Genomic DNA, 144,179 nt, shown 5'->3' on the forward strand with positions numbered 1-144,179 from the left:
GATAAGTGGTAATTTATTATACACCAAGAGAAAACTAATATAACAGGACCAGTGACTGTTCTTTTGATTTTATTTCCATCTTTTTCTTTCTGTAAAGTGACTCAGGGTGAGTGGATGCAAATTATGTTAGTTTGCTGGATTCAAAAATTTTCCCAACTTCTGCCCTTCTAAAATACCTGATACTGTATGATCTCAAGCTTCTCTGTATTTTTTTTTATAAAAAATATTTCTGAATGTCTTCTGTTTCTTATTTGGCTGGTTAAGTATTTTTCCCCTTCATTTCTTACTATTGTACACATTTTATTTACTTATTAAAGAAATGTAAAAGGAAATAAATGAATATTTAGGCAAGTAAAAATACATTCTCACTGGATTTATTAGATTGAGAGAGAAAGCTTTGTAAAAGTTTTAGAAAAGCAGAAAACATCACTATCTGAGTGACCATATTCTGCTGGTTCCTTTGGAAATGTATCCAGAAACTTCCTGCTCGTTTTACTCTTTCCCCTCTACCTTTTCGTGTCTTCCATTTTTCCCTTGTCTTCAGTCCACCGTATTCTATTCCATCACCCACAGTTAGTTGGAAGATCCATCCTATGCAAGTGATATGGAGGATATTTTCTTATAGAAATGCAATCTAGGAATGAAAGTTCTCCTGTACTAGCATGTGTGTTGCCCATCTCTTCAGGAAGCTTGCAAATCTTTGGAGGTGGAAGAAAGCAAAAGAAGACTACTTTTATTTAAGGATTTTATTGATTACAATATAACAGTCAATCTTGAGTCTTTCCATAGAGCTACCGTCTTGTAAAAATCATCTGATGAAATAAATAGATGATACTATGTTTTTAATACCCATGAGTACTCTCCAAAAATACAACCTGAGTTTTTGGCATTAATTTATGTTTTTATTTTTGCTCTGGAATTAATTTGATTCTAACTGAAGTGTGTTCTTATGTATGTGTATTTGCTCACATGGCCTTCTTTAATGTTAATGAGAAGGTAAAAGATTGACTCTGTGTCTTGAGCCGAAAGGGTTTCATTTTCCAGCTGCCTCAGAAAGAGTCAAGGAGAGCTCTTATGTCACTGTCATGCCAACCAAAAGTAAAATGTTTTTTACTTAATGATGAGAAATAATTCACAGCTCTACCCACCTGGAAGAGGTGAAAAAATGGCGTATCCAGTTTCAATCATCAAGTTTTTTGTATGTCAATAATAAAAGCAGATCTTTTAAACAATAACAATAACAGAAAAGTAGGATAATATTTTTATTTCTTTATTGAGAACCCTTGAAAAATTATCTCATGGACCAAACAAAGAAAGTGAATAAAAAGATTTAACAAGATATAGTGGGAGATTCTCCTGTCTGTGTAAATAAAGAGCAAGTGTCATAGGAAGAGAAACATTAATCAAGTAATTAACCTTTAAGTAGTGTTATTTATTGTGCAGAGCAATTTTGCCACCCCAAGAATTATGGCACGATTAAAAAAATAATATGTTAACTCTTTAATGGCTTAAAGAGCTCATGTCATCTAAGTGGCTGACAGATTGCTATGTAACTAGAGCTGAGGAACTGGTGTGCAGGAATAGGCTGTCAGTCATGCAGGTGTCATCTTTGCAAAAGCCTGGAACACGTCTTTTTTATTATTGAAGAGCATTGTCATGTTGGCAGATTCAGGGACAGAGTCTGAAAAAAAAAGGTATTTATGCCAGTAGAAGTATCTCATTCCCCAGATCTGCTTAATGCTTTTCCTCCTGAGGCTGAAGGCCTTCTAGGTCATTTCTGGTCACTAGGCTCAATTAAAAATTAGGAACAGAAAATTGATCTTCACCTACCTCTAAATGCATCCACATTAGGTGGCACATGGATGTTAAACTTGTTAATAATTCAGAATGTAGTGTAGACATATTTCCTTGAAACTTAACAGTTTGGAGAAAAAGAACATATCCAGGTTACCCCAGAGGAGAAAACAAATTACCTTTTGCCTTCCTGACATCTTATTCTCCTTCAGTGCACCTGGCCAATCTCTACCTGGCACTGCTCTCAATCACCCAGATGGAAAGGGAGTTTAGGTGACCCCTCCAAAAACTGATGAGGTTCAGCCTCACCACTGGTCTAATAGAATGTGCTCTATCGTGGAACAGTCTACATTATATCCATCTGTCTTTCAAGGACCAATAGGCTGCCTATATTCTTGTTTTGCATCATAAAGCAAAGAAATATTTTCCTGACTGTTTCCACATTTACTTACCCATAATATTATCAGTAGATTGCTTTTATCATTATGTCTAGTTTCATGAATAATACTTTACTGCTATAGCTTGCTTAATACAGCATTTTAAGCAGGATTTTTAATCTTCTAATATATGTGGACCAGAAATAACACTTCTTTTAATGATGTGAGTGATTATTTTACTTTCAAGATGTTCAGTATTTTAAAATCAAGGCAGTATGGGAAAGAAATATGATGAAAGCCATTATGTGTGTGCACAAAATGATGAAGTAAATCAGTTAACTTTTTTTTCTGCACTAAAATCTTATAATTGATTATTAAAACTTATTTAGAACTGTTGGTTCAAATTTGCTAAGAAAGAGAATAGAATATTGAAGCTCTGAAAAAGATATTTTTATGCCTGTTCACTGACCAGAGAGCTGAATAATGGAAAATTTGAAGAGATTCAGTTACTAAACAGAAATCTCTAGAGAATAACCATGAAAGTTTTCATTTACATCATAGTCCTTGTGCAGGTTAAGAAGGCAGGATCACAAAGTTAAGAGTCTATTTCTATTTGAATAATTTAAATACATTCCCAGAGCTAATTTTCTATAATGTCCCTAAGACTGTAAGCAGAAACTTTATACTCTTTACTCTCTGGTGATCAAAAAGTTCCAAATCAGACTTGCAAATCGCCTTCTCATCACATCACTGGAGCTGCCAGATAAGAAAATCTTGTAAGAAAGGGAACAACCAGAGTGCATTCATTAGTGTCATTGTACTCTAATTGAAGAAATGACTTCTTTTGTATCCTAAGATGGAAAATTTGTAGTCTTCCAACTGGGCTCTGTATATGTAGCTCCTGGTTGAATGGTGGAACAGTCCTTACACATTCAAGGATACCTATGGTAATGAAAAATACTATAAAGTATGGAATCTACTCTTTGAGATTTACTTTAAAATGGTGATAGTGATCTGTTTCACAGATGATAATATACATGTTTCAATGCTATTCTCTCAGACCACACATGTACATCCATGGCTGATTCATGTCATTGTATGGCAAAACCCACTACAATATTGTAAAGTAATTAGCTTCCAATTAAAATAAATAAATTTAAAAAAAGAAAGATCTGGAGAAATATAAATATGTAAAGGGAGTGGGGAGAACAAATTGTGGCACTGCAGTTTATAACACAAACAAGTAAACACACAATATAGACACACAATAAAAAATCCTGATCTGTTAAAAAGAAAAAACACTGTAAATCAACTATACTTCAATAGAAATAAATAAACTTAAAAAAAATTAAAATGGTGATTGCACTTGAGATACTATTTATTGCCTGTTTCTTTAAAGGTTATTGAAAAGAACCTCCCCAAAGGGCATTTTTTATTACTCAGCTTATTGTTTTACATATGGCATCCTTAGTTGAAAAGACATGATAAGTTTTTAATATATTCTTTATGGATCTTAGATACACATGCCAAATCCATACTGTTCTCTGAGAGACTCTTCTGACACTATTCTTGTTCCAGTGGTACTAATTGTATTCCCTGATCTCAGTAGATGAAAGGATGAGCTAATTCTAGAACTTCTTCAATATTAAAATAAGCAATATTTACCTCAAGCCAGGGGTGCATTTTGGAGGGAATGAAGGTAGACACCAAAGGCGTATATTTATCAGATCTATAAACTTTTTTTTTACATAGCTTGAAATTGGAAAGTCAGACCATTCTATTATTTCATATTTTTGAGCTTTAGTTTTCTTATGTGGAGGGGGATTAGCAATTTCTACTTGGTGTTGGTATCGTAAATATAGAATGGAATGATGTAAAACACCTTGTAAAGACTACATAAAGTGCAGTAGAAGTGGAAGGTTTTTTAAATAAGAAATTGCATTTTATATTTTCTGCTGCTTAGTAACTGAGTAGACCATCTTGCCTGGCTACTTAGCTTCCCATTTATGATGCAAGTAAAGCAGAAATTGTCAGAGGCACTATGTAATAACAGATACAGTGGAAGGAATGATGAGCAAGATGATTACATGGTATCTGCCAACTATAAACCTCTATGACCCTTTGATTTCATTTACAATTACATTTAATTGTAAAGGATTTTTGAGGGAGTGGAGATGGGTTTGGAAATATGCATATCAAGGAGTAGATATCAAAGCAGTGTTCTAAAAATTGTACCAGTGTGGTAAAGGTATTTGATCTGTGTACTATTAAGAGATGAACTATGATAGGTAACTCATTTAAGGTCACATTTGGCCAATACATCTGTGTCTGTTAGAAATTGTTACCTATTCAGGGAGACCTGAGGACCTCAACAAATCAGTGCAATCTCAATGGCAAAATGAAAAGCCTATTACCTAATTTTACCATCATACCACTTAAATTCATTAAATACCCTAAAAAGTCACAAATGAATATGCAGTGCTTAGGCTAGAATCAATGCTGAAGATACCACCCCTAATTTTTGCCTTTCGTATAGTAAAATATTTCCCATGGCTTGGATGCATTTCGGTTTACTCAATGTAAGTCCCCTTTGCCCTGTTTTTCTCTTATAGTTGGCAATATCCATCAGATAATGACCTGCCAACCTAGCCTGACTTACTATGCAGAATAATCAAAGTAGGTGAATACCAGCCTCTAGGAGAATCATATTTCCTGCTTTTCAGTTTAATGTATATGTGTCATAGGAACTCCCTGTAAAATTGTGCCTAGGGGCTTTAGGATCCAAGTCAAAGTGATTCATAAAATGGATACGTTATAAATCTAGCTGTGGAAGATTGATGTTAAGGCTCCTTAAATGCTTGCTAAGTCCATTCATGAGCAGGGATGGTACAGTTATCTCCTTTTTAGTAGCCTGCCGTTTTATTGCTCTTTAAAGAAATCATTAAAGATATTTGAAGTTGTCAGAATCAGAGAGCTCGCATTTTGGAGGAATTCCAGGAAGGAAATGCCTTATACAGAAATGCTCCCGAGACAATTTAAATACAGTAAAAGTCTATCCAGTAAAATAGACTAATTCAAGGTTTTTAAAATCACAAATATGATTTCATCAGTTTAACTCACTCATTCATTTATCCATTCATGTATATATTTATTGTGCCCTATATGATTCAAGTGCAATTCTAGGTGCTTGGTTCTTAAGAGGAAATAAGACATATGATGCCTTCTTTCATGAAGCTTATGGTACAATCAGTGCATATCCTGTGGAGAAAGATGATAATAATATGTTGTCTCGTGTCACTAGTGGCACATTAGTATGTTGCACTTTTATGCATATTTGTTGTTGTTTAGTCATGTCTGACTCTTTTGCAACTCCATGGACTGTAGCCCTCCAGGCTTCTCTCTCCATGGGATTTTCCAGTCAAGAATACTGGAGTGAGCTGTCATTTCCTTCTCCAAGAGATCATCCTGGACCAGGTATCGAGCCCAAATCTCCTGCATTGGCAGGCAGATTCTTCACCACTGAGCCACCAAGATGCCCCTTTATGTATATTAGCACTCTTAAAATGCCATTCCTAAAACAGAGAGTGAAATCTCTCTGAATAAAAGGCACCAAAGTTAAGAGCAAATACTAGTAGTAAGAGAACTACAAAACGATAATGTACATTTAGTTAGAAAAGTCAAGAAGTTCTTACTTACCCTGACTATGCAGTAGGTTAGATTATTGCATGGAGGAGTTTCTTAAGATTACTGTTCAGATCAGTTCAGTTCAGTCACTCAGTCATGTCTGAATCTTTGCAAACCCATGGACCACAGCATGCCAGGGCTCCCTGTCTATCACCAACTCCCAAAATTTACCCAAACTAATGTCGATCAAGTCAGTGATGCCATCTTACCATCTCATCTTCTGTCATCTCCTACTCCTCCTGCCCTCAATCTTTCCCTGCATCAGGGTCTTTTCAAATGAGTCAACACTTCACATCAGGTGGCCAAAGTATTGGAGTTTAGCTTCAACAGCAGTCCTTCCAATGAACACTCCGGACTGAACTCCTTTAGGATGGACTGGTTGGACCTCCTTGCAGTCCAAGGGACTCTCAAGAGTCTTATCCAACACCACAGTTCAAAAGCATACATTTTTTGGTGCTCAGCTTTCTTTATAGTGCAACTCTCACATCCATACATGACTACTGGAAAAACCACAGCTTTGACTAGACAGACCTTTGTTGGCAAGGTAATGTCTCTTTTTTTAATATGCTCTCTGGGTTGGTCATAACTTTCCTTCCAAAGAGTATGCATCTTTTAATTTCATGGCTGCAGTCACCATCTGCAGTGATATTGGAGCCCCCCAAAATAAAGTGTGCCACTGTTTCTACTGTTTTCCTGTCTATTTGCCGTGAAGTGATGGGACTGGATGCCATGATCGTAGTTTTCTGAATGTTGAGCTTTAAACCAACTTTTTCACTCTCCTCTTTCACTTTCATCAAGAGGCTCTTTAGTTCTTCTCCACTTTCTGCCATAAGAGTGGTGTTACCTGTATATCTGAGGTTATTGATATTTCTTCTGGCAATCTTGATTCCAGCTTGTGATTCATCCAGCACAGCATTTTTCATGATGTACTCTGCATAGAAGTTAAATAAGCAGGGTGACAATATGCATCATTGACTTACTCATTTCCCTATTTGGAATCAGTCTGTTGTTCCATGTCCACTTTTAACTGTTGCTTCTTGACCTGCATACAGATTTCTCAAGAGGCAGGTCAGGTGGTCTGGTATTCCCATCTCTTTCAGAATTTTCCACAGTTTATTGTGATCCACACAGTCAAAGGCTTTGGCATAGTCAGTAAATCAGAAATAGATGATTTTCTGGAACTCTCTTGCTTTTTTGATGATCCATCAAGTGTTGGCAATTTGATCTCTGGTTCCTCTGTCTTTTCTAAAACCAGCTTGAACATCTGGAAGTTCACGATTCATGAATTGCTGAAGGCTGGCTTAGAGAATTTCGAGAATTACTTTACTAGTTTGTGAGATGAGTGCAATTGTGCATTAGTTTGAACATTCTTTGGCATTGCCTTTCTTTGGGATTAGAATGAAAACTGACTTTTTCCAGTCCTGTGGCCACTGCTGCTTCCTAAGGCCCACTTGACTTTACATTCCATGTTGTTTGGCTCTAGGTGAATGATCACACCATCATGATTATCTGGGTTGAGAGATCTTTTTTGTACAGTTCTTCTGTGTATTCTTGCCCCTTCTTCTTAATATCTTCTGCTTCTGTTAGGTCTATACCATTTCTGTCCTTTATTGAGCCCGTCTTTGTATGAAATGTTCCCTTGGTATCTCTAATTTTCTTGAATAGATCTCTAGTCTTCCCCATTCTATTATTTTCCTCTATTTCTTTGCAGTGATGATTGAGGAAAGCTTTCTTATCTCTCCTTGCTGTTCTTTGGAACTCTGCATTCAATTGGGTACATATTTTCTCTTCTCCTTTGCTTTTCACTTCTCTTCTTTTCACAGCTATTTGTGAGGCATCCTCAGACAGCCATTTTGCTTTTTTGCATTTCTTTTTCTTGGGGAGAAGGGAATTGCAAACCACCTCAGTGTTCTTGCCTTAAGAACCCCATCAACAGTATGAAAAGGGAAAATGATAGGACACTGAAAGATGTACTTCCCAGGTGGGTAGGTGCCCAATATGCTACTGGAGATCAGTGGAGAAATAACTCCAGAATGAATGAAGGGATGGAACCAAAGCAAAAACAACACCCAGTTGTGGATGTGACTGGTGATAGAAGCAAGGTCCGATGCTTTAAAGAGCAATGTTGTATAGGAACCTGGAATGTTAGGTCCATGAATCAAGGCAAATTGGAAGTGGTCAAACAAGAGATGGCAAGAGTGAACGTCAACGAACTAATCAGTGAACTAAAATGGTGTGGAATGGGTGAATTTATCTCAGATGACAATTGTATCTACTACTGTGGGCAGAAATCCCTTAGAAGAAATGGAGTAGCCATCATAGTCAACAAAAGAGTCCAAAATGCAGTACTTGGATACAATCTCAAAAATGACAGAATGATCTCTGTTCATTTCCAAGGCAAACCATTCAATATCATGGTAATCTAAGTCTATACCCCAACCAGTAACGCTGAAGAAGCTGAAGTTGAACGGTTCTATGAAGACCTACAAGACCTTTTAGAACTAACACCCAAAAAAGATCTCCTTTTCATTATAGGGGACTGGAATGCAAAAGTAGGAAGTCAAGAAACACCTGGAGTAATAGCCAAATTTGGCCTTGCAATGTGGAATGAAGCAGGGCAAAAGCTAATAGAGTTTTGCCAAGAGAACATATGGGTCATAGCAAACATACTCTTCCAACAACACAAGAGAAGACTTTACACATGGACATCACCAGATGGTCAACACCAAAATCAGATTGATTATATTCTTTGCAGCCAAAGATGGAGAAGCTCTATACAGTCAACAAAAACAAGACCAGGAGCTGACTGTGGCTCAGATCATGAACTCCTTATTGCCAAATCCAGATTTTAATTGAAGAAAGTGGGGAAAACCACTAGACCATTCAGGTATGACCTAAATCAAATCCCTTATGATTATACATTGGAAGATTACTATTAGTGTATTTATTTACTGATTAAAAAACCTATTGCATTTCAATTTGGTAGAGTTGAAAATTGCAAATCCAGACCTCAAGGAAACTAAGCGTTATTTGATATTGAGGCACCTCCGCTTTCATTTCCACACCCTCCTAATACCCTATTTCTGTCTATCTCACAGGCTCCTTGGGTAAACCAAGTGGATAATTGATAGCTTTTTTGCTTTTAAGGAAGGTGTTATCCTCACGTATAAATTTTCCTGCTTAAATTTCACCATTGTGCCACCATGTAAACTCTCAAATTGCACTAGAAAATCACATGGACATATATTGGTTGAGATTGTCCTTATGAAAATATATCGAGCTAATCTTTGAAAGGAAAGAAAACACAGATGCATTAGATAGTCTCTTACTCTCGAGATTTGTATAACTCTTGAGATAAGAGTTACTATCAGGTTAGATGTTAATAAAAGATTGATACAGCGTTTTATGATTATTGATACTTTTCCACAGCATAGTAGCTGATGAATTGCCAAATGAATTGTCCAGCCAGGTCTTTGGCCCTTTTTATTGGACATAGGAGGATGAATTCAATCATCCTTATTAAGCAAGAGGGCTTCTTTTCACCAGTTAAAATAGCTGAGGTTCCTCTACACCTGTTAAGAATTTGGTTTCCAGTTAACACAGTCCAGAGAAGGAAGAGCATTTTAATTATTTTCTCCATTTATTCTTTACTCTGCACAAAGTATATATGCCTCTCTGGTGAAAGCTACTTCCCACAGTTTGACAATTCATCAGCCATCTCTGAGTGCCTCTCTTCTTTTTGCTTTTAAGCTGGATGTTCAGACATTTATCTTCACAGAGGTGAACAGAGCAAACACCTTTAAATATGGCATCAATATGTCCCGGCCCAGATGAAAGCCTCTAAGTCAGTTCCCCTCAATCCTGTTACTACACATTAACTCTGGACAGGATTATCTACCAGCCTGTCAGTCAAGATGTTCATGGGAAAGGGGGAGAAAATGGAGAGCAAAGAGCTTTTCTTTGCCCTGGGACTAGTGGGATGAAAATGTTTTTCTTGCCTCACTTTTATTCACATGGATACAAATTATAGTTACTGCTGTATATGCTATAGGGAAAAAAAATGATCAGAAACACTTACACAGTTCCTTAGGCTTACTTTCCAAAAAGGTAGACAGAAACTAAATCTTATTTATCTGTGTATATAATTCATAGCATATTTTAAATCAATAGATTAAATACAGAAGAAATTCAGCAGTTGTGCTCTAAAGAAGTGACAGTTTAGATTGGATTGGTTTGGAGTTAATGAAATAATTAGCACCCTTTCAATATGATTAATTTATCGCTGTATATTAAGTGCTCAATTAAGTTAAGAAATTTGAGCTCCCCAAGTGCTGGCTGAAGAAGGGAAATGACTCAGCAATGGCAAAGTGTGATTGCCATTTAAGTCTTCCAAGTCATTGGAATCATCTATTGCCATATTTCCACCTTACCACATTGACTCTAGGAAATGGCTTCTGAAGGAAGCCCTATAAGCAAAACTTGAAGACTAGAAGGGTCCTTTGTATAGTAATTGGATTATGGAGTGAGAGAGTAAGTGAGAAAGAGCTTTTCATGATATGATTCATGAGTATCCTATGGACAAACATAAAAGGCAAGATGTTGAGGAGCTTTTCAGTTACAGGGGATAAAAATATCATTGCTGTTTCTAAAGCCCTTCAAGTTTGTCTTAAATAATTGAAATAAAAGTGCCCCTTTCACAGTCACAGAAGAGACACTTCATCTCTCCTTATTATATATATCCATGATTCTGTTTTATTTTTTGCTGAATAGATTTTTTGAGTACTATGTGTGTGCCATGCTCAGTCATGCGGTCATGTCCTAATCTTTGCAACCCCATGGACTGTAGCCTATCAGGCTCCTCTGTCCATGGGATTTTCCAGGCAAGAATAGGAGAGTGGGTTGCCATTTCTCTCTCCAAGGTATCTTCCTGACCCAGGCATCAAACCTGCGTCTCCTACATCTCCTGCATTAGCAGGCGGATTCTTTTTGCCACTGAGCCACCTGGGAAGCCCTGAATAGACTTTTTGACTACTGTACCTCTGCTCTTCCTTTATACTTAATTTTTAAAATGCTCGACTACTGTTTAAGCTTCTCCAATTATATCTCATTCAAAAATTTACGTTTGACATTTTTAGATTATAATCTCCTGGAGAATATGAACGCATTTTCAACTCAATGGTGTATGGTGTATAATACCTGTCAGAGACTAGGAAAGCTTGAGATTTTACCATTCTTGCAAGCTCCTTTGTCAGCTCAACAGTTTTATAGATACTGGACCAGATGTAAAGGACTTTATTACTAAAAGCAATAGTCGTACCCAGAATTTCAGATTTTCTGGCACCTGTCCCCTGAGCCTAAGTCGCCACAAGGCAATGCAAAGAGAGTCAGGTGACACCTGCACTTACAGGGGCGACTTTCCAGGAGAAGATCCCTAAGCTTAGGAACCCAAAGCTTTTATAATGGGTAATAGGGATGCTTGCCTTTTGCAGAGAGAGACATTATTCCTGTCTTCTAAGACTTTTCATTATACAGACATTGTTGAAAGCATTGGAAGTGTGGCAGTATGTGCCTCTGCTCACAAGATGTATGGAAATGTCAGAGACCTCCAGAGAATTGTCTCCCAACAATATCCAGAAAAAGTGTCTTGTGGAGGAACTGAAGCTGTCTGTAAAAGAAGCAAAGATTGAGGAGAACTAGGTCTTTGTCTTCTTGCAGCCAAATGGAAAGCATTTCATCTGTGCTCCTTATTAGGTAAAACAAGGATAAATGAGTAGAAAGTGAGTGAAGTTAGTTTTTTAATCACTTGCTGTTTACTTATTTGAGTTACAAGCTCATATGCTCATTCTGAAAAATTCAATTAATACAGAAGTGAAAATCCGCTTCACAACTCTTTCCCATCTCACCTCCCTGGGGGGAGCTACTGTTAATATTTTGATTAAAAGAAAGAAATTCTAATGATTAAAACTGTCCAATGATATAATTGACTTTACTGGGAAGTATTTTCCTACCGTAGACAAGTTGAACCACAACTCGTCAAAATTATTGGAGTGAACAAGGTACCATTTACAGCGCCTTCTAATGCTTAAATTCCATAACTCTGATAAAAATTAAGATTAGATGCCATTACTCAGTTTATGAGTTAGTTCTATTGTTATTTTAAGGAAAAAAATCAATGAATGTGATATATACCAGCTTAGCTGTAAGCAAGTAATCATTATTTCTAGTAGTGCTGAAATACCTGGGCAACAGAGAAGTCTCCCATGGAAAGATTTCCATATCCTTGTTACCTTTCGTATATCAGGGCAGAGGCCATATGTCTAATGGTAGAGAGAAATTAGAACACTTTCCCAGTCAGTTCTATTGTGTAGACGGAGTATGACATTTCCACTTTCGTTAATGTTCCCCACTTGACAAAGATTGGTGGCTAGTGTCACGAAACAGAGGGCATTATCATATTCTTTCCTTAGAAAGGAGATTGTATATTGATTCTTTCTCTATGGCAGTCTTCCCAGAAAGGAGAATAGAAGATTTTGAATATAAGCTATGGTTGCTCATAAGCATAAGGAACGCCAGATAAGCAAAATAGGAATGAATTTCTTAAATACCAGCTTTCCAAAATTAGTTAGTTATGGCATTTTCTGGCAAAGTTAACTGAAATTACTGTGTGTGCAAAGGGACCCCAGCTTATTTCAAAGAGTGGTACATTTTCCCACGACTTGGCGTCACTGTGGAGAGGTGATCATCTTAGGATGGGCTTGACAGCTGACTTAGACTGCAGGTGGGTGGAGGAGCTGTGGACTGCACTGGGCACTTAGTCTGATGCATGGCAATCAGCAATCTGCATTTGTTGAATGCTGGAGGGAGCGGAGCTGGGGAATGGTTCTGCTGCCTGTGAGCTTCAGCTTCTTCTCACTGTTGAATGGCAACTGAGGAGTTTGATACACCTACTTAGTAAAGCTTTGGGTGTTAACAGTGTGTCCCAGGCTGTAAAGCTGAATATATCTGACGTTAAGAACAGTACCAACTCATAACCTAATGTGACCTTGATAATTGGAAGGTACAGCTACATGATCCTTTTTATGATCAATGTTTTAATTATCTTTAAAACACTCTTTGGGGGCTTTTACTGTTTTGGTTGAGTCTTTAAAGGGGGTCATATTTATAAGTGAGTCTTTACATGAACTTAGTGGCATCAACTCCAGGAATTTCTATGTAATAAGCTGGCTGTAACTACTTTTTAAAATATTTTTATTTCTTTATTTGTCTGGGTTGGGTCTCAGTTGCAGTATGTGGGATTTCTTAGTTGTGGCATGTAAACCCTGAGTTGTGGCTTGTGGGGTCTACTTCCCTGACCAAGGATCGAACCTGGCCCATTGCACTGGGAACATGGAGTCTTAGCCACTGGACCACCAGGGAAGTTCCTGCTGCTGCTAAGTCACTTCAGTCGTGTCGGACTCTGTGCGACCCCATAGACGGCAGCCCATCAGGCTCCACCATCCCTGGGATTCTCCAGGCAAGAACACTGGAGTGGGTTGCCATTTCCTTCTCCAATGCATGAAAGTGAAAAGTGAAAGTGAAGTCACTCAGTTGTGTCCGACCCTTAGCATGGACTGCAGCCTACCAGGCTCCTCCGTCCATGGGATTTTTCAGGCAAGAATACTGGAGTGGGGTGCCATTGCCTTCTCCCGTGAAGTCCCTAGATGTAACTAATGATGATACCCTCTGGTAAGTACTATGGAGTGGACCACTTGAAATTTGTAATTTGTTTAATCATGGTATCTGAGATTCTTATGTCCCCTCTTTATCTCTCTCTCTCTCTATATGTATCTCCATATATATGTAAAATATTTACTTCATATTTATACATGTATATATTTGTACATATTTCCTCTTGATCTCATAGATAGATAGATAGGTAGATAGATCTTGACATTATTTGTCTTTTTATTAATTCATAAAAATCCAGGTACTGAATATATGTGTGATGCAGTTGGTAAAGAATCCACCTGAAAATGCAGAAGACACAGGAGATATGGGTTCAATCCCTGGGTTGGGAAGATCCCCTGGAGTGGGAAATGACAACCACTCCAGTATTCTTGCCTGGAAAATCCCATGCACAGAGAAGCCTGGTGGCTACAGTCCACAGGATCCTGAAGAGTCAGATACAACTAAGCATACCATATATATAGTTTTTTCATTTCCTTCCACTATTTTTTTTTATACCTTTAGATGTAAAGCACTTGTCTCCAACAGATGCACTCAGGATTTACTCATGAATCCATTTTAACACATAACCCAGAAAAAGCAGATGCAGACGATGTGAATTTCTTTTAAGCCTACTCCTTGACTTTCTTTAGCCCTTCTGTCCTGTGGTATGGGTTCTGCAGAAAAATCAGTGTTTGTTGCTTTAACAGTTGAATTAGATGTTAAATATGTTGACACTGGTGCCCAGTCCCCTCGTGGTGAGTTCTGGTTTCCTCAACTTTTTCTCATAATAAAACCAAGGAAACTTGTAAGAAAATGTTTAAGACTTGATGATTTAATTTAAATTATTAATTCTTAGAGGAAATGGTTTTAACAACACAAGGGTTAAGCAGGAGACAGGAAAATTAGCACATCTTAGAACTCCAGTGTCTATCCAGATCTGTTTCTGTTTTTAATGTAAATTCTGGTTAATAGCCTGAAATGTGTATGAAGTCTTGTTCAGCTTTAATTTGGAGCATAAATGTGCTATGTTCAGCTTTTTAACAGATACTGCGGGTGATTTCTTTAATATCTTTTATTCATGTGATCATATATAAATAGGAATATATGTAATGTATATACTACATATATTTCTATTCAGAATGTGCTTGTATGACTTTCTATAACCCAGTTTAAATGGGGAATACTTACCATTCTGGATACCTCTGAGTAACTTGACACACAAGTGTGATGAGTCAAACATGACTGGTATAAATTATGCTCCGGTATTTCATTTTGTTGACTTTGGTCACAAGAGGCCGAGGAATTGATCTGCCATTACAAATAGAGCTAAATATGGTGGTCTCCATTGTCTTGGAGCTGTCCTTTTTCTTACCATTCTCACAGACATTGGGCCAGCTTCTCTTTCTGTCTCCTGGGCTGACACTCACCTTCATCCAGCTTGATGTGCTTCACATTCATAGAGACATGTCCTGTGATGTCAGAGGTTTAGAGCCTGCACTGTCTTCTCACATGTATGGACTGGAATGACGTTCTGTAGTATTTATTGAGCACCCATGATGTGCTAAGTGCTGTAATACTGCCTTTATGATGGGGTCCAGCTGTGAGCATAGACAGCATGACAAGTTGACAGACTGGATTTTTTACTAGCTTTAATTTCTCATGCTGAGAAGGGAATATTGGCCCATTCCTCCTCTCTTCTGTGAGGAATGTTTAACTTTATTCTGTATCGTGTTCCTTGCATACCTGCTGACAATCTGAAAATAATACCACTTGGTGCTTAAAGCTTTTATTGTTTGCTCACTAAGTTTTGTTCAACTCTTTGGGACCCCATGGACTGTAGCCTGCCAGGCTCCTCTGTCCATGGGATTTCCCAGGCAAGAATATTGAAGTGGCTTGCTATTTCCTTTTCCAGGAGATCTTCCCGACCCAGAGATTGAACCCGTGTCTCCTATGTATCCTGAATTTTCATTCAGGTGGATTCTTTAGTGCTAAGCCACCAGGGAAGCCCAGTGCATGATGTTAGAAATCCTTATTTGTTGTGGTATTATATAATTTATGTTTGCAATTTCAGGCAGGTACAAATTTCTCAGAGTGTATGGTGTTTCTTGTATGAACATTCCCCAAATTTGTCTCAGATTCTTTAAAACTAGGACTTAAAAACTCAAATGACTACGTTCGGCTCGATAACCACAGACAGTAATGACACCTCTAAGTAGCTAATGCAGGCGTGTAATATCCTCATAGCCCTGATTTAACTTTATTTACAGATTAAAATTGAATTGCAGCTGATTTATTGATATAATAGGCAGAAAATGATTATCAAGCATCCGTCACTGATGGAGGAAAACCAATCAAATTATGCTCCATGGTTTGCTTTAACCTAACCTAACTCATCACCTTATAAAACTCAGAGGATTTGAGTCATACGCTCTCACTAAAGTCAATGAGCCACAACTTCCACTAAACTCATATCTGCTCCTTTCAGGGCGTGCAGGAGTTATACTAATTTGCACAACTGCAAGTTGTCATAAAAGGAAATGGCAATGGGCTGGAGATTTAGCGTCTGTGCTTCCTCACTGTGTTTGCAGTCATGGGAATATTATTCTTTAATGTTTGTTGCAAACCCATAAAGGATTTGGTGCTGTGCAGTCCGTGAAGTAGCGTCAACCTGTGCTGAAAGGATGTAGGGAGCAAAGGCTGGTGGTGCCTTCAACAGTGACAAACAGATTAGGAAAGCTGTCCCTTTGAAGGGAGAGCTCGGGTCAGTCTTTGTTTCAGAAAGTTATAAACACCTTGATTAGATGCAGGTGACAATGCTTACTGTGGCCTTGGACATTTATATTTTTCCTCCTTAGAAGTGGAAAAGGGATGTGGTGGAGAGAATGTACTGGAGCAGATTAACCACCCCATGCCAGTAGCTGAGCAAGGTGCCTGGGGGCGTTTATGGGCTTCCTTCCCTTCTGATTACTAAAAGGTGGCAAAATTAAGTTTCTAAAAATCCCGTGCCATCGTGTTTCAGAGGGTTCCTAATGTCATGTGGAGCTGACAGCTGACAGCCACACTCACTCTCATCACTTGGAGCATTCTTAACCAGAGAGCTTTATGTTTATGCACTTGCATATATATATTTATCCTGAAATATATTTTTAAAAAGCTATCCCTCTGGGAAGTATCATGTGAAACTTTAAGATGTAATCTTTACATTTATCCTCATCTGTGTTGTTGCTAGTTATTTCCTTATGCCTTGGATGGAAGATACTGCTGCTGTCAGTTAGAACTGTTTTAATTGCACCTGAGCCCTAAGGAGATTTGGAGAAAGGATATACTTAATAGAAATTCAAGTCTGCCTCATGGCAGAGTCAAATTTGTTTTTATGATACTGTTGTGTGGTATATTGTTAATTCTTAAGACATTCATCTCTACTTTAGAAAACAGAATTCCTTTTGAACTGTTTTCAGCATCATGTCCTCTAAATCTAGTAGACATGTTCATTGACTTCAAGACTTATTTCTTGTGTACCTGAGTGCCAAAAGAAATAGAGAAAGATGTAACCCTTCCTCTAATTAGATACAGGTACATATTCATTTTTATTCTCCCATCTAATATTACTGACCTACATGATAAACTTTCTTTCTTAATGAGTATTTTTTTTAACTCACATATAACCTTGTACACCATCTGCATGACATGCATATTTACTTTCCATGTCCAGCATCCAAATATGCATAATTTAAAGAAAAGATAGATAATGATATAATTTAGTTATTATTTTCAAGAATTTCTGAGTTGGAAGTGGAGTGCAGAGAAACACTAATTTGTCTCCTTTCATTTATTGTTGTTTGTTGTGGTTTAGTCGCTAAGCTGTGTCTGACTGTTTTGCGACCCGTGGACTGTAGCCTGTCAGGCACTTCTGTCCATGGGATTTCCCAGACAGGAATACTGGAGTAGGTTGCCATTTTCTTCTCCAGGGGATCTTCCTAACCCAGGGATTGAACTTGCATCTCCTGCATTGGCAGGTGGATTCTTTACCACTTAGGCACCAGAGAAGCCCACTATTTCTTCTTCTTATAAGGGCACAAATCCATCATGGTGCTCCACCCTCACAGCTTCATCTAAACATAATCATTTCCCAAAGGTCCTATCTTCAAATGCTATATTGAAGCTTAAGGCTTTAGCATATGGGCTTCTGTGGTGGCTCAGTGGTGAAGAATCGGCCTGCCGATGCAAGAGACACAGGCTCGATCCCTGGGTCAGGAAGATACCCTGTAGGAGGAAATGGCAACCCACTCCAGTGTTCTTTCCTGGAAAATTCCATGCACAGAGGAGCCTGGCAGGCTACAGTCCACGAGGTCACAATAGAGTCGGACATGACTTAGCAACTAAACAATATGAATTTTGATGGGACACAGTCTACACCAAAATTTATTAGACAGAATACTGCTATTCTCAAAATAAGTATTTTCATTAAAATGGAACCTGTATATAGAACACCCAACCCATGTCCATCATATAGCTGAAGCATGGTTGTTCTTGGTTCCTAATCCCTTTGTCCTTTTTTAATGAAATGTATTTCCCATTATGACATATGATATGCCCCTGGAGGGATATTCTCTGCCACTATATCCTATGGGTTTCCTTTGTTTTTATGCTTGTCCTCTCACCACAAAACTCAATTTTCATTCTTTTTACTGGAAAATCTGTGCCATTTATCATTTTAGCATTTGCCCTTACAGCTTGTCCCTGTAACCTCTTATTACATGTTTCTTTGTAGCCCCTTTAGGACCTGGAAGCCTCTGTTACTCTGGTCCTTGCTGTAACACTGTCACTAACATCTCTAGCAGTCTAAACAAACATCTGCATCATTTAATCTTGGGAATTTAGAAAACACAAGAAATACTTCAGGACATAAGATGCTCTTTGTTAATTTGCATTCAAAAGATACTGGTTCTTCCTCACTTTTACTTTGGGATGCTATGCTACAATTCGTTTATTTAGAGATGGCTACATTTCATAGCTTGCAGAAGATTTCAATAAGAAATTGTATGAACTTTGACATAAGTTCCTTTTTCTTACTGGGAGAATGCAGTAGGCAGGCTATTCTAAATGGAAGGCAAAAGTCTAGCTTTAAATGCCATTATCCGTGCACGCTTGCTAGGATTTTAACTTTGGTGCAGTGCTTTCACAGATTACCATGCCCCAGGGGACCTGGGGAGCATTAAGCACAGGCCATTGACAGGATAAACCGTGCATGCTTTGTAGGCATGCACACCAAATACTCTTATGAAAAAGCACTTGCTTTATGTATTCAATGATTGAGTTGTAAGCACCAGTACTTCAACCGCTTCATGAGAAACTCATTTCACATTCTGTTTCATTCAACTAATATTTTATTTAGCCCCTAGTATAATTCATTTATTGCTGTAAGTCTTAGAAATATAAAGATGAATATGATACACTTCTGGCCCTCAAGGAGTTTATGGTTTAGGGATGAGGAAATCATCCATATAGCAGATATAGTGCAGTGACATATGTATTAGCCAATTAATATATGTGAAGGGACATTTATGCTGCACTAGGAAGAGCAAGTTGTTATATTAGTGAAAAAGCGAGGAGGAAAGGGCCTCCCATAAAGAGATCAGCATGATGACCAGATGATTCGAAGGCAGGGATGAGAGAGCATAGATTTCAAACTCATATAGCTAGGGCTCCAGGGGGCCATCAGCCAGAAATATAAATCTGGGCACTTATTGGCTTTTGTTAGTTGCTGAAGCATGGGAGGACACAATCGAAGTAAATAATGTGGAGGCAGCAAGGAGACCTTCAATAGTAAGGGATATTTGAAGGAGGAGAAGATTGTGAAGGGGGCTAACAAAAAAAATCAGGGTGGTTTCAATATGAGAACAGAGATATTGAAGCTAAAGGGAGAACATGAAGAAAAAAAACAGTTTATATGTATATTCTGGGCTTCCCTGGTGGCTCAAAGAGTAAAGAATCTGCCTTCAATGCAGGAGACCTGGGTTCGATCCCTGGGTCAGTAAGGTTCCCTGGAGAAAGGAATGGCAACCCACTCTAGTATTCTTACCTGGAAAATCCCATAGATAGAAAACCCTGGTGGGCCACAGTCCAGAGGGTCACAAAGAGTTGGACATGACAGAGCAACTAAAATGAAAAATAAAACATAAAGCATGTATCCTGGGGAAATAGATCTAAAACAATATCTTAAACCGTTGGTGCTCTAGCACAATTTTTATTTTCATTTTTTGTTATTATTATTCTGAGACATCACTAAAAATGTAGGGGGTCTCATAAGAGATTTTGTCCTATAGAGATGCTGAATGTCAAATGAATTTTTCCTCTTGAATGCTGAAGCCATGATATAATTATAACTTTTAAAGGATGCTGAGATTTGAACTTTTTTTTTTTTTTTTAAAGTAGGCCTAGGGTTAGCCCTGACTGCATTGAGATTTGTATGAATCAGTTTTGGCACCCTTCCTTTATCCCCAGCCAGATTCTGGAAAAGATGGTCTGCTGGTACTTAAAAGAGAAAGTGCTAATAACTCAACAGCTAAAGTGAAATTGCTCAGCATGGTCTTGCCAAATCCCTCTTTTGAGTTTGATCTGGTGGTTACACTGCAGCTCAAGAATTTCAGGGAGCTGCTTTGCCACAGAGGACAGTACAATTAGGTGAGCCTTAGGTGATTAAGAAACGAATGTTGACTGAGTGATCATTGCATATCTGGAGGGAGGCCACTGACCCTGCCCTGTTCAATACTTTCATCAGCGATTTGGATGAAGTCCCAGGGAATAAACCAATGGAGAGAAGCCACAGGGAGGCAGATATTGGTTTTGTAAAAGGTAGTACTTTCTCACAATCATAGTTGTCCAAAAATGGTTTTGGTCTGTCGATGGCAGAGAGCTCTTCATCACTGGAAACGCTGAGTGCTTTAAAGTTCTGTATGTTTTGGGGTCATTATCTGTTCATGAGAGGGATTAGATTAGGTGGCCACCACTTCCTTTTATTTCTCACATTTTCTATTCTAAGGACATTCTCTGTGTCTATAAATCTGGGTTTGCTTTCCTTACAAGTAAGAGTGAAATAAGAAGCTTGCCATAAGGATGGCTTTCCCTCTGACCTCTTTTCTCTAACTCAGTGTACTCCCTGCCCCTCACACACATCCTTTCCTCCTTTGAGCCTGACTCACTGAAGCGATTATAAATCACAGAGCACACTTCTGAAGAATTGTGGGAGAAAGTCTACGGCATATTTAGCACTTCTTTTCACTTATTATCTGGAGCAGATTATATCTCTGTGGCTCAACCTTTCTCTATCATTGAAGAAAAAAACTATTTTGAAGCTCTGGAACGCAGGTAAATGTTAAGTAAATCATACATGTAGAGGGCTGAAAGTGTCCTAGACATGATTCTTCTTAAGGTCAGGGACACATGCCTGTTTTATCATAACTTCTTACCGGAAAGTGCATCTAGGGCACAACTACTATTGTGTAGCATTGGATCATAACCTACTTGCTCCCATACTGTCAGGTTTTGAACTGTCTGCATTAAGGCCACTAATTTACTTCACTCCATACCAATTAGGTAAATCAACTCTGGATCTAAATATATGCTTGTGCAAAAAAAAAAATCCCCATTTCCTGACAATCTCTGCTTCTCACTTGATACATTTAGGGAAATATGCTCATGCCAAGCTTCTGCACAAGAACCTCACTTTAGAATTTCAGACATTTTAGATTCAGCAAATCAGAAAACAGTTCTTTCCTTTTCTGTTTTATATCCAAGAAACCATGTTAAGCTAAATAATCATATAATTATTGTGACAGTTTAGAATAGCTACATACAGAATTTCATACTTGGCTGATTGCCAGTGTTGTCTCTGTCTCTTGTCTGACGTGAATTTCCTGCAGGAGAGAATCAATGAAGAGCCAAATGAATTTTACAGGAATTCCATGGGTGTAGCCTATTTCCTTATTCCTTATTTTACTTCCAGGTACATCTCATATGGTCTGCTGCTACTGCTGCTAAGTCACTTCAGTCGTGTCCGACTCTGAGTGACCCCATAGACGGCAGCCCACCAGGCTCCCCCCGTCCCTGGGATTCTCCAGGCAAGAACACTGGAGTGGGTTGCCATTTCCTTCTCCAATGCATGAAAGTGAAAAGTGAAAGTGAAGTCGCTCAGTCGTGTCCGACCCTCAGGGACCCCATGGACTGCAGCCTACCAGGCTCCTCCGCCCATGGGATTTTCCAGGCAAGAGTACTGGAGTGGAGCGCCCTTGCCTTCTCCGCTCGTATGGTCTAGTTAGTCTATTACCCCTTTAATCTACATGTTTTTGGCCACCAAGTGGCATTAACAAGTGTAATAGGTATTTGAAAAATTGTTGGCAAAACAACTTTCTTGGAAGACAAAACAAAAGAATTAGGAGGTTTAGAGGTCAGGCAACTTCTAATGTCTTATACCACTGACAGTGATTTGTTCCTATCACAGCTCTTCTCTGACCTGTTAGTGAAGGACAAAATTCTGAAAAAATGTTTAGTTAGCATGTGCATTTTGTATAACCAAAGCTCTTGCCTTTAAGTGCAGACTGTATGGAGAGGCAGTCACTGAAATAAAAAAGACTATTTACCTCTTCCTGTAATTATGCTGGCTTTTTGTACTAGTCCTATCCTTCATCTTGTTAACATCACTATAGGATGGCATCTGTGGTACTTGCAGATGCCTATCTGCCAGAGGTTCAGGGCTTCAAATACCATTTGTGTTTCCTCCTGTGAACTTTGCAATGTTCCATCCTTTAAAACGATGGAAGATCAAACTTACAAACAGGAATGTTTCACTGATTGAGAGTCCTGAATTCGCTTCTTTTAAAACTACTTGGGCTTTACCATAGTACATATAAGGCCTGTGTGGTAATCTTTGCACTTATTGATGCTTTATAAAAATTTTCATCAATTTTTTTGTGTCAGTTTGTACTACAACTTTTCTGTCTATAACCCCCAAGTTCTTTTACAAAAATAATATTTTTCAATATGCAAGCTATTTGGTTTTGTTTCTTTTGTTTGCTTTTTTAACAAAGCTGTGGATCTCTTTAAATTGGTATATCATCAATGTATCTGTTAATTAAATGATTCTTGAACTATTTGAATAGTGTGAAATTTTAAGAGAGATTGTTATTCTCCAAGAAAACTGACTTTTTTTTTTGCTTTGAAATATAGTTAAAGGAGTTTAGAAATTTTCTCACTGTGAAAACTGACTTTCTAAATACAATTTTGTAGCAGCCATTTGAAATGAGGAAGTGATACAGTTTTACCATATAGATAAAAATCTTCCTGTTGAGCAAGGAGGGAGCTTGGGCCTGAGTTATGTTTGATTATTTACATTAATTAAACAACTAGGGCACTTTAAAATTCTGCAGCTTTATAGCTAAGTATGAAGTTTTTATTGCACTAAATTATTATATTTTTCTGCTTCACAGGAAGGTTAGCCTGAATTTTACTCACAGTTTAATTGATTTGGGATATTAACCTTGACAGGTGGATTTCTGGCTATGAATACTTACATAAGGACCAACCAACGTGTGATTTGAGCAGAGTGAGACTGTGCAATAAAAGTGACCTATTAAAAAAAGCTTCATTCTTTTTTTCATTATAAAATATATACTTTTGAAGGGCACAGACAAATGTCCCTTATCACACCATGAAACACCAGATGCACCTTTCCATTTCTCCTTAAAGGTAAAAACTTTTCCAGAAATCGAAGAATTAAATTACTCAGTTCATTTACAATAGCCCTTTTCCTCTAGAAGGCTTTTCAATTAAAATTGTTTCTATGGACCTCTGAGTGGATAGTATGGGTGAAAAACAATGTGATATAAGCAAAAAAATCACCCAATTTTAAGGAAGGCTCAGAGCAGCTTCTTAAGCCTGAAAGTGTTGGAGGTCCTTATGGGCACGTGGAGGGCAGGTGAGCTGTAGAAAAGGTTAAGGGAGTTCTGGTAAGGACTTATTGCATTCTCTGTATGCTGATGGTTTCTTTACCCTGTGTGGTAGTCAATTATCCCTTAATTTATCCTTTGCACAAATAGCTTCTTTAGTCTTTATTTTCTGATTATGTGTATTTGTTCCATTTGGCAGTCACTAAGGAGATGGAGAAACAACTAGGTCATGAGATCCAATATTGTTACCAGCAGTGGTTAATTGAACCTGACAGAACCGAATGGAGAATGTAGACATTTGAAGGCAAACTCATCAGCTGTAAAAAGGTGAGAGATGTTGTAAAAAATGGGCCATACAGATACAGCAGCTATGTAGCAAACTGTAGTAATTAAGGCTTGAGGAAACCTGGTTATGCAGAAGGGTGAGAGGAAAAGCATAAGTAGGATTAGGAAGAGCTCATCTCAGAAAGCATGGCAGGGTGCAAGTATATCGCTGAATTTTTAATTCCATCCTTAATTAATTTCCCTCATATGGCACCTTTTCTTTTAAGCACATGTATAAGAGAAATTGAACTGGAGTTAGTTGAAAAATTTAGAAAATGTTGCACTGTCACTGAAGATGTTTTACATTTCAACATTTTTATTCATAGTATGTAACACATTCTTATTTTGAAAGCTAGATTGTAATTGTAAGGAGAGTATATTGTTGTGCCATGTATTGATATTCCCAAATACAGCATAGTTCTATGTATAGGTGATCTGTATAGGTCAAGAGAATTAAAAGTTCAAGATTTTAGAGAGTTTATGCATCACCATTATTTAATCAATTAACAGTGCACAGTGTTTCAGAAAACACCTGATTTTCTTGAGGTTTTTAAAAATCTTATTAAATTATAGTAATAAATTTAAAAAGCTTCAAGTTACAGTTTTAACACTATCCTGGAATAAACATACAAATGGAAAGTAATATTAGAGTTTTATTTTTCCTATGATACAACAAAGTATGAATATTAAGGTTAGTTTTACATCGGGACTTCCGTGGTAGCTCAGTTGGTAAAGAATCCGCCTGCAATGCAGGAGACCCTGGGTCAGGAAGATCCACTGGAGAAGGGATAGGCCACCCTCTCCAGTATTCTTGGACTTCCCTTGTGGCTCAGCTGGTAAAGAATCTGCCTGCAATGCGGGAGACCTGGGTTTGATCCCTGGGTTGGGAAGATCCCCTGGAGAAGGGAAAGGCTACCCACTCCAGTATTCTGGCCTAGAGAATTTCATGGACACATGACTGAGTGACTTTCACTTTACATTAGTTAAATTATATGCTTGGAATTTAATTTTGGTTTACTTTCTTAGTTTACTGCACACTTATAGCTGCCATAATACTTGATGCAGTTTGTTATGTTAAGTGTTCTACAGTGAGCTTTGCAGTAGCTGAGAGTTGTTGGCTGGAGTTTGTTTATTTATACAGTCTAGAAATGGAGAAGGAAATGGCAACCCACTCCAATATTCTTGCCTGGAAAATTCTATGGATAGAGGAGCCTGGTGGGCTACAGTCCATGGGGTTGTAAGAGTCAGACATGACTTAATGACTAAACCACCACCACCATAGTCTAGCAATTGTTCCACCCAGAGGGGATAATGTGTTTCAGAGCATGCTGGGAACAAAGGGAGTTCAAGCTTAGAGAGAAAGAATTTTCAGGAAACAGAAAAATGCTGAAACTTCAGTCCCTTGGGGAAAGGGTTATAGCCTGGTGATGCAGAATCAGTTCAGTAGTAAACTAGACATTAAGACCTTAGGAATATTTGTTTTGAAAAAAGGGTATAGGCTCTACTTTGGACTGCTAGAGTAAAGAAGACTCTTGTGCTAGATAAAATAGGTTCTTCCAGGAATTTTGTCTGAAATGAAGCAATGACACAGCTCAAGTCCCATAGATAGTAAAACAAATTACAAACATGGCTTCAATTATCTGATTATGACACAGAGTAAGTAAATTTTAATCAGCCCCCGAACGTGTCAGAAAAACTATAAGTGTTCAGAAGTTCCAGGTAGAATAGAACCATAGAGAGGATTTAGACGTCTTGGAATTATTTTAAGAGGAGGTCACTGCTTGGTACCACCATGGTGGCTTCAACATGATGGTTTCTACAGAGTAGCCTAAATTTTATAGCTATTTATTTATTTATTCATTTTTATATTTTGACCATGCTAGGCAGAGTACGTCAAGGCTGTATATTGTCACCCTGCTTATTGAACTTCTATGCAGAGTACATCATGAGAAATGCTGGGCTGGAAGAAGCACAAGCTGGAATCAAGATTGCTGGGAGAAATATCAATAACCTCAGATATGCAGATGACACTACCCTTATGGCAGAAAGAGGAACTAAAAAGCCTCTTGATGAAAGTGAAAGAGGAGAGTGAAAAAGTTGGCTTACAGCTCAACATTCAGAAAACGAAGATCATGGCATCCGGTCCCATCACTTCCTGGGAAATAGATGGGGAAACAGTGGAAACAGTGTCAGACTTTATTTTTTTGGGCTCCAAAATCACTGCAGATGGTGATTGCAGCCATGAAATTAAAAGACGCTTACTCCTTGGAAGGAAAGTTATGACCAACCTAGATAGCATATTCAAAAGCAGAGACATTACTTTGCCAACAAAGGTCCATCTAGTCAGGGCTATGGTTTTTCCAGTGGTCATGTATGGATGTGAGAATTGGACTGTGAAGAAAGCTGAGTGCCGAAGAATTGATGCTTTTGAAGTGTGGTGTTGGAGAAGACTCTTGAGAGTCCCTTGGACTGCAAGGAGATCCAACCAGTCCATTCTAAAGGAGATTGGTCCTGGGTGTTCTTTGGAAGGACTGATGCTAAAGCTGAAACTCCAGTACTCTGGCCACCTCATGCGAAAAGTTGACTCATTGGAAAAGACTCTGATGCTGGGAGGGATTAGGGGCAGGAGGAGAAGGGGACGACAGAGGATGAGATGACTGGATGGCATCACCGACTTGATGGATGTGAGTTTGAGTGAACTCCGGGAGTTGGTGATGGACAGGGAGGCCTGGCGTGCTGTAATTCATGGGGTCGCAAAGAGTCGGACATGACTGAGCAACTGAACTGAACTGAACTGAGGCAGCATGTGGGATGGTATGTAGGATGCCTCCCCAACCAGAGATTGAACCTGGACCTCTGCAGTGAAAGCACTGAATCCTAACCACTATGCCATCAGTGCATGTGTGCTAAGTCGCTTTAGTCGTGTCTGACTCTTTGCGACTCTAGAGCTGTAGCCCACCAGGCTCCTCTGTCCATGTGATTCTCCAGGCAAGAAGACTGGAGTGGGTTGCCATGCCTTCTCTAGGGGATCCACCTGACCCAGGGATTGAACCCATGTCTCTCAAGTCTCCAGCAATGGCAGGCACATTCTTTACCACTAGCGCCCCTGGCAGCCACCAGCGAACTCCCCTATCTTCATAGCTATTTAAAAATTCTTTAGTATAACCAGTTTGGTTCCTTTTCCCAATCTAATAATCTGGGTTGCCATATTAAATATGGAATACCCAGTCAAATTTGAATTTCAGATAAACAATGAATTTACTTTAGCATAAGTATGACCCAAATATGGTACAGAACATACTTATACTAAAAAATTTTTCTTTCTGTGAAAAATAATTGGGTAATAAATATGCTGTGTCAGATTTCAGAATATCTTCCAGTTGTCTTTTTGATGTAAGGGGCTGTTTAGCTAGCATAAAATTAATCAGTAAAATACTTATTTTGAAATTGAAGGTTTTGTACATATAATTACATTCTGGTATTTATTTTTTCAGAAAAAGCTAAGGCTGGAATTATTTTAATTATTTTCCTTCTGGATACATTTTGGATTACTTATCCTTGAAATTTATTTTCATTGGGATATTTCTGTTGACTTCTGTTTTTAAATTTTCCTAGGCAAAAATTTCAGTTTCTTTATTTTGCTTCTAATCTGAAATGTTTCGTTATCTTTGGTTATTACATCTGAATTATTTTCTCTTGTAACTTCTCTAAGGAAGTGGATTATTTTTTGTTTATGTATCTGTTTTCTCTCGTCTCCATGGTAGGGTATCTTCCTTCTCATTTTTTGACTCTATTTAGTTTTCTCTTCCTAATTCTTATTTTGTTTTTCTCATGTTGTTGATTAATATATTTTTTGTAATTTTATATCTACTTTTATTCTTTCTATAAGTAATTTCTCTTGTGTTTATTTTTGTATTATTGAACACTATATATGTTTTTATGTAACGGAAGTTATTTTTTCATGTCTATTAGAAACTACTGCTTTCTGTTTTTGGAAATATTGTGAAATATTTTCATTTCAGGGAAAAAAATGATCTTCCTTTAAGTCCCTTTATCTTCTTGTGTTTATTTTTTCTTTTGCAAATACTTTTCTACTTGGTTACTGTGACTCATAAAGAAGATATTTCAAGAATGGTGATATTGCATTGACTTAATTTACATTTTGGCTAAACACTTTGTGAGTAAACACTGCTTCAGAGAGTTCAGACAGCTATTTAATTTGATTTTAATTCTATTGACTTACATATTAAAGACATATGGGAGAGGAATTAAAGTCACAGTTCTCTGCTCAAAAGAAATCTGTAGTACAAAGATACTTTTTGTTTCCTCTTTAATGCTTATTTCTATCATAAACCAGTAGTTAAAACAAAAAAATTGGTGGATAGTTAAGAATTATACATTCTTTATTAGATCATAGGTACATGAGAGAAAATTTCTTCTTCAAAACTTAATTTTCTATAATGTTATGTTCTTTCTATATTTGTCATATTCTTTCTTGCACAGCTTTCCTGAATTAAATCCATCATTAGACTTCTATTATATCTTAACATTTGGATTTTTCAATAATGGAAAACTAGATAAAATAACTTTATTGCTATTATTCTCTTTTCCTTTATGGTTAAATTCTGCTAGATTTCATGAAATCTCCCCTTGGCTTCTGAAGTTGAACTAATAGACTTTCTAAACTGGAAAAGGTCTTTGACCCTCTTAGAATCTGTGGCTCCCTGTTTTCACTGATCTTTGCCTCTATTGCAGCTACTGCATTGTTTATTTACATTTTAGAGCATTGTTCTCCAAAAATTTCATTGCAGAGAGTAAGAACTGAAACAAGGATGCCTGAGTGTGAAATTTGCAAAACAGGTACACGGGGTGTCCTGAGCCATTTTCTGATCCTCACCCCCTTGCTCTGTGAGCTGTCTTCTGTGAACTACCTTTCAGATGCCCACTGCTTATCGAAAGAATTAATTTTGCCCAGATTCTTAGTAAGCCCCCTTTTTCTGTCTGTAAAGAATGACTTCTTTGGACTCTGGTAATGTCTCATTTCTATCAGAATCTTCCAGCCATCTTAGATATGTGTTGTCACCTGTCAACCGGCAGCTCTGCCTGTGACAGTGCCACTTTAATGTTCCCAGAGAGGGACTTGTCTTTTATCTGCTGCTCTTATATCTAGTTCTTAGAGAACTACATTCTTAGTCTATAGTTCTATAGTCTTTGGGGATTTATATTTTGCAAGCCTGGTAATGATTTATTACGATGGGTTCACTGATCTATTTACGGCAGTAACAATGTTTAGAAAGTGGGTTACACTACAGAAAATTAGAATGTGAGCAGACATTCCATGAAGAAAAACAAAGGAATTTGACTTTTAGGACATAACCATTTTAACGGCACATGTCTACCAATTTGATCATGACCCATTATAGAAAAGGGAGCATGGCGTGCTGCAGTCCATGGGGTTACAAAGAGTCAGACACGACTTAGTGACTGAACAACAACAGCAACTTTATAGGAATAAACCCCAAAACTATCTAACCTAAAATCTAAAGCATGACTTCATAAGAAATATAGTGGGAAAGAAAACAATCTTCCTTTTCAAAACTAATCTACTTGTTTCATAAGAGCTCTTGCTGCTGCTGCTGCGGCTAAGTCACTTCAGTCGTGTCCGACTCTGTGTGACCCCATAGACGGCAGCCCACCAGGCTCCCCTGTCCCTGGGATTCTCCAGGCAAGAACACTGGAGTGGGTTGCCATTTCCTTCTCCAGTGCATGAAAGTGAAAATTGAAAGGGAAGTCGCTCAGTCGTGTCTGACTCTTAGCGACCCCATGGACTGCAGCCTACCAGGCTCCTCCGTCCATGGGATTTTCCAGGCAAGAGTACTGGAGTAGGGTGCCATTACCTTCTCCAATAAGAGCTCTTAGTTACTTTGAATTTCTTTCTCATCTCAATTAATATATATTAGAGCTCTTAGTTACTTTGAATTTCTTTCCTCATCTCAATTAATATATATTTTTAATCTTTGTAAATTAAGGAGGTGCAGTATGATACTGTGGAAAGGCTTATCAACCAAAACTGAATTTTGGTCTCAGTTCTACAACTAAATAAAATAGGCATATAACTTTAAATTGCACTTCTTAATCTCTCTGGTCCTTAGTTTTCCTCATGGGCAAAGCAAAGAGGTTAAATTCTGAGACATCATCTGGAATCACACTTAATTGTGGGTATATATAGATTACCTGGACTCTCTGCTGTTACTGAATTTTCCTCTCTCCCTTAAAAATATGAAAGTTCATCTAAAATAAATTATAGTAGCTGTTAGAAAAAGTAATCCTAACTACTGACCAGAACCTTTTAAAGTAATTTGGCCTATGTCATTGGAAGCATAATTTTTATTTTATCATATTTAAAGAAATAAGCTTTCATCAGTAACACAACTGTGTCATTTTAACCATACACATGATATAGAACAAGCTGAAAAAATACAAAGAAAATTATACTATCATGGTGAAGTTTAGATCAATGTAAATCTAAGCTTATTCTAAAGCAATCTTCCCAAAATGGCAAATTTTATGCAATTGGTTTTTCTTAGGTGTTAACACAGTTAAAAATGTATAATTGTGGTTTAAGGAACATTTCAGTACTAGATTACAATGGATTTTCTGAAAATTTTGAACCTCTTAGAGACATCCATATTACAGGCATGGGAGGGATCACCATTTTCATTATTGAAGAATTCATCTCTTTCTAGTGAAACATGGTATTGATGAAGCAGGGCAAGTTAATTTTAGTTTTTGTTCCGGGCTTCCTGGGTAGCTCAGCTGGTAAAGAATCTGCCTACAGTGCAGGACACCCCTGTTTGATTCCTGAGTTGGAAAGTTCCCCTGGAGAAGGGATAGGCCACCCACTCCACTCTTCTTGGCTTTTCTGCTGGCTCAGTCGGTAAAGAATCTGCCTGCAATGTGGGAGACCTGGGTTTATTCCCTGGGCCAAGGTAGACTCCCTGGAAAAGGAAATGGCAATCCACTCCAGTACTCTTGCCTGGAGAATTCCATGGCAACATGGGGACCCACAGTTGATGGGTTCGCAAAGAGTCAGACATGACTGAGTGACTAACACAGACACTTCTTTTTTTCTCTTTAGTGAGTGTTCAGATATATCAAAGAGAGGACTTTTTAATTTTTCCATTGGCTAGCTTCCAAGTTTGTTCAGGTCATTTTTTGTTTAATCCCATTTTTGCAGAGCACATGTTGATCCAGAGAAAAGAGTAATTTTGTTGTTTCCTCTCCCCACTGAAACAACGGATATAAAATTATTTATTTGCTTAAATGCATCAGAATTTTCTGGGAACATGATCAAAGAAAGATGACAGTATGACTTCAGCAATCTAAACAGCAAAACAAAACGAAACAAAAAACAAAAAACAAAAAAATGAGATCAAATTCTTTCTGGGAAGAAGGTACTGAGAAGTATAATTTGCTTCATTCCCTGCCCGTCATGGTATCTCCTTTTGAAGACCATGTGCTCCCCAGACTCTTTCCTCAGTATTAAGGAATGTGCTATGTGTGTGCTCAGTTGCTCAGTCATGCGTGACTCTATGGACTGTAGCCTGCTAGGCTCTTCTGTCCATGGGATTTTCCTGGCAAAATACTGGAGTGGGTTGCCATTTCCTCCTCCAGGTGGTCTTCCCCACCCAGGGGTTGAACCCACATCTCCTGCATTGAAAGTGGATTCTACCGCTGAGCTACCTGGGAAGCCCTATTATTAAGGAATACTCCTTATTTAAAAAGTAGGATCTGAACTCAAAGCAAAGCAACCTCCCAACTCTGAGATGTTCTAGATTAAGAAAAAATTCTGAATTCACCAACATGACAGACCCGATTCCCATGATAATGTATTGAGTAGGCCAAAAAGTTTGTTTGGGTTTTTCCATAAGCTGGTATGGAATAATAATAAAGACATAAGCTTTCTCAGGTTAACAGCTTGATATTTTTCATTTCATTGATTTACAATACTCCAGTGAATGACAGGCAAATTTTGCTGACTTTTACCTTATTAATTAAGTATTGAAGCTATGTATTCTTTTGCATATATATATTAGTTTATTCATTAGAAGCTGTAACACTAAATTGTATTATGTGGATCATGTGCAAATAATATAAACTCTGTTCCTAAGTATAAATATGCTGGTCTGTTTTAGGAAATATATTCAAGTAGTATGAGGTCAAAATGGTTCATGGTACTAAAGATAGAATTGAAGATTTAAATTTACGATTCTAATGCTGACTCACTGCAAGGTATGAGAAAAAAAAATTTCTGATCTGTTGTGAGTAATTATAGTAATGAGGAACCTTGAAAATGTAAGCTGTTAAGTAATAAGGCTATGTCTAATTGTAACTGCTTTATACTAGTGTCTGGCATTTTGAACAGTAATCAGATATTAATGTAGTCTCAGATACACAGTTTTAATAACTATTTCTCCATAATTTATTCTTAACCGACCTCTCTGTTTAGCTCTCTGTATCTTGAGTCAATCAAATGTCTTCCATTTCTTGGAATAATTATTTTATTCTAACATTTTTATTCTGAGGAAAGATGAGGTTCTTTTTTCCCCCCAAGTCAGTTTAACCTGTCACCATCTTTTTTGGGCCACATTCCATCTTTGCCTGTTTCTACAAATGAGACATTTCAACCAATTTTTTGAGTTCGTCTAAGACACACAAGCTGGAATCAAGATTGCCAGGAGAAATAGCAATAACCTCAGATATGCAGATGAGACCACCCTTATGGCAGAAAGTGAAGAGGAACTAAAAAGCCTCTTGATGAAACTGAAAGAGGAGAGTGAAAAAGTTGGCTTAAAGCTCAACATTCAGAAAACGAAGATCATGGCATCTGGTCCCATCACTTTCTGGGAAATAGATGGGGAAACAGTGGAAACAGCGTCAGACTTTATTTTGGGGGGCTCGAAAATCACTGCAGATGGTGATTGCAGCCATGAAATAGACGCTTATTCCTTGGAAGGTAAGTTATGACCAACCTAGGTAGCATATTCAAAAGCAGAGACATTACTTTGCCAACAAAGGTCCATCTAGTCAAGGCTATGGTTTTTCCAGTGGTCATGTATGGATGTGAGAGTTGGACTGTGATGAAAGCTGAGCACTGATATAATTGATGCTTTTGAACTGTGGTGTTGGAGAAGACTCTTGAGAGTCCCTTAGACTGCAAGGAGATCCAACCAGTCCATTCTAAAGGAGATCAGTCCTGGGTGTTCTTTGGAAGGACTGATGCTAAAGCTGAAACTCCAGTACTTCGGCCACCTCATGTAAAGAGTTGACTCATTGGAAAAGACTGATGCTGGGAGGGATTGGGGGCAGGAGGAAAAGGGGACGACAGAGGATGAGATGGCTGGATGCCATCACTGACTCGATGGACATGAGTTTGAGTGAACTCTGGGAGTTGGTGATGGACAGGGAGTTCTGGCGTGCTGCGATTCATGGGGTCGCAAAGAGTCGGACACAACTGAGGGACTGAACTGAACTGATACTTCCTTTTCTTCTAGTTGTATTGAGAGATAATTGACATGCAGCACTGTATATGTTAAAGGTGTACAACATAATGATTTCACTTACATGCCTCATGAAATTATTACTAGAGTAAATTTAGTGAACATCTCTAATCTCACATGGAGCTTCTCAGGTGGCGCTAGTTGTAAAGAACCTACCTGCCAATGCAGGAGACATGAGATGTGGATTTTATCCTGGGGTCAGGAAGATCCCCTGGAGGAGGGCATGGCAACCCACTCCAGTGTTCTTGCCTCTGAGAATCCTATGGACAGTGGAGCCTGGTGGGCTACAGTCCATAGGGTCGCAGAGAGTTGGACATGACTAAAATGACTTAACATGCAAGCATAATCTCATGTAAGTACAAAATTAAATAGAAAAATAATTTATTTTTCTTGTGATGAGAACTTTTGGGATTCATTCTCTTAACAGCTGTCGTATGTATAATGTACAACAGTATTAACTTCATTTATCATGTTGTACATCTCTAGTACTTCTTTAGCTTATAACTGGAAGTTTGTACCTTTTGACATCCTTCATCCAATTTTCTTTCCCCCAACCCCCTCCTCCAGTAAACCAAAAGTTTGATCTCTTTTTCTATGAGTTTGTATATTTTTGAAAAATAAGTGACCTACAACACTGTGTTAGTTCCTATTACATAACACAGTGAGGCAATATTTCTGTACATTTCAAAATGGTCACCACAATAAGTCTAGTTATGATCTGTGACCATACAGAGATATTACATAGTTATTGACTGTTACACTGTACATTTCATACCAGTGACTCATTTATTTTACAACCAAAAGTTTGTGCCTCTCAAATCTACCTCACCAATCTCTCCCCTCCCCCCTCCCCAACATTGTCCTCTCCTCTGGCAACCACTTCTTTTTTCTCTATATCTGTGACTCTATTTCTGTTTTATGTTTGTTCACTTGTTTTGTTTTTTAGAGTCCACCTAAAAGTGAAATCATATAATATTTATGTTTTACTCATCTGACTTTTTTCACTTTGTATAATACCCTCTAGGTTCATTCATGTTGTAGCAGATGCAAAAATCTCATTCTTTTTTATGGCCAGGTGATCTTCCTTTATATACATGTATGTGTTTTTTCTTTTTTCATTTATTTTCTTTATTAATTCATCTCTTGATGGACATTTAGATGGCTTTCATATCTTGGCTTTTGTAAATAATGCTTCAGTCAATACAGTGGTGGATATATTTTCTCGAATTAGTGTTTCTGTTTTTGTGGAATAAAGAGCCAGGAATGGAATTGCTAGATCGACAGTAGTAGTTCTATGTTTATTTTTTAAGGAATATTAATGATGTTTTCCATAATGGTTTCACCAGTTTATAGTTCCATCAGCAGTGTACAAGTATTCCCTTTTCTCCACATTCTTATCAACATTTGCTATTTGTTGTCTTTTTGATGATAAGTATTCTGACAGGTGTAAGGTGATAATTCATTGTGGCTTTGATTTGCATTTCTCTAATAGTTAGTGATGTTGAGCACCTTTTCATTTGTCTGTTGGCCATCCATAGATCTTCTTTGGAAAAATGTCTCTTATTTTTCCAAAATTTCTCAATTCTTAGGTTGGTTTTGTCATGTTGAATTGTATGAGTTCTTTGTATAATTTGCTTATTAACACCATGTTTGCTATGTCATTTGCAGATATCTTCTTGCATTCAGTAGGTGGCCTTTTCATTCTGTTGGATTTCTTCACTGTGCAAACTTTCAAGTTTTTTTCAACATGGTAAATTAAATCTAATATTTCAATCACAGTCATAATTAGATCTCATTCTTTGCCTGAAATAGAAAGTTTTGATAGGGATTTTGTGGCAAATACGAAACTGAAATGTTAAAAAGGCACTGATTTAAGTCCAGATGTTATGCCAATTAACATTAAAGTTAATCAAGTAGTTGGAGGTTCAAGACCATAACTTGAGCATGTCCATCCATATTTTTTTCTGCCAAAGATCTCATTGAAATGATAGAAAAAATATTTTTGAAAGAATAAAATAAAAATTGATTGGAAAATAGACCCCATTTTGAAGAATTCCATGAAGATAGACAGCAAAAAGAATTGGACTGATGCTATTACTATGTAAGTATATGATTTCATAATTAACAATGATAAAAATAACTCATTAAAAAAAAATTCACATTCTTTGTCATCAGGTTTGCCTAACACAAAGTGTGTATTCAATGGGATTAACTATTGCTATTCTGGTTAAAGTCTCAGGGACAGATGTTGGTAGCCTACGTTCAAACCCAAGCACTGACATTTGCCAGGGTATGGATTAGTTACTTTAGTTAACAGTAGCCACCTCATAAGTTTACTCACGGTTTCATGTATTTATAAACAAACATATCTATACACATATATAAAGAGTTCTCTCTTTTTAGAAATTTTATAGATATCTAATATTTTTCATAAACAATGGAAAGAGATAAAGAAAAATGATAAAAGGTTGTGTTATTAAAGGAAAATAAGGAAAGTGAAGTCGCTCAGTTGTGTCCGACTCTTTGCGACCCCATGGACTGTAGCCTGCCAGGCTCCTCTGTCTATGGGATTTTCCAGGCAATAGTACTGGAGTGGATTGCCATTTCCTTCTCCAAGGGATCTTCCCAACCCAGGGATTGAACCAAGGTCTCCCGCATTGTAGACAGACACTTTACTATCTGAGCCATGAGGCAAGTCTGTAAGACAAAATGTCAGCATAAAAAAATTCAATCCTATTTCTACAGACTAGCAATGAACAACAGGAAACTGAAATTTTAAAAGCATCATTCACAACAGCACCAGAAAATATGAAATACATATTAATCTTATTTTAAAAACATGTAAGATTCAATGACTAAAATCTACAAAACACTAACAAAAAAACTAAAAAAAAAAAAAAGTCGAAATAAATAGAAGATCATAAATCATGTTCATGGCTCAATATGACTAAGCTGTCAATTCTACCCTAAGTGATTTACAGATTAAATACAGGGCCAATCAAAAATCCTGACGGGATTCTTCTAAACAAGATGATTCTAAAATATACTTGGGGGGAATTCCCTGGAGATCCAATGGTTAGGACTCCACGCTTTCACTTTCAAGGGACCAGATTCAATCCCTGGTCAGGGAAGTAGGGTCCCACAAGCTTTGAAGTGCAGCCAAAAAATAAATAAAAATAAGTAAATAAAACATACTTGGAAAGGCAAAGCAACTAGAATACTCAAAGATAATTCTGAAAAATAACTCAGTTAGAGAACTCATACTACCTGATTTCAAGACTTACTATATAGATACAGTAATCAACAGTGTGGTAAAAGAAAAATGAAAGACAGACCAATATGACAGAATCCAGAATCCAGAATCCATGAACAGACCCACACATACATGATCAAATGGCTTTCAGCAAAGGTACAAAGGCATTTCTATGGAGAAAGGTGTCTTTTCAAAAAACATTGCTGGAACAACTACACACACCCACATGCAAAAAAAAAAAAAAAAATTAATCTCAATCCACACTTTGCACCATTAGAAAAATTACCTCAAGTGATTCATAAACCTAAACTGTAAAATTTTGAACTATAAAAATTCTAGGAGAAAAATACAGAGAAAGCTTTTTTACTTTCAGGTGGGTCAGTAATAAGAAGACAACTAACGTGAAAAGTTTAGAACTCTAATCCAAAAAGAAACATGCACCCCAATGTTCACAGCGATACTATTTACAGAACTATGTCCAAATGTGTGTGTGCCCACGTATACACACACACATGCAATGGAATAATATCCTGATTTTTTTTAATTACAAAAAGCTATTTGGAGGACAAACAGAAAAAAGTTGAATATGCACTGAATACTACAGAATTGTTCAAATGTCATCATTATAATTAGTTATACAGAACAAGGCTTAGCACAGTTTTTCTGTGAGATAGTAAATATTTTCAGCTTTGTGGATCACAGGAAGGGGATGGCAATTTATAAATGCAAAGGGGGCAGGGGATTGAAATAATTACTCTAGATTAGAAGGAGTTAGGAACAAAATGGATTATGATCTAGCCTCTAGTTTCTGCACCAAAGAGCATTTGAAAAGCAGGGCTTCATAGCATAAGATCTGTGCTCAGGGGTCTATGCTCAGGAGCTTCCTATGCTTGGGGTTTAATGTTCTATGGTTGCAGTCTTAAAATACTTAGTCATTTTATTTTTGAATTTGTATTTTGTAAATGAAGTTCAATGCAATGATAGAGTGGGCCAGGAGCTCTGAGCCTTGGAGTCCTGGATTCTTTACTCAAGTGTGATCCCCTTTCTCTGCTTCCTCAGTCTCCTAGAATAGATACTTGGCTTCCTGATCCTGGCCGGTAGCTGTTCTGGGTTCCATTTGGCCTTCCCACTCCCTGTCTCACCAAGACTGCTGCTCTCTGTGTCATTTTTTTTGGGAATTGTCTGAGTCCTTCTGTTACTCTCTGCTTCTGGGGGAACTTGGTCATTGGATCAGGGCAAGTTGTTTAGTCACTAAGTTATGTTTGACTCTTTTGCAACCCCATAGACTATAGCCTGCCAAGCTTCTCTGTCTATGGGATTTCCCAGGCAAGAATACTGGAGTGGCTTGCCATTTCTTTCCCCAGGGGATCTTCCTGACCCAGGGATCGAACCTGTGGTAGGGGTTAGGCAAATGCCTTCTGTCTCAGAGTGGGCTAAAGGTATGACCGTCTGTGTCCCAGGCTGTCAGCACCTTGCTGTATTCTGCAGGCAACTTGGCAGGAGGCCTGCAATGAGCTGAATGTTTATGTTACTCAAAATTCTTATGTTGAAACCTTAAGGTGATGGCATTTGAAGGTGGGTCCTTTGGAAAGTAATTAGGTCACGAGGGTAGAGTTTCATGACTGGGATTGGTACCCTTATAAGAAGAGACCAGGAACCTAGTTCTCTTTCCACCATGTGCAGATGAAGCAGGAAGACAGCTTCTATAAACTAGGAAGAGGGCACTCACCAAGAACCTAACCTCACTGACCTTCTGATCTTAGATTTCCATCCTCTGGAACTGTGAGAAATAAATGTTTGTTGTTTAAGCCACTTTTGTTCTTGTTGTTCAGTTGCTCAGTCATGTCTGACACTTAGCAACCCCATGAACTGCAGCATGCTAGGCTTTCCTGTCCTTCACTATCTGTTGGAGTTTGCTCAAACTCATCTCCATTGAGTTGGTGATGCCATCCAACCACCTCTTCCCCTGTTGCCTCCTTCTCCTCCTGCCCTCAATATTTCCCAACATCAAAGTATTTTTCAATGAGTAGGCTCTTTGCATCAGGTGGCCAAAGTACTGGAGCTTCAGCCTCAGAGTCAGTCCTTCCAAGAAATATTCAGAGGTGATTTCCTTTTGGATTAACTGGTTTGATCTCCTTGCAATCCAAAGGGCTCTTAAAGTCTTCAGCACCACAATTTGAAAGTATCAATTCTTTGTCGCTCAGCCTTTTTTATGGTCCAACTTTCACATCCGTACATGACTACTGGAAAAACCATAGCTTTGACTGTATGGACCTTAAGCCAGTTAGTCTATGCTAATTTGTCATAGCAGCCCTTGACTAGAAGAGAGCCTTTCCCATTCCCCATCCAGGTATGAAGGGCAACACAGCATGAAAATTGTTGGGGTACACCTGTCTGCTGTGGGCTGGGGCTGCAGTCCCAAGGGAAGGAAATATTAATTTCCCTGTTTCCAGCACCACAAATTTTCATTTTGCATCAGGCCCTGCAACTTACGTAGACATCCCTAGAAATCAACTTCATGTAAAACAGTGACTAACATATCCTTGGATACTATTTATATGGAGGTCATGATTCTGTCTTCCTATTGCCAAGAGATGATGGAATGTCAAGAATTCTTGTTGATTTTCAGGATGGTACCCTTGGCACAACTGTAGCAACTTCCTGAGATTAATGTCTCCTCATTCTCAATAATATTTCTTCTCTCAGAATATTGATCATACTGCTGTAAGCTTCAAAATGTATTCCATTTACCTTTGTTGCCAGCCCTAATTCTAAATTACTTAGTGGATTCTTTCTTATCTAACCAATCTCTTTTGATATTTTTATTTCTGTACATTTTGCTGTCTGTTATAGGCTGCCCTAGTTTGTATTTTTCCATCTTGTAGTTCCATTCTTTTATTTTTTGTACTTGCATAGTCTGTTCTTCCTTATTCTTACTCCAGTGGTAGGATTTAACCTTATCTTCTACAGGACCTAAAACTTATCCAAGCCATTTTTCTTTTTGGCATTTTTCAACATGTCATTTTTTATTTTTTGAGCTTATTTTAGATTCTTTGCCTAAATCAAAGTCTAAGTCCCCTGAAATTTGGGAGTACACTTATTTTAATTCACTTTATTTCTGCTAATCTTAACTTAGGTTTTTTGAAATAATTTCTGATTACCTACAGTATATAAGACCCATCTCTGGGGTATGGCAACATACTTATTAAATTCTGTCCTTAGAACTTTTCAGAAGAGCCACTGTAGAAGAATTTGTCAGAAGGGCCATCAGAACAAGACCCAGTTTCCTCCGCACTCTGTCTCTCCCATCAGGAAGCTTCCATAAGCCTCTTATCCTTCTCCATCAGAGAGCAGACATACTGAAAACCATAATCACAGAAAACTAACCAATCTAATCACATGGACCACAGCCTTGTCTAACTCAGTGAACTATGAGCCATGCCATGTGGAGCCACCCAAGATGGATGGGTCATGGTGGAGAGTATAGACAAAATGTGGCCCACTGGAGAAGGGCATGGCAAACCACTTCACTATTCTTGCCTTGAGAACCCCATGAACAGTAAGAAAAGGCAAAAAGATAAGACACTGAAAGATGAACTTCTCAGGTTGGTAGGTGCCCAGTATGCTACTGGAGATCAGTAGAGAAATAACTCCAGAAAGAATGAAGAGATGGAGCCAAAGCAAAAACAACAAGTAGTTGTGGATGTGACTAGGGATGGAATCAAGATCTGATGCTGTAAAGAGCAATACTGCATAGGAACCTGGAATGTTAGGTCCACAAATCAAGGCAAATTGGAAGTGGTCAGATAGGAGATGGCAAGACTGAGTATCAACATTCTAGGAATGAGTGAACTAAAATGGACTTGAATGGGTGAATTTAACTCAGATGACCATTATATCTACTACTGTGGGCAAGGATCCATTAGAAGAAATGGAGTAGCCACCATAGTCAAAAAAAGATTTGGACATGCAATACTTGGATACAATCTCAATAGTGACAGAATGATCTCTGTTCATTTCCAAGGCAAACCAATCAATATCACAGTAATCCAAGTCTATGCCCTGACTAGTAATGCTGAAGAAGCTGAAGTTGAATGGTTCTATGAAGACCAGACCTTTTAGAACTAACACCCAAAAAAGATGTCCTTTTCATTATAGGGGACTGGAATGTAAAAGCAGGAAGTCAAGAAACACCTGGAATAACAGGCAAATTTGGCCTTGGAGTACAGAATGAAGCAGGGCAAAGGCTAATAGAGTTTTGCCAAGAGAATGCACTGGTCATAGCAAACACCCACTTTCAACAACAAAAGAGAAGTCTCTGCATATGGATATCACTAGATTGTTAACACAAAAACTGGACTGATATACTCTTTGCAACCATAGATGGAGAAGGTCTATAGAGTCAGCAAAAATAAGGAGCTGACTGTGGCTCGGATCATGAACTCCTTATTGCAAATTCAGACTTAAATTGAAGAAAGTAGGGAAAACCACAAGACCATTCAGGTATGTATAATCCCTTATGATTGTACAGTGGAAGTGGGAAATAGATTTAAGGGACCAGATCTGATAGACAGAGTGCCTGATGAACTATTGACAGAGGTTCATGACATTGTACAGGAGACAGGGATCAATACCATCCCCAAGGAAAAGAAATGTAAAAAAACAAAATGACTGAAAAGGTCTTACAAATAGCTGTGAAAAGAAGAGAAGTGAGAAGCAAAGGAGAAAAGGAAAGATATGACCATTTGCATGCAGAGTTCCAAAGAATAGCAAGGAGAGATAAGAAAGTCTACCTCAGTGATCAATTCAAAGAAATAGAGGAAAACAATACAATTGGAAAGACTAGAGATCTCTTCAAGAACATTAGAGACACCAAGGGAACATTTTATGCAAAGCTGGGCTCAATAAAGGACAGAAATGGTATAGACCTAACAGAAGCAGAAGATATTAAGAAGAGGTGGCAGGAATACACAGAAGAACTGTACAAAAAAGATCTTTTCAACCCAGATAATCACAATGGTGTGATCACTCACCTAGAGCCAGACATACTGAATTGTGAAGTCAAGTGGGCCTTATGAAGCATCACTATGAACAAAGCTAGTGGAGGTGAAGGAATTACAGCTGAGCTATTTCAGATCCTAACAGATGATGCTGTGAAAGTGCTGCACTCAATATGCCAGCAAATTTGGAAAACTCAGCAGTGGCCACAAGACTGGAAGAGGTCAGTTTTCATTCCAGTCCCTAAGAAAGGCAGTGTCTAAGAATGCTCAAACTACTGAGCAATTGCACGCATCTGACACACTAGCAATGTAATGCTCAAAATTTTCCAAGCTAGGCTTCAACAGTACGTGAACCGTGAACTTCCAGATGTTCAAGCTGGATTTAGAAAAGGCAGAGGAACCAGAGGTCAAATTGCCAACATCCACTGGATCATGGAAAAAGCAAGAGAGTTCCAGAAAAACATCTATTTCTGCTTTATTGACTATGCCAAAGCCTTTGACTGTGTGGATCACAATAAACTGTGGACAATTCTGAAAGAGATGGGAATACCAGACCACCTGACTTGCCTCTTGAGAAATCTGTATGTAGCTCAGGAAGCAACAGTTAGAACTGGACATGGAACAACAGACTGGTTCCAAATAGGAAAAGGAGTACGTCAAGGCTGTAAATTGTCTCCCTGCTTATTTAACTCATATGCAGAGTACATCATGCAAAATGCTGGGCTGGATGAGGCACATGCTGGAATCAGTATTGCCAGGATAAATATCAGTAACCTCAGATACATAGGTGACACCACCATTATGGCAGAAAGTGAAGAAGAACTAGAGCCTCTTGATGAAAGTGAAAGCTGCCGCCGCTGCTGCTAAGTCACTTCAGTCGTGTCCGACTCTGTGCGACCCCATAGACAGCAGCCCACCAGGCTCTCCCATCCCTGGCATTCCCCAGGCAAGAGAACTGGAGTGGGTTGCCATTTCCTTCTCCAGTGGATGAAAGTGAAAGTGAAATCGCTCAGTCCTGTCCGACTCTTAGTGACCCCATGGACTGCAGCCTACCAGGCTCCTCCGTCCATGGATTTTGCAGGCAAGAGTGCGTTGTCACTGCCCTCTCTGAAAGTGAAAGAGGAGAGTGAAAAAGTCGGCATAAAGCTCAGCATTCAGAAAACTAAGATCATGACATCCAGACCCAGAACTTTGTGGCAAATAGATGGGAAAACAGTGAAACAGTGGCAGACTTTATTTTGGGGGACTCCAAAATCACTGTAGCCATGAAATTAAAAGATGCTTACTCCTTGAAAGGAAAGTTATGACCAACCTACACAGCATATTAAAAAGCAGAGACATTACTTTTCAATGAATGTCCGCCTAGTCAAGACTATGGTTTTTCCAGGAGTCATGTATGGATGTGAGAGTTGGACTATAAAGAAAGCTGAGCGCCAAAGAATTGATGCTTTTGAAGTGTGGTGTTGGAGAAGACTCTTGAGAGTCCCTTGGACTGCAAGGAGATCCAACCAGTCCATCCTAAAGGAGATCAGTCCTGAATATTCATCGGAAGGACTGATGTTGAAGCTGAAACTCCGATACTTTGGCCACCTGATGCGAAGAGCTGACTCATTTGAAAAAACCCTGATGCTGGGAAAGATTGAAGGCAGGAAGAGAAGGGGACAACAGAGGGTGAGATGGTTGGTTAGCACCACCCACTCAATGGATATAAGTTTGAGTGAACTCGGAGTTGGTGATGGACAGGGAGGCCTGGCGTGCTGCAGTCCATGGGCTTGCAAAGAGTTGGACACAACTGAGATATTGAAATGACTGACTGGCTGACTGACTATAGAAGAAAAATATATAAACTGCTGATACTTTTTATTCAGTTAATTTTCATTTTGATTTTCAATTTACTAATCAGCCTATTTCTTATTAAATTGATACCCATGTTTCAGATATTATCCCTAACACTTCTTTTTCTTCCAAGCTTTCTCACCAGCTGTTAGAATGACCCAGTTCTTTACTCTAGAAAATACAGCAGTAAATAGGTAAGATAGAAACAGTGAGGAAGGTGGAGTGTGAAGAAGAAAGTGCATTTATTAGAAATCTTTGTCAGGTCACTCTGGGCCCCTAATGCTGAGTTTAGAGAATCCTTTGACAAACTTAAAAGTGTGTCTGGCTTTATATTTTTTGATAAATATTAGTTGATAACAGACAATATTATCAATAGGTTCATAGTAAAGGTAGGAGAGAAGAAATAAAAATATAATATTTGTTGCATCTTCTCTGTGCCAGGGTTCTGCTACATGGTTTCTATATATTATTTTATCTCCATGATCTCTGTGTGAGGTGGATGCTACCCACTGAAGGAATAGAGGCTCGAAATGTTAATTTCCTATTGCCTGACCATTGAAGAGTGATTGAGCTCAGTTTCATACATAAGTCTGTCTGATTTTCTGACACTCCACTGCACTACTCTGAGAATTCTCTTCTTCCTTATTTATATTTCCTTTGTTTCTTATAAACTCTGTGGACTAATATTCAACTTTAATTTTAACGAGACAGCCTGCTGCCTGACCTGTAAAAACCTCACCTTTTCTCTTAGGAGCCATCTTAATTTAAAGAGCTGCCAGTCTATGAAGGGTCAGTAATCTCCTTCCTGTTGAATTATCATGCCTCATACACTTTGTTTTATGGCTTCAGATTAGAGCTAAAGTCCTCCCTTGTTATTCATTGCCTTGTTTCAATAAGGACAGAGTTGGTTAATGTTTTACTGGGAAGATCCCCAGTGGTCACATTTTGGCATGTGAGAAAGATTGGATTTATTTATCAATATATAACCAGCTGTGTGGGAGATGTCTTCCTCGCCCCCTTCCTTCTTTACTAGTTGATTTGTGAGGAATGCAAATAATGAGAAAGAAGACACGCATTTTGAGTTTTTGGTTCTTTACATAGAAGAGTCATTCTGGGGTCCACTTTGCCAGTCCTTCCCCTCGTAACATCAATTTTTAAACTCCTGATTCAAAAGATCATGGATAAAAGCTAAGCCCAAATCAAGATGAGAAAGAAAATTGGGAACCATGCCAACTGGCAGGACAGTTGTTTTTTGCCGTATTCCATTGACCTCTTAAATTCATAAACAACAGTGGCAGCGGGTGTAGAGTAGATTCTGAAGTAGCAAAGACGAAAATCAAGATAACCTACTGTCAGTTACAACTGGACTGACAGTGTCTTGGGCATGGTACTTGAAAGGCCTACTTAGAATTATGTTTCTATACTTTTTCTTTGATACTCCTTGTAGTTCTTTGTCACAGAACATCTGTTTCCCCTCATTTTCTTGCCTTGGTTTTAAAATTTTACTAAAAAAAATTTGTGATGTTTATTATATGGAAAACTTTAATCCCATAAACAAAATAGATCAAGAAAATAACCATAATACATTCCTTTGCTTTCATTTTGTATATTTACACAGTGTGCTCCACTTTACAGTATCAGTTCAGCTCAGTCACTCATTTGTGTCTGATGCTTTGCAACCCCATGGGCTGCAGCATGACAGACTTCCCTGTCCATCACCAACTCCCAGAGCACACTGAAACTCATGTTCATCGTGTTGGTGATGCCATCCAACCACCTCATCTTCTATGTTCCCCTTCTCCTCCCACCATCAATCTTTCCCAGCATCAGGGTCTTTTCAAATGAGTCAGTTCTTCGCATCAGGTGGCCAAAGTATTGGAGTTTCAGCTTCAACATCTGTCCTTGAAATGAATATTCAGAACTGATTTCCTTTAGGATGGACTGCTTGGATATTCTTGCAGTCCAAGGGACTCTCAAGAGTCTTCTCCAACACCACAATTGAAAAGCATCAATTCTTTGGTGCTCAGCTTTCTTTATAGTCCAACTCTCACATCCATACATGACTACTAGAAAAACCATAGCTTTGACTAGATGGACCTTTGTTGGCAAAGTAATGTCTTTGTTTTTTAGTATGCTATCTAGGTTGGTCATAACTTTCCTTCCAAGGAGTAATAATCTTTTAATTTCATGTCTGCAGTCACCATCTGCAGTGATTTTAGAGCCCCCCAAAAGTACAGTCTGTCACTGTTTCCATTGTTTCCCCATCTATTTGCCATAAAGAGGTGGGACTGGATGCCATGATCTTCATATTCTGAATGTTGAGCTTTAAGCCAACTTTTTCACTCTTTCACTTTCATCAAGAGGCTCTTCAGTTCTTCACTTTCTGCCATAAGGGTGGTATCATCTGCATATCTGAGGTTATTGATATTTCTCCCAGCAATCTTGATTCCAGCTTGTGCTTCATCCATTCCAGCATTTTGCATGATGTACTCTACATACATATAAGGTAAATAAGCGGGGTGACAATATGCAGGCTTGACATACTCCTTTTCCTATTTGGAATCAGTCTGTTGTTGCATGTCCAGTTCTAACTATTACTTCTTGACCTGAAGCAGATTTCTCAGGAGACAGTCAGGTGATCTCCTCTTCCCATCTCTTTCAGAATTTTCCACAGTTTGTGGTGATCCATACAGTCAAAGGCTTTGGCGTAGTCAATAAAGCTGAAGTAGATGTTTTTTTGGAACTCTTACTTTTTTGATGATCCAGTGGATGTTGGCAATTTGATATCTGGTTCCTCTGCCATTACTAAATTCAACTTGAACATCTGGAAGTTGATGGTTCACGTACTATGGAAGCCTGGCTTGGAGAATTTTGAGCATTACTTTCCTAGCATGTGAGATGAGCACAATTGTGTGGTAGTTTGAGCATTCTTTGGCATCACCTTTCTTTGGGATTGGAATGAAAGCTGACCTTTTCCAGTCTCCACAGTATAATTACTATCCTATTTAGAGAATTTTAACTAAAGGAAATAATAGAAAGAAAACCATATTCCCAATTCAAATTTACCCTTTCAATTTTAGAATACCCAGACAGCTTTACTTTTTCTGTGTCTTCACTGGATTGCTCCCCAAATTAGTTCAGGACTGCCATAACCAAGTACCACTGACTGGGTGGCTTAAACAAAAGAAATTTATTTTCCCACAGTCTGGAGACTAAACATCTAAAATCAAGAAATCTCTGGGGTTGGTTTCTTCTGAGGCCTTGCTCCTTGGCTTGTAGATGGCCAGTTTTCTCCCTGTGTCTTTGCATGGGACTTTCCTCTGTGAGTTTTCCTCTGTGAGTATTCATGTCTGATCTCTTTTTATAAAGACACTTGTCATATTGACTGTGCTGTGCTCAGTTGCTCACTCGTGCCTGACTCTGGGTCCATCAGTATGGCCTCATTTTACCTTACTTGTTTTTTAATTTCTCTGTGTCCAGATACAGTTACATTCTGAGGTATTAGAGTATAGGAGAGGAACAATAATATATCCTGTACCTTTCTATGTTCTTGGCTGAGACTCCTTCCCTCCTTAATAGAAGATTAACTAGAGAAAAACAACTAGAATTTTAGTAAACTTGTGTACCCCTGTTTACAAAGGAGATATTGAGGAAAACTGAATAACTCACCCACATGGCCCAAGCCATTACTTTAAATACAATCTTCATCTAATGACAAAAGAAAGATGGTTGGGGGGGAGTGGCAAAAGTACAATTATGGGAGAAAATGCACAATAACAAGTAACAAGGTTGTTTAAAGTTCTAAGTCATTGGCTTCTACATTGACATGAGTTTATAGAAAAATAGTCATCCTTCTCTTCCTGGTAAGAGAGGGACACAACCTTATTATAAATGCATTGAAATATTTATATGTTTAAGCTGAAATATGTGTATATATATGTGTACACATATATGAGAAATACACACACACACACACACACACACACGTATATATATATATATATATATATATATATATATATATATACATATACATATGACAAAACTTGGTCCACTGGAGAAGGTAATGGCAAACCACTTCATTATTCTTGCCTTGAGAACCCCATGAACAGTAATAAAAAGGCAAAAAGATATGACACTGGAAGATGAACTCCCAGGTCAGTAGGTGTCCAATATGCTACTGGAGAAGAGTGGAGAATATCTCCAGAAAGAATGAAGAGGCTGAGCCAAAGGAAAAACAGTGCTCAGCTGTGGATGTGACTGGTGATAGAAATAAAGTCCGATGCTATAAGAACAAAATTGCATAGAAATCTAGAATGTTAGGTCCATACTACTACTACTGCTAAGTCACTTCAGTTGTGTCCAACCCTGTGCGACCTCATAGATGGCAGCCCGCCAGGCTCCCTCGTCCCTGGGATTCTCCACAAAAACACTGGAGTGGGTTGCCATTTCCTTCTCCAATGCATGAAAGTGAAAAGTGAAAGTGAAGTCACTCAGTCGTGTCCGACTCTTAGCGACCCCATGGACTGCAGCCTACCAGGCTCCTCTGCCCATGGGATTTTCCAGGCAAGAGTACTGGAGTGGGCTTCATTTACCAGGGAATCTCACTGGAGTGGGATTCATTTATCATGAATCAAGGTAAATTGGAAGTGGGCAAACAGGAGATGGCAGGAGTGAAAATCAACATTTTAAGAGTCAGTGAACTAAAATGGACTGGAATGGGTGAATTTAATTCAGATGATCATTATATCTACTACTGTGGGCAAGAATCCCTAGAAGTGGAATAGCCCTTATAGTCAACAAAACAGTCTGAAATGCATACTTGGGTACAATCTCAAAAATGACAAAATGATATCTGTTCATTTCCAAGGCAAGCAATTCAATATCAGAGTAATCCAAGTCTATGCCCCAACCACTAGTGCTGAGAAGTTGAAGTTCAGCAGTTTTATGAAGACCCACAAGACCTTCTAGAACTAACACCAAAATAAGATGTCCTTTTCAGCATAGGGGCCTGAAATGCAAAAGTAGAAAGTCAGGAGATACCTGGAGTAACAGGAAAGTATGGCCTTAGAGTACAAAATGAGCAGGGCAAAGGCTAATAAAGTTTTGCCAAGAGAGCATACTGGTCATAGCAAACACCCTCTTCCAACAACACGAGACAATTCTACACATGGACATCACCAGATGGTCAATACTGAAATCAGATTGATTATATTCTTTGCAGCTGAAAATGGAGAAGCTCTTCACAGTCAGCAAAAATAAGAGCAGCAGCTGACTGTGGCTTAGGTCATGAACTGCTTATGCCAAATTCACACTTGAATTGAAGAAAGTAGGGAAAACCACTAGACCATTCAGGTATGACCTAAATAAAATCCCTTATGATTATACAGTGGAAGTGTCAAATAAATTCAAGGGGTTAGATCTGGTAGAGTACCTGAAGAACTATGGACGGAGATTTGTAACATTGTACAGGAGGTGGTAATCAAAACCAACTCCCAGAAGAAGAAATACAAAAAGGCAAAATGGTTGTCCAGGGGGCCTTAAAAATAGCAGACAAAAGAAGAGAAGTAAAAGGCAAAGAAAGGAAAGATATACCCATCTGAACGCAGACTTCCAAAGAATAGCAAGGAGAGATATGAAAGCCTTCCTCAGTGATCATTGTAAAGAAATAGAGGGAAAGAATAGAATGGGAAAGACTAGAGATCTTTTCAAGAAAATTAGAGACACCAAGGGAACATTTCTTGCAAAGATGAGCTCAATAAAGGACAGAAACGGTATGGACGTAAGAGAAGCAGAAGATATTAAGAAAGGTGGCAGAAATACACAGAAGACCTGTACAAAAAAAATTTTAATGATCCAGATAACCATGATGATGTGATCACTCACCTGGAGCCAGACATCCTAGAGCATGAAGTCAAGTGGGCCTTATGAACCATCACTATCAACAAGGCTAGTGGAGATGATGGAATACCAGCTGAACTATTTCAGATCCTGAAAGATGATGCTGTTCAAGTGCTACATTCATTATGCCAGCAAATTTGAAAAACTGAGCAATGGCTACAGGTCTAGAAAGGGTCAGTTTTCATTCCAAACCCAAAGAAAGTCAATGCCAAAGAATATTAAAACTACTGCACAATTGCCTTCATCTCACACGCTAGCAAAATAATGCTCAAAATTCTGCAAGCTAGCCAGACTTCAACAGTATGTGAACTGAGAACTTCCAGATGTTCAAGCTGAATTTAGAAAAGGCAGAGGAACCAGAGATCAAATTGCCAATATCTGCTGGATCATAGAAAAAGCAAGAGGGTTCCAGAAAAATCATCTACTTATGCTTCATTGAATATTCTAAAGCCTGTGACTGTGTGGATCACAACAAACTGTAGAACATTCTTAAAGAGATGGGAATACCAACCTGACTTGCCTCCTGAGAAATCTGTATGCAGATCAAGAAGCAACAGTTAGGATCAGATCTTGAACAATGGACTGGTTCTAAACTGGAAAGGAGTACGTCACGGCTTTATATTGTCACCCTGTTTATTTAACTTATATGCAGAGTACATCATGTGAAATGTTGGACTGGATGATGCACAAGCTGGAATGAAAATTGCAGGGAGAAATATCAGTAACCTCAGATATGCAGATGACACCACCCATATGGCAGAAAGCAAAGATGAACTGAAGAGCCTCTTGATGAAAGTGAAAGAGGAGAGTGAAAAAGCTGTATTAAAACTCAACATTCAGGAAACTAAGATCATGGTATCTGGTCTCATCGCTTCATGGCAAATAGATGGTAAACAATGGAAACAGTGGCAGACTTTATTTTCTTGAGCTCCAAAATCACTGCAGATGGTGACTGTAGCCAAGAAATGAAAAGACACCTTCTTCTTGGAAGGAAAGTATGACAAACCCAGACAGCATGTTAAAAAGCAAAGACATTACTTTACCCACAAAAGTCCATACAGTTAAAGCTATGGTTTTTCTAGTAGTCATGTATGAGTGTGAGAGTTGGACTATAAAGAAAGGTGAACTCCAAAGAATTGTTACTTTTGAACTGTAGTGTTGGAGAAGACTCTCGAGAGTCCTTTGGACGGCAAGGAGATCAAACCGGCCAATCATAAAGGAAATCAGTCCTGAATATTCACTGGAAGAACTGATGCTGAAGCTGAAGCTCCAATACTTTGGTCACCTGATGCAAAGAACTGACTCATTGGAAAAGACCTTAATGCTGGGAAAAATTGAAGGCAGGAGGAGAAGACAGAGGATGAGATGGTTGGATGGCATCACTGACTCGATGGACATGAGTTTGAGTAAGCTCTGGGTGTTGGTGATGCATAGGGAAGCCTGGTGTGCTGCAGTCCACTGGGGTCCCAAAGAGTTGAACACTACTGAGCAACTGAACAGAAGTGAACTGATATATACATATACATACATACATGCCATATCTTCATTCTTTATACCTTCATATGTTAATGGATATTTTGGTTGCTTTAGTGTCTTGGCTATTATAAAAAGTGCTGCTATGAATATTGGGGTGTATCTTTTTGAATTAGTGTTTTCATCAGATACATGTGAAAGAGTGGGATTGCTGTATCATATGGTTTCTCTAATTTTAGTTTTTAAAGGAAACTCCATACTCTTTTACATAGTTGCTGCACCAATTTATATTCTCACCAATAGTGTAAGTGGGTTTCCTTTCCTTCATTTAGTGTTTTGATGATGGGTATTTTGACAGGTGTGAGGTGATACCTCATTGTAGCTTTGATTTGCATTTGTCTAATAATTTGTGATGAGCAATTTTTCATGTGCCCATTGGCCATCTATATGTATTCTTGCAGATATGTCTATTTGGGTCTTCTGATCATTTTTTATTGTTTTGTTGTTGTTGTTCTTGTTGTTGTCATTGTTATTATTGAGTTGTATGAGCTGTTTGTATATTTTGGAAATTAAGTCCTTGTGGGTTGCATTGTTTGGAAATATTTTCTCCCATTCTGTAGGTTGTCTTTTCATTTTTTGATAGTTTTCTTTGCTGTGAAAAAGCAAATAAGCTTGATTAGGTTTCATTTGCTTAATTTTGCTTTTATTTCTATTGCCTTAGGAGACTGACCTAAGAAAACATTGCTATGATTTATGTCAGAGAATGTTTTGCCTCTGTCCTCTTCCAGATGTTTTTTACTGGGTCATTTCTTTTATTTAAGTCTTTATGCCATTTTTTTGGTGTATTTTTGTGCATGGTGTGAGGGAATGTTCTATTTTCATTGATTTTCATGCATCTGTCCAGCTTTCCCAAGGTCACTTGCTGAAGAGATGGTCTTTTCCCCCCATTATGTCTTCTTGCCTCCTTTGTTGAAATTAATTGACTGTACAGTCAGTGAGGTATATGGGTCTATTTCTGGGCTCTCTATTCTGTTGTACTGATCCATATGTTTCTTTTTCTGCCAATACCATACTATTTTGATTGCGGTTGTTTTGTAGTATTGCCTAAAGTCTGAGAGGGTTATGCTTCCAAATCTGTTATCTTTCCTCAGATTTGCTTTGACAATTTTGGGTCTTTTATGGTTCTATATAAATTTTAAGATTATTAGTTTTAGTTCTGTGAAAAATATCATGGGTAATTTGATAGGGATGCCATTAAACACTTATGAACAGAAATTTCCCTTATAAATATAAATTCTTCTTCCAAAGGGTAACTTCTACTCAGAGCTCCTGAGTCTGCTATTTCTTAAAATAATCTGCACAAAATATGCCAAAGAAGCATATTCTGGGGGGGCAAAGTCTGCTTCCCTTCAGGGAGTTAGAGCTTCAACATATGGATTTCAGGGGGATATAGTTTAGCTCATATTACTGCATAAGACCTGTTCACAAGCCAGCAATCAGGTGTGATCCTCGCTGAACACAAGTCAAATTGAATCACTTCTCCACTCATAGTTATCTTGTTGCACGTTCCCATATGGTGCCTGACATAGAGGAAGCATTCAATTCATATTTCTTGAATGAATGTATGTTTTAAATATGCTTTCAAAACTTCAAATTGTTTCATCTGCTTAATACAGTGTAGCTCTGTCACTTTTTCCATCTAATGCCTGTAATATGCTTGTGTTTTGGTGTTCCAGGGCTCTTTACTTTGATGTTGGTATATTCTATATGTTCAAGGCATCCTAAAGATAATTTGAATGGTGCATAAAAATTAAAGATAAAAAAATTCACAACTATATCCTTTAGTCCTGTAGAAATTATCCTACATATTGTAAGCAGCATATTTCTCAAAGCTACCTGTAATTGATGCAACATTCAATTCTAAATACCCATAAAAAGTAGAGCAAGCTTTCTATTTGATGTAATTCTCTTGATATCAGAGGAAATGTGCATCAAACTTTATATTCATGGTATAACTTAGTGCTTTTAACAGCAGGCTCAGTAATTAGTTGAGCAATTAAGGGACCATGAATTATAATTTTAACTCAGATAGACATCCTCTCTAACACCTTGGGAAGTCCATTTGCTATTACTTCCTCTATTTTTCCAACTATAAAATAAGTCTAAATATAGATTTTCCATGAACTTGCTGATGAACTAAAGAAAGATAGGTTTACAAACGAAAGAAACCATGCAAGTTTATCTGGTTAAGTCTCTAGCTTTCAGGCACATTAATTTCATCAGAATAGAAAGTCATTTTTTTTATTTTTGAAAATCTTAAAATGTTTAATGTATTTTAATGTTATTTTATAACATTTAATATGAAAAGTAGTACAAACTGATTTCCATGTATTATATGTGCATCATATGGGAAGAATTCAGCACTACCCAGCGCCTGTTATGGAGGTGAATGTATTTACCAGCAGAGCTTGGTGGCATCTTAAATCTCAAGGTCAGTGATTGCTATGCTTAAAGTATGGTAATCTACTTTCATTAAAGCTGTTAGTACCTGTGTATCCTGATTCATGACTCTGTCACCTGGCTTCCTCTCCACAGATTGTATTCTGGATTTGGAACTGAGCTTTAATATTCGTTTCCCTTTTTTGAAATTGTATTCTCCTGAAAGTGCTAGTTTGTGTTTCTTTTTATTTTTTTTGCCTCTTTTTTCTCTCTTTAGTAGTACATACCTTGTTACCAACAAAACCATTACTCAAACCCTTTATACATGTTTATAGTTCTGCATTTCTGTTATCCCAAAGGGATTTTGTTCCTACAATATTTACCACAGAGCCACATGCATTCAGTTTACTATTTTGGACGAGGAAAATCACATATTCTTCCTTTACATACGTGGTTTTCTATTGCACTCTTTCCTTGAGACCTGAAACTTAAGTTTGTAGTACTTGAGTGGTAACCCATTTTAGAGTGATGTCACTTCAGTGGTCTACTGGAGTGGTTCCCAGTTTGGGCATAGGAGGAGGAAGGCCTCAGAATGTCACATGTTAAAGAAAAGTCATTCTGAAACTTCCTAAAGTGGCAAGAAAACTTTGACTATCTTGATGGATGTCAAAACTATTATAATAGGGGAGAAAGAGATGAAGCTCAACTTCAGATACAAGAATAAGTGGGGATTTTTTTAGCCAAAGAGTAGGTTAGTTGGGGAAATTGGTAAATAGAAAATTACTAAGACATCAATATAAGGAAAATTCTGGCAAAACTGACCTGATTCAGTTCTTACTGAAGGCATTTTGGGGTGATCAGAGAGCAAGGGTGATCAGTTATTTAACTGGGCAGATTCCTTCTGAACTGGCTTAACAGAATTCCTGGTAAAGTTGAGCTATACAGACCCACCAAGGGCCAAGGTCAAAGCTAGTTAAGAAGAGTGCTCAGAGCAACCTGAGTAATGTTTAGTCAAAGAGAGTCTTTGTCAAAATGTTACATTTTGGGTTTAGATGAGAGGTGTGCCAAAGTTGGCCTGTCCTATATATTTCAAAACAGCTCTTCAGATGATTTTGATGCTAATAATACAGAAAGCTTGGTTTCTCTGTACACTGGTGCTGAATCAAATCTCAGAGACAGAGTTCTGGTTGAAGTAGAAAAGGATAGCTTTATTGCTTTACCAAGCAAAGGGAGACACAATGGGCTAATGCCCTCAAAACCATGTGTCCCAACTTGGGGAAGATAGTGAGAAATTTTATAGTGATTGTTCAAAGAGGAAGTGATCAGCGAAGAGGGCACAAGAAGCTTGTGGACATTCTTCTGATGGGTTGGTGTTGAGGTAAGTAGGAGTCAGAATCATCAACCTTCAGGTCCAACTGGTCTTGGGTCAACATGCTTGTGGGTAGCATACTCTTGTTAATCATTAACTTCTCCCACCTGGAGGGGATTTTAGTATCTGTAAAATAGCTCAAAGATATTGTTGTGTGTATCCCTTCATGGGTAAATAGGAACTTGCCCCAAGGCTGCTCTTTACTCTTTCTCCCTAGTCCCCAACCATCCCTTCCCAAATTAACAACTGCTTGAATTTGCCCATTGAAACTCAGGGAAGGTCATGGAAGCTGAATGAAGGCTGTTTCTTATAATCAAAGAAATGAGGGACACAAAGGCCCTGTGCCCTGGAGCCTCACAGGCCCTCAGTTCAGTTCAGTTGCTCAGTCGTGTCCAACTCTTTGCGACCCCATGAATCCCAGCATGCCAGGCCTCCCTGTCCATCACCAACTCCTGGAGTTCACACAGACTCACGTCCATCGAGTCAGTGATGCTATCCAGCCATCTCATCCTCTGTCGTCCCCTTCTCCTCCTGCCCCCAATCCCTCCCAGCTTCAAAGTCTTTTCCAATGAGTCAACTCTTCACATGAGGTGGCCAAAGTATTGGAGTTTCAGCTTTAGCATCATTCCTTCCAAAGAAATCCCAGGGCCAATCTCCTTCAGCATGGACTGGTTGGATCTCCTTGCAGTCCAAGGGACTCTCAAGAGTCTTCTCCAACACCGCAGTTCAAAAGCATCAATTCTTCGGCGCTCAGCCTTCTTCACAGTCCAACTCTCACATCCATACATGACTACTGGAAAAACCATAGCCTTGACTAGACAGACCTTAGTCGGCAAAGTAATGTCTCTGCTTTTGAATATGCTATCTAGGTTGGTTACAACTTTTCTTCCAAGGATAGTGGATGACCTTGTTTGAGAAAAACTGGCCTAAAAGGTCTTTGTTAGTTCCCTAAAAATATCAGCTGGCTTCAACTATGTGAATATTCTCTAATTCATTCGTTCTCAACCTTATCTGCATGTTGGAAACATCAAGAGAGCTTTTAAAAACTATAGCTGCTTGAGTACCTCTAATTTTCACAGACTTATGGTGAGTCTGTGGGAATGGGCTTTAGGCAGTGGTGTTTTAAACCTCCTTAAGTATTCTGATGTACTGCCAGGTTGAGAAGCATGTCTCTAATTTAATACTATAAAGTTAAGGAAAATTAATCAGCAATATCCTTCCCTCTCCCAGAAATTAAAGTGATTTCTATGCTTAAATTTAGTAAAATCCTACAATTTTCTTCTCTCAGCTGAATAGCAAAATTCTCTTAAATTTTTCCCACAGGAAGTGTTTTTCACATTTCAGCCATTCATCTGTGGACCAATGAGAGCTTCTTTTTATTCTTTTTAGTTTGGGTACCTTACCTCAACAAAGGTCTGACTTACTTCTGATATGGTAAAAAAATGAAGTATTTCCTAGTCCTTGCATGACTTATTCAAATAAATGAGTTTCTGAAGTTCAGACTACTATTTCTTAGTCATTCTTGTATCAGATTGCCTTTTTCTTAAAAAAAAAAAAAAGAATTGTATGATAAGCAGATGGTAAGGTATTTAGGAGATAAGGGCCTGTGATAATCTGCAGTTGTTTGTTAGGTGAGGCAGAAACTTTGTCTGGTGTACTTGTACTATGGGAAATTATGTAGTCAGTTCTGAGGAATCTGTCAGCCTTTGCTCTGAGTTACTAATGTGGTTCTTTGCTCACAAGAACAATTCCGAGAGCTGTCCTTTTGTTATTGTTGCGAATACTTAACACAATCAGTAAGTCACCTTCTCAGGAAATTTTATGTCTTTTGATAGATCCTTTCCTTTTTCCTGTAAATAGTTATGACACAAATTTTTATCAATAAATTATATTTCTGTAATACCTTTCTTCTTCACAAAGCCCCAGGTGGCAGTACATATGTAAATAAAAACATAAATAAAATTATTTATTATGCCTTTTAACTCTGCCTGTTGTCTGAAGCTATCATTGTTAATCCCAAGCATTTCACAAGTATTTTGAGTAAAGTTCTTAAAATCCAGCAGTCTGGGAGGATGGCAGTCTATTACCATGAACTGCTTGTAAATTAAAGAACTTTAGAAGCAACTATAAGAGATGTATAAAAGCTGACTTTTTGGACAGGATAGAGCTTTGGAAGAAAGTGAGAAATTATATGTTATATATTTTGGGAAAAATTTTTATAAAAATTTAGCTATATCTTATCCTAGAAAATTACTAACTTGGTATAAGAAACTAGTCACTTTAAAATTTAAAGTGTTTTAAAAGATGAGATTAGAATCTTAGGCAAAGAGTATGATTAACTATAAGTTTTTGGTAATGTTTGCATGAATGTGTTCAAAATGGCTAGGATTTGTACTTGTAGCAATTGGTTTAAAATTTTGTCTTAATCCTCAACACAGAAAGCTGAAAATGGGAAATCAGTTGAAAACAAAATATACAACATATAGCACAAAAGTGTCATGTGAGAAAGTATCATGATATATGGAATTATTTCAAAGAGATGCATATTGGATATGGAAGAATGGTAAAGTTCTCATAGAGTACAATTAAGCTTTTAAAATTCCATAGACATTAAATGGGCTGTGTTTTTGTTTTTAAGTCTTCTACTTCAGTACATTTTAGATAAGCTCAATTTTCTTTTTCTTTTTTGCTTACACACTAACATCAGAAAGTGTCATGTGTGTGTTACTTCGATTATAATGAGAATCATTGTCTGAGGTCGTGCACTTTGTACACTCTTTAAAATAACTCTTGTCACTGGAGATTACCCAAGAGTAGGCATTTCTCTGATTTGGGTCACTCTGAGAATTAGACTGTAGCTCACAGTAACTGAGTCCTTGGAGGTCACTTGTTAGACCTGATACCTTTTTAAAAGAATCAATCATCAGGACCACAGCTTGACTGAAACCAATTGATGATATATCAGTTTGTTTGTTTTCAGAGGATCCCACATATTGAGATGGTTCTCGAAATCAGTGGGGCAATGATGAAGTGGTTAATCATTTGTTCTGTAACTTTACACATATATGAACTTATCATTAATCTTCAGTGTCTGTGGGTGTGCTTGCATTTTTTGAGTGGTGAGCTATAAAATATATATATAATATAAATGGTGAATAATGATTAACAGAAAGTATATAGAGAAATATAAGCTCTGTCAGCTCAATGTTTTGTGCTTAACTTTTGCCAGGATTCATTACTACAGAAGAGCATTTGAATGACATCATGTCAACACTGTGACAAGCAGTTCAATCCTTCAGAAATATTCATAAAATACTTTGAAGTCATGAAAATTATCAATGTGGCATATGATGATAATATATGCATATAATCTCTTTCTATTGTTCTCTGTGTATTGCCTAGGTTCAGACTTGGGAGAGGATCAGCTCAGCTCAGCTCAGTTGCTCAGTTGTGTCCGACTCTTTGTGACCCCGTGAATCACAGCTCTCCAGGCCTCCCTGTCTATCACCAACTCCCGGAGTCCACTCAAACTCATGTCCATCGAGTCGGTGATGCCATCCAGCCATCTCATCCTCTTCGGTCCCCTCTACCTGCACCCAATACCTCCCAGCATCAAAGTCTTTTCCAATAAGTCAACTCTTCACATGAGGTGGCCAAAGTATTGGAGATTCAGTTTCAGCATCAGTCCTTCCAATGAACACCCAGGACCGATCTCCTTCCAAGCTGTGGCTCCTCGAAATCACTCTTATGTCTTTGGTCAGTTATCACGTTGCACTTCTAGTACTTTGCACAGGCCAAACAGTGGCATACATGAATAAAGTTATGAATTGGTCAGATCCGGCTACTGTGAGCAAAGCAATGGCCACATGAGTTTGTGAGTATGCATACATGATCACTGAAAATCTCAGACAGGCTTCTTTGCCAAACATAGTTTTTGCTGTCCTTATGTCATGGATTTGCTTCTTGAATCTCAGTGTCTCACTAACTTCTCTATTTTCAAGTGCATTATATTTCCTCCCTGTTGTGTCTGTTTCTGTTAAATCCCAGTCTTAAAGAGTGTTTTCAAGAAATACCTACAGCATTCCTTTTTGGATAGAGAAATTAGAATGCAGAGAACTTTCATGATTTGAAATAGAGAATAAAGGTATTTCAGGCATTTGGCCCATGAGTCACCTTTTAAAACCTTGTCTGGTATGTCAGAGACACTCAATAAATATTTCTTAAATGAATGTTTGAACATTGAATTAATCTTTAATGGTGCCAGCCAACCTCACACCTTATCATATGTCTTCCCTTTGCTGGTCAAACATTTCAGTGGTTTTTCACTGTGATAGAGTCTGAAATTCAAACTCCTTATCTTGTCAGTCAGATTTCAAAATAATTTGCATCATATGTATTTTCAATCTTATCTTGCATTTTGTTCTTGCTAGAGAGAAAATTAAAAAATTATTAATGCTAATTCTAAGTCACATACTTCCTACATAGGAATACACAAATAACATGTTCTTTATGGGTTTTTTTTTGAATGATGGCTTAGGTATTTGAACATAATACATTAAATATTTGAATGTTATGAAAGATCTATACTCTAAAAACTATAATATATTGATGAAAGAACTTGAAAATGATGCAAAGAAATGGTGAGATATCCTGTGTTCTTGGATTAAAAGAACTAATATTATTAAAATGTCCATACTACCCAAGACAATCTACAGATTTAATGCAATGCCTGTCAAAATACCCATGACAATTTCTACAGAACTAGAACAAATAATCCTAAAATTTATATGGAGCTATGAAATATCCCAATAGTCAAAGCAATGTTGAGAAAGAAGAACAAAGCTGGGAATTTCATACTCCCTGACTTCAGATTATACTACAAAGCTACAGTAATCAAACATTATGGTACTGAAACAAAGATGGAAACTTAGTTCAATGGAATAGAATAGAAAGACCATAAATAAACCTAGACACTTACAGTCAATTAATCTATGACAGAAGAGGCAAGATATGCAATGGAGAAAAAATCTGTTCAATAAGTGGTTGAACTGTGGTGTTGGAGAAGACTCTTGAGAGTCCCTTGGACTGCAAGGAGATCTAACTGGTCCATTCTGAAGGAGATCAGCCCTGGTATTTCTTTGGAAGGAATGATACTAAAGCTGAAACTCCAGTACTTTGGCCACCTCATACGAAGAGTTGACTCATTGGAAAAGACTCTGATGCTGGGAGGGATTGGGGGCAGGAGGAGAAGGGGACAACAGAGGATGAGATGGCTGGATGGCATCACTGACTCGATGGACGTGAGTCTGAGTGAACTCCAGGAGATGGTGATGGACAGGGAGGCCTGGCGTGCTGCGATTCATGGGGTCGCAAAGAGTCGGGCACTACTAAGCGACTGAACTGAACTGAACTGAACTGAGGAAAACTGGACAGCTACATGTAAAAGAATGAAATCAGAACCTTCTCTAAAACCATATACAAAAAAAAAACTCAAAATGGATTAAAAATCTAAACGTAAGACCTGAAAACATAAAACTCCTAAAGGAAAATATAGGCAGTACACCTTTTGATATAGATGATAGCAATATTTTTTTTTGGGGGGGGTCTGCCTTCTAAATAAAGGGATTTATCTGAAACTAATATAACATTATAAATCTACTGTCCTTCAGTAAGCATAGTACTAATTTTCCTCATAGAAATTAACATATTTTTTGTAAAAATGTCCTGCTACTGTTCAGAAATAAAGCATTGAGAAGCAAAATAAGTAAACACATAAATATCTGAATATTATCTCTTTTCAGACTATAACATGTAAGGCTGAGAACCAACTGTATGAGATTTTCTTTCTCATTGATATTTTTATTCATTCATTTTTAGTCATATTAACCATAAAACCATTATGAAGATGTAGTGACTATATATATGAAGTGATATATTTTTAGTTCGAGTTTCATTGGTGAAAATTGCTGGTTAAAATAAAGAATTTAGAATTTTTTATAATTTTAGAAGTTTTAGAATTTTAGAGTATTTTTCCTGTGGTTTTTTTCCCCTATAATTTTCAATTATTTAAAAGGAAAGAAAACATCAAATGAATATAACTTTAAATAAAATTTCACCGTATAAAGTGAAAATGCCATGTTAAATATTATGATGAAATAAATTACTAAAAAAGGTGAATCTAGAAATTGAAAACTATATGTATATAATAATTAGATATGGGAATATAACTATAGTACATATTCATTTTTCACTTATTTTGTTAGAATATTTTGGAAACATGAAGAAAACTGAATTATGACAATGATGAAAATAAGTAGGAACTGATGTTTTTGAACTGTGGTGTTGGAGAAGACTCTTCAGAGTCCCTTGAACTACAAGGAGATCCAACCAGTCCATCCTAAAGGAAATCAGTCCTGGGTGTTCATTGGAAGGACTGATGTTGAAGCTGAAACTTCAGTATTTTGGCCACATGATGCAAAGAGCTGACTCATTTGAAAAGACCCTGATGTTGGGAAAGATTGAAGGCAGGAGGAGAAGGGGACAACAGAGAATGAGATGGTTGGATGGCATCATTGACTCAATGGACGTGAATTTGGGTAAACTCCAGGAGTTGGTGATAGACAGAGAGGTCTGGCGTGCTGCGATTCATGGGGTCACAAGGACTTGGACACAACTGAGCGACTTTACTGAACTGAACTAAGATGTATAAAATATTTTGTTTAGATTTTGTCAGTCAGTTCAGTCACTCAGTCGTGTCTGACTCTTTGCGACCCATGAATCACAGCACACCAGGCCTCCCTGTTCATCACCAACTCCCGGAGTTCACTCAGACTCACGTCCATCGAGTCAGTGATGCCATCCAGCCATCTCACCCTCTGTTGTCCCCTTCTCCTCCTGCCTTCAATCCCTCCCAGCGTCAGAGTCTTTTCCAATGAGTCAACTCTTCGCATGAGGTGGCCAAAGTACTGGAGTTTCAGCTTTAGCATCATTCCTTCCAAAGAAATCCCAGGGCTGATCTCCTTCAGAATGGACTGGTTGGATCTCCTTGCAGTCCAAGGAATTCTCAAGAGTCTTCTCCAACACCACAGTTCAAAAGCATCAATTCTTCGGCACTCAGCCTTCTTCACAGTCTGACTTTCACATCCATACATGATTACTGGAAAAACCATAGCCTTGACTAGATGGACCTTAGTCGGCAAAGTAATGTCTCTGCTTTTGAATATGCTATCTAGGTTGGTCATAACTTTTCTTCCAATGGGTAAGCGTCTTCTAATTTCATGGCTGCAGTCACCATCTGCAGTGATTTTGGAGCCCCCCAAAATAAAGTCTGACACTGTTTCCACTGTTTCCCCATCTATTTGCCATGAAGTGATGGAACTGGATGCATGATCTTCGTTTTCTGAATGTTGAGTTTTAAGCCAGCTTTTTCGCTCTCCTCTTTCACTTTCATCAAGAGGCTTTTGAGTTCCTCTTCACTTTCTGCCTTAAGGGTGGTGTCATCTGCGTATCTGAGTACTTACTCATTACAAACATTAAGAAATTTATTAATTAATGACAAGACAAAAAATACATCTATACTCAATATTAGTAAAATACCTTTGCCTTAATTTCTCTTGCCATATATTATTTTTTTAAAGGTAGTTTTCATTTATTATTGGCTGTGCTGAGTCTTTGTGTAGGCTTTCACTAATTATGGTGAGTGGTAACTACTCTATACTTGCAGTGCACAAGCTTCTCCTTGCAGTGGCTTCTCTAGTTGCATAGCATTGGCTCTAGAGCACATGGGCTTAGTAGTTGTGGCACATGGGCTTAGTAGTTGTGGCTTGCAGCGTCCGGAACACAGGCTCAGTAGTTGTGGTTAATGGGCTTAGTTGCCCATCGGTATGTGGAATCTTGCCAGACCAGGGATTGAACCCATGTCCCCTGCATTGGCAGGTGGATTTTTAACCACTGGACCACCAGGGAAGCCCTATATTCTGATATATATTCTGATTCTTCTCAGCATTTAAACATGCTTATATATCTTCCTCTTCAAAGACATAATAAAGCACCAAACCAACCCAAAACACTGTCTCAGAATCAGTTTTTCTTCTAGCTTCCAACATTTCAATTTTATCCTCAGATCCAAAATTTTCCCGACTTGTCTATCTAAGTGGCAACATTTCATCACTTCCTATTCACTCCTCAGTCCATTCTAATCTGGCATTTTCTCTCTTTTTTCTCTTTATTTCAGCAAATCAATTCTCTTTTAACATCACTAGTGAAATCCTTATCCCTGAATCTATTTCTATGTACTTGGCTTTTCATTAGCAACTGACACTTTTGGCCACTTTCCTTGAAATAACTTCATCTGACTTCAGCTGTGTGGATCTCCTTTTTACCATTTACCATTTCTTTTACAAGCTCATTTTCCTCTACCTGGCCATTAAATACTAAAATACCTCATGACTCTATCCTTTGCTCCCTTCTGTTTTCTGTGTATTCTCTCTAGGGTATATAATTCACATCCACAGTTTAATGTACCATCTGTATGACAAGGACTATGAAATTGGTATTTTGATCTCAGACTTCTCTTAGCTCCAATTTTGCATGTACATATTGTGCCTACTTAAAATCTCTTTTTAGATGTTTCAAAGGTGCCTTAAACTCAATATGTCTGAAATTGCATCCATTGCCTTCTGTTCCAAACTCATTATTCTTCTGTATATCCTATCACAGTGAATTCTACCACATTTCATTCAACCTTCTTCTGTGCCATGCTCCAGCTACACTGGCCTGCCTGCTATTGTGTGAATAAACCAAGACAAGTTCTATCAGAGGAACTCTGCATTTGCTTTTCCTTCTTCCTGGAATGTCCTGCCTCTCAAACTTCCAGCGACTCTATCTTTTATTTATTTTATATCCTTTATTTATCCTTTATTTACTGCTCATTTTAACAGTACCTCCTCAAAGAAGCTCTTCCTTGAGCATCCTGTCTAAAGGAGTGGCTCACCCACTCCTGGTGTTCTCTACCTTTTGTTATTTATCTTTTCTCTGCTTATAAATATCTATTAGGGTGTTATATTTTATATGTTTATCACTGTAACACATTTTCTCCAAACTAGAATCCTTAAGGGAAGTTACTCTGTTGTGTTGTTCATAATGTCAAAATAGTGTCTGCAACATACTACAAGTCAGTTTTACCTCTTAGTCCCCAGATTTCTTCATTTCTTCTTATCCTCATTGCCGCTACTCTAGTCTGAGCTACCATCATCTCTTGCCTGTGAAAGCATCCTAATCACTTCCATTTGGTTACCTTTCAATTCACATGTTTTCTGTCTTGCATCTAGAGTGGTAGTTTTTACAGAAACAAATCTGGTAATGCTTTTTTATTATTTAAAAACATTCAAGCATGTACTGTTCTCAAGATAATGATCAAAATGTTTACCATGAGCTGTAAAGCCAAGCATGATCCACTTTATCTCTTACTGCTTTTCCCCTTGTTCTCTTTCTTCCAGGTACTCTGGTGTTCTGAAAGTTCTCAAGTGCATCATTTTTCTCCCATCTTGGAATCTTTCATATATTTCTTTGTCTTGGAAGATTCTTCAACTGCTCCCACCCTCAGCTCTAGATTTAACCTGGTTAATTTCTGCTTACTCTCCAAAGTTTTCAGTCCAATATAATGTGTGCTGCCTGGCACTGTGAAGTGATCTAAAATATAATGGTGATCTGAAAAGACAATACTCCACTCTCTTACCCTTTGAATTTAGAACAGAAACCTGATATAAACTGGCTTGGCTCCAAATAGTACCTCTTTCTAACCTTGTAACCCTTTCACAGTTTGTAACTATATATATTTATGAATTTATGGGATTGTTTTTTTATCAACCTCCCTAAGAAGTAAACTTCATGATTTACAATCTGTATTTGTTGAATAAATGAATAAATATACATCCACTAATGGGTACATACTAGAACTCAAACTTGACTTCAATAACACTATTTTGTATATCTATCAAATATCTTCAGAGAAGACAATTCCATTATTAAAATTTGAACCATCTGTTATTACATGTTCACTCAAGCTTTATATTCTGTAACATTTTTTTTTCTCTTTTGTATAATCTGAGTTTTATTTCTAAGCATACCTGTAATTATATGTAATAGGAATTTTGCTTGTGCACTTGTTTACAGTATTCTTTGATGAAATTGCAACTTTGGTCAAATATAATTCTGATTGAATGGGCTCAGTGGTCTTTGCCACAAGCATTTAAGTTAATATGTTGGCAACATGGAGAAAACACATTTCTTTCTATTTGGCAGGATATTAACTCATTTCAGCCACGGAAGCTGTAATTTCCTAAATGGTATCCTACTGTCTGGCAAAAGTTAATGCAGGTTTCCAGTCCCTTTCTCATGCCAGTGGTGCAGTTTACACACTGAGAATCTGGCTAGATGTATGCTGTATTAAACCAATGCATGATGTAAAACATGATGAGTTTAATTCAGCAAGTGTGTTTTGAATTCTAATCTGTGAAAACTGTCTTTTTCAAGACTAGTGGGGGATAGACTAAAAAGTATGAGAGAGTCAGGGTTTTTGATAACATTGAAGTCTTATTAGGGTAATAAAACTTACACATATTTCCATGGAAACGTCATGTCAAAATCCAATAGCATTATTTATTCTTGACTTCTTCCAAATACTAATTCCCTGTTCCAGATCCCCTCTGTAAGAACCCCACTATTTGAGTGGTTACACAATTTTGAGATCTGGAATTCTATCAGGCTGTCTTTTCTTTTATATCCTGCATTTGCTAGGTCTTTGAGTAGTAGACCTGTTTAAAGCTCACTCTCTTTTTAAAATCCTATCATTTGCATTCCTGTGACTCACAACCTTCATCTTCTTAATCAACAAAAACATAAGTGTCTATACTATTTTATAGATCTAGGCCAGTGGAATGTCATTCAGACAAGAAAAATGTGAATGGCACCCGATGGGCTATACAGAGAGGTAGCTCTCCTGTAGAGCATCATCTAACCCAGGACTCCCCAAACATTTAGGCACCAGGGATGGGTTTCATGGAAGGCAGTTTTTCTATGGACTAGGGAGGGGTATTGCAGACCCCTGATCTAACTAACTATTGTTAAATTGCCTTTCAAGTGTTCGAAACCTTCAAATGAAAAGGAAGTCACTATTTAATTTTGATATTGGATATTTCTAATGGTAATAATTTAAGTGTACTAGACAAAATCTATACTTTCTTTTTTGGTTCTTACTTTTTCTTCCCACTAAATATTTGGAGAAACCATTATGCCCTACAATATCTGAACATCATCTGATATGTTCATCTTTTCCCTAATTATTTCTCACAAGGTAAGGTATCTAGGGGCCTCCCTGGTAGCTCAGCTGGTAAAGAATCCTGCAATGCAGGAGACACCGGTTCGATTCCTGGGTTGGGAAGTTCCCCTGGAGAAGGGATAGGCTACCCACTCCAGTATTCTTGGTCTTCCCTGGTAGCTCAGATGGTAAAGAATCCGCCTGCAGTGTGAGAGGCCTGGGTTCAATTACTGGATTGAATTCAATTCCAGGAAAATCCCCTGGAGGAGGGCATGGCAACCCACTCCTGGGTTGCCTGGAGAATCCCCATGGACAGAGGCACCTTGAGGGCTGCAGTTCACGGAGTCACAAAGAGTTGGACATGAATGTGCAACTGAACACAGCACAGCAGGTTATCTAGAATCCCCTAAAAGACCACTGAGCTGAGACAGAGCTGGAAAGCGCTTCTCTAGTTTTTAATCTAATCGGCCTAAAACAACTTCTGTTTTCTCATAACTGGATTTAATTTTGCCTAAAAGACTACTAAATTTGTTGAATGTGATATTGTGAAGATACTGTACTTTAAGATACTTGTATTCATTCTAGGTAGAAAGGGACTTTAAGAGTTTTAACCCAGAAGGTTCTACTTATAATAGATATTCTTTCAAACAGTTAGTTGAACCTAAATGGGAAGGAAATCTAAAAAAGATTGGAAATATGTATATGTATGACTGGTTAACTTTGTTGTGCAGCAGAGACTGTCACAGCAGTGTAAAGCTACTATACTCCAACAAAACAAAACAGACGTTAGTTGATACAGCTTCCATTTTGGCTACTATATGAGGCTAAAGAAACCAATACTCTACATTTGACTAAATTTAATTGACTCAAAATTGAGGGAGTATTTGAGGCTGTGTACTGTAGCAAATTTGGAAAACTCAGCAGTGGCAACAGGACTGGAAAAGATCAGTTTTCATTCCAATCCCAAAGAAAGGCAATGCCAAAGAATACTCTACTGCATAATGGCACTCATCTCACACACTAGTAAAGGAATGCTCAAAATTCTCCAAGCCAGGCTTCAGCAATACGTGAACCGTTAACTTCCAGATATTCAAGCTGGTTTTAGGAAAGGCAGAGGAACCAGATATCAAATTGCCAACATCTGCTGGATCATGGAAAAAGCAAGAGAGTTCCAGAAAAACATCTATTTCTGCTTTATTGACTATGCCAAAGCCTTTGACTGTGTGGATCACAATAAACTGTGGAAAATTCTGAAAGAGATGGGAATACAGACCACCTGACCTGCCTCTTGAGAAATCTGTATGCAGGTCAGGAAGCAACAGTTAGAACTGGACATGGAACAACAGACTGGTTCCAAATAGGAAAAGGAGTACATTAAGACTGTATATTGTCACCCTGCTTATTTAACTTCCATGCATAGTACATCATGAGAAATGCTGGGCTGGAAGAAACACAAGCTGGAATCAAGATTGCCGGGAGAAATATCAATAACCTCAGATACGCAGATGACACCACCCTTATGGCAGAAAGTGAAGAGGAACCAAAGAGCCTCTTGATGAAAGTGAAAGAGGAGAGTGAAAAAGTTGGCTTAAAGGTCAACATTTAAGAGTTGACCTGTGAAGAAAGGTCATTTGAGATTTAGACTCTGAAGAAAGCTGAGCACCGAAGAATTGATGCTTTTGAACTGTGGTGTTGGACTGCAAGGAGATCCAACCAATCCATCCTAAAGGAGGTCAGTCCTGGGTGTTCATTGGAAGGACTGATGCTGAAGCAAAAACTCCAATACTTTGGCCACCTCATGGGAAGAGCTGACTCATTGGAAGACTCTGATGCTGGGAGGGATTTGGGGCAGGAGGAGAAGGGGACAACAGAGGATGAGATAGCTGGATGGCATCACCGACTCGATGGACATGAGTTAAGTGAACTTTGGGAGTTGGTGATGGACAGGGAAGCCTGGTGTGCTGCAATTCATAGAGTCGCAAACAGTTGTACACGACTGAGCAACTGAACTGAACTGTAGCAAAATCTGAAAAGGCAAGTTTACTTTTATCTCTAACATGAAACTTTAGTAGGATTTCTAGGTGCAAAATATACTTGAAATGACAAATTGTACTTTGAATAATTTGTTAACATGGCAAGTTTCTGTGCTTTGAAAGCTAGGGCACATATTCAGGATAACTTGAATAAAATCAGTATAATATTTCTGCATATTTTTCCTTGTTAAAAGATTGCTCATTTTCCACCAAAGGAGATGTTAAAATACTCAAAGTCATATTTTTTGTTCCCAGTATGCTCTCAGGAGGTAAGCATGATACTGTCTCAATACTTTTACTTTAGAATATGATAAAAAATTTAAATAATTATTTAAGATACAAATTATGAGAGCAAGTTAAAACAGAGTGTGCACATTGTAAAAGCAGCCTATCTGATCTGTTGACCACCTGCCTTGCAATTGTAGCTGTTAATATGATTTATATAATCCAGAGGCGAAAAGATAAGAACACAGCTATAGAAAATATAATTGATAAAGGGAAGCCCTTTTCCCATTCTGTCACTGCAGTAGATGGTAGTAGTAACATTGTGTGTATGTATGTTAGTTGCTCAGTCATATCTGACTCTTTGTGACCCCATGGACTGTAGCTGACCAGGCTTCTCTGTCCGTGGAATTCTGCAGGCAAGAATACTGGAGTGGGTAGCCATTCCCTTCTCCAGGGGATCTTCCTGACCCAGGGATTGAACCCAGGTCTCCCACATTGCAGGCAGATTCTTTACCGTCTGAGACACCAGGGAAGCCCAGTACTGGGTTGCTGCTGCTAAGTCGCTATAGTCGTGTCCGACTCTGTGCGACCCCATAGACCGCAGCCCATCAGACTCCCCCGTCCCTGGGATTCTCCAGGCAAGAACACTGGAGTGGGTTGCCATTTCCTTCTCCAATGCATGAAAGTGAAAAGTGAAAGTGAAGTCACTCAGTTGTGTCCAACTCTTAGCAACCCCATGGACTGCAGCCTACCAGGCTCCTCCGTCCATAGGATTTTCCAGGCAAGAGTACTGGAGTGGGGTGCCATTGCCTTCTCCAAGTACTGGGTTAGGGACAGTCAATTGTAAAGGAAACAGAGCCTCCTTTATTTTCTCTTATCAACCCTGTCAAGCAGGGACTCTTGATAAACTTAAGTAGAGTTGCCCAGGGAGCATCACACCAGACTCTCTCTGGATGAACCATCAGGTTATTTTGGCCAGTACTCCTGGATAAACTGTCACTTTAACCTCTTTGTACATTTTTCTTTCAGGAATACCAGTGCTGTTGGTTTTAATGCCCAAAATTTTGGGTGCACTAAATAGTTTGAATTTTTTCCTTGTTAAGCGAGTTCCATTCATATTCAAACATCCCTAGTGGTATCCTGATTGTGAAACTCAGTATGTTTCTGTCATTGTCTAACTGCAACTTGAGACTGCATTTGAGATTTCTGTCATTCTACTGTCACATGCTTCTTGCAATGCTCATATCTTCTCCTTCATGTGTTCCTGTCTCACTATCTATCCTTCAAAGATATGTGTTTCTCATGGTGGCAGATCCTGCTAATTACTCAACGCCCATTCTTTATCAATGGATTCCTGGTTCTAATGGGACCAAACCATACTACAGGTAAACGTAGTCACTTTTCTAAACTCTCAAGAGCAGTTCTGGGAGAGGATATGGAATAAAAAAAACTTCTCAAGGATGGGCTTCTGGAAAAGCTATTGTTCTCTAGATAGAAAGGGACACTTGCCTTTTCCCTTTCCCCCTACTCTTGCTGAGAAGGCAAAGCATGCACATCAGATATCTGAAGGTAGACAAGCAAGTTTATCACCTTGAGGGTGAGAACCAATGTCAAGGAGACTTAAAAAAGTAAAGCCAGACAAATCATGGGTTCTTTCTTGATCTACCTCCCTCTGGACTCTTCATTTTGTCATAAAAATAAATCCTTTGGTTACCTACTATGATTTTTGCTTACATGCAGCCTGAAGCAAATCATGCAAGTTTTTTCCTTTGTGTTGTGTTTTTAAAAGTTTCTAATTTTTTAGTATTTTTTAAAGTTTTAAAATATTTTACTTTGTTTTTGTATTATGTTTTACACTATTAGTTTTACACTATTAATATGTTTTACACTATTATGTTTTACAAGACACTTACTCCTTGGAAGGAAAGTTATGACCAACCTAGATAGCATATTGAAAAGCAGAGACATTACTTTGTCAACAAAGGTCCATCTAGTCAAGGCTATGGTTTTTCCAGTAGTCATGTACGGATGTGAGAGTTGGACTGGAAGAAAGCTGAGTGCCGAAGAATTGATGCTTTTTAAGTGTGGTGTTGGAGAAGACTCTTGAGAATCCCTTGGACTACAAGGAGATCCAACCAGTCCCTTCTGAAGGAGATCAGTCCTGGGTGTTCTTTGGAAGGACTGATGCTAAAGCTGAAACTCCAATACTTTGGCCACCTCATGCGAAGAGTTGACTCATTGGAAAAGACTCTGATGCTGGGAGGGATTGGGGGCTGGAGGAGAAGGGGATGACAGAGGATGAGATGGCTGGATGGCATTACCAACTCAATGGATGTGAGTTTGAGTGAACTCTGGGTGTTGGTGATGGACAGGGAGGCCTGCCATGCTGCAATTCATGGGGTTGCAAAGAGTCGGACAAACTGAGTGACTGAACTGAACTGAACTGAAGCTCCTTAAATGCAGAGGTTGGGTTCTTCACACCTGTATTCAAACTACCTCACACACATTGGGGAGAAAAGCAAGAACTCATCCTCTGGCTTGTTATACCTGAATAAAAACAAGAGTATGAGATAGCTCTGTAAGTTAATTACTACTCTATGTGCAGAGTACATCATACAAAATGCTGGGCTGGATGAATCACAAGCTGGAATCAAGATTGCCAGGAAAAATATCAACAGTCTCAGATATGCAGATGATACCACTCTAATGGCAGAAATCAAAGAGGAACTAAAGAGCCTCTTGATGAAGGTGAAAGAGGAGAGTGAAAAAACTGGCTTAAAAGTCAACATTCAGAAAACTAAGATCATGTCATCTGTTCCCATCACTTCATGGCAAATAGATGGGGGAAAAAATGGAAACAGTGACAGATTTTATTTTCTTGGGCTCCAAAATCACTGTGAATGGTGACTGTAGTCACAAAGTTAAAAGACGCTTGCTCCTTGAAAGGAAAGCTTTGACAAATGTAGATAGTGTATTAAAAAGCAGAGGCATCACTTTGCTGATAAAGGTCTATATAGGTGAAGCTATGGTTTTTCCAGTATTCATATACAGACATGAGAGTTGGAGCATAAAGAAAGCTGAGCACGATAGGATTGATGCTTTTGAATTGTGGTGGAGAAGTCTTGAAAGTCCCTTGGACACCAAGGAGAACAGATTAGTTAATCCTAAAGGAAATTAACCCTGAATATTCATTGGAAGGGCTGATGCTGAAGCTGAAGCTCCAATACTTTGGCCACCTGATGTGAAGAGCGGACTCATTGGTAAAGACCCTGATGCTGGGAAAGACGGAAAAAAGGAAAAGAGGGAAAAAAGGAAAAGAGGGTGGCGGAAGATATGACAGTTGGATGGCATCACCGACTCAATGGACGTGAATTTGAGCAAACTCCAAGAGGAGGTGAGGGACAGAGAAGCCTGGCATGCTGAAGTCTGTGGGGTTGCAAAGAATCAGACATGACTTAGCAACTGAACAGTAACAACGAAACAGAATTTGGAGTTGTAGAACCTATGGAAAGGTTTGCCATTTTCGTACTATTCAAACTTTTGATAATGTTATTCTTTTTTCTGTTTTTGGTAAAATGTATAGTAATTTTCAGTGGGAGCCCTAAAAATAGTAATTGGGTACAAGGTTTCTGACAACCAGGAGTTACAGAGAACCCATCAAGTTAGGGAGATCAGCTGTAAACAGACTGACTTTTCTAATTTAGTAGAAAGGTGGGAGGAGAGGATGGCTGCAGGTGGGTGATGGTGTGAATAATCAAGCATTCAGGAAGAGAATAGACTGGTCTGAGAGTCAGTTTTGTTTGTTTTACTTCTTTGCTGGTTTTCTAGTTTGTCTACCATCACTGTCATACTTTGGGGCTTCCTAGGTGGTCCTGGTGGTAAAGAACCCACCTGCCGATGCAGGAGACATAGGAGACACAGGTTTGATCCCTGGATCGGGAAGATACCCTGGAGAAGGAAATGGCAACCCACTTCAGTATTCTTGCCTGGGAAATCCCATAGACTGAGGAAGCTGGCAGGCATAGTCCATAGGGTTGCAAAGGTCAGACATAGCTGAGCATGCAGGCACTGTCATACTTTAGAAAAGCATCCCTCTCCTGGTCAATGTCTGTGGCCTCCAGCTTTGTTTCTTCCAAATTAACCCACAGTCGTGAGGATCTGATCTGAAAGGAAAACATGGTCCTGTCAGTCCATTGTCTAAAAGCCCTTCAAAGTCTCTTATTGCCATGGGTAAAAGTCTAAGGATGGCACTCTGGTCCCTCCTGGTCTTCTTCCCCTGTACCTTCTCACTCCGTGCTTTGTATTTCCGTGCTTCATCTGCTGGGGATGCTTGCACTGTGCTGCGTATTCCATGTCCCTCTTTCTTTACACATCTTCACTTTATTGCCCATATTTCTGGTCACTTACCCAGTTGCTTGTCTGAAAGTGAAGTTGCTCAGTCGTGTCCAACTCTTTGTGACCCCATGGACTACAGCCTACCAGGCTCCTCCGTCCCTGGGATTTTCCAGGCAAGAGTACTGGAGTGAGTTGCCATTTCCTTCTCCAGGGGTCTTCCTGACCCAAGAATAGAACTCAGGTTGCTTGTCTAATGCCATTTAATTTCTAAGTGAAAGAAAGTGGAAGTGGAGTTAGCTCAGTCATGTCTGACTCTTTGCGATCCCATGGACTATACAGTCCATGGAATTCTCAAGGCCAGAATACTGGAGTGGGTAACCATATACTTCTCCAGGGCATCTTCCCAACCCAGGAATTGAACCCAGGTCTCCTGTATTGCGGGTGAATTCTTTACCAGCTAAGCCACCAGGGAAGCCCTAATTTCTAAGTGTAAGCTCTATTAAGGAAACTTTAAACACTTAATTGCTGTGAAATCTTGGATAAGTTACTAAACACTTTATTTTCCTCATTATTAAAATTAGGTAACAATGGGGTCTACCTTGTGGAGTTGTGAGTTGGAATGGGTCAATACACATAAACAATTTAAAATACAGTAAATAAGCACACTCTGTAATAGTATATATTAATTATAGTTATTAAAATAGCTTTTCCAACCTTACCCTAACAAATTTGAATCTGCAATATATCCCCATAATGCTGCATTGTATTTGTGTTTTGACTTATCCTTGACGGGCAGTATAGCATTGTATAGCCAGAGTACATGGAACTGAATTTTAGTTCTGCTATTTACTACCTGTATGGCCCTGATAATATTACTAACCCTCTGCACTTCATTTTTCTCATTTGTAAAATAGGGGTATTATAGAATCTATTTCACTCTCTTCTTTCATTTTCATCAAGAGTCTTTTGATGAAAAGAGTGAAAAGGGTGGCTTAAAACTCAACATTCACAAAACTAAGATCCTGGCATCTGGTCCCATCACTTGGTGGCAATTAGATGGGAAGACAGTGGAAATAGTGACAGACTTCATTTCGGGGGCTCCAAAATCACTGCAGATGGTAACTGCAGCCATGAGATTAAAAGATGCTTACTCCTTAGAAGAAAAGCTATGACCAACCTAGACAGCATACTTAAAAGCAGAGATGTTACTTTGCCAGCAAAAGTCCATTTAGTCAAAGCTATGGTTTTTCCAGCAGTCAAGTATAGATGTAAGAGTTGGACCACCAAGAAAGCTGAGTAAGAAAGAATTGATGCTTTTGAACTGTGGCATTGGAGAAGACTCTTGAGAGTCCCTTGGACTGCAAGGAGATCCAACAAGTCCATCCTAAAGGAAATCAGTCCTGAATATTCATTGGAAGGACTGATGTTGAAGCTGAAACTCCAATACTTCGGCCACCTGATGCGAAGAACATTGAGAAGACCCTGATGCCGGGAAAGATTGAAGGCAGGAGGAGAAGGGGACAGCAGAGGATGAGATGGGTGGAAGGCATCACTGACTTGATGGATATGAGGCTGAGTAAGCTCCAGGAGTTGGTGATGGACAGGGAAGCCTGGCAAGCTGCAGTCCCTGGGGTGGTAAAGAGTCAGAAACGACTTAGCGACTGAACTGAACTGAGACTCTATTTCACAGATTGTTGTGAGGAATAAATGAGTTAATACATGGTAAACTCTTAGGACAGTGCCTGGAACACAACAAATGTTATACACATCTTTGCTGTGCTTATTATATGCTACAGGTCTGTTTCTAATTTTCAGATATGTTTTTACCCACCAGAAAGAAAGCTTTATTCCCCCCCTCCAAACCCGGCCAGCTTTATTGAGATATTATTGACATACAAGATTGTGTAACTTTAAGGTATACAGCATAATGGTTTGATATATGTATATATTGAGAAATAATTACTATGATAAGTTTAGTTAACATCTACATCAGATCACATAGCTGCAATTTTGTGTGTGTATGTGTGTGTGTGATGAGAACTTTTAAAATATATTCTCTTAGCAACTTTTGGATATGCAATATAGTGTTGTTAACTATGGTCACCATGTTGCAAATTGCATCCTCAGAACTTTCTGTCTTATAACTTGAAGTTTATATCCTTTAACTACTTAACCCTTTCTTCTCCCCTCCCATCCCTGCTACACACACACCTCAACATTATGTACATAGATCATCCCTGCTGCTGCTAAGTCACTTCATTCGTGTTGCGACCCCAGAGACGGCAGCCCACCAGGTCCCCCGTCCCTGGGATTCTCCAGGCAAGAACACTAGAGTGGGTTGCCATTGCCTTCTCCAATGCATGACAGTGAAAAGTGAAAGTGAATTCGCTCAGTCGTGTCCGACTCTTAGTGACCCCATGGACTGCAGCCTACCAGGCTCCTCCGTCCATGGGATTTTCCAGGCAAGAGTACTGGAGTGGGGTGCCATTGCCTTCTCCAGATCATCCCTGGTGATCACCAATCTATTGTTTCTATGACTTTGATTTCTTTACATGCCACGTATAAGTTGTATCATATAATATTTTTCTTTATCTGTCTGACTCATTTCACTTGGCATAATACCCTCAAGTTCCAAAGGTCCATCCATGTTGCAAATGACAGAATTTCTTTCTTTTTTTATGGCTATATATATATATATATATATACATATATAAACACATTATTTTTATCTGAAATTTCCTTTTTTTTTAGCTGACACACACACACACACATATATGTGTGTTGTTGTTATTGTTCATTCACTCAATCGTGTCCAACTCTTTGGGACCCCATGGGCTGCAGCACGCCAGGCTTCCCTGTCCTTCACCATCTCCTAGGACTTGCTCAAACACATGTCCATTGAGTCAGTGATGTCATATAGGTAGACCACATTATTTTTATCCACGCATTCACCAGTGGACATTTAGGTTGGTTGTTTTCAAGTTTTGCCTGTTGCAAACAGTGCTGCAGATATAATGATTGAGATGGTGATTTCATTTCCTTCAGATATATACTCCAAAGTGAAACTGCTGGTATATAGTGGTTCTACTTTTAATTTCTTCTTTGACCCATATATTTTTCAGGAGTGTGCGGTTTAATTTCCATATTTTTGTTATTAATTTTTCAGCTTTTCTCTTGTTATGGGCTTTAGTTTTATACCAATATGGTCATGAGAAATACTTGATGTAATTTGTCTTCTCAATTTGTTAAGACTTGTTTTGTATTCTAAAATATGGTCTATCCTGGTGAACGTTCTATCTACACTATCGGAGAAACTCTGGTTATCTTTATCTATGGCAAGTTGCTAGTTGGTCTTCTTGTGAGGGGACTGAAGTCAGTAGCCACCTATGTCTTTATTCTGATGACCAAAAGTGAGACTTCTGAAGGCAGGGGTTGTGACATTCATTTATAAATTTATGATTGTTGTTGTTCAGTCACTAAATCATGTCTGACTCTTTGCAACCCTGTGGACTGCAGCATGCCAGGCTTCCCTGTCCCCCTTTTTTGGAGTTTGCTCAAATTCATGTCCATTGAGTCTGTGATGCTATCCAACCATTTTATCCTCTGCTGTCCTCTTCTCCTATTGCCTTCAGTCTTTCCCAGCATCAAGGTCTTTTCCAGTAAGTTGGTTCTTCACATTAGGTGGCCAGAGTATTGGGGTTTCAGATTCAGCATCAATCCTTCCAATGAATATTCAGGGTTGATTTCCTTTGCAATTGACTGGTTTGACCTCTTTGCTGTCCAAGGGACTCTCAAGAGTCTTCTCCAGCACTACAATTTGAAATCATCAATTCTTCCGTGCTCAGCCTTCTTTATGGTCCAACTCTCACATCTGTACATCGGCATGCATCAAATCTTTCTTGAATGAATAAATGAATTTTTCCTTTTTGTTTCACAAAGGGACAAAATTAAAAGTAAAAACTGATGAGGTTTTATTTAAACATTACTAAGTTTACTGTCCAGAAAGAGTGAGCTCATTGGCACACAATGGGTTTCACCATTCCTCTGCCAGCATTTCTTTATTCCTGTCAGGTTTAATAAGGACAATAATAAAACTTAGAGAAAACATTAAACTGCTGACACTTGAAATATCCAGTTAGAAAATCTGATGTTCTCACTATTTTCATTCCCCTGGTTCCTGACTGCATTAAACAGGTTTATTTAAGGGCACCGTAGGTCATGAAAGAACTTTTTCTGGATGACAAATTATACTGAGCCTATACTCTGTGTTTCCATCACACTGACCTGTGATGCATGAAGCATTTGTTGAACTTTCTTCTATTTTATCACTGGGTTACCAGATCACTTATGTCAGATGAGTTCCTCTTAGAGCCACACACTTATGGGTGGAGTTTTGTCCCTCTGGAAACAATCTTCTCAATCAGCTTGAAAGTTTTAAGCGAGTGTATAATATGATCAAGTGCATATTTTTAAAACATCAATCTGGAGCCCATAGGAAGAAAGACTGGGAAGAGGGTGAAAGCCAGGGTAGGAGGCCAGTTAAAAGACTGATGGAGTAGCCCAGGCAAAGAACCAAGATAGAAATAATCATGGGGTAGAGAGAAAGGGACATATCTGGGAAACGTTAAGGATTTATAACAGGCAATTATTGTTATTAGCCTGGTGGGCTACAGTCCATTGGGTCGCAGAGTCAGACATGACTGAGGGACTGAGTACATGTGCACAAATATACACACACGGGTGATGAAGGGTGTTAAAACAGCGCCCAGGTATTTAGATTATATTACTGGATGCAGTGGGACTGTTCATCAGTATAGAGAGAAGCGGAGAAGAAGTAAGTTTTATTAGGAAAAATTACTTATGTTTATAGCAGTGTCTGTTGGATGTGCCTGGCAGGCAGTTGTCAAGAGGGTTTGGATCTCAGAAGAGTAGCCAAAGCTGGAGATACAGGTTCAGAAGTCATAACTATATGGATTTTCATGGAGATCACTGTTAGGACATCTCAGGTGAAGTGTATACAACAGGGCAGTAAACAGAATGAACTCTAATCTGCTGCAATGCAAACGCTTATTTTTTAGAGACTAGGAACAAAGGATTTGGAACATTTCAAGAATGTTCTTCTGGAAAGTCCGTGTTTAAGGTCATGGAAAAAACCTAGTGTCTCTTCTCAGAGATTTTAAAAAAGCAGAGTTTCTTATTTGTATTTATACTGATGATTCAACCAAATAATATATGTGTAAAATATAAAACACAAAACAAAGCAAGTAAATCACCAAGGCCCCATATTAGGTGTGGTCTTGGTTGTAAACCACCTGCATACATCCTTTTTAATCAGAGAAGGCTATAGGGAAGTCCTGAACTTTGAATTTATAGTTTTTTCCCAATGAACAATGCATTTTTAGTACATGCACACATGTACATACACCACTGACACAAAAGTTTTACTAAACAACACTCATCCTTACTTCTTATGATGCACTCAATAGTTTTCATACTATTCCATTTCATTTATTCATTTCATTCTGTTCCTTTTTTTCCCTTTCTCTTCTGCTGTAAAAATAAATAAACTCTGATTTAATGACCCCTCAAGTTGATTTTGCATACCATGAAGAGGTCACAGTCTACAGTTTGAAAAACTCTACCTTAAAAATCCTCCTTAATCTTATAAAGATGAATTCTATTAGTAATACCTTTAGTGAAAGCAGATTGGGTGTAGAAGAGTTTCTAAGAGACTAATTAGGGCCCTTGTGGATCTTCTCACAGAAATCTTGCTGAGGAGTTCTAAACCAGTTAGTTGATCATTTATTCATTTCGCATTCAGCTGATGGATATTTATGGACTACCTCCTCTAGCCAGACAAGGCACCATGCTAGTTGCTGGGGATAAAGCATTCAACACAAGACAGATCCAGAATTTGTGGGATTTGAAACTTACATAACTTAGGTATTCATTTTAAGAAAAAGAATGTAAAATTATAAATACAAAATTAGGTGCCAAACTGATTATTTATGATGAAAAACCCATCATATCATATTCTTCAAGCTTCGGGTCCCTTTTGTCTATGATCCCTTTAGGCAATTTGCCAAAAATGTTTATTTAGTAATTCTTACTGATTGAGCCTTACTCCTCTCCTCATCTAGAACACTCTGTAACTCTGGGCAACTTCTACCACTCACAGGGCCCTCTGTAAGCAAATGGACCCCAACCTGATATTTCATTAGCTTCAAAGTAAATCCACTTGTGTTTGGATTTGCATAAACAATATCAACCCACTTGTATCCTTTTGGCAAGGAAGACACAATTAAGGGACTAGTCAGGTAACATGTTATTCAATTATATTCTGAGGTGAAGATATACCAAAAAACCAGGAGAACAGACCTAATCTGGGGCAGAGAGAAGAGCTACCTGAGGGGAGGTTCACTGGAGAGGGTCCAGGCCCATGAGCTGTAACTGTAGCCCAGTTCCAGGAACTGGTACTGGTTTGGAGGCCAGACCATGACAACACACATTCAGTAACTTAGAGTAAGTGTCTAAAACCTTTTAAAACAATTTGAAAGAGCAATTTTATATCCATTAAATCCAATAATCTGGCTTAAGCTTGCATTTTGCATGCCCTTTTATTTTTTATTTTGTTTTCCCAGAAATTCATTTTTCTTATAGTAAGAGTATGAATCTGCATAGATTGGGGGGAAACGTGATTTTTCCTCATTGATAAACCAAGAACACTGCTGTCAGAGAGACTTTTCTTACAGCTGAGCCCCCATGCCCTTCTATTTTCTCCTCACCATACTTAGAATAAATAACATTAGAGCGAAAGTAAAACAACATTTGGAATAAGAACTAGACATCAAGAAATATTATTTCTATCTTAAGTTAAAAAGCTGTATGGTAAATAAGAAACAATAATGATATTGTTAAAAAATAGAATATGAAAGTGAAGAAAAATTCAAAGCAGACCATGAAAAATTGGGAGATGGTAACTTTTAAAAGACATATCAAACCATTAAAAGGATAAATCCTTATATAACATAAACTAATATAAAGAGAGTACAAAAGACAATGAAACTTTTTATCTAGGAGCTAAAACAGGAATGGATGCACATGTACTCTTAACACTGGTTCTTTGGCTGAGAGCCAATGGGTAGAGCTAGATCCGCTGGTCTTATTCTGGGTGCCTGACGGTCCCAGCATCTGTGCAGGGAGGAGGCATTACAATCCTTTACAGTGCGTGGTGTGTCTGTTTCCACATCTCTAGTGTGCAGTCTGGCAGCAGCTTCACCAGATTATCAGATATCCTCATATAAAGGTGATCAAATGGAGATGTGGTGATCACATTCCCAAGTGAGTCAACAGACCATCTGTTGGAAATACAAGGACAGTATGTTTCACTTTCCAAAATCTAGAGCAAATTTAACTTTTTGATATTTATGGACTAAGAAAGGGTTTGCTTCTAAACATTTAATTTCATTTCACAGCAGTTAGTAAAAGAATGTTTAAGCATTAAAGGAAGAGATAGGCATTTTACCTTAAACACTAGCCTTTAAAACTCACTTTAAAAATAATTTCTAATTTAACCCTTTCATAGCATTTTTATTAGGTTCATGGACTGAAAAAGTAAGAAACAAGTATATTTATGTTGTAAATTTCCCCCCACGTTTTCTCGTTCTCATTTTAAACTTAAAAATAATGTTTTAACATGATCCCTGATTTCTCAAGTAAAGTTTTTATAATTCTTTTCACTAATAAATAATAAACATTTGGTTAAGAGAGGCTTTTTTGTACAGTACAAAAGACACTTTTTTATAACTTGCTTATCATAAAAGATGTTCAAAGTATGACTTCTTTCAATTGAGCTAAACTAACAGGCTGCTGTTTAATCATGTGTTTATCTCTGTAAACTCTTCATTGTTGGAAAGTGTATGACATTGTTTTAAAATTAATTCATAATTTTGTCAGCTGTTTTCCTTATCAGGCTTAGAACATTGTATATTGGGTGCATTTAAAAGTGTTCCTGTATTTGCAAAATATTTAGCAGGAATGAGTTACTTTTTCGTTATAATATTCCTTTGCTATTGTGTTATAATTACTTAGAGAAAGGAATGCTATGTCACACTGGTAATTTTGCAAAGATAAATCACATTTTTGTTAGCTTGTTTTCCCTCCACATAGTTAGAATTATTCACTCTTATGGAGTTAGTGAAATTTACCAATGGGATCTGTTTTGAACTGAATTTGAAGGAAAAAAAAAAGAACTTAACTGAGATTAATGCAGAAAAGATTGGTGTTTACCTGCATTTTCTGTCTTCATTATTATTGTTTGTGTAAGCATTTAAATTTCAACAGATTGGGAAAAGTTTAAAGAAATGACCTGTAACCAAACTGGTAGATTAGATTGCAAATCATTTATTAAATCATTGAAAATATACCTGGCAATAGGAAGGAAACACATGTTGAAAGGAAACCTGGTCTCTATTGAATGGATTTTCTTTTTTACAAGAATTTTTCTCTGTTAATTTTGTGCCATAGCAGAGAAATATAAACTTCCTTTGGATAAATTTATGATACAACATCTTCACAAATCATGCTTCAGTGAATGCTCTCACTTCAGTCAGTTCAGTCGCTCAGTCCTGTCCGACTCTTCGCGACCCCATGAATCGCAGCATGCCAGGCCTCCATGTCCATCACCAACTCCCGGAGTTCACTCAGACTCACGTCCATCGAGTCAGTGATGCCATCCAACCATCTCATCCTCGGTCGTCCCCTTCTCCTCCTGCCCCCAATCCCTCCCAGCATCAGAGTCTTTTCCAATGAGTCAACTCTTCGCATGAGGTGGCCAAAGTACTGGACTTTCAGCTTTAACATCGTTCCACATTATTTGGATAGTGTGATAACGTAGATAGTTCTGAGTTGGTTAGAACACTGTGTACCCTTTCTCCTAACAGCATCAAGGAGTGAATGAATGACTAACAGTTGGGAATACTTGGAACATCAACTGAAAATATCAAACCCCTTGAAAGGTTTAAAGATTTTCTAGAAACTTAGGCTATCCATGGACTTAATTGGGTATTGAGGTAAATTGGTCAAGCTCATTTCTCAGACTCCTGGAGGAATTTTATCAGCGTACTGGTAACACATGCTTGTATACTTCCCTTAATTTTCAATATATTATTTTTTCTTTTGAAGACACATTTCAAAGGGGAAAGTATGTGTGGCAAATGTTGTGGGTCTAATTAAAGAAACACACAGATGTCATAAAAAATTTACCTTCAGGGCCCAGGATTATAAATTTAGGATTTGAAGCTCAGGAGTTTGTTTAGGTAAGACTCATTGTTCAATAGCAAATAAACATTAAAAGTTTTGAAAATGAGAATTGTGTTGGCATCTAATGGTGCTTACCTTCCATTTTGCTGATGTAGTTCATCTGGGCCCAGCTGTGCAAAATAGTTAGATTGAAATTCAATCCTACTTTAGTTGGCTTATTAGGGCTAGTTTTGACATAACTTGATATAATAAATTAGACCTGTATAATAAAAGAAATACAGTTATTTAATAAATTACAAGTGGAGTTAAATTGCTTGTAAATAAGAAAATTAGGAGGAGGAGAGTAATTCACTAGAGTGAAAAAAGTAAATTTTGGATAATGTATGCCAGTATTAAAATAGCATTACCATATCACATTATAAAATGTACATTATAAAATCTAGATGAAGAAATTATCCATTTTCTCCCTTAAAAGTAGTCTTTCCCTTCCTGACATGGGTGTGAGAATTTAGCTTTCCTTTAGCCCAAACATATTATTAAGATCGCAAACAAGAAGAGAAGAAAGAGCTAGAGGGTAAATGCCACACAGTAGAGGCCAGAAGCCTCTCCAAACTGGATTTTAAGTACTACTTCTGATATAGGTTTCTTCTTTTTCATTAAAAAAGGGTATTAAGGAAGTAACACAATTTTAATAACTGTTCACACAGTCCCTTTCACGAGTTATTCTTAATGGCTTGCATTTTCTGGGCCTTGTGTCGGATAATGGAATAGAACTGGTGCAGATGGTAGAGAAACAAATTGTGTGAAAGCGGCTGCAATGAGCAATATGGCATAATCTTGGAGACAATGTTTTCATTGTGTTTGATGCATTCATTCATTTGGAGATACATTCATTTGCAAATTACCCACAGCACATATTCCTTTGCAAACTAAGAATATGTCATTCCAGGAAGGCCAGCAGATCCATGACCCCCTAGATTCTTTAAAAGCCTGTCCTTATTCTGAGTTTCCCTTCCCCCTTTTATTTTCTTTGAGAGGCTGGAATAGCCTCAGTGAAGAGTCTAAGGGCTCATGCAGAATATGAAGGTAGTTATCCGACTATGCATGCCTGTATGTTTTCCCTACAACTATTTCATTACAAATCTATTTGAAGGAAAATTTAAATTAGTGAAATTAACTGTAAATTGATGGAGCAATCTTGGGAGACAGAATGACTTTGGTTAAATTTGTTTTATCATAATGGAAATGCAATAAGCAGAGAGAGAGAAGGACATAATTAAACGGGTATCTATTTTATTTAGTGGGAAAACATATTCTTATATCAGGTCAAGTTTATCTATAATACTTGTAAGAATAAAAAAGATAGAAAGCAAAGAGATTATAATAGAGGAAGAAAAAAAACACGGAAAGAAATACTGGAAAACTGGAATAAAATTCTGCAGAAGTAAGGAATCAGTACTTGGCATTTTACCAGTGCCTCACATAGTTTCAGTGTAGATTGACCAGGATGAATCTGTAGCCTGCTGTATGCCGACGCTAGACCTTGTGCCTTAAAGATAAACAGTCTCCACTTGCAAGGAGCCCACAGTTGACAAAGACATCTGAGCAAAGTGAAGTTGGGTTGTGTAGGAAACCCATCTTTGATAGTGAAATCTCTGAGCTGAAATTCGAAGAATGATGATTGTCAGCTAAGTATCTACAGAAGGAAAGAGCAAAGACTTGTCCACATGGGGAACTCAGAAAAAGCGAGTGTGTGAGATAAACAAGCAGTTTCCACATGGTTGCATATGGTCTCCATTTCAGCGCTTGAGTCTCTCATCAGGCTGATCTATACATTAATTCAAGCGTATAATTAACCTGGCTTTGACCTTATGTTTTGAATGCTATTCAAGATATTATTAATGGTAGGAATGATTGAAATAATATCATAAGCTCTCTAATTTTTGACATGCATCCTGAGAAAGATATTTGAACAGATCAATAGAAATAGTATGTGAGGAACTATGAAAATTAATGTTGATCACTGGAAACAACTATTATTTGCACCAAATTAAAAAAAAATTCTTTTTTTTTTCAAAATTAGACAATATATTTGTTACTTAAATTGTAATATATAATAGTTCTCATGATATTGGGAAATACTGAGGAAGGTGCTAAATCATAACTAATAGTCTGCAGAGGTCAGTAACGGCTCAGTTGTCACTCTGTAAGAAAATGTCTAGTTACTTACCACTTGATTGCCATCACTCCAGCACATCAACATTGAACTGAAAGGTTCAACATATTGCTGCCAGTGTTGCAGTGTTGTAGTACATTTCTTTCTTCCTTTCTCTACAGAGAATGCCAAAAAATAATCAGCATCTATATGTAATTGGCAATAATATACATTTTCTTTAATTTCCATTGCATCCTTTCCACATGTGTGCCAAGTCTCTCAATTGTGTCTGACTCTTTGAGACACTATGGACTATAGCCCACCAGGCTCCTCTGTCCATGGGATTCTTCCAGGTAAGAATACTAAAGTGGGTTGCCATTTCCTCCTCCAGGGGCTCTTCCCATCCCAGGGATCCAACTTGCACCTCCTATGTCTCCTGCATTAGCAGCCAGATTCTTCACCACTGAGCCATCTGGGAAGCCCATCTTTTCCACATAGGCATATTATATTCCTAGGTGGTTCAGATGGTAAAGAATCTGCCTGCAGTGCGGGAGACACTGGTTCGATCCCTGAGTTTGGAAGATCCCCTAGAGAAGGATATGGCAATCCACTCCAGTATTCTTGCCTGGAGAATTCCATGGACAGAGGAGCCCATTGTGGGCCAGAGTCCATGGGGCCACAAATAGTTGGACATGTCTGAGCAACTAAAACACTTTCACATATTATGTTCTAGTCTTACAGATGAAAGAACTGAGTTAAGTAAAATAATCCACTTGAAAATTCATAGTCTGTAGTGTGGAGTGAAGATCACAGAGATGGTTCTTCTGGCTTGCAAATCTGGGCCTTGTCCATTGTTTTCAATTACCTGTGCAATTCCTCTTTTGAATATACATGTATGTTGTCAAAAATATTTGTACATTATAAATAAATCTTACAGCTATCACATGTCCACCTCCCTTTTGGAAGGAAACACCGCCATTGAGTAAAGAGAGGGAGTAAAATATTCTCCATTACTGTACTCAGAGCAGATCATCTTTATATGTTGACAACTTGTTAACTTCTCATATGATGAAGTGAAGTGAAAGTCACTCAATCGTGTCTGACTCTTTGTGACCCCATGGACTATACAGTTCTTGGAATTCTCCAGGCCAGAATACTGGAGTGGATAGCCCTTCCCTTCTCCAGGGGATCTTCCCAACCCAGGGATCGAACCCAGGTCTCCCACATTGCAAGCAGATTCTTTAGCAACTGAGCCGCAAGGGAAGCCCTCTCATATGATGAAAGAGCATAAATACCATCATTATTTTATTTTTCTAAATAAACTTTTAAAAATTTTTGGAAAAAAATTAGATTTACGTTGAAGTTGCAAGGATAGTACAGAAAGTTCATATATACCTCTCACCCAATTTCCCGTAATGTTAACATCTCTTATGGTACATCTGTCAAAACTAAGAAATATTAATAGCATTACTATTAATTACACTGTAGACTTCATCTGGATTTCACTAGTTGTTCCATGAATCTGTTTTAGGATCCAATCCAGGATTCCACATTACATTTAGTCTTTATGTGTCTTCAGTCTCCTCTTATCTGTGATGTTTTCTAAGTATTTCCTTGTTTGACAGCTTGGAAGAGTGCTAGTCAGGTGCTTTGTAGAATGAATGCCCATCAATCTGATTCTATGAGGTATTTGTCATGATTAGCCTAAGGTTTGGGGTTTTGGGGAAGAAAACCACAGATATGACATGCTTTTTCATGACATTTCATTAGGGAGTGTGTGATAAGAGGAGAGGTTAAAGTGTGTGCCTGCAGTGTGGGAGACCTGGGTTCGATCCCTGGGTCGGGAAGATCCCCTGGAGAAGGAAATGGCAACCCACTCCAGTATTCTTGCCTGGAGAATCCCATGGACAGAGGAGCCTGGTGGGCTACAGTCCACGGGGTCGCAAAGAGTCAGACACGACTGAGCGACTTCACTTTCACTTTCACTTATCTATTTTTAGGTTCTTGACTGGGTCTCTATAACAAAAAACAGATTAAAGAGAGAAAATCATGCACTTTTATTTAGTATAAATTTTACATGATATGGTAGCTAAGGAAATGATCTGACCATTTTTATGCTAATTTAAGGAAGGGTGGAAAGTTGTGGGAAAATGTGATGTAGGGCAAAATAAGTATGAGTTTCATGCAGTGAACTGGAGGACAGTTTGAAAGGCTTGTTCATTCAGATTCCTCTCAGCATCCTTCCATCTTCAGAGATAAGGATGCTCCTCTGAGTATAGGGAGGGCCTCTCTCACATAGGGATTTATGACTTACTTCAGGGGAAGGTCAAAGAATCTTTTATGTACTTGCCATTTCTCACATTCCTTTAAGCTTAAAACATCCAGTATGCTAAGGTACCATATTTTGAGACAGTGTATCTTGAATCCTGTCACTGTCAGCAAGACTAATTTGCTCTTGTTCTGTTGCTCAATTGTGTCCAGTCCCATGGACTGCAGCATGCCAGGTTTCCCTGTCCTTTACCATCTCCCGGAGCTTGCTCAAACTGATGTCCATTCAGTCAGCGATGCCATCCAATCATCTCATCCTCTGTCATCCCCTTCTTCTGCCTTCAGTCTTTCCCAACATCAAGGTCATTTCTAATAAATCAGCTCTAATTGATGCTTTTGAACTGTGGTGTTGGAGAAGCCTCTTGAGAGTCCCTTGGACTGCAAGGAGATCCAACCAGTCCATTCTGAAGGAGATCAGCCCTGGGATTTCTTTGGAAGGAATGATGCTAAAGCTGAAACTCCAGTACTTTGGCCACCTCATGCAAAGAGTTGACTCATTGGAAAAGACTCTGATGCTGGGAGGGATTTGGGGCAGGAGGAGAAGGGGACGACCGAGGATGAGATGGCTGGATGGCATCACTGACCTGATGGATGTGAGTCTGAGTGAACTCTGGGAGTTGGTGATGGACAGGGAGGCCTGGCGTGCTGCAATTCATGCGGTCGCAAAGAGTCAGACATGACTAAGTGGCTGAACTGAACTGAACTGACTGATGCATCAGGTGGCCAAAGTATTAGAGCTTCAGCCTCAGCATCAGTCCTTCTAATGAATACCCAGGATTGATTTCTTTTAGGATTGACTGGTTGCATCTCCTTGCAGGCCAAGGGACTCTCAAGAGTCTTCTTCAACACCACAGTTCAAAAGCATCAATTCTTTGGCTTTCTTCACAGTCCAACTCTCACATCCATACATGACTACTGGAAAAACCATAGCTATGACTAGATGGACTTTGTCAGCAAAGTAATATCTTTGCTTTTTTATATGCTGTCTAGGTTGGTCATAGCTTTTCTTTCAAGGAGCAAGCATCCTTTAATTTCATGGCTGCAGTCACCATCTGCAGTGATTTTGGAGCCCAAGAAAATATTCTGTCCCTGTTTCCATTGTTTCTCCATCTATGTGCCATGAAATGATGGGACCAGATGCCATGATCTTTGTTTTTTGAATGTTAAGTTTTGAGCCACCTTTTTCCGAAACGTGTGTTTGCCAGGTTTCTCCACTGAAAAGTTACTGTTTATTACAGGCTGAATTGTATCCTCTAAAAAGGATAACTTGAAAGCCTAGCTCCAATACCTTGAAATGTGATCTTGTTTGGAAATAGATTCTTTGTATATTTAATCAAAGTAAGATGAGGTCATTAGGATGGACCCTAATTCAATATGACAGGTGTCCTTATAAGACTAGGAAAATGCCATGTGAAGCCTCTGTGAACACACACAGGGAGACTGTCATGTGACAGCAGAGGCAGAGTTTGGGTGATGCGACGCAAGCCACTTCGGAAGCTAGGGAGAGATGGGGAGGGGTTCTCCCCCAGAGTTTTAGAGGGTCTGTGACCTTTGTTGTTCGTCATTTAGTCACCGTGTCTACATTGTACCTATCTCTTTATGACCCCATGGACTGTAGCCTGCCGTGCTCCTCTGTCCATGGGATTTCCCAGGCAAGAGTACTGGAGTGGGTTGCCATTTCCCTCTCCAGGGGACCTTCCAGACTCAGAGGTCGCACCTGCATCTCCTGCATTGGTTGGTGGACTTTTTACTGCTAAGCCACCAGTGAAGCCGGAGCATGGCCTTACCAACCCCTTAATTTCTGACTCTTAGACCCCAGAACTATGAGACAATAAATTTCTCTTTTTTTAAGCTACCTAATTTGTGGGACTTTGTTATGACAGTCTTGGGAAATGAATACACTGTTCATTTTCCATTCTCTGTTCTTTGTAAGCAAGTCATCAAATCTAGGTCACACTCAAAGGTATTTAGTTTGCTCTTATGTGTACATTTTGAAAACTTTGGACAGAGCTTGCCACTCTTTCATCTCAGTTAATCTGTAGCTAATGACAGGACTGAAGGAAACACCGGAGGAAAACTGCACACCAAATGGGCTGTGTTTAAGCTTATCAAAGAATTCTCTTCAAGGGGCAGGAATAAATGTCTACTCATTTGCATTCCCTCAAATAATGCTATTCTATTATAATGCACAGAGTCAAATCGGTTTTTTGTAACCTTTGCTTAGCGTAGTACTGAATGAATGAATGCAATAAAAATGCAGTCCTTAACTCAGGGCTTTTATATGAAATTTCTCCAAAAATATTTTTATTTAACAGTAATTTGATTGAACTGGCAGGAGAGTTTGGTTAAACCACTTAAACTTCTAGGTTTACGTACCAGTTTAAAAAAGATTTTGAATTTTTTTCCTTTCCAAGAGAAATGAAGGAATATCACATTAAATCTACTTTTATGTAGAAGGGCCCAAAGTAAGCTGTGCCTTCAGCTGTGTTTGAGGTCATTGATAAATTTTATTTTTCCTTGACGTTTTTCTTCCTTTCTGTCTTTCTTTCTTTTTCTTTCTTTTCATTCCCTCCTTTCTTTTATTCACAAGAGAGGTCACTGAGTATATGTGTGTGTGTATATATATATATATATATATATATATATGTTATATATATTTGTTTTAAGTACACAGTAGGTCTGTGTTTTAGAAGAAAGATGGAAGAAACATGTGAAAATTCATTTTTGCTACCCTTTTTGCAGTCATAACACCTATTTTCTGAGATTCTCTAGCATATCATTAAATTTACTTTAAAATTTAATTATGTAAATCCAGTGCATTAGAACGTGTGAAATCATCATGGCTTGGAAGATGATCTCTCAAGAGTTGCACACCCAGGGGAACTGGGAGGTTGCGTTACCAATTACCAAAATATGCTTAATGCAACCCCATTCTTCTTCCTACATGATGCAGCATTTACTGGAAACATTCCAAAGCCTTATGAATATGTATATCCCAAATTGTCCATTTAGCTCTAGCAACAAAGAAGTATTTTATATTACATTATTACAGTATCTGCCATCAATTACTTTTAAAATGTATGCTGCTGAAGGTTTTGAATAAGGATGAAGATAGAAACTACAATAACCTACACCTTAGTCATGTATTAAAAAGTTAGAAGATACACACACAGTATGTACATATTGGGTTCCCTCCATAAAACTGTATATAAGTAAATGGCTTTTATTTTGGAGATGGCTTCTCTGGTGGCTCAGAGGATAAAGTGTCTGCCTGCAAACAGGAGACCCGGGTTCGATCCCTGGGTTGGGAAGATCCCCTGGAGAAGGAAATGGCAACCCACTCCAGTATACTTGCCTGGAGAATCCCATGGACAGAGGAGCCTGGCGAGCTACAGTCCACAGGGTCGCAAAGAGTCGGACACGACTGAGTGACTTCACACATATATTGACCTTACTGCTTTTATATGGTTCCACCAGTTTAATCATTTTTTTATGAATACATCTTCTTGACCATGTCTCATCAACTTAATCCCCAAATCATGTCAGTAAATTTGTTAGAGAGAGTTTTAGGCAAGGGAGAGCTCTGGAAGAGTGAGACAGAACGGCTGTGATGATGATATTCTAAGCAATAGAAACAAGCATTTTCTTTTCTGTAATTATTCGGTAATTGTTATCTTATTGTTCAGTAACCCATTCCCAGGAGGCTTACTGAAGATAGCAAGTGTAATATTCTTTGTTTGCTAAGTATGAATCCATTTTGTTACTCAATAATTATTGGCAAGTAATGATGTCTAAATGCGGTTTTAACAATCAATCACATAAGCTATACTTGGGGACATGAGGAGAAGATATGTAAAAATCAGGGTCTGATGCAAATGATGTGTCGTGGATCTGGATGATAAGCTGCCCTCCAAGTTTCTTTTTATGTTTGGTTGAATTAGATTAATTGTGCAGGGAAAATACTGAGTGCTCTTTCAGTCAGATGCTTGTCATGTGCTGCCTATCACATGCCGGTAGTTTGACACCAAGAGAAAATGCTCCTTCGGTTTTCTTATTTCCTTAAGGAAAAGCAATTAGATGTTACCTCCTGATGAAGAGAAATCATCTAACATAACCGAACCTCTGCCAAAACTCCCAAACATATTGAGAATAAATAAAAATTTATGAAATTACTTTTTAAAATAAAAGTGTTTCTTTCTTTAGCAATTTTAGCAGTTGGGCCCATTTGTTTATGATTGCCATTCTAAAGAATAAATTTTCAAAATCTACCAAGTATCCAGCCATATTCCTACCAAGTCATATATTATAAAATCTGCTACTGCAAGTTTGGACAGATTATTTGGAAACATAACATATTTCTACATAATAAAAAGGATCATGAAAATGAGGGAACAAAGCAAGAGATCATCTTCCTTCAAAAGTTCCAAATACTTTTAAATATTTGTGGTTTCTAGGGAAGAAATTGTATTAACCTGTCCAAAAGATTGTTTCCAGAAAGCTGCCTTTGAACATGCCAGGTACTCACTTAGATTGGAGTGAAATTTATTGGTACATATATGAATATTTTAATGTAATTAAATACATTTAAGGAGAGACCAAGATACATTTTTAAGGAGAGACCAAGATACTCAATTTTCTCTTTGGGCCATTTTATTAGGAATTCAACTTGAAAAAATCTTAAAAACTTTAAATCCCTTACTTTCCTGGCACCTGTCTTCCACAAGCCTCAGAGTCTTCAAGACTTCAAGCTATAGTTTTCAGAAACTATTAAATCCTTTTGACTTTATCTCCTAATATTTAATGATTTCCTCTTGTTTCAGTAATAAATTATCCCCAAACTCAGTGAGCATAAAACAACAACAGTGGGACCGCTGACCTCTGCTTCAGAGTCTCTGGGCCTCAGCTAGAAAGACTGGAAGGATGTACTTTGAAATCATCACCTTCATTCACATCTGGCAGTTGATGGCATAGCATAGCTGGGACCTCAACTGGGCTGCGGGCTTTTCATATCATTTCCTCATGTGGAGACACTTTGGGCTTCCACATGGGTTGGCAGCTGGATCCTGAGAGCAAGTATTTTAAGAAGTTAGGTGAAAGCTGTATCACATTTTATGACCTAACCTCAGAGGCCACTATAGTGTCTTTTCTGCTGTAATTGTGAGAAAAGTTACTACTGAGCCCAGGAGTCTGCAAGTCACACTGGAACTTGGAGTTGTGGGATGCAGTTGTGGCAGACACTTTGGGACAACACAGTTGGCTGCATTTTCCCTCTTCTCCTACCTAAAATCACAATTTCAGGTCTGTGTCTCATCATCTTTTGCTGGGACATTAGGGCTGATGGCCTCCTGTCTCATCTCCCTGCTTATACTCTAATTCTCTTCATATCCACCCTCCATGCAACATGCTGCTGCTGATAAACTGCTTCAGTCATGTCCAGCTCTTTGTGACCTAGACCATAGCCCACCAGGCTCTTCTGTCCATGGGATTCTCCAGGTAAGAATACTGGAGTGGGTTGCCATGCCCTCCTCCAGGGGAATCTTCTCTACCCAGGGATCGAACCTGCATCTCTTATATCTCCTGCACTGGCGGGCAGGTTCTTTACCACTAGCATCACCTGGGAAGCCCCCATGCAGCATAAAGTGAAAGTCGCTCAGTCGTGTCCAACTCTTTGTGACCTCTTTGGACTGGGAATTCTCTAGGCCAGAATACTGGAGTGGGTAGCCTTTCCCTTCTTCAGAGGATCAAACCCAGGTCTCCTGTAACGCAAGTGGATTCTTTACCAGCTGGGCCACAAGGGAAGCCCAAGAATACTGAAGTGGGTAGCCTATCCCTTCTCCAGCGGATCTTCCTGACCCAGGAATTGAACTGGGGTCTCCTGAATTGCAGGCGGCTTCTTTACCAACTGAGCTATGAGGGAAGTCTGCCATGCAGTGTAAGGATGACCTATTTAATACAGAAAGTTTTACGTCATTTCTTTTGTAAAACCCTCAAGACTATAGAATAAAGGCCCCTCAACCTGGCATGTAAGCTCTTCATAATGTTTGTCAAACTTTATAACCTGTTACATGGCACTCTCCAACAAAAACACATTTTCGACACTTTTCTCTTGCTCCTCCCTCATCACACACACACATAGACTTCCCATGCCTTTTCCGTGGTGTCTTCTCTACCTCAGTTATATCCTCTACTATTTTCATCTTCCTCCAGTTAATGCATTTGAGTTCTCTACCAATAGGATTAGTTAGCAACATGATTCCAGCTTATCTTCTAAATTGTAATTCTCATTTCTACTCACTATGCCTTCTTATCCCCTATTAAAAGAAAATATAACCCTCACCTTACACGGCTGTTATAAAAATTAAATGAATTTAACATACGTAAAGTCATAACAATAACCAGAACATAAGAACTGCTCAAAATATGTTGGGTATTATTATTGTGATTATTCACCACTTGCATTTTACATTTCTGGCAAGTTGGAATAATTCTGAAAAATGTCTTGCCTTGATGTTTTTGTTTATTGTTCCTTTCTGCACTGAATTCTCTACCCCATTTCTATGTAGACCTATTTATTCTGTTTCCCCAATTTTGTTTTATATTCCACAAATTATCAAGGAAAGCATCTACAATAGCCTGAATATTTGTGTTCCTCCCAAATTCATGTATTGAAAGGTATTCCCAATGTGATGGTATTAGGAGGTGGAGCCTTCAGGAGGTCCTCAGGTCATGAGGGTGGAGCCCTCATGGGATTAGCATTCTTTTAAAAGTGATCCTAGAGAGCTTGCTGGCCACTTCCACTGTGTGGGCCCCAAAGAGGACTAACTATGAACCAGGAAATGAGTCCTCACCAAACACTGAATCTGCCATGAACTTTCAGAACTGTGAAAAGTAAATATGTGTTGTTTATAAGCCACTCAGTCTGTGGTATTTTGTTATAGCAGCTCAAATAGACTAAAACAGCATCTCTCTTCTCTGAACTTTAAACCCTCATAACTGTTTTTCTATACCCTCTTGGAATTTGCATATCCTGTTTTTATATTGGTTTGCTTGTATGTGTCTTGTTTATGGAGTTCTCAAAGGTAAGAGTTGCATCATATAATTTTTATCACTTTAATTACTAACAGTCTGCTTTCCTTGGCATAAGCTACTATTCACTGACTTAAGTTATACTTAAGACAAAAGACTTTTCATAGATTTTGATATTGTTGAACCAAGACAAATGTATATTAAATTTGACATTTGGTTTTATTATATTATGTCACATATATTATGTACATTTTAAAGCTATACTCAATGCTTTAAGGTGGGAATATGTAAAATGTTAACTTTATTTTCTGGTTTAAAATTTGGGGTTTTGATTACTCCAACTTTTTGTCTTCTCTTCAATTTCCTTATTTAATTTCTTTCTAAATTTATGCGAAGAGAGATCATTATACAAGCTATCCTAGAAACTATCCTAAGTAAAGCTTTTAAAATGTGTAATTGTTAATTTATAATTTCTTATAAATATAATTTATAATCTAAAATTTATTTCATGAATACATGATAACTAACATGGGATAAATGCTGGGGCTTCAGGAATTAACAAGACATAGCTTTTTTCCTCAAGGAGCTTAGTATTAGGTAAAGAGGGAGGAATCAGTGGGAGATATAGATGACTATGCCAAAGCCTTTGACTGTGTGGATCACAATAAACTGTGGAAAATTCTGAAAGAGATGGGAATACTAGACCACCTAACCTGCCTCTTGAGAAATCTGTATGCAAGTCAGGAAGCAACAGTTAGAACTGGACATGGAACAACAGACTGGTTCCAAATAGGAAAAGGAGTACGTCAAGGCTGTATATTGTCACCCTGCTTATTTAACTTATATGCAGAGTACATCATGAGAAACGCTGGGCTGGAAGAAACACAAGCTGGAATCAAGATTGCCAGGAGAAATATCAATAACCTCAGATATGCAGATGATACCACCCTTATGGCAGAAAGTGAAGAGGAACTAAAAAGCCTCTGGATGAAAGTGAAAGAGGAGAGTGAAAAAGTTGGCTTAAAGCTCAACATTCAGAAAACGAAGATCATGGCATCTGGTCCCATCACTTCCTGGGAAATAGATGGGGAAACAGTAGAAACAGTGTCAGACTTTATTTTTTTGGCTCCAAAATCACTGCAGATGGTGATTGCAGCCATGAAATTAAAAGACGCTTACTCCTTGGAAGAAAAGTTATGACCAACCTAGATAGCATATTCAGAAGCAGAGACATTACTTTGCCGACTAAGGTCCATCTAGTCAAGGCTATGGTTTTTCCTGTGGTCATGTATGGATGTGAGAGTTGGACTGTGAAGAAGGCTGAGTGCCAAAGAATTGATGCTTTTGAACTGTGGTGTTGGAGAAGACTCTTGAGAATCCCTTGGACTGCAAGGAGATCCAACCAGTCCATTCTGAAGGAGATCGGCCCTGGGATTTCTTTGGAAAGAATGATTCTAAAGCTGAAACTCCAATACTTTGGCCACCTCATGCAAAGAGTTGACTCATTGGAAAAGACTCTGATGCTGGGAGGGGTTGGTGGCAGGAGGAGAAGGTTGGGGGCAGGAGGAGAAGGGGACGACCGAGGATGAGATGGCTGGATGGCATCATGGACTCGATGGACGTGAGTCTGAGTGAACTCCGGGAGATGGTGATGAACAGGGAGGCCTGGCATGCTGCGATTCATGGGGTTGCAAAGAGTCGGACACGACTGAGTGACTGAACTGAACTGAACTGAACAGATGAAGGGTAGGAAAGTTCAAAGGAGATGATATCATTTTCAGCTAAGAGGAGCACTCAAGGATTTATTGGAGGACATGGTATTTGGTGTGAATCTTGTAGGTTTGGTGGGATTTGGTAAGCATTTGTTACTCTAGAGACAAGAAGAAAGCAGAAGAGTTGTCCAGTAAATGTGGCAATGTGAATATATCTATTTGATGGGAAGGCACTCTCATGTGTTTGGTTGAAACATACTGTGGAAGGTAGTTGGAGCCTGGGGGCAAAGTCTTGAAATATTCTATTTGATTCCATTGGTAATATGAAACCATTAAAATGTCTAGATGTGATCAAACTGAGTTGGGGGAAACTGCATGGGGAAAGGACAACTGAAGTGAACTGATTAGTTTAAACATCTGACCTCAAATACTTTCTCCATAAATGCTTAAAGCAAATCTAATTTGGATGTGGATACATTTGCTTTTCCACTGGCAATCCTGTTTCATAAGCTTGAGGCTGCTATTTAGGTGAGGCTTTTCAGTTATTCCCAACCAGGTAGGGATCACTCCAGTGAATAACCCTGGGGCAATAGCTCCACAAACCAATTACAATACTCAGGAGATTTCTGCACAGAGTCTGTGTCACTCTAATTTCAATTAACATCTCTCTTAATTAGAAAGAAGTACAGAGGTACAGAGGGTAATATTTTTAATTCTTTGAAGCTTGTTTAACTTTCTGTCCATTTGATATATGAGATAGCAGAGATGGAAATTTCGAGAGCTGAATTCATGGAGATTTGATTATGACAATTAAAAAAATTAGGTCAGGTAAATTACATGCAATTTAGAGTTCATTCCAACCTCCACATTTGCCTTGAAGAAATTGTATGTTTGTACTGTAGAAGCTATTTCTGTGGACCCTGTATGTTGAACTGTAATAGACAGTACTCTAGTTACATCATCATTATACTTGGAACTTAGGTGCCTAATTCAGTCTCCAAAAGAAATCTTTGCAGTATAGCCACTCATCTCAAGAACAGCAAAACAACAAAATGAAACAAGTGTTGCTTCATTGTGCTAACTGAGCTTCTAGATACTGTATCATTGAGTACATTTATTAATTTACCTGGGGGGTAATTTCTGTATAAAAACTGAGAGTATTATTCAGCCAAAGGGAAGACTTGATTCACCTCTGCTATCCCAGTTTTCAAATCTTTCAGAAAGCTGGATATTCTGACCTTAACTAAACAGCTCACGGGATAAAACATCAAAGGCAAATCATTGCTTCCTGAACTTAAAGCTAACTACTAAAATAGGAAGGGAATGCCTTATTATAAAAATAGTAAAAGAAAATCAACTCAGAAAGGTTTTTGAACTACATTGAAGTCATCACTGTGTAATAGCATATTCAGTAGAGATGATAACAGAGAAAATTTCACTAGAAGTATTTATAGGTATTAAACATAGATATCTGGAGGTAGGAGTCCCTAATCCAGGGCTTTATATCATCTCCCTTTAATTAAAGAGGGGAAACACTTTCATTTAATTTCAACAGAACCTGTGAAATACTTTCATCGTTTCGTACATATTGTGATAAGACACTAATATCGTTAATGGAAATTGGATTTTTCCCTTTTTAGGTCAATAAAAATAGCTTCCATTTGCTGACTGTTTACCCAATAAATGCTTCACATAAATTGTTTTATTTATTTCCCACAAAGTTATGTGGCTGATCCTATTATATTAATTTTACAGGTGAGGAAGTTGTGACCAAACATGGTCACAGATGTTGCCAAAGTTACAAACAATTAAATGACAGTTGGTATTAGAATCCAGGTTAGTAGAAATTCAAAATCTGAACAATTTCCCACAACATTTTAATGCTGTCATGAAATATCTTAGGATCTGCTGTAGGAATGGTGTTTTAAGCTATTTCTAAAATCAGTATTGGCATAGGGCTTCAGCTGTGTCTTCATCTGTATCCTGTAAATTAAGAGTAAATAGCTGCTGCTGCTGCTAAGTCGCTTCAGCCATGTCCGACTCTGTGCGACCTCACAGACAGCAGCCCACCAGGCTCCCCTGTCCCTGGGATTCTCTAGGGGAAAACACTGGAGTGGGTTGCCATTTCCTTCTCCAATGTACGAAAGTGAAAAGTGAAAGTGAAGTCGCTCAGTCCTGTCTGAATGTTAGTGACCCCATGGACTGAAGGCTCCTCGGTCCATGGGATTTTCCAGGCAAAAGAGTTCTAGAGTGGGGTGCCATTGCCTTCTCTAAGAGTAAATTAAGACTTTAGTACCAAAACTGTGAGGTTCATAGGGATAATATGTGAAAATGAATCAAGTAAGTTTCAGTTTGTAACTTTTAAGTTGCTTTTTCAGGTCTCTAATTTGATGACTGCAGTTGTGGGTTAGAAATGAAACAACAGTGTAAACCGAAACAATTCTGCTTGTATTTAGTCTGGGTAAACCTGTATGCAGGTCAGGAAGCAACAGTTAGAACTGGACATGGAACAACAGACTGGTTCCAAATAGGAAAAGGAGTACATCAAGGCTGTATATTGTCACCCTGCTTATTTAACTTCTATGCAGAGTACATCATGAGAAATGCTGGGCTGGAAGAAACACAAGCTGGAATCAAGATTGCCAGGAGAAATATCAATAACCTCAGATATGCAGATGACACTACTCTTATGGCAGAAAGTGAAGAGGAACTAAAAAGCTTCTTGAAGAAAATGAAAGAGGAGAGTGAAAAAGTTGGCTTAAAGCTCAACATTCAGAAAACGAAGATCATGGCATCTGGTCCCATCACTTCCTGGGAAATAGATGGGGAAACAGTGGAAACAGTGTCAGACTTTATTTTTTTGGGCTCCAAAATCCCTGCAGATGGTGACTGCAGCCATGAAATTAAAAGACGTGTACTCCTTGGAAGGAAAGTTATGATCAACCTAGATAGCATATTCAGAAGCAGAGACATTACTTTGCCAACAAAGGTCTGTCTAGTCAAGGCTATGGTTTTTCCAGTGGTCATGTATGGATGTGAGAGTTGGACTGTGAAGAAAGCTGCGAAGAATTGATGCTTTTGAACTGTGGTGTTGGAGAAGACTCTTGAGAGTCCTTTGGACTGCAAGGAGATCCAACCAGTCCATCCTAAAGGAGATCAGTCCTGGGTGTTCATTGGAAGGACTGATGCTGAAGCTAAAACTCCAGTACTTTGGCCACCTCATGCGAAGAGTTGACTCATTGGAAAAGACCCTGATGCTGGGAGGGATTGGGGGCAGGAGGAGAAGGGGATGACAGAGGATGAGATGGCTGGATGGCATCACCGACTCAATGCACATGGGTTTGTGTAGACTCCAGGAGTTGTGTTGGACAGGGAGGCCTGGTGTGCTGTGATACATGGTTTTGCAAAGAGTCGGACACAACTGAGCGACTGAACTGAAGTGAACTGACTTTAGTCTTAATTGTTGTATTTTTTTCGTTATACGGCTTGTTTTCCTGTCACGAAATAGTGTAATTGTGAGAGTAACAGCCCTTTATATATAGGGCAATCTTTAGGTAACATGGTTCAGCCAGTTAGAACTCCAATGAAACTTTGTGGTATAGTTTGAATAAATATTTAACTTTAAATTGAGTGCTGTGGGTTGAATGTTTGTGTCCTTCCCAAATTCATATATAGAAATCTTAACTCCCAAAGATGATGTAGTATTAGGAGGTGGTCATTTGGGAGGTGTTTAGGTCAAGATTGCCAAGCCCCATGAAAGGGATTAAGGCCCTTATAAAGAGGCCCCAGAACTGCGTTGCCCCTTCATCCCTTTGAGGACAGTAAGAAGTCTGAGAGCCAGAAGAGAGCATTCTCCTGACCATGCTGTTTTGCTGATCTCAGACCTCCTGCCTCCACAGCTGTGAGAAATTAATTTCTGTTGTTTATTAGCCACCCAGTCTGTGGTGTTTATCATAGCAGTCTGAATAGACTCAAAGACGCTGAGATCTCAAAATTTCAGGTAGGAAGTCCTGCCCTTTACTCTCAGTTCCTTTTCTGAATGCATTCAGTAGGTCTGGTGACTTTCCAGCCCAGAATCATGCCTCCTTGGCTCACCACACACCTTGAATATCAACTAGCGCCAAGGGCCACTTCTTGGATTTGTCCTGTCAACGTCTAATTTAGGAAAATGGGATGTAGCAGCTTCCTTGTACTATTTATAAGCATTCAATACTTCTACACCTTTAAACCCTCAGGGACATTCAAGGAAATTTCACATTTTGTGTCATTCTCTGCTCAGATTCAAGGCCATCAGAATTATAATTAATTTGCATTTTAGACCCTTGTGTAAGAGGATGTCACTTCTTAGAAATGTTATTGTGTGATAAAGTAGAGCAAGAAAGCACCCACTGTTCTGTATGCACTTAATTAGGAATTCCAGTTAATTACTCATTATGCCTCTTTACATTTCTGGAAATTTATACAAAAAATTGTTTCTTCCCTTTTGGTGTCAAAAGAAAGAAAGGAAGGAAGAAATAAATCCCTTCAGCGCAGAAAAACTTTTCTTTTTCAGAGATGAGATCCTTAAGTGACCTTTGTTAAAAAAAGCTTTTCTATCTCAATGTTTTCCTTTAACTTTAACTTTAGGTTGTTAAAAAAATAGCCTAAGTATGAAAAAAAGTAAATTTTATAGTTAGGTGAAAGTGCTGCAATCAATATGCCAGCAAATTTGGAGAACTCAGCAGTGGCCACAGGACTGGAAAAGATCAATTTTCATTCCAATCCCAAAGAAAGGCAATGGCAAAGAATGCCCAAACTACCGTGCAATTGTACTCATTTCACGTGCTAGTAAAGTAATGCTAAAAATTATCCAAGCCAGACTTCAGCAACACGTAAACTGTGGACTTCCAGATGTTCAAGCTGGTTTTAGAAAAGGCAGAGGAGTCAGAGATCAAATTGCCAACATCCACTGCTGCTGCTCCTGCTGCTGCTAAGTTGCTTCAGTCGTGTCCGACTCTGTGTGACTTCATAGACAGCAGCCCACCAGGCTCCCCGTCCCTGGGATTCTCCAGGCATGAACCCTGGAGTGGGTTGTCATTTCCTTCTCCAGTGCATGAAAGTGAAAAGGGAAAGGGAAGTCTCTTAGTCGTGTTGGACTCTTCGCCACCCCATGGACTGCAGCCCACCAGGCTCCTCCGTCCATGGGAGTTTCAAGGCAAGAGTACTGGAGTGGGGTGCCACTGCCTTCTCTACTGGATGATGGAAAAAGCAAGAGAGTTCCAGAAAAACATCTATTTCTGCTTTATTGACTATGCCAAAGCCTTTGACTGTGTGGATCACAATAAACTGTGGAAAATTCTGAAAGAGATGGGAATACCAGACTGCCTGACCTGCCTCTTGAGAAATCTGTATGCAGGTCAGGAAGCAACAGTTAGAACGGGACATGGAACAATAGACTGGTTCCAAATAGGAAAAGAAGTACGTCAAGGCTGTATATTGTCACCCTGCTTATTTAACTTATATGCAGAGTACATCATGAGAAATGCTGGACTGGAAGAAGCACAAGCTGGAATCAAGATTGCCAGGAGAAATATCAATAACCTCAGATATGCAGATGACACCACCCTTATGGCAGAAACTGAAGAGGAACTAAAAAGCCCCTTGATGAAGGTGAAAGAGGAGAGTGGAAAAGTTGGCTTACAGCTCAACATTCAGAAAACGAAGATCATGGCATCTGGTCCCATCACTTCCTGGGAAATAGATGGGGAAACAGTGGAAACAGTGTCAGACTTTATTTTTTTGGGCTCCAAAATCCCTGCAGATGGTGACTGCAGCCATGAAATTAAAAGATGCTTACTCCTTGGAAGAAAAGTTATGACTAACCTAGATAGCATATTCAGAAGCAGAGACATTACTTTGCCAACAAAGGTCCGTCTAGTCAAGGCTATGGTTTTTCCAGTGGTCATGTTTGGATGTGACAGTTGGACTGTGAAGAAAGCTGAGCGCCAAAGAATTGATAGTTTTGAACTGTGATGTTGGAGAAGACTTTCGAGAGTCCCTTAGACTGCAAGGAGATCCAACCAGTCCATCCTAAAGGAAATCAGTCTTGGGTGTTCATTGGAAGGACTGATGCTAAAGCTGAAACTCCAATACTTTGGCCACCTGATGCGAAGAGCTGACTCATTGGAAAAGATCCTGATGCTGGGAGGGATTGGGGCAGGAGAAGGGGACGACAGAGGATGAGGTGGCTGGATGGCATCACCGACTCGATGGACATGAGTTTGGGTGAACTCCGGGAGTTGGTGATGGACAGGCGAGGCCTGGCGTGCTGCGATTCATGGGGTTGCAAAGAGTTGGACACAACTGAGCGACTGAAATGAACTGATACTAAAATCGTTGCATGGAAGAAAATGAACTCCTTGTTTTAGTTTTTCAATGTACCAAATAGTTATATTTTAAGTACTTTAAAATATTACTCATTTAATCCTTATTATAAACCTATGAGGCAGAGTATGATCATATTTTACAGATGTGACTAGATAATATTATATGGGCAATGACAAAGTGTTTGAGTCTTGTATACAGATATTGGAATTAAAGCAGATGTAAAATGTTGATTACTAGCTTCTTTAAAGAGTCATTTCTTTGTGGCAGCTTTCTTAGGCTCAATCTCAGTGGTGAGTCAAATTCGTATTATGAATAGCTTCTCCAAGAATTCTAGTGGACAAGCTCTTGAATTTAATTCTAAAGATGAACTTAGTATATTAAATTCTGCACCACAGTGAGTCACATTATAGTGAAGCTCCAACATGAGTTCTTTTTATAGTTAGAAAAGCAAATTAAAGGAGATTTCATTTGCTTTTGAGCCACTCTCCAGTTTAATTGTTCACATTTATATACTAGGTGGTAGCATAACCTATTGGAAAGGATAGCCAAAAGCAATTGAGTTCTATTTGTTCCTTAATGGAATATTTGTGTGATTTTAGGTAAATCCCTTTATCTTTTTCTGATTTTTGTTTTCTTTTCAGTAAAATAAGAATAATGCCCCTTTTATTTCCCTGCCTATATGCTAGTAATAGTTTGTAGAAGACACACACACACACACACACACACACACACACAAACCAGCTATTGCTCACGAGGAGAGGCACAGCTGGGTGTCCCTTTTTCTTTTCTTTGCTATTAGACTAGTTGTAATATTATCCACTATTCTCACCTAAATGGCATTTTGTGATTTTGATGGACATGGAGTCCTTGTGCAGTTTGTCAAACATCTTATTACAAAAGCTTTTTGATAAAAGCAATATTTTAACACTTTCTAATTCTAAAAGACTTCTCCTTGAAATTGTATCTGCCTTGCTGTAATGGGCAGAAAGGCTAAATTCTTTCTTTTTTTTTACACAAATATTTAGAAAGTGTGTATCAAAAGTGAATGGATAGGAAGTAATAGAGGTCAACATTAAAACAGAATTAAGAAACCCTCCTTTTAGTTCTTCCTTTACCGTTTATAGACCCCAGTCTCCTGATACATTATTTAAGTTTGCTGAAATTTGGTTTCCTTGTCTATTGAATGAAGATACTAATATCTCATCTGCCTTTGAAAACCGTAGATGCCATTTGTCTTTTTGACTTTTATAGATAAATAACAGTGGGACTTAGAATGAAGCTAGTTAAAGGAGTAATGGAACCTGTTCTAGTTAATTTAAATGACATTACTGTAAAATGACCGTGTACTTTTTCTTAGGAAATCCAGACTGTTAATGAGAACTTATTTGTATTGTAACAAATCCAAATACTTTCTCTAGGCTTCCAAAGTTTTGGATTCCTTTGCAGATTTTCTTCAAAACCTCCTGTAATAATTACGTGGAGAATGCTTATAGTCTTTGCTACGAGCCAAGGTCAAAATAGCACCAGGCTTCTACTTCCTCCTTTCTCTCTATCCATGACTAAACTGGACTTCTCATCTTTATTCCAAAAATACTTCTTTCTTCTGAATTTCCTGTTTGGTATACTTTAAGGGATATAAACCTGCAGTTATCACAAAACCCTTCCCATCACTTTGTTCTCTCTTGTTCTCTATTTTGCCCATCATAATCCAGAAACTATCAAGAACCATGGATTTATTCTTCCTCCTCTCATATATGCTCCTTTTCATAAATATTTCTTTTCAAAAATTTTAATAAATATGAGGGGCAATGTGTCAGAGGGTGAGATGCTATGAATCAGGAGAATTAAGACCACTGGAAAGAACACTAATAATAAATCTACAGTTAGTGTTAATCGTACTAACAACTAAACATGTCTCTCTTTAAAGCAAATTTGAAGAATAGATTTGAAAAGAGTATCATGCTGCTTAAGCATTCACTGATTGACATAGTAATTAAACCAAAAATGCTACTGTAAGAATCTGCTAGTATAAGACAGGTCAAACAATATGTAACATGACATTTTATTTAATAATAAAGTTACTGACAACAGTAAGGTATGTTGATAGTTTTTGGTTGTCTTGTGTGTGTGCATGTTGTGTTGTATATGTATTTTTGTGTTGGAGGTACTGTTATACTATTATCATTGCATATAAGAGTATATATATTAAACATTCTGCTAAATGACTTGTCGGATAGACTCTTATCTACACCTCATAACAGTACTATGCAACAGATACTATTATTATGCCCATCTTACAAATGGCCACGAATGAGGCAAAGAACAGCTGTTTGTCCAGAGTTACAGATATCTAGTATGTAGCACAGATAGAATTCTAACAGGATAGTCATCTTCAGAGGGTAACCTCTTTAACTTCACCTCATACTCCTGTTCTCTCTCATGATCATTATCATCCTTTATCAGTAGTCATACTGTGAACCTCATCAGGTTCTGCTGCAGAATCACCTATAATAGGGCCTATACTGTATGTCTATTATTGGGGAAGTAGTGGATGTTACTGGTGATAGAAGCAAGGTCCGATGCTGTAAAGAGCAATATTGCATAGGACCCTGGAATGTCAGATCCATGAATCAAGGCAAATTTGAAGTGGTCAAACAAGAGACAGCAAGAGTAAACATCGACATTCTAGGAATCAACGAACTAAAATGTACTTAAATGGGTGAATTTAACTCAGATGACCATTATATCTACTACTGCGGGCAGGAATCCCTCAGAAGAAACGGAGTAGCCGTCATGGTGAACAAAGAGTCAACAAAAGAGTCCGAATTGCAGTACTTGGATGCAATCTCAAAAACAGCAGAATGATCTCTGTTCGTTTCCAAGGCAAACCATGCAGTATCACGGTAATCCAAGTCTATGCCCCAACCAGTAACGCTGAAGAAGCTGAAGTTGAACGGTTTTATGAAGACCTACAAGACCTTTTAGAACTAACACCCAAAAAAGATGTCCTTTTCATTATAGGGGACTGGAATGCAAAAGTAGGAAGTCAAGAAACACCTCGAGTAAAAGGCAAATTTGGCCTTGGAATGTGGAATGAAGCAGGGCAAAGACTAATAGAGTTTTGCCAAGAAAATGCACTGGTCATAGCAAACACCCTCTTCCAACCACACAAGAGAAGACTCTACACGTGGACATCACCAGATGGTCCACACCAAAATCAGATTGATTATATTCTTTGCAGCCAAAGATGGAGAAGCTCTATACAGTCAACAAAAACAAGACCAGGAGCTGACTGTGGCTCAGATCAGGAGCTCCTTATTACCAAATTCAGACTGAAATTGAAAAAAGTAGGGAAAACTGCTAGACCATTCAGGTATGACCTAAATCAAATCCCTTATGATTATACAGTGGAAGTGAGAAATAGATTTAAGGGCCTAGATCTGATAGATAGAGTGCCTGATGAACTATGGAATGAGGTTCATGACATTGTACAGGAGACAGGGATCAAGACCATCCCCATGGAAAAGAAATGCAAAAAAGCAAAATGGCTGTCTCAGGAGGCCTCACAAATAGCTGTGAAAAGAAGAGAAGTGAAAAACAAAGGAGAAAAGGAAAGATATAAGCATCTGAATGCAGAGTTCCAAAGAATAGCAAGAAGAGATAAGAAAGCCTTTTTCAGCAATCAATGCAAAGAAACAGAGGAAAACAACAGAATGGGAGAGACTAGAGATCTCTTCAAGAAAATTAGAGATACCAAGAGGACATTTCATGCAAAGATGGGCTCGATAAAGGACAGAAATCGTATGGACCTAACAGAAGTAGAAGATATTAAGAAGAGGTGGCAAAAATACACAGAAAAACTACAAAAAAATATCTTCAAGACCCAGATAATCACGATTGTGTCATCACTCATCTAGAGCCAGAGATCCTGGAATGTGAAGTCAAGTGGGCCTTAGAAAGCATCACTATGAACAAAGCTAGTGGAGGTGATGGAATTCCAGTAGAGCTATTTCAAATCTTGAAAGATGATGCAGCAAATTTGGAAAACTCAGGAGTAGCCACAGGACTGGAAAAGGTCAGTTTTCATTCCAATCCCAAAGAAAGGCAATGTCAAAGAATGCTCAAACTACCGCACAATTGCACTCATCTCACATGCTAGGAAAGTAATGCTCAAAATTCTCCAAGCCAGGCTTCAGCAGTACATGATGTTCAAGCTGGTTTTAGAAAAGGCAGAGGAACCAGAGATCAAATTGCCAACATCTACTGGATCATGGAAAAAGCAAAAGAGTTTCAGAAAAAACATCTATTTCTGCTTCATTGACTAAGCCAAAGCCTTGACTGTGTGGATCACAATAAACTGTGGAAAATTGTGACAGAGATGGGAATACCAGGCCACCTGACCTGCCTCTTGAGAAATCTGTGTGCAGATCAGGAAGCAACAGTTAGAACTGGACATGGAACAACAGACTGGTTCCAAATAGGAAAAGAAGTACGTCAAGGCTATATATTGTCACTCTGCTTATTTAACTTATATGCAGAGTACATCATGAGAAATGCTGGACTGGAAGAAACACAAGCTGGAATCAAGATTGCCGGGAGAAATATCAATAACCTCAGATATGCATATGACACCACCCTTATGGCAGAAAGTGAAGAGGAACTAAAAAGCCTCTTGACGAAAGTGAAAGAGGAGAGTGAAAAAGTTGGCTTAAAGCTCAACATTCAGAAAACGAAGATCTTGGCATCTGATCCCATCACTTCATGGGAAATAGATGGGGAAACAGTAGAAACAGTGTCAGACTTTATTTTTTTGGGCTCCAAAATCCCTGCAGATGGTGATTGCAGTCATGAAATTAAAAGACACTTACTCCTTGGAAGGAAAGTTATGACCAACTTAGACAGCATATTCAAAAGCAGAGACATTACTTTGCCAACTAAGGTCCGTCTTGTCAAGGCTTGGTGTTTCCAGTGGTCATGTATGGATGTGAGAGTTGGACTGTGAAGAAGGGTGAGCGCTGAAGAACTGATGGTTTTGAACTGTGGTGTTGGAGAAGACTCTTGAGAGTCCCTTAGACTTCAGGGAGATCCAACCAGTCCATTCTGAAGGAGATCAGCCCTGGGATATCTTTGGAAGGAATGATGCTAAAGCTGAAACTCCAGTGCTTTGGCCACCTCATGGGAAGAATTGACTCATTGGAAAAGACTCTGATGCTGGGAGGGATTTGGGGCAGGAGGAGAAGGGGACAACAGAGGATGAGATGGCTGGATGGCATCACGGACTCAATGGACGTGAGTCTGAGTGAACTCCGGGAGATGGTGATGGACAGGGAGGCCTTGCGTGCTGCAATTCATGGGGTCGCAAAGAGTCAGACACAACTGAGTGACTGAACTGAAGTGAATGCACACCTGAGTTACACATTCTGCTTGTTTACTGACCCTTTCAGTATTAAATCCAAACTGTGTAAATGGGTTGATCAGAGGTCACTGAGAAGAGAGGATGATTGATTGGAAGAAGGAGGGGCAACTCAGACCTATGCATGTGGAGGAGTTAGAGAAGTTGGGGAGCGGTAGAAATGGGCCATGTCAGAGAGTCTGTCTTGGGGTTGATTTCTCAGTAACCCAAAATGATATGCGCTTGACCCTTGGGGGGAAATTTAAAGAGTGACTCCTTGGAACATCTGTGACATGCTATGGCTGTTGTACTAGATAAGTGTGTATGTATATAGGGTAATTCTCACCATCCCTTAGCTGTCATCTGGCAATGTCTGGAGACACTGGTGATTGTCATGACTCAGGGGAAGGGCTGTTACTGGGAGCTAGTGGGTAAAGGCCAAGGATGCTGCTAAACACTGAAAATGCACAAGACAGACCGTCTGCCATAAACAATTGTCTGGTCCAAAATATCCACAGTGGCACCACTGAGAAATCTCTTTAAATGGGGAATCACTCCACTTTGGGCTTCCCCAAGTGGCTCAGTGCCTGCAATGCAGGAGGTGTAGGAGTTGCATGTCTGATCCCTGCTTTGGGATGATCCCCTGGAGGAAGGTATGGCCACTGACTCCAGTATTTTTGCCAAAAATTCCATGGACAGGGGAGCCTAGCGGGCTATGGTCCATGGGGTCTCAAAGAGTCAGACGTGACTGAAGCAGCTGAGCATGCAGGGCCTTCTTTGCCTCATCATGCAGACTTCTACAAGTGTTGTTTTGACACACTGTAAATTCTTAACCATGAACAGGAAGCACTGCAAGTGATAGGGTCATGTAGCAATCATCATGGTAAAGCTTCGTCTTGAGATAGGAGAGGCTAGAAGAAATCTGGAACATTATTTATATGGAATTATTTGTGGAGCATTCTCTAATGACTTCTAGAAATAGTATATACATATAAATAAGTTCAAAGAAAAACCAAAGATTTCTCCCTTCTCTTTCTGCTCATCTCATCTATATTTCTTTTTTTTCTTCCCTTCCCCCCTTTCTCTCTCTCTACCTTCCTTCCAAATTTGTCCTTTCAAACAAAATAATTTTGCATCTATGTTATGAAATCTGTATAGATTCAAAGAGGAAAAGAACAAAATATCACCATTGAATTAAACTGTCTATGATAATATATAGTCTCTGTCTAGAACATAATCATGATGAAACCTCATGGGTAAATTAAATACATGTATAGCTTGACCAAATTTTCTCAAGTAAATACAGTCACACTGTATCATTTTAGTCCCAAGTTCATATATGTGAGCTCTGAGAAATTTATGTAATTTTATCATGAGGGGGCACCAAACAGAATGTTTGGATATTCCCATGCAAACTAATTTTAAATAGGAAAAAACAAAAACATAAAGTCCATGCCCTACTGACTAATCATGCAGATTATAGTTAGAGTCAGAGAGAAGATTCATTATTAAGAAATAAACAACTCTGTTTCTTTCCTTTTTAAATAACACTGGGAGATTGAGGAAGGCACGGAATTCAAAAGGTGTATCTTCCACAAAATTTTCCTGATCAGTGAAAAGTGGCCTTGTTTGTTTATTTCTTTTTAGAAAAAATTATGTATAGATTGTGTTCATAAATAAGTTTTTAGTAGTTATCCTCCTAGTATATTCTGTTAAAATCGAAAGGAACAATCAAAGCTCCAGAAGAAGCTATAAGAAAAAGAAGAAAGGCAAATATTTCAGCAAGGCAAATCCAAAGCAAACACTGAAACAAATGAGGTTACAGACAACGGCATGAATGTTAATGAGCAGAAAGCCATATAGTGGAAATCTGCTAAATGCATAGTTGGGGGAATTGAGAGGACATTTCCCTAACAGTTTGTTTCTGTTGCTTATAATTTAAAAAAAGGTACCACAGGGTGGCCCAGTTCAGTCCCAACATCATATTATGCAGATGCATTACAATTCCCTACTGAAGTTCTGCCAACGAGAGTGGAGTCTGATTTAGCAGAGTTGTTTCACACGGTATTGTAAAGATCAGTAAATGAATACCCAAAGTGTGTGTGTAAGACTGAGAAATGATTGCAGTTTTGTACCCAAGAACTAAGTATTCTTTGGAGGTTCACAAATGTGTGAGAAGGGGAAAAGAAACAATATATAACAACAACATCAAAATCAACACAGAAGTTACTTAACTTTAGATATTTAGCTTCAACTTCAACATGTATTTTCTTTATATTTTTATTTATAACAATGAAGCATAAAGCTTTATAGTTTTTAGCCAAGGGAAGAGCTGACCTTAGAAACTCTGTTTATCTTTATGGGATCCTGAGAAGGAAGACATGCTGACATTCTTAAGATACAGCTGACAGGACAAATCATGTAGTTTTGGTCAGACATTCAGTCTTCAAACTCAGCATGAACTTACATCTCAATTCCTTATACAGGAGAAGAGAGTTTCATGTGTAAAGACCTATCTCAATAATCCACTCAATGTAAAACATTTGCATCAGGAGGAAGAACGATATTCGTTTATATACTTATTCCCTTATTCCTTCAACAAAGATTCATGAAGTGTCTGTCACACACCACGTGTAGTCTGTTATTTGAGATTCATAGAAATTGAGGAGAAAAACTTGAATCTAATGAACTAGCATACAGTTTGATAAGAACTAAAATAATTTTAGGTCTGCAGAAAATGAAATGTCTAAGAGAATGAATGGGTCTGTAATAATGGAGAGGATTTAGAAAAGTATTAAAAAAGAGTAGTTAAGGAGATATATAAAAGATTAGCAGTATTTTCTTAGACAGAAGTTAATTTGTAACACTGAATGCATTGCTGCTATTTTATAAGATCACTGATTCACCCACATGTCAGATTGCTGTTGTTCAGTCACCCAGTCATGTCTGACTCTTTGTGACCCCATGGACTGCAGCATGCCAGGCCTCTCTGTCCCTCACCATCCCCCCAAATTTGCCCAATTTCATGTCCATTGCATCGGTGATGCCATCCAGCCATCTCATCCTCTGACACTCTCTTCTCCTTCTGCCCTCAATCTTTCCCAGCATCAGGGACTTTTCCTATGAGTTGGCTGTTCACATCAGATGACCAAAATACTGGAGTTTCAGCTTCAGAGTCAGAACTTCCAACAAGTATTCAGGGTTGATTTCCCTTAAGATTGACTTTTTTGATCTCTTTGTCCGAGGGGTTCTCAGGAGTCTTTTCCAGCACTACAATTCAAAGGCATCAATTCTTTGGCACTCCTCCTTCTTTATGATCCAGCTCTCATAGAATCTACCTATGTCAAATACTAGTTAATTTTAAAAAGATGAGCTATAAACACCTGTTAGAGTTACCATAGAATGCATCACCAAGTTTGAACTGTATTGTTGCCAGGATATAATATCCTTATCACCTTACCCTGGCTTTGGACTTGATATTGTGTATATGGACTCTGTCCTGGCTTGCTGCTCTCTCTGAGTCCTTTGATTCTCTAAATACGTAACCCCTGTCATTAATTATTTGGCTGGCATAAAATTCAGACCACCACTGGTCCCTCTGAGAAGACAAGTGACTCACTGGGCAGAAGGAAAAGTATATGCTAAGGCACTGAGGAGTGATAAATAATTGGTGTTTCCAGAAATGCAATATTTATTTTTTGTCTGGAGCATAGAATATGTGTAAGTCAGATGAAACTGGAGACTGGAACTGGAGACATAAAATTTGTTTTTCTCTGACATCTACAGATTTAATTTTTTTGTATATGTGTATGTATGGTAGGAATCCACTGAACGAATTTAAGCAAAGGAGAAAATGGATTAGATTTGTATGTTAGAAAGATGACACAATGGACAAATAGGGCAGAAGAGGGGTTATTGATATAAAGCAGTAAAAGTGACAGTGGAGAGGAGTGGATAGGTTTCAAGAGTTCTTTAAGAAGCAGTATCTCACGATTTGATTTCTTCTCTGTCCCATTCACTGACTTCTTTTCTTTTACCTGAGATAGTGAAGAGTAAAGGATGATTGCCACATTTTCAGCTCCAGGAAAAGAATGGCCATGCCCTAATTTTGCTCCTATATAACTTTCCATTTGCTTCCTTGCCACATAATTTAATAGCTTCCTCAACTGGGAAAGATTGTGAGCAACTTACTGCAAAGACATTTTTTTTAAATCATCAAACTTTATGCAGTATTTTTTTTTCACAATAGTGAAAGATGTTTATCAGTTTTCACAATCAATAGCCAGACAAAAAAATAAAAGAAAATGACAATTGAAAAAGTCTTAATGGGAACACGATTAACTTAACAATATAAAGGTCAGTTCAGTTCACTCGCTTAGTCGTGTCCGACTCTGCGACCCCATGGACTGCAGCATGACAGGCTTCCCTGTCCATCACCAACTCCCAGAGTTCACTCAAACTCATGTCTATCATCTTGGTGATGCCATCCAATCATCTCATCCTCTGTTGTCCCCTTCTCCTCCCACCTTCAATCTTTCCTAGCATCAGGGTCTTTTCCAATGAGTCAGTTCTTTGCATCAGTTGGCCAAAGTATTAGAGTTTCAGCTTCAACATCAGTCCTTCCAAAGAATATTCAGGACTGATTTCCTTTAGTATGGACTGGTTTGATCTCCTTGCTGTCCAAGGGACTCTTCAAGAGTCTTCTCCAACACCACACTTCAAAAGCATCAGTTCTTCGATGCTCAACTTTCTTTATAGTCCAACTCTCACATCCATACATGACTACTGGAAAAACCATAGCTTTGGCTAGATGGACCTTTTTTTGCAAAATAATGTCTCTGTTCTTTAATCTGCTGTCTAGGTTGGCCATAGCTTTTCTTTCAAGGAGCAAGCATCTTTTAATCTCATGGCTGCAGTCAACATCTGCAGCAATTTTAGAGCCCAAGAAAATAAAGTCTGTCACTGTTTCCATTGTTTCCCCATATATTTGCCATGAAGAGATGACCAGGTGCCATGATCTTTGTTTTTGGAATATTGAGTTTTAAGCCAACTTTTTCACTCTTCTCTTTCACTTTCATCAAGAGGCTCTTTAGTTCTTCTTTACTTTCTCCCATATGGGTAGTGTCATCTGCATATCTGAGGTTATTGATATTTCTCCTGGCAATCTGGATTCCAGCTTGTGCATCAGCCTGGCATTTCAAATGATGTACTCTGCATATAAGTTAAATAAGCGGGGTAACAATATACAGCCTTGACCTACTCCTTTTCCTATCTGAAGCCAGTCTGTTGTTCCATGTCTGGTTCTAACTGTTGCTTCTTGACCTGCATACAGATTTCTCAGGAGGCAGGTAAGATGGTCTGGTATTCTCATCTCTTTAAGAAATTTCCACAGTTTGTTGTGATCTACACAGTCAAAGGCTTTGGCATAGTCAATAAAGCAAAAGTAGATGTTTTTCTGGAACTCTCTTGCTTCTTCTGTGAGCCAGTGGAGGTTGGCAATTTGATTTCTGGCTTTTCTGTGTTTTCTAAATCCAGCTTGAACATCTGGAAGTTCTTGGTTCACATACTGTTGAAACCTGGCTTGGAGAATTTTGAGCATTACTTTGCTAGTGTGTGAGATGAGTGCAATTGTGTGGTAGGTTGAACATTATTTGGCATTGCCTTTCTTTGGGATTGGAATGAAAACTGACCTTTTCCAATCTGGTGGCCACTGCTGAGTTTTCCAAATTTGATGGCATAGTGAGTGCAGCACTTTAACACCACTGTTATGAGCACACTTCCTTCAACCCTGCCATCTGGATCCACGAGTCTATTTAGTCTAGTGTTAAAAGAGTTCTTCACACACAGCAGGATATTAATAAAAATTTGCTGCCTAAATAAGGAGAGAACAGCTCCTGGCATAGCAGTGAGTAAGGAAATTGTAGATTCTGGTAGAGAGATTTTTGGGTTTACTGGAATACGTTTTAGTTATAGTTGGGATTACTTAGAGGGAAGTATATTAAAGGGAGTATAAAAACAATAGGGCGTGATTATTGATACTGTGGTATGTACCATGCTAAGTGCTTTACCTGCACTATCTAATTTAATCATCTAAAAACTTAATGATTGTTGTTCTTATTGATGACATTTTATAGCTGAAGACCAAAGAGGTCCATTGAGGAATTTTGAGAAGCAACATATTTCCCAAGGTGGGTGTAGGAAGAGGGATTTGCAGATGTGATAGAAATGGAATTGGCAAAGTTAAGAAGAGAATCTCTGGACAGAAAAAGAGGCCCAAGGACCAAGAATTATAAGGAGCCGCAATATTTGTGGGCATAGGCATGGGGAAGGGCCAGCAGGGGATTTATAATAAGTGATCAGAAATTTAGAAGGAGAATGGGCAGAACTGAGAAGGGTTTTGAAAAGAAATGAATGGCTTGGTGGGTAAATGCTTCACACTGTTAGAGGTCAAGTTATTTAAGGACAAAAGAAGCCTTAAACTGGGCCCTTGAAAGGTGTTCTTGGCACTGGGAGCAGGGCAGTCGGATGGAAACTGAGGACAAAGGATGAGAAGTGAATTGGATGGAAGAGGAGGGAGTGAAGTAGTGAGCAGTGAGGAAATCAGCAAGGGGAAGACACCTACTTTCTACCAGAGGAGGAAGAAATCCAAGGAGATTCTTTTTTTTTCCCTAAGAATAGAAAAGAGATTTATCATTTTGTTTATATATAAAGGGTGAGGGGAAGGAGCCACTGAAGACGGTGAAGATACAGCAGGAAGGAATACTGAGAGCATAATATCTTGGAAGATATTGGAGGAAATGGGGAGGGCAATTGGAGGAAAAGAGAAGGGCCAAAGAAAGACCTCTTCTCCCCTGACCCTTGTTTCCAGGATTTGGAAGCAGGTTTGAAACACTGGATAATCCAAGCAAGAGGAAATGTGAAGACAGATCTAAGGGACTGGGTAAGTTAGACATAGAAAAGCTTTTCATGCTATTCCTAGTGTAGAACTGGGGCAGACTATAAAGTTTTATATATATTTTTTCATAAAGAAAAATAAATGTAGTACATCTGCATAATATGGCTTTGTACTGAAATGAACCTCAGTATGGTGCCTTCTTCAAAATTAACAGATAGAAGCATAAACTGTTACAGAAAGTAGTTTCATTTAATTTACTGTATTTCATTTGTTTAACATGGCGTTTGCAATTGATGTTCCTTTTGGTATGATAACTACATACAAATTACCATGCTCTTTTCCTTAGAAATTCATCCTCTTTGTTAAGAAAAGCATTTACAGATTATATTAGACTTTTATTTTTGAAACTGTATATTTGTTAACAGAAAATATACAAATTTATATATTTCCTAGCTAAATTTATCTGATCACATGTTAATGATTAAGTCAGATTAATCAGTTTTAAATAACAGAAACAAAAATAAAGCAAATGAAGGCAAAAGGAATAAAGGATATAGTAACTACTGCATAAAATTGAATAGAAAGTGGAAATTTCTAGGTTATCATATGGTATGATGGGTTTATGTTAACCTTTTTTTACTTAGGAAAGGAGACTTTGCCTTCAATAACACTGTTGAGTAGCATATCTCAATGACATTTGAGAAAAAATTCAAATCCCAAACATGATTGCAACATAAAAAGGAGAAAAAAATCAGTATTTTGCCCCCAAAAGCTGTTGATTTTTCTACTATTTCATTCAACTTTAAAAGTAAGATATTTTATATATAGCATGCTAAATTTGATCAATTAAAATTAAATTTTATCAATTAGATTTAGTAATTACTACTCAACCATTTTATGGCTAGAATGTCAAACCAAGATATATTTAAATGAAATAAAAAGTAATATCCCTATTACCTAGATCAATAAACATGTATTTTGATAAAGAACTGACTATATTTCCCTCTGATAAGAATTTATTATGGGAAAAGGAGGGATATTTAAATGTGATTGCTTTCAATTTGGTAAAAAGAACAGTTCTGTTTTCTTCCTGGATGTTTCTACAGTGCCCTGTCATGAGGAGTAGGTTCTCCTCACAACGATCTCAAGATCTTAAGACACAGAATCAGGTCTTCATGGGAGGGCAGCTATATGTGTATTTGCTCACCATTATGTCCTGGACATCAATGTTTCCTGCTTAAACTATCTTACTCTTGGACAGGCACTGCTTCCATTACTGAAATATAAGGGGTAACATATTAAGTGACAGGCTTCCCTGGTGGCTCAGTGGTAAAAATTCCACCTGCAATGCAGGAAATGCAGGAGATACGGGGTTTTGATTCCTGGTTTGGGAAGATCCCCTGGAGAAGGGAATGGCAACCTACTCCAGTAGTCTTGCCTGAAGAATCCCACGGACAGAGAAGCCTGGTGGGCCTAGTCCATAGAATCACAAAGAGTCAGACACGACTTAGCACATGCACACATTAAGTGACTGTTTCCTTTTAGAAAATAAGTTCTCACTTGATAGAGCAGGAAATGGGATGATAGGGATAAGATAGTATTTCCTAAACAGTGGGCAAAATCCCCAAAGAGTAGAGTTAGGGGATTATCACTAGAACTTTTGTTTGCTTCTTCATTTGGCATGTGGCCAAAAGCAGCGTTTTCTTGAGACATCCTTTGACACTGGGCTTTTTCATGTGAAAGGGGTATAAATGGACTTTCTAAGAGACACATCAAAGAGTTTCATTTCTGTTAGAGTCCGTTCTTCAGCTAAGTTCATTTGAACAGAATTTCTTGTCCTGGTCATATTAGTAACATGTTTGGCTTGCCTAAATATATGACAATTTATTTCTCTTTTCTCAGACTTATGGAAAGTTCACAAAGGCCAGATTCTCCCCTTGCATTATAGAAGGGCACAATTTGTTCTCATGAATGTCATTCTCAAATATACCAAATACAGTATGGATTTTCAGCAAGTATTTAATTTAATTGCTCCCCTAAATCTCTAAGCTTAAAGAAACTAGGTTGGTAATGGTATTTCTGCTATAATATTTCTTGACTCAAAATAATGTAAGACTCAAAATAATGTAAGAATAGTATTTTTTTATAATCTATGAATCAGTTGTCTAAATCTTTTGGAATATTCAAAGAACTTTGCTTAAATTTATTTGGAGAAAACAGTAATGGTGGAAAGCTACTTGTAACCAGTTGCATATCATAAATATAGAGCTTATTTATATGTAAATCATTATTACTTCCTCTGTGAGGTAGTTAGTTAGGTGCCAAGTTTCAGATTACAAATTACGAATTTTGGCTGTGAGTCCCTTTTCTTCTAGTTATTATCAGAGCTTATAGTAGGTATTCTTCTCTGCTTGGTTGCTCAGGTGTCTGACTCTTTGTGATTCTTTGGACTGTAGCCTGCCAGGCTCCTCTGTCCATGGGATTTTTCAGCAAGAATACTGGAGTGGGTTGCCATTGCTTCCTCCGGGGAAACTTCCAGACCGAGGTTTCAAACCCAGGTCTTCTGTGTCTCTTGCACTGAAAGCAGATCTTCACCTTCTGAGCCATCAGAGAATATAATTAACTGTAAATTACCCCATGCCATATAGGAATTTATTTAATCATTCAACAGTCCTGTGTGGGAGATTTCAGTATTACTCCTTCCTTATAAATGAGATTTTGCAGGTCAGAGATGATGAGTGAGTGGCTCAAGACCTCACAGTCAGAATGTAACAAAATTAAAACCCTATTCCAGTCTCTGACTCCAAATACAATGCTTCTGCCACCAAAAGCAAACAAAACAGCTTCTCCAAGGTCTGCATTTTCCTTGTGACAGAGAGAGAGAGAGGAAAAACACAACAAGATGATTTCTCACAGCCGGAAAGAGAAACAGCTTTAGACTTCCAAGGAATAGGAAATTTTCTGCCCTGTTAATGCATAAGAGATTCCCTGGGTGACTTTCTAAGTTATAATTCTTTCTATGGGAAGTCAGTGTAATAAATGTAAGCTCCCTGAAATAGAAGAACATGGTAAGTCTTCTGAAATCACTATATCAAATGTGTTCTGCTGTTCAAATATACAAAATTTCACCCTGAGACACTTGACTCTGAGATACGTGTGGGAAATGTGTGCAGACCTGACTTTGAAAGGTGTTGTCAAGAGAAAAAAGCATTGTCCTGTGCATCCTGGATGGTCATACAACAGGTCAAGGATATTGCATTTTGCGGAAGAAGGAACTCACCTTCTTCCACTCTTTTTTTTTTTTTTAAGACATTACTATAGTTGCTGAAAAATAGATTGCATGATGTCAAAGTACATAATGAAAATATATTTGTAACTCTTTTCACTAACTTATCTTGCTAACTGTGAACCTTAGAAAATTCTGATGGAAACCATGAAGGTAGTTTAAAGTGTAGTATTTGATTGCATTAGATGGGCTACTCTGTTGGAGAGAAGGAAGGCATCCACATTTCCATGACTGTGTGATACAGTGTTTAAGGGTAGAGATTCTGAATCAGATTGCCTAGATGAACACTGGCTCTCCCACTAATTAGCTGTGTGTCCTTGAGCAAGACAACTGCGCTGTGCCTCAGGTTTCTTGCCTTTTAATGGGACCTTAATAGTACCTATCTCACTGTGTTATTATGAGAATTAAAGCGGTTCATTCCTATAAAGTATTTGAAACATTATCTGGCATATGTTAAAAAAATGTTTGCAAGATAAAAATAAATTATTTACATTTTCTCACATACTAACTCTTTATGAAAGAAAGTGAAAGTGAAGTCACTCAGTCATCTCCCACTCTTTGCAACTTCATAGACTGTAACCTACCAGGCTCCTCTGTCCATGGGATTTTCCAGGCAAGAAGAGTACTGCAGTGGGTTGCCATTTCCTTCTCCAGGGGATCTGCGCAACCCAGGGAACAAACCTGGGTCTCCCGCATTGCAGGCAGATGCTTTACCGTCTGAGCCACCAGGGAAGCCCTTAACTCTTTATACTTACTGAAAATTATAGAGTTATAGAAATTTAGAGTAAGGAAAAGCCACATTGGTATTTAAAGAAAAATGGGGCATTACATAGTGTACTCTGCCTTCTAAAGACAAACTTCTTTCTTCAACTACTTGTTACTAAAATGCTTCTTCTGGTGACTCAATTTCATTATCAGGAATTTTTGGCTTTAATGAGAAATAAAGTAATATGCTGGGACTTTTTATTTATAAGGAATTAACTTGTGAAAATAAAGTATCCCATTTAAAGTCTACTTCTGTTTGTGCAGTAATAGAAAAATTAAAAAAAAAGAACCCCAAATTCTCAGTTTAACTTTTAATTAAATAAGCAGTATGGTATATTTTGAATCTGGTTACCTATTGGTGAAGCTACTGGGTAGATAAATTTCATTAATCGATTAGGTGGGAAGTTTCTGAGGAACCACTTTCTGTCACTGGGCAGAAAGACAAAACTATAGGGATGTGTTCATCCTTGTATTAGGGTCACCTTTTTCTTTCTGGATATCCTATTTTCTCTTTTCTTTTCCCACTGAATATGGCAGCTTGAGCGTTAGAAAATTATATATACTGTAGAGATGCTACCATTAATACAAATGATATTTGTCCACCTTGTCTTTTAAAAAGCGTCCTGGGGAATTCCCTGGCAGTCCAGTGATTAGAACTCAGCGCTTTCACTGCTGAGGGTCCAGATTGGATCTCTGGTTGCAGAACTAAGATCCCCCAAGCCATGTGGTGTGGCCAAAAATTAGAATGAAATAGAGTTCTGACCTTTGGTATATTAATCACTGTTTAAAGCAAGCAACTGAATTTTATTTTTCTTATGTGATACATATTTTTGTTGTATTTGCTGCAATAACTCATATTATAAATATGATCAATGTCTATTGGGCAATGGTTTTAGTCAATTTATCATAAAGTATCTCATTGTATTTCATATTATTACAGTGGACTCAAGGTCACCTTATTTTTATATTGTAAAATTTGCAAGGCATTTCTCTCTGACGTTCTGTTTGACATATTCTTTTAATTTTTCAAGTGACTGGGAGTTGATTTGTTTTATTCTATTATTGCTGTTTAAATTTTTGTTTGTGTTCTATCACTATGTTAATAGCTATGTTTGCATAAATCATGTTCAAAAAATTAACATGGCTTATGTTGCCAATTAAGCTTTTGAATAAATAAAAAGTGTAAAAAGAATTTTAAGTATATAATGTGTTATATACTTTCATGATTTTATTGTTAATAATCAATCAAAAGAAAAATGTGAAATCTGTATTAATTGTGAATTTGGCTTCATTGTGAAAGGAGTAGGATATAATCTAAACATTATTATATGGTCTACACATAATCATCACCAGTAGCTGTCCCTGAGGGAGCCCCTTCAAGAGTGATGACAGAGGGAGACAGATCAGAACTTGATAAAGGGGACAGTTAAAAAATTGAGCAGAAATAATAAAATATGCATCAAATAATAAAGAGAGTATATATCAAAGGTTGTTTATATGATACCAAAGCTACCAGAAAATGTAGTGAGAAATTCAATCAAAACAAATGCTTGGTATCATCAACTTGCCAAAATATTTTTCTTCTTGCATTTGGTCATTGCTGTGCCACACATTGTGCATAGTCAGACATACACTATCTCATTACCTCATTAAATGTTGAATCCCAGCCTTTGTTCAAGAAATGCAAAGAAGATTATTCAGCCAATTACCACATAATTCAAAAAAATTTCGTGGATGGGTAATGCTTAGTTGAGAAAGAAGCAATTCAATCCATTTAAGCATTTTCATAATTAAAATTGTATTAATTTAGACCTCTAAATCAAATACCCCATATTTGATTTTATATGTGCACATAAATGCATATATATGCATAAATTATGTATTTATATCAATTATTAATTTTGCACAGTCACAATCTACATTGTGCAAAAATGTAATATGCTTATTTCTTTAAATCCAGAGAAACTCATGGGTTTTCATTTCTGCTTGGTTGTAGGACAATTATTCTAGCCATTTTAAGGTAGTCCAGTCACATCCAATTTTATGAAATGTATTTTAAAATATAATTTTTAGAGTAGTTTTAGATTTACAGTGAAGTTGAGGAGAAGATACAGAAATTTCCCCAATGTCCCTTGCTCCCACAAGTCCATAGCCTCCCCATTATCAACATTGCCCACCATAGTGTATCTTGTTAGAACTGATGAATTTGCATTGAGACATCATCACCACTCAAAATCCATAGTTTACATTACAGTTCATTTCTTGGTGTTGTATATTCTATGTGTTTGGATAAATATCGAATGACATGTCAGCCATCTTAGTATTATACAGACGGGTTTCACTATCCTAAACCTCCTATTCTGCCTATTCAGCCTTGCCTCTCCTCACCTCCTGCAAACACTGATCTTTTTACTGTCTCAGTAAGTTTGCCTTTCCCAGAATGTCATACAGTTGGAATCATACTGTATTTGTCCTTTCCCAGATTGGCTTCTATCACTTAATAATATACAATAAGTTTTTGCCATGTCTTTTTATGCTCACTGTCTCATTTCTTTTAGCACTAAGTAATATTCCATTGTCTAAATGTACCATAGTTCATCTGTTCACCCACTCGGTTGCTTCCAAGTTTTGCCAATTGTAAAGAAAGCTGCTGTAAACATCTGTGTTCAGGTTTTTGTGTGGGTGTATGCTTTCAACTCTTTAAAATAAATGTCAAGGAACATGATTCCTATATCTCATGGTAAGAGCAGATTTAGTTTTGTAAGAAACTACCAAATTGTCTTCCAAAGTGGCTCTACCATTGTGCATTCCCATCAGAAATGAATGAGTTTCTATTGATTCACAGCGTTACCAGAATTTGATGTTGTCAGTGTTCTCAGTTTTGGCTATTCTAATAGGTGTATAGCGGTATCTCATAATTGCTGTAATTTGTATTTCCCTGATGATATATGATGTAGAGCATCTTTTCATAGGCTTATGTGTATCTTTTTAAATTAAAGTAACTGTTAAGGTCTCTGGCCCATCACATCAAATTTTGATGCCAGCCATTTTCTAGGAAATACCCTTTCAATTCAGGATTTACCCTCATTACAGCATCTTCACGCACTCCATTTTCATTTGTGGCAATGGCATTTGGGAGACTTCCTGTATTCTTAGTATTGGGAGTGGGGTGTGAGGTGCAGCTCTGGCCTACAGTGGCCTTTGGTCTTTATTGACTTCTGTTGAGGTGTAACTTGTCTCCCATGTTTTTGGGGTGTAACCTTTGTATCCCCCCTGCACCTGCTGTGGTGGTCCTTCCACCTTGGTCAGTTCCATGAACTTTCCTTTCTTCTCTGAGACTGAGATTCCACTTACCAACCTCCTCCACTTACTCAAGAGATTCACCTTTCCCTATGGTGTGTGTGTGAAAGGGACTCCCTATGGTTGCTGCTTACAGGACCATACAGCTGGACACATGCATTGGCCCTGGGAATTTCAACTGGATCTCTGGCTTCCCTGAAAGATTTACTGTGTCCTCAGTCAAACCTGGGAAAGCAAAGAACCTGTCCCTCTGTTCTGGGATTGTTCCATCTGAAGTTTCTATCACAGATTCTCTTATCCTGTTCTCTCCTTCCAAGGACTAATCCAGGACCAGAGACTTACTAAGAACTTCTCAACATCTGAACCTCAGTGAAATTTACTCTGTTATTTCTCTTTTAATCTTAATCTACTGTTCATCTTTTTTTAAATTCTCCCCATAAGGCAAAATTGTCATGATTCTTCTGTAATTTGTTTTATGGCATTATCTTTATGTCCTCTGTAATTTTGCTCTTGATATTTAAAGGCATTGGAATCCATAAAAACATTTTTTATTACTCATTCATGTAGCTCTGGCAGTCAAAAGCCATGGTGCCAAGACTGTTATCTAGGCTATTTGCCCGAATATACTTACAATTTCAAAATTCAAAATTTTGTCTTTCTTTTCTCTCATTATTCCTATTTGCATAATGCTCTAAAGTCTCTCCCTGGAGAAGAGCATGGCAACCCACTCCAGTATTCTTGCCTGGAGACTCCTCATGGACAGAGGAGCCTAGCAGGCTATAGTCCATGGGGTCACAAAGAGTCAGACACAGCTGAAGCAACTTAGCACAGCAGCATCAAGTCTCTGCTATTAAGAGGCAAAGAGAGGTAGGGATAAATGAACTTAAAATCACAACCCCTACTCTAAGATGCTTACATTTAATTGTGTATTGCACTTTAATAGATAACACTTTTTTGTTACCTAGAATAACTTTTCTCCTCCAAGAACTATTCCTATCTCCACTCAAACAATATGAGTTCTAACTGAACTTCCATTTTCCTCCAATACCCCATCTGCTGACTACATAGGGTTGGTATGGTGGGAAAGAAAAAAAAGCCAACACACAAAAGCATGTAGAGATAAGTGATAGAAGGTACAAGCGGAAAATATGATATTTAATCTATCAGTTTCTAAAGTTCTTTGGATATTGATCCAAGGTGGATGCTGTTTATGATTTGTAAAGCTTGGACCCATGTGACATTGAACAGGTAAACTTTTTAAGCTGCACTTACCTCTTTTGTGAAATATGGCTGACAGTGCCAATTTAAATGGGCTAAATATACGCAGCTGTCACTGTATAACATCGTCAGATGGACTTAAAGCTCAGCTTAACCATAGTTTGGTCTTTTGTTTTCCTTATGGATAACATAAAAAGATGATTTTCTATATCATCATAATTTTAGTGAATAATGCTTCCTGATTATAGGGAGTAGAAAACATAGATGAAACATATATGGCACAATCACTCAGCTTGTGGCTTCTGAGTTCCCAGACCAGGGATTGAACCCACAGTGAAAATCTAGGATCCCAACCACTAGGCCACCAGGGAACTCCCTGATGTATTGTTCAATTAGAGAAGTGTAGGCTTAGCCAACTTTAGTCTCAATATTTAAACATGTCTTAAATCTACAGAAATATTCTGGAATAGACAGTGATTGAACAAAATCAATGTCTAATAATAGCAAATTGCCAATTAAGATTTTTTTTGCAGTATAAGATTTTTTCTTTTTACTATTATAGAAGTAGAAAACTTACAAATGACACAATCTATTTCTGCATCATTGATTCAAAAGAAATACAATTCTGAGTTCTCTAATATTCCTTTTACCCTTAACCTTCATTTGGAGAAGAGCACAAAATTATGTGAGTTACATTTATAATGGTTCTGCAGAAATACTAATGACTCTCACTTCATCAGTTTGTCTTCACAAAATTGCCTTCACAAATTGAGTAGGTATTATCTTTTTATGATAGTGAATGGAAAAAATGCAGCCAGTGAGACGTGGAGGCTATTTCTTCATGGTACTTGTGGTCACTTAGCAATTGCTAAGCTAGGCCTTTATAGACAGTGCTCTGTGTGTGACTGAAACAGACCAATGTAAACGGAGGCTAAGGATTTTGATTAAGGTTACCCTATAAGACTATTAGTAAGCCAGAATACTGGAGTGGATAGCCTTTCCCTTCTCCAGGGGATCTTCCCAACCCAGGGACTGAACCCTGTTCTGCATTGCCAGCGGATTCTTCACCAGCTGAGGCACAAGGGGATCTTCCCTGGTGGCTCAGACGGCAAAGCGTCTGCCTACAATGCTGGAGACCTGGGTTCGATCCCTGGGTTGGGAAGATCCCCTGGAGAAGGAAATGGCAAGCCACGCCAGTACTGTTGCCTGGGAAATCCCATGGACAGATGTGCCTGTAGGCTACAGTCCATGGGGTCACAAAGAGTCAGACACAACTGAGCGACTTCACTTTCACTTTCATAAGACTATACTTTACCTTTTAAACTGTGAGAAGCAAAATTTCTTGGCAGGAAGATTCTCAGTCTATTCATCAACCATATTTTTAGGGTTGGTTACTCTTTGAGAAGTTTGAATTTTGGGACTCTTGATTACACAAATAATTTTATGTTTAATTTTCATGAACATTTGGACTAAACAAATCGAACAGAAGATAAAGAAAAACACCTTTCATTCCACCACTTTAACTGTTAATATTTTTTTTCTTGTTGTGGAGTGGTATTTGTGAGATCTTTCTGTGTAATGAGTTTATTTTCTGTCATTTTCTCCTACTGTTGTAGGATAAGCATTGTTTTTCCTCATGATTGAAAATTTTTGGAAGTAGAATATTCATAAGGCTGCAGAATGTTTGCTATAAAATAATGTTTTATCCTTGCCTTATTGTTTATATACTTTTTAGATTTCTAGAATTATAAATAATGCTATAATGACTATTTTTTCTTTCCTCATGAGAAGAGCATAATGAAACCAAGGAGTGCTTTGGGAGGACAACTGTTACTTCCATTTTTCTCCAACATGTGCTGAAGTCATTTCTTATGTCTTATCGTGCATTAGAATATATGTGTGCATATATATATGTGTGTGTGTGTGTGTGTGTAACTGAATTGCTATGCTGAAGCTAAGAAGATATTGTAAGTCAACCGTTGTTGTTGTTCAGTCACTAAGTTGTGTCCAACTCTTTGCGACTCCATCGACTGCAGCACAACAGGCTCCCCTGTCCTCCTCTGTCTCCTACACTTTGCTCAAATTCATGTCCATTGAGTTGGTAATGCTGTCTAACTATCTCATCCTCTGCCACCCTCTTTTCCTCTTGGCTTCAGTCTTTGCCAGCATCAGTGTCTTTTCCAATGAATTGGCTCTTCGCATCAGAATACTTCAATTAAAAAATAAGTAAATAAAATTTAAAACCCAAACCAAAAGCAGCTAGTGAAGTTTTGCTGTAGGTACTCTGATGCGTAAGACCAGGGAATGGGGTATAGTTGACCCTTGCAATTCTGTAACATTGATTCCAAGAGTGCTTTAAAGTTCTCTAACCCGTTGCTTTGTTGGGGTCTCTCCTCCTGAAGCCTCTACTCTTCTACTTGTGTGCCGCCATATTGTGCTGCCACTGACGTTCCCCAGGGGTTTTCACTTGATTCATGCTGTGTTGGCACTCAGTAGAAAGCAGTGTGGCACAACTGTGGTACTGATGTTTACGTGGTCTTCCAAACTCTAAATGAAGAAATCTTAGCAAACTTATTTATGATTGGAAATGGTGATATGGACTAAGAACACCGAGACTAGAGTATTTTAATCATACCGTGGCTGTTAGCTCCTCTCTGGTTCCTTTAGTATTTGTTAGGCTATTATGAGTACACTAAAAATTATACACCTCCAACTCCTGCCATTGTTTTACATTTTTATTTTAGTTTTTCCTGAGCCTAACTGCCCCATGGTTGATTTAATAGTCAAGTAGTGACTGAGAAAAGTAAGATGAATGGAGGGACTTTCATACTAAAATTTTTTAGACATGCTGCTGCTGCTTCGAAGTCGCTTCAGTCGTGTCCGACTCTGTGCAACCCCGTAGATGGCAGCCCACCAGGCTCCCCCGTCCCTGGGATTCTCCAGACAAGAACACTGGAATGGGTTGCCGTTTCCTTCTCCAGTGCATAAAAGTGAAAAGTGAAAGTGAAGTTGCTCAGTCGTGTCCTACTCTTAGTGACCCCATGGACTGTAGCCTACCAGGCTCCTCCATCCATGGGATTTTCCAGGCGAGAGTACTGGAGTGGGGTGCCATTGCCTTCCCCATTTTAGAACCACAGAAATTCATTCAAATGCTCTCTCCCTCTCTCTCCTCTCTCTGTCTCATCACTGTTTGAATGAACCTAGCATTACATTCCAGAGAAGGCAATGGCACCCCACTCCAGTACTCTTGCCTGGAAAATCCCATGGACGGAGGAGCCTGGTAGGCTGCAGTCCATGGGGCCGCTAAGTCGGACACGACTGAGCAACTTCACTTTCACTTTTCACTTTCATGCATTGGAGAAGGAAATGGCAACCCACTCCAGTGTTCTTGTCTGGAGAATCCCAGGGATGGAGGAGCCTGGTGAGCTGCTGTCTATGGGGTCACACAGAGTTGGACACGACTGAAGTGACGCAGCAGCAGCAGCAGCAGCAGCAGCATTACATTCTGAAGAAAACCTCGGTTTGCATCTGAGTGACATTGGTTAGGCAGTTTAAATTTCATAAGAGAATATAAAGAGAGGTTTAACTTACACTTGCTCTGCTCTTACCTGGTAGCCTAAAATAGCTGCATTGTAGGTACTCTAGGTACTTAACAGGGAATATAATGCCAGCTTCCCAGCCTCTCAATGTTTTTCAAAAGCTTGGCAGAGAAAAACAATGCTTTTGGAGGACTGCCTGTGAGAAAGGCAGTAAATTCATTTCTGTGAATCAGTGATTCTCAAAAAACTTGTGAAGGCAGGGGAAGAAAGAAGAAGGAAAGGGGAAGACCTCAATGTCCTCTTCACAGGAGGGCCTGCTTCCCAAGGGGATTCACTTTTCCTGACAAGCCCTGTTCCCCTCAGATGCAGATGTGGATAAAATTTGATAACTGTTTCTCATGAGTTGATAAAGTAGGGATGACAAACTGCAGAAAACTCCTGGTCAAATCCAGCTGTTTTAGACAGGTTCTGTCTGCCAAGTATGTAGAGCACATGTGCACACACACACACACATATTTTAACAAGGAATACAGAAATTTCATTAAAACCTGAATTTCTCTGGAAATGAAAAAAACATCTGGCAAAGCTAGGCACATGTCCAAGCATGGCAACAAATGCCTGTAACTAAGAAAAACAGGTTCTTCTTTGATCACTGTCCTTATTACTCCCATTTTGCTTCCACTTGGCTCACATCACCAACTCAGGTTACATGTCTGATCCCTGCAGGCGTGAGAGTTTACAGCCTTTGAGTAAAGGTCTGACTCTAGATTAAAGCAAAAGAACAAAGAATGAGGTAGTTGGCCACATCGTTTGACTTTCCAGAAGTGTTTTTCTGGATTCATGTTTTATCCTGATTCCATTGGGCTTCCTTGGTCTCTCAAATGATAAAGAATTTGCCTGTAATGCAGGAGACCAGAGTTCTATCCCTGGGTTGGGAAGATTCTCTGGAGAAGGGAATGGCAACCCACTCTAGTATTCTTGCCTGGAGAATTCCATGGACAGAGGAGCCTGACGGGCTACAGGTCCATGGGGTGCAAAGAATCAGACACAACTGAATGACTCACACACACTGATTCCACAGGCCTTGTGATACAAGGAAATGATCCTATAGAACTCCTCCTCAGGTTTGCTTTGAGAATATTTGTTCATTATTTGGGGAGTTTTATAAATATAGTGGTTAAAAGGATGGACTCTGGAGCCAGACTGCCTGGAACATAGTTCTACCTCCTGCATTTCCCATCTGAAGACCTTTGGCCTGACATTTGATCTTGCTTTGATGCAGTTTCCTCTCCTGTAAAATATTTAGGACAGTGCTTAGCATAGACAAATATTTGAGGTGTTCTTATTGATACTACTATCATTGCCTCTTATTCCAGAAATAGAAATAGTTGCATTTGTTATTATGTTTTTCTACTTCATAGAGATCTTAAACTTATAACGACTCATGTTTGTGTCTTCTTGTTGGTGTCTGTCATTGAAAGTTTTATGTGAAATCTGATGCAGCTATTTGGTAAATGTATTGAATACATCCTTGTCCTGCCTCCGTCTTATTTTCCTACTCTTCATTTTCTTCCTTATATTTCCTGATTATTCTTGATTATTGCTATATTATGTGCACCTCTGCAAGTCATTTTGACTCTCCTTTAGAACAATACAGGCCCCCGAAATAAACTAAGAGCAAACAACATATGTGAGCTCTCCTACATGGAAAGTATGACCAGAAAAATGAATTGTTTTCCGATAGGAATTTCATGTGAAGTTTACTTTTCTGCTGACATTCTGAGCTTCCATTTATTTTCAGCTATGTCTTTTAGCTTTAGGGATAAACTGATCCAGTCATCTTCGATAGCAGTACTCCAACAAGTTCCTGCAGCCACGTTATTTCCCAGATGTCTTCAAATATATCGCATTGCTGCAAATTGATTTTTAGCTTGTCTTTCAACATAACATCCAAGTGTCCTATGCCAATTTGACCTTTTTTAGGTCACCAAAGGCAATTGTTTGTATATTTAAATTTGCTGTGTGAGGTGATAACTAAAAAACCACTCCAGACTCTATATATCTTGAATAAAATAGGCTATTTCTCCAGTGAAAATAAACCTATTTGGAAATAGCAAGCCACCTAAAGTTTATCCCCAAGATTCTTAATAGAGTGCTTGAGAATTTTGCTATGTTGCTGTTGTTGTTTAGTCACAGAGTTGTGTCTGACTCTTTGCAATCCCATGGGCTGATGCCCACCAGGTTCCTCTCTGTGGGATTTCCCAGGCAGAAACACTGGAGTGGGTTGCCATTTCCTTCTTCAGGGGATCTTCCTGGCCCAGGGATCAAACCCAGTTTTCTTGCTTGGTTGGCAGATTCTTTGCCACTGAGCCACCAGAGAAGCCCAAACCAACCACTGTGAGGCTAGTAGAATAATTGCCCTTTAGTTCTCTGTTTTTTAATTTGGTGATAAATAAATGAGACAACTTTTAAGATGTTATCAGCCATTTTAAGTTAGGGAAAGAGAAATCGCTCTCTTGTGGTTTGATTCGGGGAATTGGTTACCTAAGGGAAGGATGGGCAGGAGAAGCAAGGTGGGAGAAGTGATGCCTTGCAGAGCCTTAGCAGTCTGCACTCACCACGACATGCTAGGACCCTCGTTTTGAGTAGGAATCCAGGAGCCTATTGTCTCACTAACTCTTCTGTTACATTTCTGTGTTCCTTCTTCTCTCCTAGTGTCATATAAGCGGCTTCCCATTCATAGAACTTCACTGAGCTGGCAAGGAGTTCAGGATTTTGGGGGCTTCTACTGCTGGCCATTCAGGGGAGAGTATGCTGCTGCTGCTGCTGCTAAGTCGCTTCAGTCGTGTCCGACTCTGTGCGACCCCATAGACGGCCGCCCACCGGGCTCCCCCATCCCTGGGATTCTCTAGGCAAGAACACTGGTGTGGGTTGCCATTTCCTTCTCCAATAGGGGAGAGTATAGAATAACATATTTTCCTGTGTGTAGTTCTATCCTCAACCTTTTTATTACTATGAATGCTTTTTCTTCTGTTTCTCTCATGTGATGTACTCATGTAAGTATTCTGATTTGGAAACATTTTGAACTATATGAAAATATTTCTAACTCCAGGACTGTGTCAGTTATGTCGGAAACACTTACTGGAATCACTTATAGGTGTCTAACTAGAAACATTTTAAGCAATTTTATTGTCAGCTATGTGGTTTTTGCCAGTCCTTAAGTTGTAAATTTTTTGGTGAGGGAAAATATTTCATTACTTGAATCCCATGTTTCCTTGTAGGGGTAGAAATAATTTAATTCTGATATCTGAATATTTTCTCAGCCTTATTTATTTGAATTTGACTTTCGTTTTGGTTTCCTGATTTTCATGAACATGCATTTGTTTTTTTAACTGCTTTGTGTCCAAATATGATTTTAACATTTGGCTCTTTCATCAAAAACTATGGCTGATCAACTTTCATCATGACTGCCAAAACGTTCAGATGAATTAGGGATTCTTAAGATGCATCATAAAATGCATCCAGAAAGACTAAGGCATTCAAGCAGCAGAGGCAGAATTCCTCAGAGCCGCACCAGTGTAACTGGGTTGGCAAGTCAACAGGATCTGAGTGGGAGGACTCATCTCTCTCCATAGCCATTTGTCCCCAGAAGGGTTTCTTGTCATTTTGGCAATGGTTGACAGGACTCAGTTGAGCCCTGGAATGTACTGTGACTTCTGTAAGTGTTTCTGACATAACTGACATAGTCCTGGAGGCTTTTGACAAGTTTGTCAACCTAATGAATGGGCAACTAAGCCTTAAAACCACAGTAAAGGTTGTATAAGTTGTTCAGTAGAGGGTGCAAAATCCAGGTACCCGAATAATGGTGTCAGAATTATTCTGCTTGCCTGCTTGCTGATGGCACTGCAACAGGCAAAAAAAAAAAAAAAAAAAAAAAATCACCTTTAAAATAAATATTCCTCTTTGGGAGCATAATGCAGCATATGCTTTATAACAGAATTCCTTTTAATAAAGTTATTTGCAACACTTATCTTCTCGTTTGTCTATCATTTTCTTTTATGTATGCTTAACCCTTCAGGCCTCTAATGAGTTCTGGCACTATCTATCTGAAAGGTTTAGGTTAATGTGGTGAATGTTTCCTGGAAAATAGAACAGTGACTATTAAGTAACTTTGTTGAAGTGAGGATTGACTAGAGTAATTACAATTGCTTGGGATTTTATAGTTTAGGGTAAATTTCCATTTCCATTTCTACATGGAAATCTCAGAGCCTACGACACTCAAGTGTCACTCTATTTGAGCAGTATCATAATTAACAATAGTATGAAGCTACATTTTGAGAGTTGGGCATAAAAAATGATAACTGGGTGCTCATGCCTGCAAATTATTAAACAATATAAAATTATATTCAACCTTTACTCTTACACTTCAAAGGTATGCTATTTGGCTTTTTAGACTGATCTACTTGAGTATCTAGGTTGAACCAGAATTTTAACGTTTAAAATTGGGCTAAGGTCCAATAAACACTTCAGAAAGTCTGTTATTCTAACTTTATACAAGGATTAGAATATCTCCAAGTGCAGAGAAGTCTGAGTTTCTTATCTTGAAGCTTATGTTATAACTGATATGTTATACTCAATGGAGCATGAATGCACAGGAGAGTATGGTCTTTAATAATCACTAAGTTTTCAAGTGCTATAATGTAGTTTTTAGTTCATCCTGCTTTTTGGGGGGACTTTAATCTTGCAATCAATCTAATTGAAGATACTTACCCTCCCTGTCCCTATTTTCAGTCACTGTTAAAAGCTGGAAGATGCATAAAAGATGGTTGCATCCAGTGATTCTCAATTTTCCCCTAGGGTAGGGTTTAGGGGGGTAATAAATGAGATAGTAGGTAATAAGGTGATGGGGCAGTAAGAGAGAGGTGAAGTTAAACACATATAGCCCCATGCTCCCTACTTCTCAGATGAAAGGCATATGTGACTTAATATTATATATTTGGCATTCTTGTCACATGTGATTCTACTGCCAACCAGCCCACCTACATTTCAGATGGGGAAAGTTGTCTCCAGAGAATATAAGTTGTTTGCCTAAACCCAAGCCTACTTCATGGAAAACCAAATTCAGAGTCCAGATGTCCTGGGTCCTAATGTAATATTTCTTTTCTTTTTAAATTCAATAAATAGGTTTGTAATAGTATTTCTGATAGCACTGGAGGAAAAAGACCCTCTCATCCTTTCAAATAACTTAGCTTACTGAAAGAATAGATGTAGAAATAAGTATAATAACAGTTGCATGCACAAAGAGTCTCTTAGCAAAGAAAGGCTACTCAAGTTCTTTTTAAATGAGTCAAAAAACTGCTATTTCTTTAAGATTTTTTTCCTTTAAATTATTAGCAAAGCTATTCTAGAAACTTTTCAAACAGTGGTTTATTTATGGAATTTTACTCTGTACTCATATTTTCATAAAAAACAGGCTAATACAATATTTTAATTGAGCACACACAATGTTTATTATCTAGAATTTCAAGTGTGTCTTGTTATATGAGCAGCTTCCTGTGTGGGTTTTTCTTTTCATGAGTTATTTAAATCACATATTGCTTGCACTTTAGCCTCAGAAGTGTGCTTTTTCTGATGGAAGCTAACAATTGCTATAAAAATCAAGATACTTAATGATTTCACATAACAAGAGACCTCGAGGTCTGTGGCCTCAGGGATGGCTCCACAGTGACATTAATGATCCAGGATCTCTTTCATTCCTGAGTGTGGGCTCTTCTTCCTCTGGCGCATTGTCGTCTGGTTGTGAGATGCTGCTGTGGCCTCGGGTGTTGGTGAGGCAGCTTCTCCAGTAGGAAAGGAGGCAAAAGGAACAAAATTCTTCAAATAGATCTGTGTTCATCTGCTATGAATCCTTGAGTATTTTGATATAATATTTTGATTAAATAGACTAAGTGCAATGTATTTTGGTTTATGTTAAACAGAGTCATTTAGATGACTGCCCAACATTGTGTGTGTGTGTATGTGTGATGTGATACCTGTCTGTTCCTCACGCCTATTCTGAATATGATGTGAGAGGAAAGAGGGGAAAAAAGGTTTGTTCACACTGACTCTGCTGAGGGTAGCAGGCTGAAAAAACCATCACGTTGCTTTCCTTAAAAGTATAACTTCTATGTCTAAGGAAAAGAAATCAGATACATCTAGTATTAATACTTATTTATAAATCTTTGCTCCCTGTCACTCACTAGAAGTAATTTCAAACTATCATTGAGCACTGAATGTTTTTGCCTGAATGTCTTTCTCTGCTTTCCACGACACAGATACTGTCCTTTGAGGTGCCACACAGCGTCTTGCTGGACCACTCCAAAAGCCTCCTAAATGTTCTTTCCACAGACACTCCACCCTTCTCCAATCTGTTCAACACTCTGCAGTCAGAGTGATCAGCTCGGAATGCATATCTTATTACCACTCTGCGTAGGAAAGTTCAGCAGAAGCCATGGCAGTTAGAAAAAAGTAGAAAAAATCTTAATTGCCACTGGTGAGACTTGCTGTGGGCTGATCCATCCTTATCACCCCAGCTCCATCTGTAGGATACTGTTTGTCTTCTGAACTCCCACACCAGTGGTCCTTCAGTCCCTCTCTCAGATGCTCTCATTTCTTCCCATCAGGGATCATATGTAATTTCCTTTGCACCTGCCATCCTCTGCTCTAGCAAGCTACTCTCTGTTCTTCAGATTAGGCCTATGCTGTGAATTTCTCAAGAAAACCTTCTTGGACCCTGATGTACTCTACAGTCTTAGAGCATTTCCTTTGTATTATTTATACCACACTGTAACTTTACGATCATTTTCCTAATTGTATGATTAATGTCTGTCTCTTGACTGATTATATGGTGAACTTCGTGGGGATTGGACTATATTTGTCTATTTTTAAAATTCATATTTTTTGTTCAAAATGCTTAACACGACACTCAGCACATAGTAAGTGCTTAAGCGGTGTGTTGACTGGTTGTATCAATAAGTAAATGAATAAGTAATATTCATTGTGTTATCTGATCTCATCATTACTCAACTATTTCAATTGCTGAGGTTAAGTAATTGATATGGTTGTAAATCGTATTTCAAAATAGGTCATTTTGGGTCCTCTGCATTAGACAATTGATTATAGATTTTTGCTTTTATTAATTCCCCAGAAAAAAATCCTCATATGTCTTTTATATGCTATGCATATGAGGTCTTGTCAAAGACCTTGCCATTTCCTTCTCCAGTGATAAAGTATGAAGCGAGTGAAGTGAGTGCAGAGAAGTCGCTCAGTCGTGTCCGACTCTTTGTGACCCCATGGACTGCAGCCTACCAGGCTCCTCCATCCATGGGATTTTCCAAGCAAGAATGCTGGAGTGGGTTGCCATTTCCTTCTCCAGAATTTTAAAGTAGAGCATGCTAAGTACAAGTCCTTTGTTAGAAGTAAGCAGAGAACATGATGAGAACACATATTAAATGTCCCCAAGTCAATTTGTATTAAGAAAGTGGAAAACTGAGGGAAGGCTTCTTGGAAGATAAAACATTTGAGCTAAATTCTGACAAGTAGAAGTTTTAAGTAAATATTTATTAATTAGGATGCCAGTTTCTTACTCTATCGAATATTTAAATAGCATTGTTATTTTTTCTCTGCAACTCTCGTGTTTTACTCTTTCACCTATACATTGAAGCCTTCTTGAGAATGAGAAATACGTTTCATATTTTAAGGTATCTAACAAATTATTAAACATGGAGCTTAGCTTTGCATCATCTAAATACACATTGATGATTTCTCTTACTAATATTAATTGGATTGAAGCTTTGCAGAGATGGTTCTGGGAGACAGGAAAAGGCACCTAGGCTAAAGTCCACCGTGAGCTATGATATATTTATGTTGCTTAGCTCAAGGAAAGACTTCAGTGGCTCTGCCTGTGTGGGCATTCGTAGGTTACCTGCCTAGTGAGAAATGCTCAGAATGAATTATAATTTATATATATATATAATCTTAGAGAAAGCATTGCAGATGTTTATATTATCATTTGTGTAACTTCTGGATATAAGTAACTAAACTTTCTGTAGTCCTGAAATTTAGTCCTTTGCATAATCAGACTCCTAGGAGGGTCAGAAATTTAAAAATAATGTTTAATGGATTCTGTCTTCAGAAAGGATGCATGCTGGGCATTTAGTAAATACACTCAGTTGGTGGCCAGGTTCACTGGTCTATTTTTCCTTTTCTTTTTCCTTTCTTTAATCTGTCACTTCTTTTACTCTCAGAACAGCTGGGGAACATTTCAAAAATATATGTTAGATTATTTTAATTTAGAAGAGTGAATAATTTTTAACTCCTGTGTGTTAAAGATATACCAGATACTTTGGTTCCTAGGGCTAAAAATGCATTTTGAGGGAGGATGAGATAAACTTCCAAGATCATTCCAGGAAGAAAAAGTGACCTTGTTAGGTATACTGTAGTGTTGAAAGTGAAAGTGAAAGTCACTCAGTTGTGTCTGACACTTTGTGGCCCCATGGACTATACAGTCATGGAAATCTCCAGGCCAGAATACTGCAGTGGGTAGGTAGCCTTTCCCTTCTCCAGGGGATCTTCCCAGCTGGGTCTCTGGAAACTGTTGTGTTACTTCCTTGCATTTGCTCCCTAAGAAATGTTGCTTCATCTAACACTTATTTTTAAATATGTTATGTTTGCTACTTTTTTTTGTTTGTTTCAACTGGTAGCATCTCTAGTTGTTTTCCCTCCTCTTTGATTCCCCTTCAGATGGATTATTTATTTTTTATCAAGTTGTTCTTCTCCACCTACACAAGTCAGTTTTGAAGAGCTAAACATTATCTGTTCACTTAATCTCTCTTCAGAATTCACATTGCCAATAATTCACATTATTTTTAGAAGCACTTTCTTGTACTTTTTCATACTTTTTCAACTGGGAGATGTCCGGACTGTTTTAATATCTGAAATGCAGTTTTCTAATGCTTTGTAAAGTAGCAATAGAGCCTCTCATTATGGAATATTTCTTTTTAATCATGTTGGGTTAGCGCTGACCTTTTCTTTTTCTTAAAGAATGCTGTGTAGCCTAAGAAGCACTTATGCCAAGTGCTCATTTAAATGGGGAAATATACATATTAAGAAAGAAACACACCCACAGCTGCCTACTTATTGTGGAGTCACGTATCTGACAGGTTTAACCATTTGAAGTTTCAATAAGCACTGGAAAAGGCCTTTAAGCTGTAGCAGTTGCTTATGATGTATTTCCTGGAAAATCTGTGGACTGGGGGCTTGGTGGTTGTGCTCCTAACAAGACCCTCAGGATTTCATTGAGGGGCTCTTTGACCTTATTTATTAGTAAGCTGGGTTTTCTTATTTCTCAGCCTTCAGCACACTGGAAATAGCAAAGTAGAAACCAAAAAAGGAAACAAAGAGTAGATGTGTTTTGAAGTGGAGACGATACAAATAATGAACACACTGGAAAATTTACCCCATTTAATGACTGTTCTGATTATGAAAGATAAAAGAATTTTGTTGACCCTTTTGCATATATTTTTGCAATAGTCTAAATGGTTTTTGAGTAAGAAAAAATGTTTCTAGTTTCGCTTCTGGGATTCCTTTTTGAAAAAAAATGAAGAATAGAAGACAAGGATATGAGTTATACAGACAATTCTTTTTATTGAGTGGATTATAATCAGAAAACTATGATATGTTACTTATCAAAGACCTTGCAGATTCAGTTATTAATTTTACATAAACTATTTATTAGCCTATTATCTTAGTTCAGTTCTAGAATTGGAAAAAAATAAGCATCTTTAACCAATTCCCCTATTGGGTCTTTGGGAGAGTGGTGGCAATTGAACTATTGACCTAAGGGAATTATATTTGTTTTAAAACAGCTGTAATCTAAATAATATAAACACTAATTGAGTCATTTCATTTTATACCTGACATGATAATGAAAAATGAGAACATTTTAGTTCAATCCTTTGAATAACTTGTCCTTCTTTTAAGTAGTTCTCACATAAGAAAGAATCCTCTAAGACTGGATTTTGAGATGCTATATTGACACTTGGGAATCATGGATGCTAGAAAGGCAGGAGTTAAAAGGACCACCCCCGTGTGCACTGGTGATGAACACAATATGAGGGGCCCCGGTTGTTTCTATATTCTCTAGTTTCATGTATGACAGACTGCCAATAAGTTTTGTGCCCAAAACTATTCAGGATGCAAAGCTCATATTTGAGATAGCAGATAAACTTTCTCAGAGACAGGCTTTTACATGTTTTCATTAACAGCAAATTATAATAGTAAGTGACATACACTTGTACCTTTTTGATTTGTGCAGGGACAGCACACTGCAGTCTAGTTTTCACAGAACTAGCTCTTCCAAGGGCATCACACTTCATCCTTTGTGATGTCACCCATCCCTGCTTCTCCTTGGTCCTAGGATGCCTTGTCAAGCATTTTGCTGTTGCTTTAACAGCTGAATGAATCACTAAAATTATTGCTGGTTTAGGAAGGTAGGCCTGCATAGGAACGTGTGAAAGGCTAACACAGATGTGGAACTCAAATGTAAATCTTTAAAAATATAAATATTCTCATATTACATATTCGGTTGCAGTTATTAGTTCTGTTTTGAGCCTTGTGGTACTGGTTTTTCCTTTAGCAATTTAGCAAAAAGAAAACCAAATAGAATAAGAAGCTCATCCTCTCCTTCCCTCCCTTCCCCTGTCATGTCTCCCATCTCCTCCCCTTTCCTCTTTTCTTTTCTCCCTTTCCTTTCTCTTTTAAAGTGAATGTGACACTGAAGTGCTATTTTTATTTTGCTTGGATGTTCCTCTCCTGACCTCCCCACCACCCCTGCCAGAAAAGAACATCCCTCAAACCAGAAAAAAACAATTAGGCTAGATATTTCTTCAGTGTAATGGCAAAAGGTAAAATGGGAGAAAATTTCCTCTCTCTTCTAGTTTCTTTGCAAACTAGATTCAAGAAGCAAACTAGTCTGTGAAGCAGTGTTTTGATCAGGAACAGCAGTGGCTTAAAATGTGTGCACTCTGTAGTACACTGTTTTTTGATTTGCCAGGTTTGGAACCATCACAAATCGATAAACCAACCAGTTGTCCTCTACACCTGGCAGCATGCTGCTTTCCTGGATGCCACCCTCGACTTGGTTTGGCAAAGGACAAGCAAAGTGTGGGATCACTGTTAGCTCTGGGTAATATGTGAATGTTGCCAGTTCGTGCTGAGAAACCCGAGTCTGTTTCCTGGAGACACTTAAAAGTTTCTATGTTCCCCCCATACATCATTGAGTTGAGTTCAAAGAAGTTGTCAATGTCTGTTTGATAACAGTAGTGTGGTCTTGTTGGGCATGGCTGCATTTTAATCACTTCATGGATGTTAAAGGCTTTAGTTCCGGTTGATTCCTGCCTGTCTCTTCCTTCCAAAATTCCGCTAAATCTGGCTCTTGATAGGAGGGACTTGCCTCTAGGAGACAAGCAGAAGCAAAAGATAACAGGAAGGCCCGCACTATGCCAGGGTGTCTTGAAACATGAAAGGTCGGACCCTACATTTCTCTAAAAATAAATCTCTTCCGCAGGGTCAGTAAAACTTCTATCATTTAAAAAATCTTCATTTTCAATTTCTTACTCTCTAGAAAAAAACTATATTTTAAACTGTGGCTGATAAACTGTTAACAGAGCTTAGTTCAACTATCCAAAGCCCATTTTTTAAACCCCTTTAGAAGGATAACTGATAAAGTGTCTAGCATTGCAATAAACACAATGCCACCACAGGCCTCTTGGATTGTGGGTCTCTATTAGTATCATTATCAGTATTATTTTTTCCTCCCTTTCTTCATTTTGCATAAATTGAAATTCCTTCAAAACTTCAGCAGAATGTTATTAAAGTATCTGTATACAAAAAAAAATGCAAATGATTTTCTTCTGGAGGAAACGGCTGCTGAAGAGTCTTTGAAGCCTAGGCTTTTGTTGCAAATCTGAGAGCCATTGTTACCTAACAGATTCATACCCTAGGCAGAATTTCTATGGAACTGTGTGCATAAAACACTGTGTCAGCTGAGTCTGCCTCAGGAAGAAGCAGGACCATCGATGTCTATCACAAAGGAAAATATATGAGTCTCAGCATCCACTGGTCACCTACATTGCTACAGTGGTAAAGCAAATTGCATGCTCTTTAACCCTACTGTCTGCCCAGTGTCAGGGAAAGACTGGAACAAATCCCAAGTGTGCATTGTCCTCCTGCTAAAATGTCTGTCTTATCCTACTGACAAGACCATTTACAAGGACCACTCAAAAATAATACCTTATATTCTGGTTTTCTGCATGATGTATATACACATGAATCTCCGTTTATATATGTATACACACACACACTCACACACACATATATATATATATATATATAAATATGTGTATATAATCTATTATCTATCTTTTTTAACCTCTAGAGAGATATTGACTAAAAACAATTGAAGAAAGAATCTCTTCAATGTCAAAAACAAGCTGTTGTGCAATCCACCATGGCTACATATCCTCCTGTGACTACAGGGTTTAGTGTGTGTGGAGTGGGGAGGAAGGGGAGAGGCAGTACTTTGGAGAATTCTTATGTATGTTTTTATTTAAAATGATATAGAAAGGAAACTTTCAGTATTTTAAGTCTTTGGAGGTATTCCACATACTAATCCTTATATAATACCCAGAGCAGGGGAAGTTAGAATGAAAGTTGTCCTGGGCCTCAGATTTCAGTCTGGACATCTGCTTACCAGGGTTCACAGTTTTGACATGTCCAGCAGCACTGTATGAAAAATAAATTAGTATTATGTAATGACAGGAGTTTTAAGTCAATAACGATGCCTACTTGGGAGGAAAGATTTTTTTAAGCTTGGTACTTTTCCTTCTTTGTAAATCAGAACTGAAAAAGGGATACTTTCTGTTTAATTTGGAGATGTTCTCATGAAGTAAAATTTATATTTCAAAAACTTTTTTTCTTTGGAAGGCACTAAATCCAAGACAGTCCATTACTAAATATTTTTGTATTCTTAAAATTGGTTTCACTGTATGTCAGATTTTAGGAAATTCAAATATTAACTAAAATTTTTAGGTTGTGAGAATTTTTTAGAAATCATATATGGCAAAGGAGCATTCCTGTTTATCAAGTTTATTTAGTCATTATGAGATGAAAAGACAAAAAAAAAAAAAAAGAATTTCACCATGAACAAATGAGATTATTTCACTTCACATATGACCAATCAATAAAAGAATAATCACACATAAATTCAGTTTGATTTTAGATAAATAAATGAGTTGATTAATTTCCTAAATATCTTTAGAACTAAAGTGATAGACTGAATGACTCACATTTTGTAATTCTTTTAGTTATTTTAAATTCAAGTTGAATAAATATCCTTCATGGAATTTTAAGTGGGTAACATTAAAGAAATCTCCTCTAGGTTCAACTTGTTTGATATTGAATCTTTAGCTGCATTTTCCCCGTTGTTTCATGATACGGAAATTTACTCATTTTAAGGGCCAACCAAATTTGGAATCATTACTCAGTGAACTACCCAAAGGTTCTAATGTGACCTCTTGCTGCACACAGGATCTTTCACTGTGGCTCTTTTCTTTACGGCTCTTTCTTTGTGGCTCACAGTCTACCTAGGTGCAGGCTGTCTAATTGCAGCATTCAGGATTAGTTTCTCTGTGGTATGTGAGATCCTAGTTCCCTGACCAGGGATTGAACCTGTGTCCCTGCATTGCAAGGAGGATTCTTAATCACTGGATCACCAGTTCGCTTCAGTTCAGTCACTCAGTCATGTCCTACTCTTTGCGACCCCATGAATCGCAGCACGCCAGGCCTCCCTGTCCATCACCAACTCCTGGAGTTCACGCAAACTCATGTCCATCGAGTTGGTGATGCCATCCAGCCATCTCATCCTCTGTCGTCCCCTTCTCCTCCTGCCCTCAATCCCTCCCAGGATCAGAGTCTTTTCCAGTGAGTCAACTCTTCTCATCAGATGGCCAAAGTATTGGAGTTTCAGCTTTAGCATCAGTCCTTCCAAAGAAATCCCAGGGCTGATCTCCTTCAGAATGGACTGGTTGGATCTCCTTGAAGTCCAAGTGGCTCTCAAGAGTCTTCTCCAACACCACAGTTCAAAAGCATCAATTCTTCATCACTCAGCTTTCTTCACAGTCCAACTTTCTCATCCATCCATGACCACTGGAAAAACCATAGCCTTGACTAGAAAGACCTTTGTCGGCAAAGTAATGTCTCTGCTTTTGAATATGCTATCTAGGTTGGTCATAACTTTTCTTCCAAAGAGTGTCTTAATTTCATGGCTGCAGTCACCATCTGCAGTGATTTTGGAGCCCCCAAAAATAAAGTCTGACACTGTTTCCACTGTTTCCCCATCTATTTCCCATGAAGTGATGGGACCAGATGACATGATCTTCATTTTCGGAATGTTGAGCTTTAAACCAACTTTTCCACTCTCCTCTTTCATTTTCATCAAGAGGCTTTTTAGTTCCTCTTCACTTTCTGCCATAAGGGTGATGTCATCTGCATATCTGAGGTTATTGATATTTCTCCCAGCAATCTTGATTCCAGCTTGTGTTTCTTCCAGCACAGAGTTTCTCATGATGTACTCTGCATAGAGGTTAAATAAGCAGGATGACTGTATACAGCCTTGACATACTCCTTTTCGTATTTGGAACCAGTCTGTTGTTCCATGTCCAGTTCTAACTGTTGCTTCCTGACCTGCAAATAGATTTCTCAAGAGGCAGATCAGGTCGTCTGGTAGTCCCACCTCTTTAGGAATTTCCCAGTTTATTGTGATCCACACAGTCAAAGGCTTTGGCATAGTCAAAAAGCAGAAATAGATGTTTTTCTGGAACTCTCTTGCTTTTTCCATGATCCAGCGGATGTTGGCAATTTGATCTCTGGTTCCTCTGCCTTTTCTAAAACCAGCTTGACCATCTGGAAGTTCACAAGGAAGTCCCAATTTATGACCAGGTTGATTGGTCATCACAAGTTTTTGATGTTGTTTTGATTTTATTACATTGTACATGATCACTGACTCTAAAAACCCCTCCTCATGAAACTATTGCTGCCATAGTCCCCAGTCTTCTCTATTCTCCTTTAATAACTGAAGCAGTAAGTGTAATATATTTGGGAATCTGAGTATTTTTTAACAAAACACACATAAGAGACATACACAATGAATTTAACAAAAGACATACACAATCATGAATGATAATACTGGCTTATTATAGCTAATAATGTTGCTCAATAGTGGCTCAGGGTTATTCCTGATACTTGATAATATTTTAACTTGAATTCCAATCGGTCTTAACTGCAGGAAGCAAAATTATTAGTGCATCTGTTAATAAAAAGGAATTTTTATCTTAAATAAGAAAAAATATTGGGTACTTTGGAATAATTAATTCAAAAACATTTGTTTCAGAGAGGCGAATTTTAATTGTATTTACTGTATTCTATTTTGTTATATTATTTTATTCATCAATTATTTATTGAATGCTTCCTCCCCTGCTTCCAAAACATGCTAATGTGCCAATATAAAATACTGATTTAACAGTTTCAATCTCCTTTAGACTATGTCCAAAGAAGATTTTAACAAGGCTCTCAAGAACCATAAGGTTCCCCCTTCCTGTTTTCTCCCTACAAAAATTTGCTTCCAGACTCTGTGTAAAGGGGACACTTTATAACAAGTACCAGTTTTTATCATAGAGGTAAATTCTCTGGATTACTAAATGTTTATTTTGATGATTTTAATGTGTTGCATTAATCTGCAGAACAGTAAGAACTAATAATCCAAAAAGAGAAATTGCAGCAGATTTCAAAAATGGGAAAAAAAATTTAGTAAATTTTATTTCACTAGAGAGTGAATGAAGCCAAGATTTACTGCCCATTATTTGCTTTTCAGGAATGGATCTAACTCTTTTAACTGACAAAGACTGCATTGACAGAAAGTCTTTCCAAAGGTTAATTATTTTACAAAGAAAGAAGTCAGTACTATATTGCTTGTTACCCTTTGTTTTCTTCTTAATATTATTTCCCTTAATTATCTGACTGGGTAGTTTGAGGGATGTTTCTGATTTCTGATTTACCTTATCAGTTAAAATACTTTTCAAATCTGCATCTTATCTGGTTAATCTTATTTATTCTGAAGAGAATAGATTAAATTCACTTAACTGTCCACTTTATTAAATTTCTGTTATAATTTATGTTACTGTAATTGAATCAGGACAGGAGGAAATTAAATTGCTTAAAAAATACAGAAGAGTCTGTGACTTCCACAGTCTCCTATGTAAAGTTTGAAATCATTTCATGTTCTAAGTGGGGAAAGTAGCATTATAAAACTTTTTTTGTGTGAAAATACATGCCAAAATAACATTTACTTCTTTCCATTTTAATAACAGTACATTGGAAAATCACTGTACTCTTTGGATATGGATTTTTATTTCCTTCCAACTTTGTATAATACTTTCTATTCAAAAGTTTTAAGCAGAGAACTTATTCCAAAATTTTGACATTGATTGCCATAGTGCAGGGATTAGACTGTTTTATATCCCAATATTTGTTCCTTGGGCAGAAATAAAATAAGCTTATGTTGGTTATCAATACAATAAATCAATGTATGCAACTAATTTGGACCATTCAAGCATAGAAACAATACTTTATTTTATCCTGTAATTATTCAAAAGATTTACTTCTTTCTATTTTATTTTTCATAGCAACCCTACTTAGAAGTATATACTTAGAAGTTATACAGATTTAGGGCGAAAATAAAAATTGTTATAAGGAAAAAATGACTGGAAAAGTTGCAGTACTGTAATCTATTGTTCTGTGTAGTCTGGAAACTAAATCAATGGAAATCTGAACGAATTTGCCCTGCCCAAGTGTTGCAGGAAGGCGGACCCCTTCCAGGGCCCGACACTGAGCTCTTGTCTAACACTCGGAAATGAATTGTCTGAGGAGACACAGTGCTGACAAAGCAAGAGATTTTATTGGGAAAGGGCACCCGGGTGGAGAGCAGTAGGGTAAGGGAACCCAGGAGAACAGCTCTGCCGCGTGGCTTGCAATGTCGGGTTTTATGGTGATGGGATTAGTTTCTGGGTGGTCTTTGGCCAATCGTTCTGATTCAGTCTTTCCTGGCGGTACATGCATTGCTCAGCCAAGATGGATGCTAGTGAGAGGGATTCTGGGAAGTGGACAGACACGGGGTGTCTTCTTTAGACCTTTCCTGAACTCTTCCGGTTGGTGGTGACTTATTAGTTCTGTATTCCTTATCAGGATCTCCTGTCATAAAACAACTCATGCAAATAGTTACTATGGTGCCTGGCCAGGGTAGGCGGTTTCAATCAGTGTGCTTCCCCTAACACAAGAACCGTAAGAACAGGACTGTCTGGTGTCATCTATGGGAGTGGTAAATGAGAACATAAAAACACTACAGCTGTTGGCAACTTCCTCTGTATCCACATGTTTGCTAAGCAGTATAAGAGACATATTGTTTGAAGGTGAAAGTGAAAGTTTCTCAGTCATGTCTGAGTCTTTGCGACCCCATGGGCTATACAGTCTGTGGAATTCTCTAGGCCAGAATACTGCAGTGGGTAACCTTTCCCCTCTTCAGGGTATTGTCCCAACCTAGGGATTGAACCCAGATCTCCCACATCGCAGGCATATTCTTACCAGCTGAGCCACAGGGATGCACAAGTATACTGGCATGGGTAGCCTATCCCTTCTCCAGGGGATCTTCCAGACCCAGTCAGAAACTGAACCAGGGTCTCCTGCATTGCAGGCAGATTCTTTACCAACAGAGCTACATATTGTTTAGCTGCTTCTAATTTGTGAGCGTTTATTAGTTGCTCTCTGTGCATGTATTTCTGGAGGAGGGCATGGCAATCCACTCCAGTATCCTTGCCTGGAGAATCCCATGGACAGAGGAGCCTGGCAGGCTACAGTCCATAAGGTCCCAAAGAGTTTGGACATTACCAAAGCACCTGAGCATGCACATGTATGTATGAAGCACTTCTAGTTAACTATCTAGGTGGTGCATGTGATGGTATGGGATGTAAGGACATATAAGATAGATTGTGAGGTACCAAAGGTAGTTAAGGCTTACCAAAAGGTTTCAAGGAGCTTTCCATGTGGTGCAGTGGATAAAGAATCCACCTGCCAGTGTAGGAGACTCAGGAGACTAGGTTTGATCCCTGGGTCAGGAGATCCTCTGGGGGAGGGCATGGCAACACACTCCAGTATTCTTGCCTGGAGAATCCCATGGAGAGAGGAGCCTGGCACACTGCAGTCCATGAGGTCACAAA

The sequence above is a fragment of the Budorcas taxicolor genome, chromosome 20, assembly GCF_023091745.1.
Source record: "Budorcas taxicolor isolate Tak-1 chromosome 20, Takin1.1, whole genome shotgun sequence".
In the NCBI taxonomy this organism is placed as follows: Eukaryota; Metazoa; Chordata; class Mammalia; order Artiodactyla; family Bovidae; genus Budorcas; species Budorcas taxicolor.